This window comes from Lissotriton helveticus, chromosome 1_1 (genome assembly GCF_964261635.1).
Source record: "Lissotriton helveticus chromosome 1_1, aLisHel1.1, whole genome shotgun sequence".
NCBI lineage: Eukaryota > Metazoa > Chordata > Amphibia > Caudata > Salamandridae > Lissotriton > Lissotriton helveticus.
The window spans coordinates 2,091,050,116-2,091,194,294 of NC_136057.1; the positions used below are offsets into that span (position 1 = coordinate 2,091,050,116).

A 144,179-nucleotide genomic window follows, 5' to 3' on the forward strand; every position below is an offset into this window, starting at 1 on the left:
TCAAACCAATATATTCGCCCAGCTCAAAGACTAGGAAGGGAGGACTCGACGAAACAACATTTGGTGTAGTAGGCATGCCGGAGGGAATGGAAGGACCGTCAATGGACCTCTTCTCTTTAAAGATTTGATCCTGAATCACTTGAAGCCCAAACGCCTTTCCACATTTTTCTCCATAGAGCATTCCCCCAGGGCTCTGGGGGGCAGGCCTCTCCCCGGGGCGCCTCTGCGCACGATTATATCCCACATTCTGAACTTCAGAGACAGAGATGTTATCTTACAAGTGGCTCATTTGCATGGCAATCTCCAGCATGAGAATGCTACTATGCGTTTTTTCCCAGGTTTCATGTTTCACTTCCAACGCCAGAGGTGTACTTTTGATGCTGAAAAAAGGGCCCTCCGTGAGCACAGTGTGAAATATATGATGCTCTTCCCTGCTAAGCTCACAGTCATTGATGAGGCGAAGACATACTTCTTCGACTCACCAGTGGAGGCGAGCGACTGGCTGGAGGGATGGCGCACTGTGGGTCACAAAGGAGGTAAAAGTCAAACATTGTCTAAGAATGGGAATACCACAGCGGAGCAGGCATTCGGTAGTCAGGAATAATGGCACGGAACAGATAAGTGACTTGAGACACGTTCTCCCAGTCATTGGAACTGAGCGTTTCCTTCCCAGATACATCCGGGGAATTTCTGGTGGGGTCCAATGGTGGTGATATCAGTGGAGGAGCCCACATGAAGTGTGACTTTGAATGGGCACCCGCAGCGTGAGACCCTTTATTTTCCAATATAAAGGCCAAACATGTAATCCTACGAGTGAGGTTGCCTCTGAGTTAATCTACGTGGGCTTAAGTGTATTACACAGCATATATAGTTTACTTCATGCTGGAGGCTGGCTCACTGCCCCTGATTAATGTTTGTTAGTGCACAGTTAGGGTGACAGGAACTCTGTGCATTTAGGAGGTGGGAGGTTGGTTACTCAACTAGCAGGGTTGCAGGGTTGCAGGGAGGGGGGAGTTGGGTACAATGTGTAGTTCTTTTGGGGGGGGTTAATGGGTTCTATACACAAAATTAATATTTATTTTCACTCAACATCATGGGAGATCTAGCTAGTCTGCAGGTATGGACCTGGAACGTAAATGGACTGGGGAACATAATTAAATGTACACTTGTCCTTCAGCATCCTAAGGGGCATTCCCCAGATGTAATATTAATTGAGGAATCACACCTAAGAGGGATTAAATGCAAGGCATTAGGATCGCTTGGGATACAAGATGGTGGCCCACTCCGGATATTCGATTGGGGCTTGGGGGCTGGGAATCCTGTCCCGCAGCACACTGCCCCTAGTTATAACAGGTACTTGGACAAATGACACAGGCTGTTGCATTGTAGCAGCTGGCTAATGGGAGGGGCGCTTAATCGTACTGTGATTGATTTATATACCCATGGGATTCCATGCAGTGGTCTTCCCAAAGATAAGTTAGTTCCTGATGGCACTGCCCTTGGGTACTCTTTTGATCGATGGGGACACAAACGCAGTTAGGAATCTAGAACTAGATGGGTTTGGCTCCCATACGGGCTGGAAGGAGGAATGGGGTCTGGCAGGCTTTGTCACAGCCAAGGTCCTACCCTGGCTGGAGAAGCAGGATAGAGAAAGATCGTGGGTGACGGGGGTGCGAGACATAACTGGGTCAATGAAAACAATAAGTACAGAAATAGCAGAAGCCTTTGCTAACCTTTTTGAAGTGGTCTATGCACCGGAATGCACTAGGTATGAAAATGATTGCGAAGCACTTCTAGGAGACTTTGCTTTGCCCACAGTATCAGGGAAAGTGCGCGAAGCACTAGAAGCCAACCTCAATGAGGAGGAGCTGAGTGGTGTCCTGGGTTCCCTGAAATCAGGAAAAGCAGCAGGTCTCAATGGGCTCCCGGTTGGATTATTCAAAGGTCAAGCCTCCATAATAGTACTACCACTCCAAATATGCTGATAGAGGCACGAGGGAAGGGGCAACTCCCATTAGATCAATGAGTGGCCAACATCGCAGTAATACACAAAGCGGGGAAACCCCCGGATCAATGCAGCTCATATCATCCTATCTCCCTGATCAATGTGGAGGCGAAGATATGGGCCAAGGCCCTCGCTAGACAGCTGGTGTCAGTCATTTCAGAATTGGTCCACTTGGATCAATCAGGTTTTATGCCTAACAGAAGTATCCTATGAAAAATCCAAGTTCCAAGGTTCACTTGCCCCTACCCGCAATGCTAAGTGTGCTTACTGATTGCTAAATATGTATGCTAACTGCACTCAATTCAATATACAACATTCAAAATGCTTTACGCAGTTTTTTATAAACACACATATGTAAATGAGTTTATTGCGGATCAACTCTCCGCTAATATATCACATTGTTCTCGTGAAATACAATTTGCATATACAAATTCATGAACGATCGCAAAATATAATCATCTCCTGAACAATGATGTAATGACAAATATTCTCCAGAAGAGACTTTTCCCAATGCATTTCGGGATCTGCACTTATCCCTATTTCAGGGGAACTGTAATAGATTCTGAACATGAAAGTCTTTGTATGAAAGGCCAGGGAGGATTTACAGAAAAAAAATATTTAAATTGATGATTAGTACATCCAGAATGTTTTCCCACACCACCGATCTCTCGTAAATAGTGTTGTGTGTTAACCAGTGTGATAGGTTTTGATGTCCAGGACACAAAGAAGATGAGAAATGAATATAAAAATGACTCAAAGAAAGACAAAGTTCACTGCATGCTTCCAGGTGTCTTACAAAGTCACTACTCCAAACATAATATGTGAGGCACACCTAACCAAATGCAAAAATCAAAACCACTCACTTCATTAAAAACCTGTATATCTTGAAATCTTATCGGATTCATGAACTTTGATAAAAATTCCCTCTGAAATAAACTAACTTAACAACAATGCATATGTGCAACTCGTATGCTGTAGTTTCACAAAATACTATCGGACCAATCCGAATCAATACGGGTTACCTTTCAAAGCTTCATGGTTCTGTGGGAGAATGCAAAAAAACCTGTTGCCTCTTATTTATAATGGACACCGGAACAAGTGCCTCTGTGACCAACGAAATGTAACAATCAATATAAGCTTACTCTAAATAGTGCTAACTCATTTCCTGCCAAAAACCACAAGCCTTTCACCTGCGTCTTGTATACCGACACACTACATTGTGTTCTCTCCTCGATCTCGAAAAACGCGGTCTACTCAGTATCTTTTTCCCATATAGCCCTGCGCTCGGTACAAAAACAACAAAGGACTATCTCAGTCTTACTCATCTCTACTGATTCAAACAAAGGTTTTTTAGTAAACAATCCTTTGAAATCTGATTCACTTTGGAGTAATTCCCAACGATGGTTAATGATCTTTTTGATTTGACCTTGTTGAAAATTTAGAAACAAAATCCATCCTGTCTTGATCTTTTTGTCTTTGGTTTCTAATAAATATCTTCTTGGAACTCTCTCCACTCTTTCTTTGGCTGCAGTAATAACTGTCCTGGGGTATCCTTGTGCTTGAAACGTATCAATTTGTTTTCCCATTTCTTCTGATGATGCTTCTGATGTAGATGAGATTCTCCTGATTCGTAACATTTCAGAATATGGTAAAGTTTGTAAAAGAGTGGGTGGGTGAAATCTAGTGTACAACAAAAAATTTGTTGTGATCCGTTTTTTATGGAAAACAGTGCTAACTAGTCTTCCTTGTGTTTTGGTGATGAACACATCTAAAAACGCTATTTTGTTGTTGCTGATTTGTTGTGTGAATTGTAGTGGTAGGTGCACCTTCACACTTGAATTTTTCATATAGTTCTACGTGAGGCAGGCCACCTCATTTCCCTACCAGCATGCTAGTTTTTTGGAAAGCAGAGTACAGTAGACAATTGTGTTTATACAAACTAAAGGAGTGCACAACACATTATTCAAATTCATAACAGAAGCACCTGACATAATCTACAGAGACTCTACGGGGTTATCCATATAACTGGTGATCCTGCTGCCCAACAGACAGCATTGATGGCGCTAGATCCATCAATGGCAGTCGATGGTATAGAATAGCCCTATCTGTTTATGGTGCTCCACAGGATGTGTTTTGGCCCTAACTTCTGTAGTTGGGTATGGTTACTGTATGAGACACCTTTGTTCCGGGTGCGGGTCAATGGGGCGTTATCCAGACCCTTCCAGCTGCGAAGAGGCACCAGGCAGGGTTGCCCTTTGACCCCATTACTTTTTGCCCTTGACCTAGAGCCACTGGCACATTCGTTTAGGAGAGATCCAATGATCTGGGGTAGATTGATGCCAGGAGGGTGGGAAGAGCGAATTTTGCTGTATGCAGACGACAAAGTCTTGTATCTTGCGCATTTGTACTACTCACTGGGAAGATTGCTTCACATTTCTGAGCAGTTTGGTAGCTACCCGGGATACACCATCAATTGATCCAAGTTAGTGATCTTCCCACTACCGAGCCCCCCACCCTGGGTTCCAATGAGGTGTGCAGCCCCAGTCATAATGGAGAGTTTTAGGTACCTAGGCATCCATGTTACGCGAGACCAAAAGGCATTTCTAAAAGAAAACCTTGAGCCCCAGATGGACTGACTTGTTACAGACATACCTCCCTGGCGTACCCTCCCGCTATCTCTTATGGGCAGGGTTGCCCTGTTTAAAATGATGGCATTGCTGCACCTCCTATATGTTCTCCAGAACACCCCAATTCCCCATGCCCCAGACAATCTTTAAACGGATAGTGCAGGAAGTTAGAACGCTGTTGTGGCAGGGAGGTTCTCCTAGAATAGCGCTCCATAAACTGCAAAAGGGAGTTGATGATGGAGGTCTGGCAGTTCCACACATCAAGCAATAATACCAGGCCTCACAACTACTGGTGATAAATGACTGGGTATACACAGACACCAATGAGCCAGCCTACAGAGTAGACTGAACTGTTATGCCAGAAGGGAACTGTAAGCCACTACGATACTCCCGGAAAAAACATCTTGAGCGGCCAGCACACACTGGGGTGGTGGTAGAGTGCTGGAAGGAGATTACTCGGTTGGACTGGGAAACTAACCAGTCGAATTCCATTATGGGTGGGCGATCCACTAAAAGATGCATCTGGCCTAACGGGCTACAGAGGGTAGAAATTGATAGGCATTGAGTACCTGGGTGACCTATGAAAGGGGGACACTCCCCTTGCTTTTGAGGAGCTACAGCGGGAATATAATTTAAATCTGACACAGAGATACCATTACCTGCGACCAATGCATGCACTACGGAGCCACATTCAATGTGTTACCCATGTCCTGGATCACTCCCCATTAGAGGATAGGTTGTTACTCAATCCCACTCCTGAGAAAATGACATCCACGATATATCGCAAGCTGATACACAACATACCAGACGCCCTGATGACCCTGCGGGACATGTGGGTTAATGACCTGGGGAGCATAGATGATGAAAAATGGTAGGAGGAGTCAATACAGAGTCCAAGAGAGATTACAACTTGCCCCAGATTTAGACTAGTACAGCTTAAGACACAACATCGTACCTATTAGCCCCCATACACACCTATATACCTGGGGCAGGGCTCCAACAGCATGCGTCAGAGGTTGCCAGCAGGAGGGAACTTTCCTAGATATTATATGCGAATGTCCAGAAATTACCAGATACTGGCGGAAAGTCACAGACGTTATGTCTAGGATGGCAGAAATGAGGGTTCCAATGGACACAAAATGGCTTCTTTTGATGATTAAAGGTGACTCTGATTGTCCCAGATAGGTAGGAATATGGTTGGCATGCTTAGCTGGGATCACCAAAAAGGAACATTGCCAGGGTGGGGGCGTCTTCGCCTCTGTCATTAGAGCAGTGGGAACGGGATCTTGACTGTTGCCAGTGGGCTGAAGAAACAGTGTATCAGAGATGGGGTTGTGTTAAAAAATGGGAGAAAGTATGGGCACCATGGTGGCGACACAGAGAGACGCTGGTGGGAGAGTGATGCACAACAACTTCAATGGGGCGGAGTGGGGGCTAGATTGGAGGAACCAGGCTAAGACACTTCTTGGATATTATGTTGTGCTACGAAATTACTCCTGTAGAGCCATTAACGATGTACAATCTCCTATTTCTTGTAAAAACTACTCCTTGTCTATCTAAACCTCACCATATATAAACACAAGTGATTCATGTAAACCATGGTCTTTTGAGCATTGTTAATAAAAAGAGCGTTTTTAAGAAAAGAAAAATATACTGGAATTTACTGAAAGGCATTGTGTCAGTTCATTCAAAGTGATTTCTTCACTTTTTAAATTTCATTTTATAAGTCTAATTTTACAATTTGTATGTGCAATCTATTTCTCTGTTTTAAAATTGGTTTTATCGTACTACAAGAATAGATGGTATTGAAAAACAGATGGACTATTCCTAGATAATGATGAAATGATAAATGGTAAATTGCATTACATGTCGTAGTATAAATAGAAAAAAACGGTGTCAGGCATTCTTTGTGAAAAAAAACGCAGAGACGATCGAAGCGCGTTACCTTAAGCCACAATAAAGTCGATTGCAAGAGAGGCCGAGTATGTTGATATATAAACGGGTATGTTGAAAAATATATATATAGATACTCTGTGGTGGAATTGGCACTGAGGAAAGCCTCACGGCTGAAACGCGTCTGCCAAGCACTTCACAGAATTTTTATACTTAATGTCATGTGTAAGATCTGGTGGTAATAAATTCGACTTGGTACCCTACCCAAGCAGTGTCGGACCCTTCGCAGTGTGAATGGGTTGTTGGACTTTATATATGTATATATAAAATATATGACAAAATTATACATTATACGGGAAACATCCTTTACAACACAACTTTTACCACGCAGTGCCTTCACGACGCAACTTTTACAACGCAAACCATTACAACGCATTGCGCTGGGGGGGGGCTCTAGGATAGGGAACAAGTTTAATTTACTATCCCACACCTTCCCTAGTGTCCACGGGGACTGGAGTTGGAATAGTAAATTAAACTATTCACTATCCAGCACCCCAAAGCGCTATGCGTTTTAAAGGTTTTCGTTGTAAAAACCGCGTTGTAAAGGCATGCGTTGTACTGTCATACATCCACATTATACTGATAAAATTTAATTACTTAAATAAATTAAACTTTTACACTTAAAATAAAGTTTTCAATTATTATATACCTAACTTATAGCCAGGTTTATTAAATATTACAAATAAATAAAACTTTTAGTTAGGGTTCATGTTGTTTTAATTATTGTTTAAAACGTAATACTCTTAAATGAAATTAATATATTTAAATTGAGTTTTCATTTACTACTCATTTACTTTGAAGAGTTAAACTGTGTTTCATCATTTCTAGGTTAATAGTAAATATTTTAAATTAATGTATATTTTACTTAAAGATATTTTTGTTGTTTAGTTTAAAATAAACGTTATTAAATTTCCCAAAATGTTCCCCTATGGAGACCTCCACCCAAGTGGTGGAGAACTCCACCAATAGGTAACAAGTTACAAAGAGTACATAAACTCTCATGAATTATATTGTTAAATGCTACAGCTCCTCATTAAGTCTACATCTAGGTGTAAATCTCCGCTTAAAAATTGTGATCAGCAAAGTGGGGATAGAAAAGTGAAGAGTTAAACCTAGGTGTCGAAATAAAGGTTCAGGTGGGTAAAGACACTCAAGTATATTTACCTTTGTGACTCTGTCTCTTTGTTTTCATTCAGGCTCAAAAATGTAATGTCATATTGGTAAACCTAGTGAGAAACAGTTGAGGATACCAACACAAGTAACATCAGGTGTGCTGTGATGGATGATGCTTTATTGCTGCACAAGCCATTGTAAAGCTTCCTGTTTTCTAGGGTCAATCAATCAATCAATCAAGACATTTGTAAAGTGCGCTACTCACCCACGAGGGTCTCAAGGCGCTGGGGGGGTGCTGCTTCAGCTCAAACAGGCAGGTCTTGAGCAGACTCCTGAAGGTTAGTAGGTCTTTGGTCTGCCGTAGGAGGATGGGGAGGGTGTTCCAGGACTTGGCAGCGAGTGGGAGAATGATCTGCCACCAGTGGTCTTTCTCCTGATGCAGGGGACGGCGGTTCGGGCAAGGTCAGTGGAGCGGAACTGGCGGTTCGGGGTGTAGAAGGTGAGCCGTTTGTTGAGGTATGCTGGAACGGTGTTGTGGAGGGCTTTATGTGCGTGGGTGATGAGCTTGAAGGTGATCCTCTTGTTGACGGAGAGCTAGTGCAGGTCTCTTAGGTGGGGTGTGATGTGGCTTTGGCGTGGGATGTCGAGGATCAGGCAGGCAGAGGCGTTCTGTATGCATTGCAGTTGTTTCCGTAGTCCAGTCTGCTGCTGAGGAGGGCCTGGGTGACCGTTCTTCTAGTGTCAGTGGGGAGCCACTTGTAGATCTTTCAGAGCATGTGGAGGGTGTTGAAGCAGGAGGATGAGATGGCGTTGACTTGCTTGGTCATGGAGAGTGTGGAGTCGAGGATGAATCCCAGGTTGCGTGCGTAGTCGGTGGGTGTTGGAGCAGCTCCCAGGGCGGTCGGCCACCAGGAGTCGTCCCACACTGAAGGTGAAGAGCCGAGGAAGAGGACGTCCGTTTTGTCCGAGTTCAGCTTCAGACGGTTGTTCTTCATCCATTCCGCGACAGCTTTCATACCTTCGTGGAGGTTGGTTTTGGTGGTGACAGGGTTCTTGGTGAGTGAGAAGTTGTGTGTTGTCGGCATAGGAGATGATGTTGAGGTCGTGCAGTCATGCGATGTGGGTGAGTGGGGCCTTGTATATGTTGAACAGCGTTAGTCTGAGTGAGGATCATTGGAGTATGCTTTTGCTTGCGCTGCTCCCTTGAGAACAGCGTCTCCCCAGAGCACTCGCGTTTGATTTCAATAAAGTTTCAATGCTTGTAACCAAAGTTCATTGCGTTTTTATTCAGATTTTTGTTTTCTTTTTTACACATGATATTTCTCTTCTATGCCATTGTAACCCATTTGGCCCAATGCATTTCGGGCACTAGCCCTTCCTCAGGGGCCATGTAATTCCTGTAAGGTAAACAAGTACAGTTTCAATTCACTGTCACATCTATTTAAACACATATATATACATCAGGTTCAGCTTACGCATTTCATTGGCATGCAATTTGAGAGAGGTCACGTATTCCAAATTTCATATATAAACTGTATAGAACAATGAGTCTTGTCATATGGAGCGTACACATTGTACCAAACCGCAAAATTATACCAAACCAAATTATTTTACCAAACCATAAAATTGTATAACTGTATTGCCTCTGAACCGTGTTCCTAAGCGGTGTTCTTGTGAACGTTAAAAAATGTTTGTATATAAAGTAAAAAGCTCTGACCTTGTCTGACGAGTGGGCTTTTAGTTGACGGTTAACGTGCGTGAAAACGGGTCTGCGCGAAAGTAAAAAACGTTGTCAAACAATTGTAACGGGATGTTCAATGCTTAACGCTCACGCTGATTAACTAAAATTGTTTGGCCCGAAAACGGGACTTACCACGAAAAAGTTCAGTTGCGCGTTCTGTGCTCCTCGTTTACCGGCGTTGAACACAATCAGAAGTCCTGCGTGTTAAATGGACGTTCTGAAGTCACGTGGGTCGTAAAATTGTGTAACGGCGTGTGATAGGTCCAGGTTGTCTGCTATGTGTGTCGGGGATTTTGTTAGGTCGTGTCAGTGTCACGTGTGTAAACACTGTCATCCGAAGGTAGTGCGACTGAAAAAGAATGTTTAAAGTGTATTGCACTTAATAACAATGCGAAACCTTGTGAAATTTACAATGAGTAAACCATTATATTGGCAGTGACTTATCAAAACGTTTTTCAAAACGAAAATTGTGTAAAATACAGTAAATATATTACATTTAAATGTATAACGATTGCTGATGATAAGACTCTACAAAAAGTCTATAAATGGCAACTAAATTCCAAACGTTCATTAAGCCCTCTCGGGGCGGTGGATGATAGTCTATTAATCCAGTACAGTTCTCTTTTTAAGAGGTATTGTTCATTGTCTCTTCCTGGTAATATCGGTACAATTTCCAAAATGCAGTATTTCAGTTGACTGAGATTGTGTTGATGGTCATTAAAATGTGTCGCTACCGTGGATTTTGCAGATTTCAATCTGATGTTGGAACGATGTTCTGTTAGGCGGGTTTTTATCTTTCTGGATGTCTTACCCACATAGGGGAGCCCACATGGGCATTTGAGCATATAAACCAAGTTAGTACTGTCACATGTACCATTCACTTTTAATTTGATTTTTGCGCCACTTGATGGGTGATTTATTTCATTGCCTTTAATGATTGAATTGCAGTTGCCGCAATTGTGACAAGCCAATGTACCCCTGTATGTTGTTGGTAAAACCGTAGGTTTGGATTTTAGAAGTTCTTTGAGGTTTCTGGTCCTTTCATATGCGAATCTTGGATTCGAGGTGAAGATTCCTTTGAAATCATCTTCAAGGGCCAGTAGTTGCCAGTGCTTTAAAATGGTTTTCTTGATGTTCTGACTCCTTGTAGAGAATTTTGAAATGAATACGGATCTCTGCTCTTCCCTTTTAGTCGACGGAGTAAGTAGCTTCTGTCTGTTCATCGAAGATATTCTGTCTACAGCGAGTTCCAATGCAGCTTCTGGGTATCCTCGATCTTTAAATTTCTTCATCATGTGCACTTTTTGTTCTTCATATAAGCTCTGAGATGATGTTATACGTTTGACACGTAAAAGTTGTGAGAATGGCAAGTGCTTTTTTAAGGATTCCTGGTGGAAACTCTTGTAGTGTAAAAGATTGTTTTTATCGGTTGTCTTTTGGAATACAGTAGTATGTAGTGTGTTTTGTTCTTTGATGATCAATACGTCCAAGAAGGATAGTTGTTTGTCATTGACACTGTGCGTAAATTGAATTCTATCATTTACGTTGTTTAGTTCTTCAATTGATGTGATTAATTGTTCCATTGGTCCTTTCCATAGTAAGAAAATATTGTCAATGTACCTTCCATACAAGATAAGATTCTCCTTCCATTGTGGTTTGGTCAGAATGTACTCGGTTTCGAAATAGTGCATGAAGATGTTTGCATACGCCGGTGCGGCGCAATTTCCCATGCTGGTTCCGTTGCACTGGGCAAAAAAGTCATTTTTCCACTCAAAATAGCTATGAAATAGCGTGAAATGCATTAATTCCATGATGAATACTTTCAAATCTTCCTCTAGGTCACTCTCGAGTAAAATATTCTCTAATGCTGTTAACCCTATATCATGGGGGATTGAGGTGTACAATGACTTTACATCTATGCTTGTTAATATCATGTCGGTGGTGAATGATGTCTTCTTTTCTTCCAGGATGTTCAAGAAGTGGGTAGTGTCCTTTATATAACTGGGAATTTGTTGTACTAGTGGTTGCAAATGTCTATCGATAAATTTTCCTACGGGCTCATGGATGGAATTGATTGTGGACACAATTGGGCGGAATGGTGGTATTGTTGGGTGCTTGTGTATTTTGGGTATCATGTAGATATATGGTACTGACGGATTGTCCTTAATCAAAAACTGTTTTTCTTTGTTGCCAATGGTTCCAGTGTCAATTGCTTTTTGAATGATCGTTGTTAACACTTTTTTGTATTCGTTTGTTGGATCTCCATTGAGTTTCATGTATGTATTGATGTCGTTGACATGCTCATTCACATTTCTTTCATAAAAGTCTGTGTCCATGATAATGAGGGCGCCGCCCTTGTCTGCTTGTCGTATTGTTAATTCGGTATTTTCAGCCAAATTTTGAATGGCTTGTCTCTCTTTTTGAGTGCTGTTGGTTCTTTTGGATCTTGGAGCTTTAAAGATTTTTGTAATGTCATGGTTCACTAGTTTCTCAAAGGCGTCTAATACCTTGTGACTCACCGGTGGTATAAACTTGCTTGGATTCCTTAGTCCCTTGAGTTTGTCAGGTTCAATGTTTGTAATAGATCTTTCTACAACATTTGAAAAGAAGTGTCTTAGACGTAAATTTCTCAAAAATTTGTATACGGCGATCTGAGTTTCAAGTAAGTTGGAGTGGTATGTCGGAACAAAAGATGTTCCTTTTTGTAATGTTTGTAGCTGAAATTTGCTGATATTTTGGTTGGAAATGTTGATTAAACAAAGAGTGCGTATCCCAAACACCGCTTTGGCTTTGAATCGATCATTGGAGTATGCCACAGATGATGTTGGTGGCTTCGGATCCGAAGGGAGGGAGGCGGATGCTCTGTGTTCTACCAGAGAGGAATGAGGTCGTCCAGTCCAGACCTTTGCCTTGTATTCCTAGGCCGTGGAGGTGGGTGCGTATGATGCTGTGGCAGACAGTGTCGAAGGCGTCTGACAGGTCCAGGAGGATGAGGGCCGCGGTCTCGCCATTGTCCATAAGGCTCTTGATGTCATCGGTGGCGGCGATGAGGGCTGTCTCGGTGCTGTAGTTGCTGTGGAACCCGGACTGTGATGGGTCCAGGATGTTTTTCTCCTCGGGGTAGCGTGTCAGCTGTTTGTTGACCTTTTTCTTGATTACCTTCGCAGGGAATGGGAGCAGGGAGATGGGCCGGAAGTTCTTGAGGTCCTTGGGGTTTGCTTTGGGCTTCTTGAGCAGGGAGTTGATCTCGTTATGCTTCCATCTTTCCGGGAAGGTTTCGGTCTTAAAGGAGATGTTGATGGCTTTACAGAGATGGGGTGCGATGGTGGTGCTGGCTTTGTCGAAGATGTGGTGGGGGCACGGGTCTGATGGGGAGCTGGAGTGGATGGTGCTCATGATTTTGATGGTGTCGTCATCATTGATGTTGGTCTAGGTGAGGAAGAGGAATCTGTGGGCGGTGGCCGAGGGGCCTGAGGTGTCGCGGGCTGTGCAGGAGGCCTGGTTGTTGAAGCTGGCGTGGATGTCTGCGATTTTGCGGTGGAGGAAGGAGGCCAGGGAGTTGCACAGGTCTTGTGAAGGTGGGATGTCGTTGGTGCTGGCGTTGGGGTTGGAGAGTTCCTTCACAATGTTTTTTGAGCTCTTTGCTGTTGTGTGCGTTGTTGTTGAGGTGGTCCTTGAAGGAGGTCTTTTTGGCAGATCTGATGGGGTGATGATGCTGGTGTATGGCGTTCTTGTGGGCTGTTTGGTTCTTTGGTGTTTGTTCAAAGCGTAATTTCTTTTCCAGCTTTCAGCAGTTTTGCTTGGAGGTCTGGAGGTTCGCGGTGAACCAGCTGGAAGTCTTGTTCGTGTGGCTGTTGGAGGGATTCTTAATCGGGCGAGGGTGTTGGCGCAGTCTTTGATCCAGCATCTGAGGCTGCTGGCGGCAGAGTCAGGGTTGGTGGGGTCTGTGGGTGGGCTACAGGCAAGGGCGGTGTGTGGCTGGTCTTTGGTGATTTTGCTCCAGCAGTGGCAGGGGATCTGTTGGGTGCTGTGGTGTGTGGTAGGCTTCTTGAAGGAGAAGTGGACGCAGCGATGATCGGTCCAGTGCAGTACGGTGGTGTGGCTGAAGGAGACGTGGGGGCTTGCAGAGAAAATGGGATCAAGCGTGTGTCCAGCAGAGTGGGTGGGAGTCGAGATGAGCTGTTTGAGTCTTAGGTTGTCGAGGCTGTCGAGCAGGGTGATGGAGTTGGTGTTGTTGTTTTTCTAGAGGTGGAAGCTCAGGTCCCTGAGGAGGATGTAGTCAGTGGACGTAAGAACGTGTATGCTGACGAAGTTGGCGATGGAATGGCTGAGCTGTGTTCGGGGTCCGGGAGGCCTGTAAATCAGAGTTCCTCTGAGGGTGGTGTTGGGATCAGTGTGGATTTGGAAGTGCAGGTGTTCGGCGGTGTTGAGGGTGTCGTCGGAGTTGGTTGAGATCTTGAGGGTGGACTTGTGGACAACGGGGATTCCACCTCCTACTCCATTGGTGCGGTCTTTGGGGTGATCTTGTAGCAGTCTGGGATGGCTATGGGGATGTTGGGAGCCGAGGAGTCATTCATCCAGGTCTCAGTCAGGAAAGCAATGTCCGGGGAGGATATATCAAGCAGGTCCCAGAGTTCGATGGCGTGTTTATGTGCGGAGCGACTGTTCAGGAGTATGCATCTGAGGTGGTTGCGTCCTGTCATGGTGGGTGGATTGGCGGGTCTGTTGCTGGTGAAGCTGCAGTTCCGGCAGGAGAAGGGTCCTTGGGTGTGCTTCGGGTCGGCCTGGAAGCAGGAGTGTGTTCGACCGGTGCTGAGTGCGTGGAGGGTGCTGGCATCGGAGCGTAGTCGGGAGTTGTGGCGGTGTTCTTGGGGGTGTGGGGTTCTGACGCTGGGCACCGTCCAGGCGTAGAGGGACACAGACGGGTGCAGACGGGCTTGCCTTAGGCGCGCTTTCGGCGTGCCAGCGGCACACCCGCTGTGCGCTGTCGCCATAAGAAGGGGAGGGGGCGGAAGCAGAAAGGGGGCAGGTGCGGGCTGGATCAATGGGCGGGCCGCAGGGGCAGCAGCGGCAGGAAAAAGCGCGGGCAAACACTGAAGATGGCTGAAGGAAAGGGATGCGCAATACCAGAAATACAATTTAAAAATTAAAACAACGCACACACAATATGGGGCACAGGAAAGGAAGCAAGACAATTACAGTGAGCGCATGATGGCAGCAGCAGTTACCGCCGGGCGGACTGCTGGCTCAAACCTGGAGCTGGGAGGCAGTCAGGAGCAGTCTGACGTGTGGCGTGCAGGCGAGGCTGCTGGGGATAGTGCTGACCTTGAACCATTTTCAGGTTTCACATTCTTGCTTGCGCATAGCAGTACCTCAAGTATCAGACAGAGTTCTCAAAATCAATGAACCTTCATAGTTTTAAACTCCTTTGAATGGTTTAGGACAGTAGGGTTTCTAGTCTCCTTTGAAGTTTGCATTTGCATGACACAGTGCAATTTTGAAACACATTTTGCACTTTTATCATCTTTACTGTGATTTTTACTTAATGAATAAACCATATGCACAGTAGGGGTGGCTTTACTTTCTGACATTCATTTTTTCTGATTGAAAAGTCTTAATTACTTGTGACAGGATGAGTATTGATTTACTTGAAGTAAAAAAAACGTGCCCATTAGATGAATTCGGGACTATTTGATATTTATTTTAAAGGTCCTGCCATATTGACACCACAAAGCTGCCCACAACGCTGAAAGTCTTTTCACTTGCTAAATGCTTGCCTAATCAGACCACAACTAGCACGTGTTAAGTAGACCACAATATGTAGAATTAATTATTATTTTAAAGAGTAACCTGTGCCAGTTACCATTCAGGCAGTAATGTTTTTGCTGTACACTCCCATTGAAAAGACACATCAAGTACCTTGGAATACACTGCTCTAACTTCTGTTTGCAAGAAGCTTGTTACATCAATGAACAGGTCCTGTGGCCTCCTTTTTTTCATTCTTTCTACACCCCTTTTCATGAATGTATTCTACTCCCGAGATCCCTTCCATCTCTCAGAGAGGAGGCAATGTGATACCTATTGTGCTGAAAGATACCCTAGCAAGTAGCTGCATAGTCTTGCACTGGTAGCCTATGGCATGTGTAGTGCACAAATCAGAAGAGATTTTGATGATGTTAAAAGGTCCAACTACCACAAATTTTGTAACACTTATAGAAGTTTCAGGACTGCTTTTCACATCAGCAACAATCTTGTACATCTTAGCCCTTCGCTTAGTCAGCCTGAGGCTTTCTCTCAGAATTAGCAGCAGCACCGAAGTAGAGAAGACAATCCTGCATATTTGCAGGTTGCAGAGGTCAGGTGAGCCATGTCATTACTGCCAGTGCCTGTAACTCATTTACACAATGGTTTGCATCACACAGCTATGAGTGTGAGCCAACAGTGGTCTAACAGCATATGCGAGTTTGGCAGCTACATTGTTTACCTGGGGCTAATACAAAGATTGGACTGATCTGACTCAGGCTCCACTCCACTCTAGTGTATTGCATTGTCTTATAGTTGAATTCATATAAGACTTACTATCCCTGATGAGTGGTTAATTTATTAAAGAATAAGTGCTGATGTACAATATCTTTCTTAGAAGGACACAGCCCACTTCCATCACTGATGCATCCATAGCCGATGGAAGTAGGGCTGTGGGAGGGTGGTACAGACCCCCAAAATAGCCATGCTGGAGTTCAGAAAGTGAATGAGTGTGAAAATATGGATTACTGTATGGTGTGGTTGAACAACCTCACCATGTATTTCTGTCAAATTTCCGGTATATTACCCCATTAGCTTAGTTTGTAAAACCACAACTCAATCATGGCTAGTAAGTGTAAAGTAGCAAATTAGAAGAAAACACAACACAATAAAAATGTGACAAAGATTTGTACATATACTTAGCCAGGAATATCCAGGACATGCAAAATATCAAATTAACATGCTATTAGAATTCCAAATGTCCCCAAGTAATAGGATGCATAGATGGGACACAAGTGCCTCTTTTTCCTCATCCGTTCTTGAAAATCTTTTTAACGCCTTAACCACGGCCGTTCCGAAAGGGTGGGCGGGGCTGCGTCGGCCGTTGGACATGCGGGGCACCAGGGAGGTAGCTCGCGCGACGTCCAACGGCCGACGGCAGCAGCGAAGGGGTAAATAACATGAAAAATGCACATTCTGTCAATATTCAAGTGGTGTGGGATGCCCACAATTTAAGAACTGATATTGTGTTACAATATCCTCGAAGCACCCACGACTCCTTCATTTTTAAGCACAGTGGAATATACAGACAGAGGGAAATAGGGGAGTTTTGTTATGGATATTTATTACATAATGATTTGGAATCTAACTACAAATATGTTTGTGGTAATCCATTTCAAAATGTATGAAGGTTCAAACTTATTTACATGCGTCAGGTGATAGTGTGTATTCCTTAAATCCCTTGATTCTGAAACCATACCTTTCCCCCACATCCCAAAATGAACAGTGATATAACAGTGCACATCATCACACCAGAACTGTGACTAAGAAGAGATTTCAGCGACTGAAAGCTAAATTCTGCATAAGAGTGGGGGTGCCTTACAATATGTACCAGGATTGCATGTAAGATAGTAGCAGCGTGTGCCATCCGACACAATATTGCCACCAGGATAGGTCTACACATCACTGTTTCAGAGTCTGACTCAGAGGATGAAGATCCTGAGCCACCTGTCCATCAGTCTACAGATGAGAGTAGAGCAGTGGAGGGGAGAAGGTACAGGGACAGCATTGTCACACATTACTTCCCAAAGTAAGCCATATGTGAATGTAGAAGATAAAAACAATTCTACAACACTTGTTTGATTCTTCAAAGTAAAGATACCCTTATTGTCAGGTGTATTGAAACTGTATAAAACAATCTGGAGTGTGAAAAATAAAATCAGTTACAGCACTGACATACCCTAAATACTCGTCCCAGAAAATAATTCTCATACATGACAACAATCATTTTTTACTGGACTTAATGCTCACTCTAGCCTGCAAGCTCATTCTAAACAACTGGTAAAACTTTAAAGTGGTCTCTTTTTCTATGTGGCAAGAGTGGTAAACTTTTCGCAGAAGCGTCAATAACATTGTTCACCAATTTTCCCCATGGATATCTGCGCATTGTTCAATTTGATTTGATTTGATTGGATGGATAGGTTTTTATAAAGCACAATATCACCACCAGGTCTCAAAGCGCTTTGCATTGGGAACCCGTCCTGGTTTTTCCCTGTGAGATAGCCCCTACTGGGTATCCCCAAGGTGAAAGCCAGGCATCCCGCCGTGGGGGGCCGTAGTGGAGATTAAGCAAGCTATTGCCCAGAGTTGCAGAGTGTGAACCTGTGATTCGAGTAGGCACCGAAGCGAGAATTACGTGGACATTTTGGGCTCAAGACCCTGCCGCGTCGGGAATTGAACCCAGGTCCCGTGTCTGATCTCAGCGTCCGGGTCTGCCTCCTCTAACCAGTGAGCCACACTTCTCCTCAGGATTTCTAGAGCGCGTAGCTACCCTCGGGCATCCCAGCGCTAACGTAAAGCTTGACAGTACTCCTTGGGGTGGATTATTGGGGGAACAACCAGGGTTTCAACAATCTGCGAAATGAGAGGAGATTATTTTCTTTGCGGATATTAAGGGGGAGGCTGTTCCAAAGCTTGGGAGCGTTATAAGAGAAGCGGCGACCGCCAGTGCGAGCTTTCCTTATTCTGGGTACGCTCGCCAGAAACAGGTTGTCTGACCTGAGTTGTCGGGCTGATTTGTGAGGCTTGATTTGGAATGCGCTAGACACAAGTGCCTTCATTTACAAGCCCCCATGATCTCTCGTCCATGAAAATTACTTCCCCTTCAGTAATCTCCTTTTACAACGGATAAAAACTCGTTCCTGCAACTACTACACCAGGCTCCACGATCACCCTCGACTCCATCTTCCCTCATTCTTGTGAGACAAAATCATTTTATTCACACCTGTGCATATCGATGTGTTATAGAAATCAATGTATATTATTCAGTTTGCATCTATTTCTCAACAGCATCCAAAAATGTATTGTATGAACATGTATGAACTTCGCTGAAGTAACACTTATTCGAAAATGTAAAGCTCTTCGACGATTTCATTGTGTTATTTATGCCTCTCTGCTTATGTATTAACTCTTATGCAACATACTGATCTTTACCAACTGAATACTGTTTACTGTATCATCTTATGCACAGCCTCTCCCCCTCCCCCTAAATGTATCCTGCCTTTCCTACTGTATATTTGTTTCTTTGACCACTGTCTAGTACTGGTTGTAAACGTAATCAAATATATTGAACATTAAAAAAAAGTGTAGCAATGTAGGTATTTCCTGTCCTGTGCCCGTCCCTACTTCTTCTGGCTGTTTCCCCAATGAGATGTGCTACCATGTTGAGCTGCAGGAGTATGTCTGCATGTGTGCATCTGTGGCGAGATGCTGCTAAAGCTGGAAATATCCTTGCTAGCATGAGGTTCTGTGACTACCCACTTGCAATTTGGCAAGTGGGTAGCAATCTGACATGAGCCCCTGGATACATTCCCACTGCAGTTGTGGCCCATTTCCACCTGTAACTGCAAACACAACAATGATGGACAGAATGTGGATCAATGTCACACATTCACCCCAGTCCAAAGATCTGGGCCCAAATCCATCGTTTTTCCACTCCACACCACCCTGGGTTAGACAATGGCGATATGCAAATCAGCGCTGACCCTGTGCCCCATGGGAACAGTCCAGTCCGAACTACAAAAGCCATGTCCTTCCCAGAACGGAAACAAGCATCCGAGGACCGGCCCGGTTTCGAGGTAACACCTCTCTTCAGCCCGGCTAGCTTGATTCCAGTGGTGTGGAGTGCCTGGGACTCACGACACCTGTGGCATAACAGTCTGCCTGGATAAGGTTAAGGTGGTATTTGAGAAGTTGCTGTCATGGTCGAACAACTGTTTGCAGGATTGTAATAGGTGGCTGTATTACATCAACCTCATCCACTGATGGTGGATGTGGGGGAAACATGCACTGCTAGAGTGGCCATGAGGTGTAGTTGACTACTTGTCCCATAATGCATTATGATAGGTGTTTTTGATAAGTTACAAAACATTACTAAGTTGTCTGTATTAAGATAAATTATACATGCATAACAAACAATATCCACGTACTTAATGCTACAGGTGCTGATGTGTCAATATTGGTGAGGTAGTCTCCACCATTGCCTCCAGTGTAGTGGATGGTTGAACAGTAGAGAGGCCGCATCCTATTGCCGGGGACTCACTCAGGTGCGTTGCTTTGTTCTCTTTAGTGCAGGACCTGGGGGTCATACCACCTCTTTTGTATTTGTGTTCTATGGAGCTCTGTGCAAACCCTACAGCATTTATATTCTGATGCATCTCCTCCCAGATTTTACACTTCTGAGCCTACGGCACAGTCATGTGTGACTGCCCAAACAGAAGGGCATGATTTTTACAGCACTCCTCTGTCAGTATTTCTAATACTTTTTGAGATAAATTCAATTTTCTCTTTTGTCCCCCTTCCTCCTTCTCTGAGTCTTGGCTGACCATTCTTGATGTTGGAAGATGTTCTACGGAGGGCCCAGTCGCAATTCTCTCAGACAGCAGTTCTCCACATCCACTCTTGCTGCTTTCCAGGTATGAAATGAGCACCACTATCTGGCTGAGTCATCACACAGAACAGGAAGTACTTTTCTTTGTGTGACCGCATTTGCTATTTGCAACTGCGTTTGAAATGTGATTTCGAAACTAAAGAAGTGACTCATTTAACCGCATCGCTGTGGCGGCTATTCCGCCGCAGCTCTAAGGGAGCGGGGCGGCCGCGCGGCGACCGCATGCTGATGACGGAACCGCTCCGTCATCAGCCGCGGTTGTGCTGTGCTCATGACGGAGCGGTTCCGTCATGGCCCCGCCCGCTCAATAGAACGCGCCTTGCAGGCGCGGTGGCCGGGCCATGACTGAACCGCTCCGTCATCAGCACAGCCCAACCGCAGCTGATGACGGAGCGGTTCCGTCATCAGCATGGAAAGGGTTAAGAGTTGCTATTTTCTCTGTTATAACATATATACATTTTAATTTGCAATTTCTTAATTGAGATAAGCAAAACATCGCAATTAGGTCATCGTAAATCAGAACGTTCATACATACTAAGTTCTGATATGCAAGTAATGCCAGCTGGGAACCAAACATTACAGCTAACTGCTTCTGAATTGTCAGACAGTGCTCAATTCAATTCAAAACCCACAAGTACTGCAACAGTACCTCCTGTGTTTGAAGCTAAATTCCCACAATAATGTAAAGAGATGTGTTTAATGATTCAACATATATATATAAACAAAAGGAGGTCTCCTTAGAAATCCATCAGGGGACAAGGAGAAAACAGTGTAAGAAAAAAAACAAATGTCCCTGGGGCCCAGGGTGGGGGAAAGAGCTGGCAGCTGATTTCAAGATCCACTAGTCTTCAATAATATCAACTTTTCAAATTTTACAAAACAAGTAGAAAATTTCTGACAATAAAAGTTTGTGTAAAAAACATTTCATTTAATATCTCATCAATATGTAATGGCACTTAAATACATTGTATTTGTTTGTTGATGAGATATTAAATGAAATGTTTTTTACACAAACTTTTATTGTCAGAAATTTTCTACTTGTTTTGTAAAATTTGATCTAATAATGTAGTTGGACTTGGCCCTTTCTTTAGGGTCATCCCCAAACTTTTTGCTTTCATCCTCCTGCTTTCTGAACCTGTTTTGTTGGATTGTAGGACTCTGCACACTTTACTTCTACCAATCAGTGAAAACGGGCTTGCACTCTCTCCTTTAAACATGGCAGACTGGGCTTTCACTCAATTAACACATTTAATTTGCTTGCAAGTCCCTCGTAGAGTGGTATACCATATAGCTTAGGCCTGCAAAGTGAATGCCATTTTGCATTTAAGCAATGGGAGCAGGTGGACAGGGCGAGTTTGGTGTCTAAAGAATTGTTATTAAAATTCCTTGTTAATGGTAAAGATAGATATTTAGGCACAAATCTGAAAATACCACTTTTCAATTCAAAACCCACAACTACTGCAACAGTACCTCCTATGTTTGAAGCCAAATTCCCACAATAATGGAGAGAGATTTACTTAACGATTCAATAACAGTTTCTACAAAGGGTAAAAATATGTGAAAAGAGGATGAGGATAGCATTATATCTAATAATGTAGTTGGACTTGGCACTCTCTGCAGGGTCATCCCCAAACTTTTTGACTTCACCCTCCTGTTTTCTGTACCTGTTTTGTTGGACTCTGCACACTTTACTTCTGCTAATCAGTGAAAAAGTGCTTGCACTCTCTCCTTTAATTTGCTAGCAAGCCCCTCGTAGAGTGGTATACCATAAACCTTAGGCCTGTAAAGTGAATGCTACTAGTGGGCCTGCAGCACTTATTGTACCACTCACCTAAGCAGCCCTTTTAAAATATGCCTCAGTCCTGCCCTTGTAATCTGCCATTGTATGTAGTTTTAAACTGCCAATTAGATAAGGCAAAATATGTCCATTGGCAAGCCTTAAACTCTTCTTTTCTTATATTTACATTATTACATGTGTCACCCCTAAGGTAGGTTCCTCACAAGCCAGCGGCGGGATGCAGTCTACTTTAGAAATTGGTCATGCACTTTTAAGTTGACATGTCCTGATAGTGAAAAACTCCTACATTTGTTTTCACTACTGTAAGGCCTACCTCTGTCATAGGATAATATTGAGTTTCCATTTTGCATTTAAGTGATAACATTCAATTGGGAGCAGGTGGACAGGGCGAGTTTGGTGTCTAAAGAATTGTGATTAAAAGTCCTTGTTAATGATAAAGTCAGATATTTAGGCACAATTCTGAAAATGACACTTTTACAAAGTTGGCTTTTTCTTGTCCTAACCATTTGGGGCCTACAGCCGGTTTCTGGGTCGCATGACTAAATATAGCTGGCAGTTAGTCTTTGTGTATCGCTCCCGACAGTAAGACAAAGGGAAGCTAGGTGTTGGCAGGATGGGCTGCTCTGACTTAGGTGGAGATGCTGTCACCACCCACACTTGTACATCACAAAGGCTTTGCCTGAGGGCTCTCACAAAGGGTTTGCACTAGTCATTTGTGTCCCCAGAAAAGCGGGGGCCAGGGAATGGAGGAAGGGGATGCCTGACACCTCAGGGGTGGAAGCCTGTAGAAACGTCTCCTATTTCAAAGTGGGCACTGGGTATAAATATTAGACCTCAGCTTCCAGCTCTGCAGTACACATCTAGACCTGTGGAGCACTCAGACTAAGGACTGCTGTTTTGCTTTACTGCAAGAAGTACTGCCACTCTGCTGCCCTGCTGTGCTGCCCGGCTTCCCTCCTGCCTGAGTGAGAAGGACTGGGCCTGCAGATGGAACCCAGGACTACTCCCAGAGTGACTCCAAGGCTAGTTGGCTGGCCTACTGATCAGAAACCTCAGGGACAGAACAGGCTTCCTCCATCTTGAACCCAGCACTTGGTTATTGCCAGCTGTAAGTGCTGCCCTCCCATGTACTGGATCCTTGGAAGTGGGCCTGAAGGTGCTTTGCCAGTTCAGCTGTGGTCCCCATCAGAATCGGAGGAAAGCGACGCAAAGCCCTGCAAAGCCTCGCAGCACAGCTGCTAGCCTCATCGGAGTTGACGCCGAGAAACGCAAAAACCCGCAAAGCCTTGCTGCACAGCTGCCAGCTGCATAGGAACCAAAGCAAAGTGGCAGCAAGCCCGTCAAGCTTTGTCGTGCAGCTCCCCAGAACTGACACAAATAAATGCAAAGCGCTTAAAAACCACACCACACAGCTTCATCATAACAGATACCGGATGATGTGAAGTCTCATAAATCCATATCACACAGACTGTGAATTAGGATGTAAGGCATTTTGTTCAGTGGGCCTAACTTGTTCCATGTAGGCAGTCCACACTCTATCGCTGACGGCCTGAATTTGTGACTTTGTCCTGATCCAGTGTGAACAGATAACTAATGTTGGCACGTTGTGCTTTTTAGCTCTATTTGCTTTCAAATCTTTAAAATTGCATATGTCTGGCTCTACTGGTTAATTTAGCAACTTTTGTGCTTAACCCTTTCTAGGACTGTGGCTGTTGCTTGACCAGTGCTTACACCCCACACAATCAACAATCCAATTTCTCATATATATGCAAACCAAAGCAAATTAATCACTCATATGCAAAACTTGCTGCGTTGGACTCAGTCAGCAACCTAAGCAGAAAAACTGTTTGATCAATCAGTTGGCTCTTATTTGAATTGGACTAGCTCAATCAATGCACCCTTGCAAAAGGTACATTTTAGTGTAGAATCAGCAGAGATGCAAACTATCAGACAGATGCGGGCTGGTAACCCAAAAACCATATTAAATATATGAAACTTGCAGAAGAGATAACATCAGAGCAATTGAAGGAGAAAAAATGCATCGACTTAAAATGTTGACAGTTTTCTTCTAGAGGTGAAAAAGTAGTTTTCTTAAATTGAAATCTTACAAATTACATTTTAGAATCAATAGTAAAGACTAATGGAAATGACACTGAAAAAGCATAGAGATTCACTAGTCCTCAAATCTATGAATCATGTGCATACCAAAACATAAAGAGGACAGTATTGATTCTCTGACTCTGCAAGAAAAGTTGATGAGAACCTTTAATTTAACTCAGCCTTACCACATTTTAAGTATCTATTTACAATTCTGGTAAAAGTTGCAGACTATAGAACTATAAAGCAGATTCTGAGTAGAGTAATTTCTTTCTGATCTTTCAAAATCATAATGAATATGATGTACAAATGTCTACAAATATGGCTCATGACACTGCTACATGCTAATATGTTACTCTTGAAGAGTTTGTGAAGCTATATTTTGTGCTCTGAAATGGATATCTCACAAACATTTATTCACAGACCAATCAGTGCAGAAATGAGCAGCTGAATAGTGTGTGCATTCTCTAAACTGAAACATTTCTCAAGTAGAAAGTAAAAGTCTGTGTCAGGGTGAAGCCACAAGCAAACTCCAAATTAACCTGTGCTCCACTCCCTGATTGTTTGGCTTATAGCATTCAGGCTTAACATAGAGGCAATCTGTAAAGTATGTGTGCAACACTTCAAACAGTACCATAAGGACAAACACACCAAAAAAGGATCACACACCAGGTATATTGAAATAGATTATTATTCTTTATTAAATAAAACAAGACTAAAACAACAGAAACCCAATCTGTGGAACCAAAGATATGTAATTTTAAAGAGATTTGCAATTTTAAAGATGTTAGTGAAAATTGTCACATAAATGAAATCACAAAAATCGGCAAACGTTTGATATCTGCTCTTGCAGGATGGGTCAGCTACAGCAACCCAGGTATGCCTACAGAACAACAATACCTTAAATCCTGGTTGCAGGGCATTGGCAGGTACTGTGTCATGGATGAATTGCACAGACTTGGCTGTGCATTGGTTCAGAGGAGCTGCTGAGCTTCAATTAAAGTTTCAGCATCACTGTTGAGGATTCCATTGACAAGGGTTTGTGATGCAAAATCCGGCACTGAGGATGCGTCTCATAGTGGGGGCGATGTGTCAGTTCAGAGGGGCTGTGTTGCAAGAACCTGCATTGTCGGGTAGGCTGCCATTAACAAGAGATTTGAGATTCAGGTACTTGCATCAGGGAAGCTTTGCACAGCGGCGGTTCCGATGCGCGCTGCTAGGTCGATGCGGAGACCTTGCTTTGAGATAATCCTCATAGCAGAGGCATGAATCAGGTCTGTCCGGGATTCTGCAGTGCAGCAGAGGAGATGTGTCAGTTCTGATGGATCAACAGATGGGCTGGCAAAGCATCGTCAGGCTCACCTCCTGGAGTCCTGGACCGGGGTGGTACCACTTGGCAGGGTAGGACTCACAGATGGAAGAGTCCAATGCTGGGTTTAAGGTTGTTGGAGCCTTCCGTTCCACAGACTTTTAGCCCTTTGAATCATTCTGGGGTCCTGGATTCACCATATGGCTGTCCAGTCCTTCTTACACAAGAAAGAGGCCAGCAGGTCAGCACTCACCACAGTAAGACAGCAGTCCTTTTTCTTAACAGAGTATCCACAGGTCCATATGTGTGCTGGAAATTTGGTGTCTGAGGTCCAATATTTATACCTGGGCCTTCCTTTGAATTGGGGAGAAGCTACTAGAAGTTTCCCATTGAAGTCAACAGGCTTCATGCCTTCACTCCCTTGGCTCCAGACTAACTACAGGGGGTATGCAGCCCTTTGTATGGAGGCAGGACACAGCCTTATCAAGTGTAAGTAGCTCTGTGCCCAGGTCCGCTCTCCTATCCTGCCAGTAATGGTCGATCCCTCTGCGTGAAGTAGAAAGACTGCATTCTTCTTCTGAGGTCAGAGCATGACCCAATGCCAGAGTGGGACCCTACCCCTTTTGTTTAGAAACCCATGCATCAAGTGGGCTTTCCACCATCCACAGAAGGCAGAATTAGATCAAACCCCTCCTCAATCTGCCCCCCCAAGTGCAAGGGGCACAAAGACTGTTTTGCTCTTGGACGGGGGGACAACACTCCCCCTGACAAAACAATACCTTGTGCCCTCTCAAGTCAATCCCCAATCAAGGATTCACTATTGAGGGATATCCCCGAAAAGAGGAAACCTCCTCCTTTCCAAAAATACCTCTCCCATGAAAATCAGTGCTTGAAGGGCTAACATATGACCCCTTGCACTGTTGAAAGTGAAAGTAAAATGAACTAATCAGTTCATTTCACTTACACTTTTAGCAGGAATGTTATCACCTCAACATGCACACTTATTGCCATACAACAGCTGCCCAACCTAAAATGAAAAAAGAGAATTCCTCTGGTGCAATCACCAGAGAGAATTCCTGACCTTGGCATGCTGACGGGACATCCACATCAATAGTACCTGGCTTGGAGTTTGCTTGATGTGGAGGCCACATCAATATTCTCCAATAGGATAACTGGCAGACTGCTGCTGGTGTTCGAAGTACATGTTTCTCTCTGGAATGTGCCATGACATGGATGAAGAAAATATTTGAAAACTAACTGAAAATGTGCCCTTGTTTAGCTTTCTAGAGAACTTACCATAATTTCTATGGTAAAAAGATCCATCATTTTGTTACTTTACTGCAGTCCCTCTCTATAAGAAATAGCTTCAGTTTTACAGATTTTATTCCATAAAGGTGATTTTCAGGTGTGCCACACTTTTGTCATAAATACAGAATATTAATGCTTGACTGCGCTGCAAGTGTGCCAACGCAGGGAGAGAGCAGACCTACTCTAATTATTTGTAGATATGGCACTATTTGGATCTCTTCGGTTCATGCAACACAATGCAGCTACTTTGAGTGCTGCCGTGCATGGTGTCATTCTTTTGTAACTCTAGGCCTCTGTGTGGAACACAGAGCTTCTCTTGTGATGCACTGCTTAGGGCCCGAGGGCCATGAAGTATTTGAACATCTTCCTGATCTGTCAGCAGATGAGGCCTTGGGCCAAAGAGAATATGAAATTTGTCTGAAGAAACTTGACTTGCAATATCGTCCCAAGGTGAGCACCATATTATAACGGTAGCACTTAGGAAAGAGAGTGCTTCTCATGCAATTTTGGTAGTTCAGAGGAACGTAAAGAGATCAATTAATGTTGGATTGTAGAATGAAGATTGCAAGAGAATGTTTTAGGCAAAAGATGATCCTTCTTTGAAGGAAGTCTTAACCTTTACCAAAACATGTAAAGACAGTACGTCGTTTTGAAGGAGACGAAGAAAGATAATTGTGATGTGACAAAGGAAATGGTGAAAAGGTGCATGTGGTTAAACTGAAAACATTTGAGAAGGATTATGTGAGAGAGAAAGAACTATTTCAGGGAAAGTGTATAGGTGTGGAGTATATGGCCACGTGCAAATATGATATATTGCAGTGGGTGGAGGTTAATCTTTAAATTGTGTCTAAAGGAGGGATATAATGCCAAGAGTTGTACAACTGAATGAAACTAAAAAAAGAGTTGTGACGTGTTAAGGAAGACAAGTGTGAGGATGTGGTGTTGCAGGAACTTGGCAAGTTTGAGAATGACCCAATTGAGGAATTACAAACTTGGCCAAACACTTTGTCACTGGATTTCACTTTGGTTTATCACCAGGTGAGGCTACGTCACAAATCACAAGAATGAACTTGTAAGTTACAATACCCCATTCTGGATTGTTTATGTGCAGGAAGGGACAAGGGACAATTTCCTGCTCATAAACAATCATCCCGCCCACACATCACCCTTGCACTATGGTACAAGGGTACCTGCATTGGCACTAGGCAGCAAGATTTAGGTCCAGCACTAGGGGAAACACAGGGGAGCACTGCATTCTTGTGAATAGGGCACATCTCTGCATTTTCAGAATGGCAGAGTGTGGCATTAGCAATGTTTGCTTAATGTCACACTTTTCCATTCCCTTGTAAATATGCCCCTCTTTGTTTGACATTACTTTTGTGCACAGGGGTAAACAATTCCTGGTTGATTGCTTTCCGAGGCTAATTGAAGTGAACTTTAAAATGTGAAAGAAAGAGATAAGATAGAGACTAAAACTGAGGAAGTGTGTAGATAGATGAGGTATTATACAGGGAGGAGAACAAAGGAAAGTAATGGAAGTGTATCAGGTATTACTAGAAATTTTGGGCAAAGCAAAAGAAGGTTGGAAGGTAAGTGAAAGGTGTAGTGAAAGCACCCAGGATTTTTAAAATTTAAAGGATGCACTTGTGTGCAAGGATGGATAAATATCATGTGCCATTCAGTTGATTCCTTGTGTTGATTTAAGGAAACACCTGATTGATTGTGTTCATGAGAATTGATTTCTGTATTACATGCATTATGATGTTGCGTAGTGTGTTCGTGGTGGTCGGCACTCGCAGAGAATTCTGTGGAGTTACATAAAACTTCTGTGGGATTCCACAGAGTTCTGGGAGTGGTCTGAATTCAGCATGTTGCACTGATTTTTATCACCAGAAGATAGTTCTGCACTGTAAAATCAGCGCAAAAGGCACCACGCAGTATGCCAGAGGCTGCTGCTTCTTTCTGCTGCTTGAGTAGATTTTCTACTCGAATGGTAGCTTTCTCAATGCAAATGGCAATTAACTGCAGTGACCACCCTTATTGATAAATCTCGCCAGGAGGCGTTCTAGCACCCGGAAATCGTGCTAGGGGAAGCAAATTCTCACTCACACTCTCCAATTTAACATTGGTGAGCCGCACAAAAGAAAAACTTCCGCCACGTGGCCCTTGGCAGAGTTTTGCTGGAACTCCTTGCTCCAAATGGAACACAAAGTAGGCAAAACTCCACGAACTTCGCCAGTGCATAGTGTGGCAGCAAATGATCTTGCCAGAAAGCAAAAGCTGTCTATAGCAAGACCTAAATAGGGTTCTTATATGTTTAGGAATTGCTGTTGAGAGAGTTGTGTGCAGTCTGAACCAAGTATAAAATATTTGAGTGGTATGAAGTATGCACTCATCTTTTACACTCTTTAGTAGATGTGAAAGATAGTTAATTGGTGTCTGCAAGAGACCCCGAGTGCTAACTTTTCTCATGCCCAGAAGGTATATCACAGTCAGAAATAAAGCAATTACAGAAAAGACAGCAAAAATGCAAGCTAAGTACAGAAACAAAGCAAGCACTGCAAAACAGAGAACTCTCGCAAAGTCCTGAATCTGAAAAATGTTTATTATTTTAACTTGAAAGACACTTATTTATAACTTTTTATGGCACACATAGCAGTGCAAATCTTTTATGTTTTAGTATACTGCCGTATATATACTTTGTAATGGTTTTCATTAACTATACAATAAAGTTTCATTTCATTTCATTGCACAACAGAGGTAAGATTTTCACCAAAAACTAAAACATGTCAATCAGAGACACTAGGAAGGTAGACTTCTCTGATGCACACACACAAAGGGAAGGTATTGTATAGGCAGCAGCAATCCTACATTCAGACATTGATATTATGCAGTTTTTCTTTTATACATGTCTGGCTAAAGTGTGCTGCTAGCTTAATAGTGTATCACTGGGGTCCTGATTATGAGCAGCCCGGTAATTGGTGTGATATTTCTCACACCTGAACAAGCTGACTCTGCTGAGTTGGATTTTATCAAGCAGGATAAATACCACATAATTACAGAGTTTGGGGAATTTCCATGCATATTTTGGTGCTTTAACATCAAGATCAAGAACGATGGATTTCACCCAGATCTTTTCACTGGGGGTGAATGTATGATTTATTCAGCATTTCATTCATCATTTGTTTGTGTAGCACCTTTCACCCTAAGTGAGATGGGTATGCCCAGACGTAGGTCCCTTTCTCACCGTGCCACTGGATTCAAGCTAGCCTGACTGATAAACGGTAAACCCAGACACTGGTCCCAGGATGCTGGTTTCCGGTCCAGGGAGAACCTGCCTAGGCAGTTAGGTCGGGACTGTTCCCATGAGGCACAGGGTCAAGACTGATTTGCATACGCTGGGTCTAAACTGGGTGGCATGGTGAGGAAAAGAACGATGGATTTAACCCAGATCTCTTGACGGGGTGAATGTATGATTTATTTAGTATTCCATCCATCCTTTGTTTGCATAGCACATACCATCAAGATCAGCATGTTCTGTTAAAGACTGGATATTTTTCTATTGATAATTATTGGCAGGTTTTACCTGGAGATCTTTATCTCAAAACTAATAATTGGAATATGTGCATTAACAGGAGTTACGTTAGAAGTTAACTAGCCAGCCTATGAATGTGGAGCTTCTGGTGTACCATCACAATTTCAAATCCTCAATTTTGCCCTGTTAATAATTTTGAACTTTGGAAACCAAGCTTTTGGATTAACCAATTCAGTGTCTGAAAAAGGGAGAAAAATGTAATGGTGGAAACGTCTGGCGGTAAATTAAGGTTTATTTGAAGCTTAATAGAGAACACCAGTTGAGTGCATCCTTGAATCTTGAAGTACGATCTACCAACTGTTAGTGGTAATCGTGGTTTCAAAGAGGAGTTGGAGTGTACGAGAATACACAAGGTTAAATAATAATATGTTATGCCAACGTTCACATACAAAGGAACAGAGCGCATGCTAGAAGCATAATGTGTTCATGTAATGCAGTGGAGCAAGCCTGTGTGCATGTACACTTAGAGCTCACTATAGTACCCTAAAAGCCAATGACACTGTTTTTTTAGGGCAGTGCTGCCTGCTGGCTCAGACCTATAGTACGGTCCAGCAGGTCCTTAAAATGGGACAGAGATGTGACTGAATGAGGTCAGAGATCACATCATTACGCACGGCAACATCGCTTGTTCGCACCGGCGCACCCAGGCTGATGCACTCCACCCCTTCCGCAGCACTGCGGTCAATTGCAGCCCCTGTGCCCCCAGGCCCCACTGCTCACCTGCTGTCATTGTTGTGTGTCCAAACACGACAAGCAGCAGTGTTCACAATTCAGATGCAGTGTTGATTGCAGGATGGTGCATGGATCCCTTTCGAAATACGACATCCAGTAGGGTTCCCAATTCATGTCCAGTGTTAATTGCCAGTATGGTGTATGCCTTATTTATTGCACATTGTGATATGCGAGGTGGATGCGTCTATATCACCTGAGGCAGTATGGAAGAACTGGGACATATAGCGTTGTTGTTATCCTATTTATACGTATGCAAAGTGGGCTGGGCTTGCATACGCCGGGCCAGCGTAGGGGTGTGAATAATTGTTCGGGGGACCTGGGTGCTGTTCATTTCCTGCATGGCCAGGAAGTATTCTTATGTGAGTTTCTGTTGCAGTTTTGACATCGCAGAATGCGCAATTTACATTATTGTAGCATGTACCGGGTTGGCAGCAACTATCGCTAATGAGATGCTGTTCAAAAACATTGAATGGCCAAATTCACATGTCGTAGTCAAGGTTGTGGATATGCGCAGACACGCATGTAAATGGTGTGCGGTATTATTGAAAGTGTTGCTATCACGAAGCGCACACATGTGAATGTGCTTGGATGGAGGGAGGATAAGCAGTGAGGCTATGTCATACATAGTGATAACTTTCTTTACAGTCAAGCAATGCATGTCAAACGTGAATCTGAAAGTCTCACATATGACACACTACTATACTGGTAAAGCCTAACAACAGAGCATACAGCAATACAAATCTACACATTACTGTTTACTGTTTGTCACATGTGGTCTAGGATGTGCACTCTGCCCGTAGCTGGTTATACTCCTTAGAGCCACCAATACCCAGGTGAAAAGGCAGCACAATAATGTGCTCACACTCAGACCAGGGGCATCATGTAACACACATTTGTTTTTTGATGTAACGTTTGAGATGCATGGCCATCACACGTGGAAGGCTAATGTACAGACCATGAATATTGATCAAGATGATCGTTGCATATTGTGTGATTATAATAAGTTATGTGTACACAGCAAAAAACATCAAAAAAGCGCTCTAAGCAGAAGGGGTGTGTCTCATTAAACGCTGTAGAGAGAATGACTAAAATGGGTGGGGTCCTTCAACTGTTACAATGGGAAATGTTTTGAAATAATCAAATGCATTTTTCAAGGTCACATGGCAATCACGCATCGAGGGCGCAAGGAGGCCACACCTGACGTTATTTTGAAAAATATATTTATCATAATATAAGTTTATTACAGTTAGAAATATATAAATGTTTAAAATATTTTAGATTATCGCTTGCTCTCATATACAGTTTAAAGTTATGTAGATATAGTCTTCAGACATTAAAAAAAAACGAGGGAATGGCGTACCCGGCGGGACACCATACGTATATGAGTAGCACAGGGCCTGGCAGCGTGCACTCATCGCATATGCAACGCGCAGCGGGCACGACCCCATAAGCACATGACGTAACGCTTGGCTTGGTACTGCATATCCATCAGGTACCAAAGTAGCAGCTGGCGCCGACCTCATACGTATGTGATGTTATGCGGGACGCGGTGCCACGAACCTGGCATATACGAAATACACATCATTTACGAGTTTAGCAATATGGCGGATAGGATTTGTGTGGTGATGGAGCTTGGTACACTACCGGTATTGGAGTGCAGTTTTCTGAACAAAAAAAAAGATATACTTATTTTTTTGGTAAGATATAAAACATTACATAATTTTTAAAGTAAAAAAAAGCAGTATAATAGAGTTCCAAAATATTACAGAAAAAACTAGAAAAAATGTAGGTTTTATAAACATTAAAATATGAAATTAACATTTAAACAAACTTCGAAATTGACTGAAAAAAACATAGGTTTTATAGACATTATAGTTAGGAATTAGCATTTTAAAAACCTTTGAAATTCACTAAATAACCATAGGTTTCAGGGACGTTAAACATCATCCACGTGATAATCTGATGCACATACTGATGCTCTAATATAAACTTTGATACACTTTATTTTTTCATTTATTCAATTTATTTATTTTAAAGGTTTTATATAGCGCTGGCTAGACCCGAAGGTACCAGGGGGCTTTACATGAGTATCAGATCATAGTTACAGGTTACATCGTTAAAAAGGTTACACAGTTATTAGAGCATGGCAACATAGTTACTTGTTAGGTTGAGATAAACAATAAGCACAAATATGTAAGGGGAAAATTAAGCAAGGGGAGAGATTCAGGGGAGCTGGTAGGAGCAGGGGAAGTAGACAGATAATGAAGGCGGGAAAGAGGAGGGGAGGGTGAGAGGAACCGCTTGGAAAGAGGAGAGGAAGGGCGACGGGACACAAACCGGTAGATGAGTCAAAGCAACGTCCAAAGTCCAGTAATCTGTGATCCCAGGGGAAGTGGTATCACTTCCCTATCTCTGTTGCGAGAGGCGCCCTTTACGCAGTGGACTCTCTCAGAGGGGTCTCTGAGACTCCAACGCCTACATACTGGATCCTTCCCCAAAAAGGGGAGAGGGAGTGCTTTGGCAAGGGGTGCCATACCATACCTCAGCTGTGAATGGCTCCCTTGGCGCAGTGGCATCTCTCAGCGGGTTCGCTGAGACTCCAGAGTATAAATATTAGATCTTTCCCCAACAAGGGGGGAAAGAATGCTTAGTCAAAGGGCACAACGGACAGGGGGCTAGGCAGAGTAGCAGGCAAGGGGAAAGATTCAGGGGAGAGGGAATAGGAGCTAGGGAAGTAGACAAAGAGAGAAAGAGTACTAAATAGGAGCATATTTAATTAATGAGTTATTATATAGCGCTGGCTAGACCCAAAGGAATCAGAGTGCTTTACATGAGGAACAAGAATGTTGCAATTAACATCAGTTAAAAGTTGCATAAGTATCAAGACAAGCATTTAAAGAACATAGGGACACGGTGAATGGAGCGGGTGAGGGGATAGGGTAAAGGGGAAGGAGGAAGATAAGACGTAGAGACGAGAGGAAAATCTGCCCAAGGTCTGGCTGGGTAGGTGACGGCGGGGGGGGGCACAACCCATCTCCTCTTTAGCTATCTGGTAGCTCCACCGGGCATCAGCCAAATCGCTTGGTCTGCACAGTCTGTGGTAAGGCCCAGAGCTTACAAGTCCTGATGGGTAAGCGTGTTAGGGGATAGGTTCAAGGTCTGGTCAATGTCCAATTGTTGTCCCAGGGAAGTAAAACAACATGGAGGGGACCACTATGGCAGCCATCTTGGGGTCAGGCAGGGGACTGTACTGTACACTGGTGGCCATCCTAAGGTCAGGCATCTGGCAGGTGGAGTCAGTATCCAGGACAGCGACCGCTAGAGAATAATATTCCCAGCCCTAGAAGGGACACATGGGATGGGGATGCCCAGCCTACTGTAGCTCCTGTGATCCCAAAGATGCAGTGACAGGATCAAGAAGATGACAGCTCACAGCGTGGTTGCTTTTTTGAGGTCAGGCAGGGCTCCACGTGGAAATCTTTCCTCATGCCCCAAAGTCAAAAACTGTGAAAATTATGTTGAGAACCCATCAGCCCACGGTGGCCATTAGCCGTGGTATCTGTGCCCCTCGGTCCATTGAATCGCAGCCTGCTGTGCTCGGTACTCTGCTGTGACATTCAGGTCTCCTTCGTGGTTTCACATTGCCGCGACGGCCGCGCTCGTCCAGACATCCCCAGGTAAGCCATCGCATTGGGGAAGATCGTCTTTGTGGGAGGTAATGGAGCGTCAGGTCTGGGAGTGCAGGGTGGGGGTTAGCGGGTGCCCATACCGACCAGCACCGTTCCCCGCGCCATGATGGATGCCTCTCCGGCCCTCGCCCCCCAACCGATCCAGGGTATTTTCTTGTCAAGGAGCTTCACGAAGGGCAATCCGTCACCCTCCGCAGCGGCTCTGTATCACGCTCCGCTAAAACAGGCCATTCTCTGCTCTCCGTGCAGCTGAAAAAACACTCATGGCAGCTAAGGGGGTACGGAGCTGAAGCGGCTCACGTCCGCTCAGCCATCTTGTCCCCGCCACTGCCATTCAAAAAATGCAGAGTACTATTTTTGAAACCATACACACAAGAATGCCATATACTACATACCACTCACTATTTCCTAGGTCTACACACACATCCAGTCACTTATACATGTAGTTACTCATCAATCCAGGACTATAATATGCACTCATACATCTATACATGCAGTCACACTCTGCCACTCATCCATAGTTACTCACACACCTAGTCAGTAATGCAAAGAATCAATCACATACCCATTTACATGTATACAGTTATACACACCAACTTCGTTATTTATAGACATACCACATAACTTATTTATACAGATACTAACACATATTTACTGTCTTATACAATCACTGATAGAAGCAGACACTTATATATCCCCACTCTTCAAATAGCTTAGTCTCATGTATAGTCATTTATATACTCCAACACTCACATATAGAATTGAATTGAATTGAATTACGCATTTGTATAGCGCATGGCTACCCGGAGGCATCCCAGCGCTTTAAGCTCATTCCAACCTCTGAGGTTTAGGCGAACAAGAAGGTTTTTAGCAACTTTCTAAATCTTAAATGGTTTACTTCCATTCTGATTGATTCGGGGAGGTTGTTCCATAAATTTGTGGCTTGTAAGGAAAAACGTCTCTCCCCCATACGCACTCTCCTTGTTTTGAGAACCATAAGCAAATTTTTGTTATTGGATCTCAGAGTCCGCTTGGGGTTATATGGGCAGAACATTGATTGAATAGGTGCTGGTCCAATTTTATTGACTGCCTTGTGTACCATAGTCAAGGCTTTAAATTCTACTCTCTGTTGCACTGGTAGCCAGTGAAGCTGGCGCAATCCAGGCTTAGCGGATGACCTTCGTGGGACATTCAACAGCATTCGTGCTGCACAGTTCTGTACTGTCTGAAGAATTTTTACTGTCCCTAGAGGAGTCAGAGGTATAGTGCGTTAGCATAATCTAGGCGTGATAAGATCAGCGCTTGCACCATGATCTTCCTAGCTTCAAAAGGAAGGAGCTTAACAATTTTTCTCAGTAGTCTGATCAGAGCAAAGCAGGTACCTGCTACCTTCCGGGCCTGTACCGCAAAGTTCAGAGCTGGGTCTAGCCAGACCCCCAGGCTCTTGATTTGCCGCTTTGGTGGGGGCGGCTGGCCAAGCTGTCAGGCCACCAATTTTCAACAGTGGTGGGTGGGTTGTATCCCAGCATCATCACCTCCGTTTTCGCACCGTTTGGCTTTAAGAAGGATTTATCCATCCATTCATGGATCTTGTCAAGGCAGGTGGAAATATTAACATACGGGGCGGCTTGAGTAGTCAAGGAGATGATGAGGTGGGTGTCGTCTGCATACGTCACAAGTTGTACCCCCCAGGGCAACACCACCTCAGCCAACGGCCTCATATATATGTTAAAAAAGGTAGGGCTGAGGGATGAACCCTGGGGAACACCACACTGTTGACGCATTTGGGGGGAGAATACATTGTCCTCAACCACCGCAAATGACCTGTCAGACAGGAAGGAGCACAGCCAATTAAGCGCCTGGCCCGTGACACCTACTTCTCTTAGCCTCTGAATCAGAATGGAATGATTCACGGTGTCAAAGGCCGCGCTGAGATCTCAAAGTACTATGGCCACACAACTTCCACTGTCCATGGTCTTTCTTGTTTCTTCCACCACTGCGATCAAGGCTGTTTCAGTACCCTGCTTGCTTCTGAAACCTGTCTGTGTGGGGTGTAGGGTATAGTGCCTTAAAACATACTTAGTTAGTCACAGATATATCACTGAGACATTCATTCACTCACCAACACACCAATACATACACTAACTCACCCATACAGCGCTTCCCAGATGCACTTTTTAAGCCATACAACCAGTGAGTCACCCACTCAGATATCTATGCACATACTCATACATCCCCCCACTTACCCACACAGACACTCAGGGATCTATACAGATACTCAGACAATAAATCAATGACCTATATAGACACTCATGTAGCTATTCAGCAACCCATGCAGTTGCTTACACAACAAATGAGAGACTAATAAGGACTTTCACACAGTTTAGTCACTAACCCATGCATTCAGTAAGACACGTTCAATCACTCACGCACCTATGAAAAAATCTCTTTAGGCACTAGTAAATGCATTCATTCTTCAATACACCTTGGCATATATATATATAAAACATATTTAAACTTTACAGAAACACGCATTCACTAGATGATGTCATGAGTGATGTCATGAATGATGTCATGTGAGATGTCATCAGTGATGTCACTGACCAGGTCATGAGTGATGTAATATGTGACATCATCAGCAGTGCATTGCGGGTGTGCAAGTTATAGTTAGCTCAACTAACTACAACAGGTGAATTTCTCTGGTTTTGCAAAGGAGTCAAATGTCCAACTAACTATAACGTCCCTGAAACCTATGTTTTTTTAGTGAATATATATATATATATATATATATAGAGAGAGAGAGAGACAGAGAGACAGAGAGAGACAGAGAGAGGGTGTATACAAATAGATATAAATATAGACATGGATATAGATATTGATATATTATGAATAGATAGGCTCGCTTAGGGCAATGTATCCCGGGGCCCTCTTATTGCACGTCTTCTTTCTTGCTTTCTCCTATAGACCCAAAGCCCCTCAGAGGAATTCCCCATGCACACGACACCAAGCCACAACCACAACGTAAATTCTACACTCTACCTAGATAATCCCTCACTTATCAGTGACCTTTCGCCTCACCCTAACCCCACAGGGGTGACACACCCCACCTGGACATACCTCACTCATATCCTAGCTAGGTTCCCCCCAATCCGCATAGCCCCATATCATATCACTGTGGAGTGGCTGATTCCCTGTGTTTCCATCTCACATAAGACGGCAACCCTATACCCAAACCCTCACCATGGCACCCACAGCACAGAGAGATCCTAGATTAGGTACCTGAATGTCCAAGTTCCCCCACTCTCGCCAGCCAACCAGATTGTGATAGTCACCCACTCAACTCTGTCTATCTATACCCCACCAGCTATCCATATCGGATATTGGTTCACTGCTGCAATCCTAAAGCAAAGCCTCTCAGACATCCATATTGCCAACTTATGCCATACAGATCAATACTAACACTGACACACGGAGACCAAACCTGAAGAATACAACTCTATCCTCAGCTCCAGGGGCAGAACTTAAATGCAAGCTACACAACTGCAGATCAGTAGCCAAACATGCAACAAACACAGCAGAAGCAATCAGACAAAGCTAGACGTTAAAGGGCTTATTTACAAGCCCCTTGTGTCTCTGGTACATCACCTTTTCCCATAATAAAAGTGAGGCATCAGCAATGCAAGGGGCTTGTAAGTAATCCCCTATATTCCAGAATGAAATGTCGCTAAATCACTCCTTTACCCCCAAAGGATATCCTAGTGGTTTTGAACTTCCAGATCAGCCACATTAACAGGTTTACTGGATTACGGTCATTCAGTGAAACTTCCTAAATATCGCTTCTTTCACAATTGATAACTTTCCCACCTGTGAATGCATGGGAGTCGAAAGGTTCACAGCAATAAGATCATCAGCTAAATGAATCGCATATTCATTGGCACTAGACCAGGAGACAACCAGAGTAATTATCACAGTAATCAATCAATCAATCAGTACATTTGTAAAGTGCACTACTCACCCGTGAGGGTCTCAAGGCCCTGGGGGGGGGGGAGGGGTGCTGCTACTGATCGAATAGCCGAATCTTGAGAAGCCTCCTGAAGGTTAGTAGGTCCTGGGTCTGCCCTAGGAGGGTGGGGAGGGTGTTCCAGGTCTTGGTGGCGAGGTGGGAGAATGATCTGCCACCAGTGGCTGCTCTTAGGATGCGTGGAACGGTGGCAAGGGCGAGGTCGGCGGAGCGGAGCTGTCAGTTCGTGGTGTAGAAGGAGAGTCGTCTGTTGTGGTATGCCGGTCCAGTGTTGTGGAGTGCCTTGTGTGCGTGGGTGAGGAGCTTGAAGGTGATCCTCTCGTTGACCGGAAGCCAGTGCACGTATCATGTGTGGTGTGATGTGGCTGTGGCACAGTATGTCAAGGATCAGGCAAGCAGAGGTGTTCTGTATGCGTTGCAGGTGTTTCAGGAGTTTGGCTGAGGCTCCTGCATAGAGGGCGTTTCCGTAGTCCAGCCTACTGCTGATGAGGGCCTGGGGGACCCTTCTTCTTGTTTCGGTGGGGATTCACCTGTAGATCTCGCAGAGCATGATGGAACGGTGTTGTGGAGGGCTTTATGTGCGTGGGTGATGAGCTTGAAGGTGATTCTCTTGTTGACGGGGAGCTAGTGCAGGTCTCTTAGGTGGGGTGTGATGTGGCTTTGGCATGGGATGTCGAGGATCAGGCAGGCAGAGGCGTTCTGTATGCATTGCAGTCGTTTTCGTAGTCCAGTCTGCTGCTGAGGAGGGCCTGGGTGACCGTTCTTCTAGTGTTAGTGTGGAGCCACTTGTAGATCTTTCAGAGCATGTGGAGGGTGTTGAAGCAGGAGGATGAGATGGCTTTGACTTGCTTGGTCATGGAGAGTGTTTAGTCGAGGATAAACCCAGGTTGCATGCATGGTCAGTGGGTGTTGGTGCTGCTCCCAGTGCGGACGGTCACCAGGAGTGTCTCAAACTGAGGAGGTTGAGCCGAGGATGATGACCTGTGTCTTGTCTGAGTTCAGCTTCAGACGGCTGTTCTTCATCCACTCGGCGACAGCTTTCATTCATTGCTGGAGGTTGGTTTTGGCTTTGAGGGGGACCTTGGTGAGGGAGAGGGTCAGATGGGCGTACACTCCCTTCTACACTCCCTTCTACACATTAACACCATATTTCTAGCAGAATTCAACCTCCACTGGAATGATGAAGAGAAACACCAACTACTTCTCTAAAAGCCTTCTTTGCAGACCTTAACCTACGAGCATGTACAGGCCAAACACACATCAAAGAAAAAATGATTGAACTCATAGCCAAGGATAGAGTACTGCCTATCAAATCCACCATCCCAATTGACAGCTCAGACAACCATTCAACAATATTCCATTCCACTGGGCACATACAGAAGCCAAGGGATCAAACGCAAACATTGGATAAGGGACACTAAAATGTAAATAGGAAAGATCTCATCTCTCTTTTCAGAGGAACCTTATACCCACAAATGAATTGCAGAATACACAGGAGCTAATCGAACAGTTCAACCAGACAGTGACAGACACTATGGAGGTATTAGCTCCCCTAGCCTCAGAAGATACAAAAACATAATGTACAACCCTTGGTACAACTACAACTTAAATGTAGAAAGAAGGGGACTTCGACTAGCAGAGTTAAGATGGAGACAAGAACCATAATATGGAATGCCAAGTCCTAATTCTGCAGATTCTACCTCAAGAATGTGAAGACCAGCCTGGCAAATGTTTCAAAATTTACAAACAATAAGCAGGCACCAATACTACCACCACGACCAGGAACACCTCCACGGAGAACTATGATGAATTGCAACCTTTTGTGAGGAACATATTTGAAAAATTAAATGATCTGTTTCAAATGACAGAGGCAACACAGACTATGAGAAAGGGCATGCACTTTTCCTAATAGGAACACAAAGTTTCTGAGCATGTTTTTAGGCTCTTGACTTTCCCCCTAAGACCTACAACAATACAACATGCAGCAATTTCAAAACCTTCAACCGATACCAACTCACTCACTGAAACCAAAAGATCTCAGTCACCTTTTAACATTGGATGAATATTGTAAATGCATCACTTATCCAAGGCACAATTCAAGACTTCCTGTAAAAAAAGCAGGTGTTGATCCAATTTAAATTACATTTGTCCAGATATTAAAATCCCGTTCTGTTAAAAAAATACTGGAAAAATGTGTACACATCAACTCTATCAATACATTAAAAACGTTGACCTTCTCAATAACTTCCAATCATTCTTTAGAACAGCACAGAAAGAGCAATATGGACAACACACTCAAATTCCCGGACTAGAACAGCTCCAGCTTTTTCGTTCTCCTCGACCTCTTCTCAGCTTTCAACATGATCAATTCACAGCAGTCTTTTGGAGGTGTTAGAATTCAGATTGGGGATGAAATACTGAAATGGTTCCCCTCACAACAAATCAAACTCGGTTCCTCAGTATGAGGACCATCCTCAGCCATGTTTGGAGTCCCACAAGGATCCATTATATGCCCCACAAACCTCAAGATCTATTTGGAACGACTGACTGCGATCTTCCAGCATGCAAATCATGTGCAACACATGTACCTGGATGAGACTCGGTTGCACCTGCACATATTCTGCTGACACAAAACCACCTCAAACTGAACTCCTTGAAAAACTGAATTCCTCCTCATCTCCCCATGACAGTTTTCCTGCATACAAGAAAGGCTCAACCTCCTCAAATGCAAACCTGTCATTATTGAATCAATAAAATCCCTTGGGATAACCCTAGACCAAAAACATAACATGCCCACAGGACTTCTTTTATGTGAAATGCCCTTCTCAAATCAGCTTCCTCAAGAAGGTTGAACCATGCCTCCTGACTTCAAGGCTGCAGTGCAATCCATGGTTATATCAAAACTAGGATATGGAAGCAGTACCCTAATAAGAATATAGAGCACAATTTTTGCACAGCTCAAGGAGGCCCTCAATGTATCAGCACCACTGATAACAGGAACAATACGTTTTAATCACATGGCACCTCTTTCATGTCCCGCCAATGGTTCCCAATTGAAGACAGGCGCCTACTTAAGGTACAATGCCTGATACAGAAAGCACTACACAACTGCACCTCCAAATACCTATCCCTCAATCTCACCATCTCATTAGGCTGCTGCTCCCCTGAAGGCAAAAGATTCTTTTTACTGGAGCCACCCAGATCCAAAAAAAGAAAAGCCTATGCCTTCACTTTCTCTAGATTTGCCCTCAGAATCTGGAATTCTCTTCCACAAGAGATCTGTATGAACCCACCTACGATTGCTTTCAAGAAAGAGGTCATGACAGTGTAAACTGCTCATGCCAGCCCTGCAGTGGCAGGCCTGAGACATCTTTTAAAGGGCTAATGAAGTGGGAGGCACAATCAGTGCTGCATGCCCACTAGTAGCATTTCATTTATAGTCCCTGGGCACATATAGTGCACTTTTCTAGGGACTTATAAATAAATTAAAATATGCCAAATGTGTATAAGTCAATGTTGGAAAATGTCCCTCTCTGAAGGGTCACTGAAAACTGTTTTCCTTCTTCCTCCTCTGTTTCTGGCCATGTTTTTGTTGACTTTGGGTCTCTGAGCACTTTACCACTGCGAACCAGTGCATGCATGTGCCCCTCCTCTAAATATGGTTTAATTGATTTATCCTCAATTGACACATTTAATTTACCCATAAGTCCCTATGCAGTGCACTACATGTGCCCAGGGCCTGTAAATTAAATGCCACTAGTGAGACTGTAGTACTGCTTATGCCTCCCACTCAAGAAGCCCTTAAACATTTTTCAGGCCTGCCACTGCAGAGTGTGGGTGTGCAGTTTACACATTTAAAAGCCTTTGCCATGGTTTAAACTCCCCTTTTATTACATATAAGTCACCCCTAAGTTCGGCCATAGGTAGCCCATGGGGCAGGGTGCTGTGTAAGGAAAAGGTAGGACATGTACTTTTAAGTTCTGCATGTCCTGGTAGTGAAAACCGTCCACATTCATTTTTCACTACTATTAGGCCTACTCCTCTCATAGCTTAATGTTGGGAATTTCTTATTACACTTTTAGGCTGCAATTTCTGCATGAGAAGGAGAAGCCCTGTCATGTTTTATATCATTAGTATGGTAATGATAAATCTTCCTTACTGGTAGAGTTGGATTTAACGTTATTATTTTAGAAATGCCACTTTTAGGAAGTGCTGAGTGTTCGGGGGCTGGGCCCTTGACTGCAACCATTGTGGACCTCTATCAATATTCGAAACAAAAGAATAGGTAGCTGCATGATTTAAATATAGAGAAGAGGTGAGGTGATCGAGAAGGTGTGACAGTGAATATAGGGGATTGTCTGGTTCTACATAGGTTGATTGGTAACCCAATTAGCCTTTATGGACCCTGACAACCAAGCCACATTGGTGTTTACTGACCTCAATTTACCCCATAATCACTATCAGACTACCATATGACTTTCTATCACAAGTGCAACGGCTCCTAGTTTTGAATTTTACCTTACTAATCAAATATATGCAATTAATTGCATATTTTACTTTGGTACCCATCATTCTCCTTCTACATGTCTTATTGATTTAAAAAAGCCTGGAAATAGTCATGAAACACATGTTTAAAATAATGCAAGACGAATGGAAGCCCATATTGCCTAAACCAAAGTGGATTGTAGAATCAATACTCATTAAAAGACCTGTCAAAGCTGTTTTACGGGAGTGCAAGGTAGATGATGGAGGAAATTGGATTATTGCAAAATTAAAATACAGAATGTATGGTATGCTTTGGCAGGATGTTATGGGCCAAACATTGATGATGTCACACCCCTGAAATCCCTATTTTATCAGCTTTTGGAGGTTAAAGCCCCAATAATTCTGGGAAGGAATTTTAATGTGTTACTGAATCCTAATCTTGATAAATCTACCAAATGGGAGTGTACTACTTCTCCAAAAATGAGAAGGTTTATTAAGATAATTATTGAAGATCTAGGATTAAAAGATATTTGGATGGTTAAAACAAAGGGGTTTAGTGGAAATCAAAATGTTAATTTTCACAATAGAAGGCATGGTCATGCTTCCAGAATCAATATTTTGGGTTGATACTAGCTTGGTAATAGAGTTAAGAAGGTAGAACATATCCCAAGCATCTCTCAGACCCTTCAGCATTTCTCTTAGAGGTACAGTTGGATAATAGGTCTGCCTACAGTAGCTGGATTTTTGAGAGATCCCTATTAGATCCAACTGTATCTTAGTTAAAGAGAAACACAATGGATTTTTTAAGTTAATAACTCCTCAGCTCTACACACAAAAAATGGGACACTTAAAAGGCCTATATTAGGGATTGAGTAGTCAGCCACACAGCAAAAAAGCATAAGGAGAATAGATACAAGATAAAGGATCTGGAAGGTGACATCTTAAGGGCTTTGAGTGAGAGAGTCTTGCAATAAGAAGACCAGGAACCGGCTAATAAAGACAATGACATTAAAACTGCAGGACAGGCCTTAGTAGACTACTTAGACTGTATATTAAGAAAGAAATGGGAGGTCAGCAAATTAGTCCAATATGAATATGGGGAAGGATGTGGGAAGCTTCTTGCCTGGAAGTCACAACCTGAATACACTAGAAATATAATAAAAGAAATAGTATCTAAAGAATCTGTGAGGGGCTGGAAAGAGAACATAGAAATAAAACAAGCATCCAAAGATTTCTTTCAAGAATTATAGAAGGAGGACCGTTCAGCCTCTGAGATACAGTTAAAAGACTATATCAATGGTATAGCACTGCCTTTGCTCAGTGACAATTTAGCACAGTTGCTTTCTCAGAATATTACTCTAGAGGAGGTTTAAGCAGCAGCTGAAAAAGTAATGAGAGGCAGTGCTGCCAGGTTGGATGATATTCCCAATGAGTTTTACAAATCTCGTTCCAAAGAAATTGTGCCCATTTTGGCTAAGCTAATGGGGGAATATTTTTTGAGGATCTACAGAGCCTGAAGTCTTGAGACAAAACGGCTTAATCATGAAACCAAATAAAGATCCTAAAAATTGTGAGTCTTACAGACCAATTTCATTGCCAAATTGTGATTTTAAAATGTGTGCACAAATTCTAGCAAAGAGGTTGGATCGAGTAATCAGTTCGCTGGTTTAGAATGATCGGAAGGGTTTTATTAAAGACCTTCAGCTGCATAATTCAACACTTGATTTGATACGCTCAATTGACTTTTCTTTATTTGTTCTTACATTTGACACGGCAAAGGCCTTTGATAGAGTATGCTAGTCTTTCTGACTTCAAACTATCCATAAATTTGGTCTGGGTGAGAAGTTTTTTAAAGCTGTCAGTGCCATAAATAGGAAGCCTACTGCAAGGATTTTATATAATGGGACCCTCACTAAGTCAATTAAGATAGAACCAGGGACAAGACAGGGTTGAACGTTATCCCCTTTGCTTTTAGATTTATATATCAAACATGTAGAATGTAAAACTTGAACAAATCAAATTCTCTTGCCATGTGTGGGAGAGGATGTAACCATATGGTTAGAGCGGTCAACCTCAAATCTGGGGAACCGGGTGGGAGTCTCTGCAAAAACACTTAACATCCTGTGATTCTGGGCAAATCACTCAATCTCACTATGCCCAATAAAAATAAATGTGTCCTTCTGTAACGAAACCGGTGCTCTTGTAAAGCGCTCTGATACCCGATGTCTTTGGTCTAGTTCGCGCTGTATACAACTAAATAAAAAGTGTCATAATACGCTGACAATTTGATGGTTTTTACAAGGGACTTTGCACATACCTTTCCTGTTAGAGCAGATTTTAATTGATTTTGAGGAGATCTTGGGTTATCAAATTAATCCACACAAAAACTAGATCATGTCATGGAATACTCAATTAAAACCCCCCCTGATAAAACAAGAGATAAGATATCTCACGATACAGGTTACTCAAGACCTAACAAAGATGGCCCAATGATGGAAACTAGAACTTTGTTAAGGTCTTGGGCTGTTCACCACTCTCAATAATAGTCCTCTCAAATCCGGTGTACTTTTATTTTTGATACAATCCCATTATCATTTACACTAAAAGCTATAAAAAACTCTACAAGGAGAAATTACAAGTTTCATTTGGTCCTGCAAGTGTGAGAGGATCGCTTGAAAGAAACTTTAAAGAACTAAATTAGAAGGAAGCATTGCAGGGCCCGATTTTTGTTCATACTGCTGGGCCTTCCAGCTAACAGATATAAGACCTCTCTTGTGTAATTCAGCTTGTTTTTCTCCTTGTTTTTGAGCAATAACAAAAGACTAACCTTTTGGTGGTGATTTCTTTCTTTTTAGATTTGGTCACCCAAAGTTTTTCAGAGTGTTAAACTTAAGGTATTAAGAGCCGCAAGTGAGCTTTGGTACTAGATCAGAAGAATTTTGAAGATACCCTATTACAGTATTAGTGCACCTATTTGGAATTCCCCAGGAACTCCTTATTGCCTACAGGATAAAATGGCTCTCCCATTGATGGAACTAGGAATAAATAAATGAGGGCAATTACAGTAGGATAACAAAATAGTTTACTGGGAGACCTTAAATACTATCACGTACCAAATTTTAATTTTTATCAATTACCGACCTACGCACGCACCTTATGGTAAAGACAGGGAAGGAAATAAAGAATGGGAAAATAAACTGCAGGGGCCCCTTCATCAATGCAAAGACGTTTCCAAGTGGTACTGGGTGCTGGTAATGCCGAAATATTTGGTTTCAGGACCTCCTGAGGAATCCTTGAAGAGAGACCTACATACGATAGATGTAGCATACCTATAACATGTATTGATGCTCATTCTATGGTCGGTTGTTAAAGCTGTACATCACAGAAGAAATCATAATTTTACGATTCACAGAGCGTAATGGACCCCTAAAAGACTGGGAGGTGAAGGAACCAAATCTTGCTCAAAGGGTTTCCACATAATGCTGATGATGTACATATGTTCCGGCAGTGTCCTCAGATCCACGTCTTCTGGCGAGATGTTGGTAAGGCTATCTCAGAAATGTTGGAAAAAGAGATCGAGGTAAGCCTTGCTTTGGCTATTTTTGGGGTCTTGCCAGGAGAGGGGTTACAATTTAAACTTATAAAACAGCATGCACAACTGTTATGTGTCTTAATATTATTGTCAAGAAGGAAAATCTGCTTGAAATGGGTGTCTCCTTCTGCTCCAGTATATCTGGATTGGGTCAGGTCTCTAAATAGAGTAAACAGTCTAGTAGCAGTCTATTAAAAAAAACATCAGGAACTTGGGTGGTTTTGGAAGATTGGGTTAACAATGATCATTAGATAATATCTATTAAAGGTCCAATAATTATGAAATAAGTAAGACCATGGCAGGATGGAGGAGTCATTCTCAGGGCATTATTAATCCTCCCTTGGCTTGGTTCCCTTGAGATTGGCTCTTTGGGAATCTCAGAGATGGCTGGAATCCCCCGAGTAGCCGAGCCTCTCTCCAATTGGAATTGCTTTTGAACCCATAAGACAAATTTCTTATTTGTAAATGAGGAATAAAAAATTATATAAAAGAAAGAAACATGGTTGCTGTTTCCACACTCACTGCATCTGCGTATGACACTAATGTTATCATCAATTGACCATATTTGCAATACTGCCAGTCTAATTATTAAAAGGACCCTATTATATAAGTTTTGCACACCTCATGACAAGATCTACACATCTGTATACAGCAGCACATTAGAACTATCTTTATTCATATTACAAAGGAACAAACAGTATATCAAACTTGGCAATAAACTCGGACCTTGTAGTCCATATCACAACATGAGAATGCTTGCCTTTTATACATACATTATTGCTACTGTGCATGGAAACATATACGGTGTGCTCCAGACAGTCTGAGTATACTCACAAGAAACAAACCTAAGCCTAAAACTGGATTTACTCATTTTTCATGTAACACAGTGCAGCAACCTAATTTGCATCATACAAGTGAGAAAATCCAATGCAGTTTAGAAATGACCACCACTCCAGTGGTCATCACTGTACCTTGAGAATTTCCTTCTAAGTGCAAAATGTTTTGTCGGTGGTTGCCATCAGTTCCTCCAAACCATTACACTGAATAGGAATTTGTTTCTGAAAAACACCCTGAGATCTTTCTCACAGGGCCAAAGGGTTATTATTACTATTGCCTGTCATTCACTGCCAGGTTTTACCTGGTGGTGATGGGCAGAAAAAAGGAGATTACATTGTCTACCCTCAATCCATCAATCAATCAGGGGGATTATAAGCGCACTCCTCACCAGTGAGGGTCTCAAGGCGTTGGGGGGTGGTGGGGTCAGAAGGGCTGCTTAGCCGAAGAGCCAGGTCTTAAGGGTCTTCATGAAGGTGTTCAGGGAAGGGGGCGTCTGATGTCTGCCGGTAGCTCATTCCAGGTCTTGGCTGCGATGTGGGAGATGGCAGAGAGGGGGGCCATATAGATGTTGAAAGGGGTTGGGCTCAGAGGCGAACCTTGTGGACTCCACAGGTGATTTTCATGGGATCGGAGAGGAAGGGTGGCAGTCTGATCCTTTGGCTTCTTCTGGTGAAGAATGATCAGATCCATTCCAAGGCTGTTCCCTGTATGCCGGCATTGTGTAGTCTGGTGGCTAGTATGTGGTGGAGGACTGTGTTGAAGGCCGCTGATAGGTCGAGTAGGATGAGTGCTATGGAGTGGCTCTGGTCCAGGAGGGTGCGGATGTCATCTGTGGCAGGGAGTAGGGCAGTCTCGCTGCTGTGGTTGCTTGGGAATCCGGATTGGGAAGGGTTGAGGATGCGTTCTCTTCGATGAATCGTGTCAGTTCCCTGTTGACTGTCTTCTCTGCAACTTTGGCTGTGAAGGGGAGGAGCGAGATGGATCGGTAGTTATTTAGTCATTGGGGTCAGCCGTGGATTTCTTGAGCAGGGGTCTGACTTTTGCGTGCTTCCAATCATCTGGGAAGGTGCCTACTGTGAAGGTGGTGTTGATGGTGCGTTGTAGTTCGTGTGCGATGGCGGCCGTAGCTCTGTGGAAGCAGTGAGAAGGGCAGGGGTCGGTGGGGGCCTCGTGGAGATACCTTCTATGCTTGAGGCGGTGTCTTCAGTTGTGATTGGTGTCCAGTTGGAGATGGATCTCCATATAGGGGTCGCCAGTTGTAGCAGCTGTTACCACTGGCATGTGTCTTGTTAATTTTGTACAAAAATACCTCCCGCCTCCAATTGTTTGTACAGATGAAAAAAACATTGCTCTTTCAAATTGGGATCTTGCAGTTGATGCTGCAGTACAACACATTGCCCCGATAAAGACTTTTAAAACAAGCCTTGCCAGGAAACAAGAGGTCTGGTATTCAGAGGAACTACGCAGTCTCAAACGCCTGGCTAGAAAGTCTGAAAAGACATGGAGAAAATCCTCCAGGGAGGAAGATAAAATCTATTACAGAAATAATCTCAACATCTATCATAAAGCCATACGATCAGCACGGAAAAATCATGTTACTGCTCAGCTAGAAGCAGCTGGCAATGATTCAAAAGTTTTATATCAGATTGTCAACACATTTCTGAAACCAACAGCTTGTGAAAGTGCTGACATGGCGTCACAACATCTCTGTGATAGTATTTCCTGTTTCTTTTCAGAAAAAATTGATGCCATCTATAACAAAATAGAGGTACTTAGCCCTGATATAATTAGCCAAGATAACCACACTTTGACAGCACCCATCAATATCTACTCTTTTAATGATTTTCCCGAAATATCGCTGATAGAGGTTCAGAAACTGTTTTCTGATATCAAAAGTGGAAGCCCGGCAGACCTGCTCCCAGCCAGACTTATGGGTCCGCTAGGGAGTACACTAGGTCCTGATGTTCAGAGACTGGTCAACTTATCACTTACATCTGGAGTTGTTCCACTGTGCTGGAAAAAAGCCCTAGTTAGACCCATTAGGAAGAATACATCTATTCCTTGGACCAACATGTCTAACCTGAGGCCCATTTCCCTTTTGCCATTTCTAGGGAAAATCATCGAAAAGCACACCAACAAGCACCTATCCACCTACCTAGAACAATCTGGTAGTCTCGATCCCTCGCAGTCAGGTTTTAGGCCTAAATTCAGCACTGAAACGGCCTTGCTGTCGATAACAGACGACCTACGGCTGTACCAGGACAGGGGTTACTCTGTTGTCCTGGTGCTGCTAGACTTATCGGCAGCGTTCGATACGATTTCCCACACCATCTTGATCGAATGACTGTCTGTGAGTGGAATCGGCGGTAGGGCACTGGACTGGATCAAAAGCTTTCTCTCCAACCGCACCCAATCTGTCACCATGGGTGAGTTCAAGTCGGAGGAAGTTAACATTACCAAGGGGGTCCCGCAGGGTTCCTGTCTGAGCCCGACCTTATTTAATACCTATGTGGCTCCCTTGGCAGATGTTACTAGAGCTTTTGGATTCTGCCCAGTGTCCTACGCTGATGATACGCAGCTGCTCTTCCCTTTTAAACAACTTACCCCGGAAATTATACAATCTTTTTCCGATGGGATGAAGGTAGTTGCAAGGTGGATGTCTTCCAACTTTCTTCAATGTAATGTTGGAAAGACAGAGGTGATGCTCTTCGGGGAAGCCAGGGTCCAATGGTCCCCCGATTGGTGGCCTCCTGATTTGGGCCCAGTTCCTGAGCCTAAAACAATAATCAAGAACTTGGGAGTTAGATTGGAGCCGGAGCTGACCATGAAGCAAAATGTCAATACTACTGTGGGATCTTGCTTCCATGTGATTGGTCTACTCCGTAGAATCTTTCCCTTCCTCCCTGACTCCCATAGGAAAACCTTAGTTCAGGCTCTGGTTATCAGCCGGCTTGATTATTGTTATGGTCTTCTGGCAGGTGCAAGTGAAGAGGTTTTGGATCGTCTACAGGTGGTGCAAAATACAGCAGCTAGGTTGGTGCTAAATGCACCCCCCAGATCCTCCTCCAAACCGTTACCTCATAAACTTCACTGGTTACCAATACGCCAACGAGTGAAGTTTAAGACCTGCTGCATTATTCATAAAGGCCTCAATCAATTAGGACCAGAGTATTTGGCGAATAAATTTGTTCCTTATGTCCCCACTCGTGCCCTTAGATCCAGCGACCAGTTGTTATTGAGTGTCCTTAAGATAACTAAATCTAGGCTAGGTGGCAGGGCTCTGTCTGTAGTAGGTCCCAACCTCTGGAACTCACTCCCTCTCTCTTTGAGGCAATGCCATAACCACCTTCAATTCAGAAAATACTTGAAAACTTTTCTGTTTAGTTTATTTTAACTGGCACCTCTGTAGGCTTATAGGAGCTTCACAGCACTTTTTAACTTCATTGCTTCTTTTATCAGTTTCTGTACCGGTTGTCTGCAGCGCGGAGATACTCCTACGGGAGTTTATTCATAGCGCTATATAAACATGCAAATAAATAAATAAAATAAATAAACGCTGGTTGATCCATTGCAAACCCTGAGCACTGAGCCTGCAGGAAAGTTGTAGGAATATAATGGACTCTTTCAATCAATTGGGGGGTGGATCACTTGTCCTGTCAACCTGGATTCCTCAGGTATTTAGTACGTCCCTCGGTAAAAAACCCTCATGCACTCGAGTTGTTGTCGTAAATAGCGGTATATCTTGATTCTCCGCTATGGCACTCGGGTGTCTGCATAATCACAGGGTTAATTTGTATGCAGCCTCCACCAGGAGGTAGTCATCCAAGGTTATGTGCAGTAGTGTCCAGTGATTTGTGAAGGTGGTGAAGTTTAAAATAACTCGGACAGCCAGAAGGTGAATTTATTGTTCTGGATTCGAGTTAATTATGGTGAAAATATTCCTGGTATGCGTTCAGAGAGTTTTTAGGGTTCTCTACGCTACCTATTTTCGTGGTCTAAAAGGTCGACATGTTTCAGCCCTTATCGTCAAAATGATCAGTGGGCTTTCTTCAGGACCGGGGTGTGAAAGTGAGAAGGCGACGTATTAATCCCTTCTTCTTAGAGTCAATCTTTGTGCCTATAAAATAAAGATGTGTCACCTTGGAGGAGGGTAAAGGGACTTATTTTACATATTAAAATGAACTTCCAGCTTTGTATTTTTGCTGGATGTGAGTTATCAACATTGCCATACATCACTTAACACTTGTCCTGCCTTGAGTAACCACGTACTCTAGCCCTACTCATTATAAAACTGGTGGTTTCCAGTCTTTAATTTTAATCACAATTCAATCGCATGCCTCTAGTATTTAAATCCATATCTATGTTCCTTAGTCATGAATTCAATTAAAAACCATCAAACTCTCACTCTTTATGTGATGTTTTTCAGCATTTAGTAAATCAGATACTACATTCTAATGAATATTCAAAATTATGCAAAATTATGCCCATGCTCAACTGTTTGTTCGTAACCAAAGGGCATATTCTCATGTTGCCAAATGTGCTTCCAAAGAATGTGCATTCGTACTTGCCTTTGTTAGAAACTACTCATTTGTACTTTTACTTAAACGCGTTGTGTTATTATGCTAATGCTTGTCATTCGCGCTTTCGATGGAGTGTAAGTATCTGTACTTCAACATCAATTTTGAACAAACCGAGCAGACATATCTTCAAAGAGCCCGCACACCCTAGATTAAACGGCACGTATTCCTAGGCCTCGCCCACTGTTCAGCGCTCCCTTGATCTCTATATAGCGACACTTTTCTGTAAAATGCCCCCCCTTATTCCCGTATTTCAGGAGTGGCATAGTAATGCAGCATTGGCTGCTATTTGCTGACAGTCGCATGAACTATCTCAGGGAATACATCAACAGGAACATATTACTAAGATAAATTCTTTAAGCTCACTAGCATTTTTCGTCTGCTTGCTGATATATAGGGCAGCAATATTACTAGTGCTTTCTTGATATTGAGGTCTATGACCATGGTTCTAACTGAGGGTGAATTATGGGAGTGAGGTATATAAGGCGGAAAGCCTATTTCAAGCCACAGAGGAAATATGTGGCCCTACAGAGGAATGAGGCTAAATCAAGAATACCACTGTAGAGGCAGAGGACTATGTTATGCCTTGCACGGTAATGCAAGGGGATAATGTACCTGTTACAATATATATCATACTTGTGGATACCTCCTTACTCACCACTCACCCCTCACCCCACAATGCTGGGTAAGTAACTCTTACAAGGAAGTGAGTTTCTTGTTACACTTTTATAGAATACATTTGGAATATGTACAGTGAAAAAGATATGACCAAAAGCAGCCTCCGACTTGTTGAAGATAGTTTAAAGCAAGTGAATTTCGATGTGTAAAATGATTGCCAATGTGCAGATGAATTGCTGCCCTCTTACATTGAACTCAAGGCGGGCATTTTATTCATAATCTGACACTGATCGCTCCTTATCATATCAAGCCCGTGAATGCTAATTGTATAAGTGGCACTTGGTGATGTGCTTATGCAGCTGCTCTTCCCACTGTCCCTGGTCTGGCTCTGGCAGCAGGTGTTGTGCACCACACCTGCACAGCAATACATTAATATGATAGTGATGCTGTTTTCTATTACAGAGGAGTAGCATTGACATGACTACAGTCTGATAAGGACTTGGATGCAAATATATACACAGGCATAGGGGGCTTTTTATATATCATATCTGCCTTCCAGCAGTGACCTCACTGCCTGTGCCTTATGGTGTAAAAAGAGGCAGCTGCACTAAGCGACAGATCCAGGAGCATGCAGCATTAATCCACACATTAATGTTATATATAAACCAAGGAAGGTGTCACAGCACATCACTGCATTCACACAAATCCGTTAATGTGGAAAATAAGACATTCCTGGGGCAACTGTCTACTCTGATGTCATCATGAGGTTTGCACAGTGCTCAGACTCACTATCATTTAGATAAGATCTGTCGGTCGAGTCAGAATGACCAGAGCAAGGTCATCACAACCGTTCATAGGTGTACAGTAAGACCTGCCAAAAACCTCCAGTGAATCTCATCAGCATAACCACATATTCATTTATTTCATCGCTGTCTGACAACCAATCACTTTTTATAAATCTTTCCAAAAGTACATTTGAATTATTTTAGTGTATACAATATGTAGAATAATACTAGCTATGTCAAGCCTTTCTGCATCTTTATTTCCAGCTAGAGATCGATATCATTGTAGGTGAAAACAATGTTTGTCGTGAGTGATAAAAAACTGACGCATCAGCTAGAATCAGCTGGTAGATAGCCACACACTCCCCTTTCCCGGCTATAAAAGCAGCAGCACAACCACTCACCTCCATCCACCGCCACCATGAGGGGAGTCATTCTAGCCCTTCTGGTTGCTCTTGTGGGTAAGCTCGCACTTCTGCTCTTTTCAATGGAAACTTGTGGGGATGGATAGAAAATCTTTCTTTTAATTGTATTTTATATCGTTTTTAATAGAATTATTAAATCTAAATGTTTCTTCCAGAGCGCTTGTGGTAGAGTGAATAGTAGGACAGTGAAAGAAGCCTCATTTATTTAATGTAGTGACCTTCATTATACTGTTAACCTTTTATGAATCTGGTTCTTTCTAAGCTGCTTCTCACCTTTCCTGTTTGTATTCCTCCCACAGGCAGCGAGCAGTCCAACTATGGTATGTACCTTTGTTGGTATAAGTGGTGTGTTCACCTGTAATGACCTCACTGCATCTCATTACCTTGCGTCAATGTCAGGTGAAATGTTCTTCTCTGTGCTCAGCTCTATGTTTTCTTGCAGAACCCGTCTTCAGTGAAAGTAAGACCTACGTCTTCCAGTACGAGGCCATTATCCTGAATGGATTACCGGAGGCTGGCCTGGCCAGATCTGGAATAAAACTGAACTGCAAGGTGGAGATCAGTGGATTCGCTCAGAAGGCCTATCTCCTCAGGGTAAGAACTAACACAGTGTGTAGCGCACAGTGATGACGTGGCACAGGGGGGGGGGCAGTGGGAGGAGGCCCTCCTACAATCATAGCATTTTCTTTCAGAGTTAAACTAATATGGCAGACTTAGCCAACGTTGCCAGTGGAACGACTCTTCATTTAATAGCAATTGCATCATTTAAAATTAGTTTTAATCTTCTTTATTAAAAGACAGTATTGTCCCCACTGTACCTTTCATCATGATAAAAGACCTACTGGCTCCATGGTCAATACAAGTATAAATATCAACATAAAAACATATCTTGGGTCCAACCGGACAGTAATGATTCGCTGCTTTGATATCACAGTAATACGTTCACAGCGATGGTTCACAGGGCAGAGTTCCTTTCCAGTCCTGGTCATTTGGAGGAGATTCAGTCAGTATATTCCCTCCAGAGCGCTGCACTCTGCTCTGCTTCGCTTTTGGGTATGCGTCGCTGTAAGCCTATCTCAAGGGGTGGCAAAGCCTTCTCCTTCCTGGCTGCTAAGGCCTGTATTGAGCTTCCTCGAGGCTTGTGCTGGATCTCTTCTGAGCTCACTTTCCCCAAAAACTTCAAGCCTGGTAAGTTCTCCGCTGTGGGTTTGCGCACCTCGTCTCTGCCTGTTAGCACCTGGACACTCTTCAGAGTCCGCTAAACAAATCCCACTCATTCATTCATTAGGTTGTTGTTTCTCTGCTATGTCACCAGTGGCTGTGTTTGCTTTCCTGGTGTTTCTTCACCTTACCCAGGTCACCAGAGATTGAGCGAGGCAGCAGAATGGCACATAATGCTCTTCTTTGTCACTAGGCTTCTCCCACTTCTGTTGGGTCTCCATAAACCTGAGGGAGGTGGAGGAACTAAGGTCGTGCTCTGTCACTCCCCAGCCAACATCTTCGTGGTCAGCTGCAAGTCTGCAGAGACCCACAGCGGGCAGGGGATTCAGTATGTGCTGATGTGGCTTTCAGAGAGCCACTACTGGCGCTGCGCCTACCCTAAGGCACAGCTTCAAGTGGGGTGGGGAAGGCACAAAGAGTGGCAGAACACCAGATAGTGCATTTGATATATTTGGGTGTAGTTGGGAGGGGCAATAAAGAGAGGGTGATTTGGACATATGGCAGGACACCATATTTTATTCTTCAATATTTTGGAGTTGAAAGATTGGAAAATGCTGAGGGTGGTGTACAAACTTGACAGGATGATGTTTATTTTGTTTTCAGTTGGATTGGGGTGGCAATGGCAGCCAGAACTTGGTGGGAATGAACTAGGTATGCGCAAAGTGATCAGTATTACAGACAGTAGTGCACTGTGTAATACATAGGTACAACGTGTAGTACATAGGTGCACATATCATGGGTAAATCAAGAACCTCAATATTCTACAGGATGCACTTAGCATCTAAGTTTCTAATGGTATTGTCTTCATGAGACATAGCAGTACCTTTCAAAGATACTAACAATAACTATTTTTTTTTCCAGATCACCTCTACGGAAATCAAAGAATACAATGGCATCTGGCCCAAGGATCCATTCACTCGTTCCTCAAAGCTGACACAAAGCATTGCTGCTCAGCTGAGCAGACCTGTGAAGTTTGAGTACAGCAATGGACGTGTAGGACACATGTACGCCCCAGATGGTGTTTCTGAAACTATACTTAACATTTACAGAGGAATCGTGAACATGCTGCAGGTCACCATCAAGAAAACACAAAATGTCTATGACTTGCAAGAGGTTAGTGTCAATTATTTTAAAACGGTTGTTAGCAATATTGAGATCTATTAGTGACACCATGTGACAATACAATCTTAAATATATATTTAAGTGGCATGAACAAATCTATAAAGCCACCTACAAAGTGTGGTAAAGGCTCCCTCCAAGATATAAAAATGCTGATGTCTGAGTGTTGTGAGGTTAGTTTAAAAAAAATCTTATTTCTTTCCCAAACTTAACAAATGTGTCTGGTGAAAGTACACCTTCACTTACAATGTCCAGTATCTACACCTCCTATAGCTTCCATGACATCATTTGATGTTAAATGGGAACCTGGTCAACAACACATTGGATGTCTTTCTCATTGTTTCCAACTAGGTTCATGGATGGTGTTGTGTGATGATGATATCTCTAAAGTATAAAACTGTTGATCAACGTTCTAGGAGATATTTTGACCTTCTGAAACAGTGTTGAGAAGAAGTCCTCACATTTTTTCTCCAGAGTGATAAAGGCACGCCTGCAAAGACTGTCCTAATGTATTGTTTCCATCGTGTTTCACATTGGCAGAACATGCTCTGTGTTTTGCTAATCTAGTGAGTTCTAAGAGTTGTAGTCTTTGTTTGCTTTTATGGAGTCATTCAGACTAATGCACTCGATAATAATATTTAAAAGCAGAAAACTTGCAGAGAAAATTGATTCCTGCATACAAAGAGAAAGATGAGTGATAGGTATCAATCTAGGCAACAACCATAGTAGACATAGGAAGGGACTGAGCTACAACAATAGTTTTTAGAAAAATTGTACAATTTTATTCAATATATAAACAAGGTGGCACATTTTGAGATAAAATTTGCCACCTTGTTTATATATTTTTCTAATTGTTTATTCTTACGTGTATCCATCCATCTAATTGAATGGAAATTTTTATGATACCTTGATTGTTTATTTTTATTGTGATATATTTGCCTCTTTTAAAATTGAAATTGACTGTATTACATGAACTTAAAGCTGTGTTAATAATTCTGAATAAAATTGTACAATTTTTCTAAAAACTATTGTTGTAGCTCAGTCCCTTCCTATGTCTACTATGGTTGTTGCCTAGATTGATACCTATCACTCATTTGTTTTCCCTGGTCTAGGAACTACAATTCTTTGTATTCAGGGGGTCCTTGTTAAATATATGCATTACAAAGAGAAAGATAGCAAGGTACTCTTTGAGTTTTGTGCTTTCAAAAGAATGTGTTTCTAATTTCCAAAGTGCCTGACTCAGGTGGACCTAGATATACTTAGACTCCAAAGTTTAAGCAACATTCATGATGGAGATGCTAACCCTATTTTACTAGAAACAAGACGGTTGATTTTCTCAACACCTTGCGTCCAAGGGTAACTGATGCAGACTCCATAGAATGGAAGTGAAGTAAGGACACTTGTTTGTATTACTCACACATATGAAAGAGGTATGGTGTCCTCCCTTAAGAGTCAGTAAAATTAATTCTAGATGGTTTTCATAGAACATTCAGCTTGCAGCAAATCAAGATATCACCCATTGCTGTTATGGCCTGCAGATCAGTAGGTTGAATCGAGTGATGGGCTACTTACAGCAGAAACCTTTGATAATTGGCAAATCTTACCTTATCTGAATATGTTCATATAAGGACCCAGACCACCACCTAGCAATTTTGATTGTCTCTGCTGCTAATTTCCACAGTCTGGTGTCACCGGTGTCTGCCACACAAGGTATGTGATCCAAGAAGACAAGAGAACAGATAGAATCATCGTTGTGAAATCCAGAGACCTGAACAACTGTCAGGATAAAGTGGAAAAGAACATCGGCATGGCTTACATGGAGAAAAGCGATTCTTGGCAGAAGGTACATGCTTGTCACATATGTAGACTCAAATTTGACTTTTAATATCGTACCTCTCCATGATCATTTTATCTGCTTCTATACTTTTATAGATGGTAAAGAATCTAAGAAGGGCGGCAACATATACTTACAAGATGAAGCCCAGAGATGGTGGCGCTCTAATCACTGAAGTGACTGCACGACAGGTTTATCAGTTCTCCCCCTTCTATGAACTCTATGGTGCAGCTGTAATGGAAGCTAGGTGGGTGTCTTATATTCATCAATCTCTGTGGGTGCTGTTTTGTGCAGGATCATCACAAAATTACATGTCAAGTGTCCAAAGGATCATAGCAGTGTTAATCAGGAATTTAGCAATTCCAATTCAAAATGAATTTATGTTTAGTGAAACAGCTATTCAATATGTTTAATAGACCAGGAACAACATGGACCGAGAAACCATAAATGTTTAAGAGCTTGCACATTAAACTTGAACACAAAAAAATCAATATTTATCAATAGATAGATTCTTCCTTTTATAGAATCCGCTACCCTTAATTCCCTTCTCTTAGCACCGGTTTTATCCCCATAAAAACAATTGTCTGTCTGCCAGTGAAAGGAGAAATGACATCTCCACCTTCATGGCCTTATGATTTGATTATGGAAAGAGCATGTGTTTACACTTGCTTTTATATCCTATCTAATGCCTCAGATATATCAATACTGTGGCAATAGCTTTTAAGCCACAAGTCAACTTTGTTTGATTCTTTTTTTATTTTATTCTTGCCAATAGCCATACCAGATCAATGAAATTGGCTTGGCTCCTAAATGCTACTACTTAGCTCGACTGGTTATATCATAGAGTACTATCCAGATGATCACCCCCAAAAACATCTTATATGTTCCAAGGCATACTAAAATGAGAATGGGGTTTGCCCATTGTTCTTCCAACAGGCAAGCTATGAGACACCAAGCCACTTTGAACTTGAGCTCAGAAAGACAGTTTGATATTTTAGAAACAGCTAAACTGCCTGTCTGTTCTCTCAGTAATCATCTGGTACATCATAAGGACAAAATACGGAGCCTTAAAACTCCATGAAGCCACACATATTGTGCCAAACAGCTGTAAGCAAAGAATAACACTACAAAAGGTAATGAGTCCACTGGCGATGACTGTATTCCACACATTTATTGCTAACAGAAAGGCAGGAACTTTTCTACAGTGCATGGTTCTTTGTACTATTGGAGGTTGAGTCTTGGAAGGCAAAGGATGTTTGGTCTAAGTCTTGTTAGAATATGTCTGAGATTTAAATGTGTGTTTCGATGAAGCTAATGCTTTCTAGAGGACATTTGTAAAATTACACATGTCAAGAATTGAGTGACAGTTGAAAAGGGTTTGTCAACACCTGCCTCAGTGGTTTAGTGCCACAATGGCAAGTTTTTGATTTGCAGAATTAATGATCACTTTGGTATTGCATAATTTCAGAGAGCAAGCAATACAAATGAATTTAAAGGCATAGAGGAGAGCCTTTTGTTTTTTAGCTATGTGAGTTGATTTTACTACAAGAAATAAAAAATATTGCCCTTGAGTTTGCTTTATACATTGGATAACTGTTGAGAGTATAACAAGATTTCCCCAACATATGAATTCTGATTCATCTTTTTAATTCATGAAGCTGTTGTCCATTGACATCATTTTAAGCTAGCCAAGGTTTGCAGCATCTACCTATTGCATGCCACCCCTGGCTCTGTCCTTGCTATCTCAGGCTCTTATATTATACTAGGATTAAAACCAAAAGAAAGTAAACAAGGCTCCGTGAGCCCTATTTACCTTTCATAGCTTCCACTCACTGACTTTTCCTCAGGCACTTGGCAGCAAACATAAGTCTGTTGAGGGGTTCGATTTGAGACAAACAGTCAATGTATGTGATGACCGTTGTGGTCGAAAGTATTCAGGATGTCCCTTCCGCTACACCTGATGAAATAATGTCCATGGTACTTTCTTCAAAAAAGCATTAGCAGATTTATAACCATTATCTAGCAGAAAACTGGCTTGATTTTTGCTTGTAAAGTGTTGTCCTTCAACTTTCTGCTGGGGTGTGTCTCTGTAAATCATTGACACAGTTATGTTAATATACAACCATAACTGTTTATTGTAGTATCTCTAAAATGATTTTTAGCATCTCTCTATATCACCGGATCTTCTCCTTCAGATAGGTTACAATGAAGGAGGAAAGATTGAAAGGTTTCAAGCCGAAGATATCTTTCACAACATAGAGCTGTACATAGAAAGTGAAAGGTGGTTCGGAAAATAAAATCCAGATTCTTAGCTCATCAAATCATAGCTATGTAATGAAGTCAAACAGAGCAATGTTTGAATCTTAGGCTAAAGCGCTGGCCTCGCATCTATATATGTTCATAACTGTGAGAGAATCTGGGCTGATGCAACGTCTGAGTAGGGCCAGAGAAAATTAAACTTCTCAGTGATGAAGACAATGAGCATCTACTATCCCAAAAAGGTCCATTAGGAAGTAGGATGAGATGAACATCTGCCCTCATCAGATCAGCACAAAAACCTTTTATTTTCAGTCTGTATTCCGAGGTCCAAATATGTGCATGTATAATGTCTGGAATGGCAGACTCCAAGCACATGGCATTTTAGGACCCCTGCTTACCTGATCGTTTGCAAGCTAGGGTTCTTGACAAGACAAATAGGGAGCTAATACATTTTCTATTCATCTTTCTTTCAGGCAAGTGCTCACCTTTGTTGAAACGAAAAGCAATCGAGTGAATGCTCCTCAGACTGAGCTACAGAACCGCGGTGGTCTTCAGTACCAGTTCGCTTCTGAAATATTTCAAATGCCTATTCAGTTAGTGAAGACAAGGAGTCCTGAAACCCAAGTATGTAAATCTCAATATATCAGTGTGCATGTGACATTTAAATTCTCTCTGAATCGCAATTAGGAACTCCTAATTAATGAAACTCATAAAGTTTCATTTAGGGATTGCTTGTGAGTTGCAAATCGACATACCTTATACATATAAAGGAGGTAAGTTGCAGTTTGCGACCCATTAGGAGTCACTGCCATCACTGGGATGATGGCCGGCAGAGATCAGCAGACCCCCATGCTTGTCACTGCTTTTTAACTAAGCAATCTTTTTTCTTTTAAATGTAGTCTGTTTTCCTTTAAGGAAAATGATATGTGTTTCAAAAGAAAAAAAGGTTTCATTTTTTAAGTATTTATATTTACATTCTCAACAAGGAAGGGGTCCCTTAGGGACCCCTCCATATTTGCAAATGGGTTACCACCAGTTTTAAACTGGCGGGAAAAGTATTACTGAATTGCAACCAGAATGCTATTGCAAAACAGTAATACATACCATATTGATTTAGTATTTGGAAGGGAAGCCCCTTCCAAATATCGAATCACAAATGCAAAATGTGATTCAATAATAGGATACAGAATCGCATTTTGTGCACTTGAAAAAACATTTTTCATAGAATTATATTTGGGTAACATAGTACAACTGGAATGTTTCTCACTGAGGTGTTCTGAGTGGCATTGAGTAGACAGCAAAAGAAACTGTCAAATTGTGTATGATGTCACTCAGAACACTGAGGTGAAAAAGATCTCTGTTATTCATTTTATACCCATATATACTTTTATATTCAGTTTATATGGTATGTTATGTATGGTGTCCAAAATCATTTGACCCTGCTTTCATCAACTACAAAGGGGCAGAGGAGTAATTGGGGAAGCGTACATAACATGGCCTCTCCCCCTCTCCCAAATGTCCAAATGTAAAAAGGGAATATCTGGCCACCTGCTACCAACTTCCAACAAGCTCTGTGTACTTCCACTCCCCATCCTCTCAAAGGTGGGCCAGACCAAGTGCTGCACTAACTGGCTTGCAGAGAGGCCTGTCAGAGCAGTGTGGACTTACTTTAGGGGTCGAAACTGTGGGAATCAACCTTTATTTCTCACAATTGCTACATCATAGCTGTGAATAATCAGATTTAGAATCTGGTATTCACAATAGATGCCTCCAATGGAAACATACATAGCATATAGACACATAGATGAGTAACTGTGTTTTACAGGGATTTTGTTCACTCAGGGGTTCTGAGAATAACATCTCTGTAACTCACAATTATCCATCTATAAAGTAATGGATGGCACCTAAAAGCATCTGCCCCTGCTTATCACTGCTACCCACGGGGCAGAGGAGTAATAGGGGAGCATGCCCTCCAATCCCAGACCCAAATATGGAAAAATAGCTTACTGGCCATCCTTAACTAACTCCCACCCCAACCCCACCTATGTTTCTACTCCTGCAGCTGTGCTCTCTGCCTTCAGCCAAAGCAAGCAAGCAGAACTGTGCTGGCAGGCTTTAAGACAGCCCTGTCAGCCTGGTCTGAACATCCTTTATAATGTAGCAATGGTGGATAACGGGTTTTCTTATCAACTTTTGCTATGTCATAGCAGTGAGTTACCAGATTTGAAATCTGGTTTAAACAGTAGAGGTTTACTATGGAAGCCATGCCTGATAAAGGAACATGTACTTTCAACCAGTTGCACTTCATTACAAATCATCACCAATAAGTATTGTAGAAAGTTCTTTGTTTACTGATGTCTGCTTTGGCTTTAAGGTATATTGAGTCATTTACCCCCAGATGTCCCTTTCGAATGCTTGGAAAATCTGTAATAGCACACAAGTATGTAATTCCCTGTATCTCTTAAAGAATCATATCTAACCCTAAAGACCAGGTCTGCCCCCCCCCCACCCAGGCACCATATAAGACTAATAGGACTTCCTCAATGCCTACCTACATTGCATCTACTGATTATTGAATTCAGAGTTGGCAGTTTGTACTCACTCTGGACACATCAACATCCAACTTATGTTCCCATGCCTCTCTCATGTCAAATGTACACCCATTCTAACCCTAAAGCTAATCCTCCGTCTGTTCACTCCACGCACAAATACCTTCATTCTTGATTTATTGCTAGTGATTGATCAATGGGACCAAACTGAGCCTCCATTAGCATTCAGCCCAACAAAGTATTGTTCCCTTTGTGCGCAGACCTTCTATGGCACTGGCTGTGCCTACGTTTGAGTAACAATTCAGATATTTGCTCGAGAAAACACTCTCACTTATTTATTTTTTAGACATTTTTTTAATCACCAACCAGTCAGAGTGCTGTACTGTGGTAAACGCTGGCCAATATGATCATAGATTATAATTGGTATAGATAGAAAAATCTTTAAGCTCAGCCATTTAGCATCAATCAAAAGCATTTTACAGGTCGTACACTGATTGACTTTGTTCTGTAATCCATACGTTATTTGGAAATACAGTCGTGCACAAAACGTACTTCTAGACACTTTGCCTCTATAAATTAGACATTGTACTAATACCATCTAAGAGCCCACAAATAGAAAGTAATACCAGTGGGAGAGGCAGAGGAGTTATAGGCACTGCACATTTTAGACAGTAGGAATGTTTTGATCACCACGGTCTGATTAAGCATTGGATGATGATGTAATTCCAAATATTTAAAGACAAATCTGGAGGATAGTCCCACAAGAAATTTCCCACACCATGGTTATATTGTGTAGGAGAAAATAGAACAATACCTGCGATTAATTACTTTCAGAATTCAAACGATTTTCCTGGGACAGTTTGGAAAAAACAAACGATTATTCAATGATGCCACTGAAGATTTTCCATCTTCTGTTTTTATCTCTCTGTTTCATATCATAAATACCATTTGTTGTTTGTCCCTCTGATGCACGCTGCCCCTCTAGTGCTCCATCTCTAGATAATGCTAGGAAACCCAAAATGACACAGAAACTAATTAAACAGGGATGAATGTCCTTATAGATGTAGTGTGAGAGAAGAGGCATGAAGAACTATCTTTAGCAATTTAACAACTTAAAATTTGCGAATATACTCCTTTCCTCTAGCTTCTTGAAAGATATGGCACAATATGTTTCATGATACTTTCCATAAATTAAAAAAAAAAAAAATCCACCTATTTTATTTTTTGGTACAGGTTGCAGAAACCCTCCAGCATTTAGTGCAGAATAACCAACAACAGGTACATGCTGATGCTCCTGCCAAATTCCTACAGCTCACCCAGATTCTTCGAGCAGCAAACTATGAAAATATCCAAGCCATATGGAAGCAGTTTGCGCACAGACCTCAGTACAGGTGATTTGCTGTTATTATGTCAACCAATGGCTTGTAATACTAGAATTGTATCTGCCTAACACCTGGGATTTGTATCCTACATGCAGGCGCTGGTTGCTGAATGCCATCCCAGCGGTGGGAACCATTGATGCACTGAAGGTTATTAAGCAGAAGATCCACAACCAGGAGCTGAGCCCCAGGGAGGCAGCCCAGGCTGTCACTCTAGCTGTCCAGTTCACCAGAGCAGATCACCAGACCTTGCAAGTGGCTCAAGTAAGTCTAATAAAGTTTTATCATGTTGTTCTCTCATGTTAGTGGACATAGTGGACATTGTGCAGTTATGGCGGACAGTGTAGTATGACTTAGAAGGGAAGTCAAATGCATGATAAAACAACCAAATGTCCCCTCTTAAGGCCTCCTCAAACTGGGGCCTTGGCCCACCATTATTTCACATGTAGAATACCATCCAATAGTGTCACAGAAATGGTGCCTCTGCTGATGTACAAACAAACTGCAGCACTTTTTTGATTGGTACCCTGTCTTTGATCCTATTTACATCAAAATAACAGGAACAATAGTAGGGATGCATAGTTCTCCAAGGACACTCGACCACAGTTAATTTTAAAGTCACGTTTTGAGTCACCAACAGCTACAGATATCTTTTCCATTTCAATGACAATTTAGAGTCTGCTTACCCTTCCATCTGTGGTTGATATGACTTCCCTTCTCCTATGTTCTGTTGAACTTTGATCGTCTGTGAAGAGACCAGGTGGCGTTTGTTTTCCTGATCGAATATTTCAGTTTGTTACAGGGCATACTAGCAGTACATACTGCGGTAACATTGAGTGTTCAGTGTAAAAATGTCATCTAATTTTGTTATCACTTCATTGCAGCTAAAATTTAACTATTGTAGTGTCCAATTAAAAAAATATTAAAAAGGAAAAAAACAACAAGGCGATAGGTGGAGTGATTGCAAAAAGTCACAGCCACTGTGAATCTTTTGGGCTGCATTCCAGTCTATGATTTTCAGCCCAGTATGCAATTTAAGACGTCCAAATTAGCTCTGGGGCTGCTTGAATAGGAATAACAATGCACAAACTCTGAGGCATGGTCTGTATGAGAACACATACAATCCCAGACAAGTTTTGGCCTATTTAGGCCTTGTCAATGAGGTATACCTTCAATCCCATGGCACAATGGGCATGGGACCAAAACTGGATATTCCTTAAGTATTTAAGACAATGTATAGAGGAAAAAACAAAGGTGAGGAGGGATGGAACACTTGTAAAAAGCCACAGCAACTGATAAGCGATTGAGTTGCATTCCAGTCCATTATGTTTTCCCTACTACTCCACTTCAGATAGAGACCAGCCTTATGCATGTATATATTAGTCCTGTTCCAGTAAGAATAATCGCGCTTGAGCTTCTAGCCAGGTCCCCTCTGAATGAGAACACAAGCAACCCAAATCTTTTTTCTGCCACTATGGCACTTCAACTTGTCTGGGGTTGATTATGTCATCGGGGACTGTCTGGCAGTTTGGACTGAACTTTTCCCATTGAAACAGGATCAGGGCTCATTTTCATTTGATTGGCTTCTGCTAGATTGGCATAGTACATGGAAAACACTGGACTGGAATATGGCCCCCAAGAGATTTGCTCTGCCTGAGATTATTTATAGCATTCTATCCATCATATCGGTGTCTGATACAATTTGTGAAAAATGTCACACTTCGGATCAACATTCTAAATTCTTCACTCTACAAAGATTGTTTGTGTTTAATTGTGTACTTTGATGTTTTTATCTAGCATTTTATGTATTTGGTACTATTACAAACCCGTGAAATTCAAATTGTGATCATGTTGTACCTGCGTATGCCATACCTTCATGCCACCGTTGACTTTTAAAATCACCCTGTCGTTGCTATTACACACCCATAACATGTTGGCTCACTAATATATCCGTAGCTGTCTAGCCTCTGTGCCACTAGTGTATGAAGTTCAACAAATGGCCCTTAGGGACATGTAAAGTCCTCTCTTGTAAAATCACTTGATAAATTGTTGTTATGTAGAGTGCTGAGTGATCTGTATGATATACCTCAATGACGTGTTTTTTGTAATGTGTTAGCCATCTTTTACTTTTTAACCCTATTCTCCATAATTGGACAAATGTTGTGAAATGTCCAAACCATGTTTGGTGTATAAAATAAACACAGTCTACAAACTTCCAGTGATTAACCTCTGTCCATAACCTTGCAGGATTTAGTCAAAGAGGCAGAACATCAGAAATCCCCTGTCGTATACATGGCAGCGATCCTGGCATACGGGTCCATGGTGAACAAGTACTGTGGTGCTCATTCTTCCTGTCCCGAGGAAGCTCTATCCGTGAGTAACTTTTCAGTATTGACAAGGAGAATAGTTTTACATATTTCTTTCATAAACACAATCGGTGTGCTTTAGTCAATCTATGCACTGAAGTATGTGCATTAATATGGTAAAACAGCATCTCTGACCATTTTATGTCCTACCACAATTTAACAAACAACAAGAAAAATGCCAATACTGGTTCAATGTTTTCAATATTTCAACCAAGGGTGCAAGAGCCATAAAGCAATACACCGTAAGCTCATTAGTAGCTCTTATTTCAATAGCACAGAATCTTTTTCAATTTCTTTCCTCCAAAAGGGAACACATGACTAAATGTGATGACCAAAAAATAAATTGTGAATACATTTCAACACAAAAACCAATAATCAATCCACTTGCATTCCTATACTTCCAAACACATTCACTCTACACAACACCATACCCATTCAACCTCCTTGGTGCAAAAAGGGGTGGGACAAGTAATCCGCCTAGAAAGCACCTACAATGCCTAACAAAGCTGTGATTAACTTACAAAAAGATTTTTTCTATAAATGTACCCTGTACAATATTTACACTAATGTACAACCAATGGAACAGTTACATTAATTGGGCACAACACAAACAAGCCTAATCAACAAAACCACTGTTTGGCAAAAAAAACGTGGTCTACGCGTTTCAAATCCCTATGTTCATGGGATTCTCTTCAGGACCAAAAAAGCCACAAGATCAGTTTCAAAGAAAGTAGTTGATGAAGCTGTCAAAAGTTGTTTATTGATGCCCACTCCAGCTTCATATAATCCTTTCTTGAGCGTGTGCTGCAACAAAGTTCCGTGCATGAATGAAGCAAGGTTCCCTTTCCAAACAGTCGTGACCAGAAACCTCTATTCTGAAAACGCCACAAGATCAGTTTTAAAATAAGTAAAGCTGTTGAAAGAAGTTGATGAATGCCCACTCTAGCGGTTCATAAATGACTTGACCCAAAATTCCAATAATGGATGGTGACGGCATCCTTTGGCACCATCTGGCGCTTGAAAAAAACCAGCTTCGTATAATACTTTCTTGAGCGTGTGCTTCAACAAAGTTCCGTGCGTGAATGAAGCAAGGTTCCCTTTCCAAACGGTCGTGACACTCAATATTACTTGTCACAATTTAGCCAGTGCCAGTCATTTGCGCACACTAGTGCTCAAATTCAACCAATGGAAAGAATTCTCCTACGTGCATTGCCCATGTCCAATAGACCATTGCTCATGTAGAACCTGGGTGTCTCTGTATCAGAATATATTTTCCTCTTTCTTAGGGTTATAAATCAAACATTATTATGGATATTTGTACTTTATGTAGAGCAATGTTAACAATAGGTTCACTGCATGGAGATGTAGATGTTATTTATGGCTTTCGAGAAGAGCCCTTAGCTTGCAAACTGGATTTGAAGCCCAGTTATTCACTACTATGGCAATAGGGAAGTAAGAACTACAGAAACACAAACCAACTCTCATTTGGATTATGGTAAGAGGAAGAAAGTGAGACAGAGAGGTCATTAGACAGGGTGACAGAATTATGGGTAAATTAATTTAATCCAAAAAAAGAAGGTACAAATAAAGAATAGGAAAGAGAACCTAGGAGTGGAAAAGTGGCAAAATGATGAGCATTAGATGTGTTTCTTTTTCAGCCTCTACATGACTTGGCAGCTGAAGCGGCCAGCAATGCCCATGAAGAGGACATGTCACTGGCTCTGAAGGCTCTTGGAAATGCAGGACAGCCGGCCAGTATCAAGCGGATCCAGAAGTTCTTGCCAGGATTCTCCTCCAGCGCTTATCAGCTGCCTGTCAGGATCCAGACTGATGCAGTGATGGCTTTGAGGAACATTGTGAAGGAGGATCCAAGAAGGGTAAGAAAGAAGGAGCGAGATTCATCAAAACAACCATCATACTAAGATGCATAGCAGAATCAAAAGAATAATTGTATAGCTCACCCTGAGCACAATATGTGATTCAATATCCATTTCAGTTGGTTTGTTTGCCTACATACGATCACCATAAAAAACCCTAGAAGAACTCAGAAGTTTCATATTTATACAAAATACAATTAATAATGTAATTTATGTGTTGCTTTGTGCACTGATTTATTGTCTTAACAAATAGGTGGTGCTCTCCCATAGATGTCTTTCCAAATGTTGTTCAAATAGCGCATTCAAGTGGGTATGCCATCAAACGTGTATGTGTGTGACTTTAATCTGCACACGTTTTCGTAAAATTTCCAATATCACATTCTGATGTCAGTATATAGCCCAGATGGAGAGTGACTTTAAGATATCTCAGATTTACCATTAACTATCGTTAGTTAGCGAAGGAAGCATTCATTGATCTATTGTATGTCCCTAGCAATAAGATTAAATTTAGCCTTCCATGGAAGGTCTTTGTAGTACCAAAGTAGTGGAATTCTATAGGCACACCACAATATGAGTGTAAAGAGTCTACAGAAAAAGATGTTCATTCTTCAGGCACTTTGGAAGCAATTTTACATTAGGTCTGCCTTCTTATAAAGCAACACAAAAGAAAATAGACCACATATGTTAAACCTAATATGAGTTGAACAAAGAAAGTATACATTTATTCCACATTGATGTAATTTAATATACTCACATGCTTCACTGGATTGATGGTTACAAAGTCGTTCTCTATGTCTGGTATTCAGGAAGATTTTCTAAGAAGTGGACAATTTTTAGTTCAGTAATGTTTTCTGATATAAAATATCATAAACAAAACCTGAGGGCTGCAGAAGTCTCTTGTCAGAATCAGGTGCCTTCTAAGTGTAATTTAATGGAGATCCAGTGGGAAAATAGATTGTATCTTATTTCTGTCAACATTTGATAGGCAGCAGCTTATTTTGTAATAGGCTTTTCACCATTATGGAGACACACAATAGGTAACTGCATTCTAAATATAGTTTTTATATTTCTTTATTATACGTTTTACTCATACCACCAGAAGTGATTGACCCACTTTGGTTCATCTACTAAAGTAACACCAGATTTCCCAATGTTTCACTTACATAAATATTTCATCATTAATTTAAATTATAATATAAGAAAAGGCCTCTGGTGCACAAATGTGGTTATATCTCAGATAAAAATAGCCATTCCCTATGAAGCATTCCAATTTTCATACTTTTTCCCACAAAATCTTCCTAACCCTATGTATATGAAGTCTCTAAGTTTTAGAAAATCCCCATCCTGATATTATGATGCCTCACATTACTGACCTGACAGTTTTACATGCAGGGTTTCCGATGTTGTTCCACAAAGGTCTGCTTTACTTAAGATAAGGTTTGTAACAAAGACCAGAAATATGAATTTAGAGGGAATACACTGTGTTCTATGGTAATTGTTTCAAGTTAACATATTGATTCTCATGGCCAGAGCTTTACAGGCTCAGGCACATTAACATATCTGCAGGTTCACTCCTTGAGAATGGTAAAGGTGCTGTTGGAGTACACATCTCGAATAGAGTGTGTCTACTTCACTGATACTCTGCCACTTCTTATCACTTGCACATTTTGAAAATAAAACTTCTGATTACAATTTGTTGCTTCATATGAGGTACATTGAGTATTTCACCTAAATCTTTTTAATAGTAGTTGAATATTCATAGCACCTTGTGATTCTGTTGTAGTTGTTGCACTGAAGATAGATGGTTTGAAAGTTAGACAAGTATTGATGGTTGTATGTCCGCCATCCTGATATCATCTTACACAGATGAAGAAATAACTGATCAGGAAGGCGCCTCTTTAGTGACTACACACCCCACAGCATCTTCTGAGTATCAAGCTATTTATCAGTACAAATACATTTATTTTATAGAAAGGTAAATTTGAATCCCAGGATACTGGTTATGTGTTTTCACACTAGATATTTCAATTGATATATTATGTTTCTGACTGTAGGTTCAGGAAATTCTTCTGCAGATCTTCATGGACCGCCGAGTTCGTACTGAAGTTCGGATGATGGCCTCTGTGGTTCTGTTTGAAACCAAGCCTGGTCTCGCCTTAGTGACAACCATCGCCAACATTGCATCAAAGGAGAGCAAAGTGAACCTACAACTCGCAAGTTTTGTATATTCACAGATGAAGGCCTTGTCCAGAAACCGTGTCCCATCGCTCCATCAAGTGTAAGCATCAAAGTGGAAGGTTATGTTATGGATAAAAACTTAGAATAAAATGTGATCATATATGCCAAATCATCTGTAACAAAAACTCAATGATAAGAGTTAACATCATTTCCTTTAGAGCTGCTGCTTCCAGTGTTGCTGTAAAGATGTTGAACCCCATGCTCGACAGAATGAGCTATCGTTACAGCAAAGCTTTACATGTCGGTTCATTCCAACGTAAGTACAAAAAATGTTTAGCAGACAATTTTCCAATTGTTTTGCCTGTCTGTCTACAAGTTTCCCAAACTCTACCAGCTATGATGTAGGCCAGACAAACACATAATACACAAATATATATAGTTCACCCTTGAAGTTCTATAGAACTATGACTACAATTAAGTAATAGTGTTCATATAAGATAAATGCAAGTAAATCGCAATTATCATAATATCTTTACTACAAACTATCAAAAGTCAACCACTTTTTTACAGACAGAAGATATTTTGAAATCATGGAAAGCTTTTAACCCTCACTCACTATCATGATTGCCTTCAGTACCAAATATTAGTGCTCGAACACAAACACATCCTCCACATGGACAGGAGGAAGACAGTGTGCTGTTGATACCAGGAGTACACCAAGAATCTCGGATGTGGAGATCTGGAGGAACCCAAATTGAAAGAAAAAGAACTCTTAGCTTCAGATTAGAAAGTTAAATTAGTGTTTGAGGACACCTTGATCTAGTGAGTACACACCACATCTTTGATGGTGACACAGATAAGAACAATTAAAATTAAAATTTGGGGGGATACAAAATACACATGCAGTGATAATCGATCATTTGTCGTTTTACCTATTTCCACACAGTGCTAAGGTGGTAAACATTGACTGCCATTGGATCAAAATGAGATACCACTCAGAATGTGCCTATGAAATAGAGCTTGTTGTGAAAGTGTATTTCCAGAAGTTGTTCCTCATCGAAGGGACCTCTATTGAAATGTATATGAATTGCGAAGGTGATGTGTACCTCACTTGGCCAATTACACATTCCTCATAAACCAACATGGATGATCAGCATCTTTAGGTGGTATGTAGAAGTGAAACATGGGCTTTCTGTGCATATATATATCTGAGAACATTTTCTCACAATCTTTTATATATTTCAAGCTCAACGCTTTTCACGCTGATGGCGTAAAATCGTATTATTAAGTGCACATTTCCTGGAAACTTAGAATCTTGTACAGTGTCTTAACTTGTCATGCACTTATGCGAGGGCCACAATAAAGCAGCAGGATGATGAACCATCTATTCCATTTTTTAAAGAACATGCATTTATTGTTTTACTATAGATGCACTTATGGCTGGAGCAACTGCAGATGTCTTTATCATGAACAGCGCAAACACAATGTTCCCAGTGTTCCTCCTTGCCAAAACCCGAGGGTACATCATCGGTGCAGAGGCTGATATTCTTGAGGTAAAGACTACTAGTTTGCCATGGTAAAGGAGCACACTTCTAGACCAGTAAATAAAGTATGGATGAATTGTCATATTAACCAAAGCACTGAAACCGTCAAACCACTACTTTGACCCTTTACCTACAAATTTCTTGATTGCGATGAACAATTCTATGCTTCCACTTTCGACCAACATATTCAATGCCTCCCTACTTCAAGGCAAGATCCCTGATTACCCAACGACGGGGCAGCTAACTACTATTTTCAAAACTCCCATGGTTGACCACGAAGACCTCAACAACTTCCTCCCAATCACCAACATTCCGACTCTGGTGAAGCACCTCAATAGATGTGTCTAAGTACACTTTGCAACCACATAGACCAATTTCATCTCCTTGACTGGTTCCAATCTGGCTTCCCTAGGGGTCACAGGGCTGAAACAGCTATTACACACATAGTTGATGACATTAAAAATACGGGATCAAAACTAATCTTGCCTTCTAATCCTCCTCGACCTCTCATCAACTTTTGAGGATACAAAGAATTAAGGTCAATCAGTCTCAGTCCAAGTCTACACCGGTCACACTAGGGGTTCCACAGGGCTCCAAGCTCTCATCCACTCTCTTCAACCTGTTCATTGAGCCTTTAATTAAAATCTTGACCCACTATCACATGTATGCCGATTACACCCAAATTGTAAGACACCCACGCGCCGCACGGCCACCAGCTGCTGCGTGTGCCCCTCTGCTGTGCCCTCTGCCTCGCTGCCTGCCTCGCTGCCGGCTGACCCTGCTGTCGGTCGCTCTGCTCTGTTTTGCCTCCCATTTGTGCTTGTTTTATTTTTCTCAGTTTCTGCCCGTGTCAAGCGGTTTGTACTGTAATTTGTGCTTGTTTCTATCTTTATTTGTTTTAGCCCGTGTTAAGCGTTTCTGACTGTATTCTGTGCTTGTTTCTTAGTCTCTGGCCGTCCTCCGTCCTGTTTCCCGCCTCCCTCGCCGGCCCCCGCTTCCCGCCACCACCGCCGACCACGCCCCTTTTTTCCTTCTGTTCCCTCCCCGCTCCCGCCTCCCAGCTGCTCCGCCCACCCGCGCACTTCGCCTTAAATGGCGACCGTGCGAACGCGCAGCGTTGACGCGCAGCAGGCGCGCCGATTGTGCGCCGAAGGCGCGCCAAAGGTAAGCCCGTCTGCGCCCGTCCGCGACCGGATCGCGACCAGCGCCAGGACCCCTGGCCCCCACCGACGAAAGCCGACCCGACGAACCTACACCGCCACCGATCTCATCGCACTCAACACCGGCCGCATCCCAGGATGTCACCGAGCCGCCCCGAAGCACACCCACGGACCCTTCAGCTGCCACGCCTGCAAGTTCACCTGCATCCGGACCTTTCCTGCACCCACCAAGCCGAACACCAGCAGCAACCACCTCAAGTGCATCCTGCTCAACACCCTCTCCGTCCACAGACACGCCGTAGAACTCTGGAACCTCCTCGACACCACCGCCCCTGACGTTGCCTTCCTCACCGAGACCTGGATGAACGCCTCCTCAGCCCCAGACATCGCCATCGCCATCCCAGAGGGCTACAAGATCACCCGGAGGGACCGCACCGCCAACCAGACGGGAGGAGGCATCGCCATCATCCACAGAGACACCATCCGCATCACGACCAACACCGACGACACCCTAACCACCGCTGAACACCTGCACTTCCAGATCCACACCAACCCGAACACCACCCTCAGAGGCACCCTGATCTACCGACCCCCGGGACCACGCACACGATTCAGCGAGGACATCGCCGACTTCGTCAGCCCGCATGCCCTCCCCTCCGCCGACTACATCCTCCTGGGGGACCTCAACTTCCACCTGGAGAACAACAGCGACCGCAACACCATCAGCCTGCTCGACAACCTCGCCAACCTCGGACTCAAGCAGCTGGTGTCCACCCCCACCCACCTCGCCAGACACACACTCGACGCCGTCTTCTCATCCAGCAAAGACGTCACCTTCAGCCACGCAACAGGACTCCACTGGACGGACCACAGCTGCGTCCACTTCACCTTCAGAAGAACGACGATCCACCATCACCAGCAACAGGTTGCCCGAAGAAGCTGGAACAAGATCACAGCCGACCAGCTCACCGCTTCCCTGAGCCAGCACCCTCCCGCCAGCTCAGCGAACCCCAGCCAGGCCGCCGACAACCTCACGAAGTGGATCAACAACTGCGCGGACGAACTCGCCCCTCTGAGAACCCCACCCAGCAGACCCTGCAGCAGAAAAACACCATGGTTCACCGACGAACTCAAGAGCTCCAAGAAGAACTGTCGAGCCCTCGAGAAAGTCTGGAGAAGGGAACCAACTACGGACAACATGACCACCCTCAAGCTCGCCACCCGGAAACACCACCAACTGATCCGCGCCACCAAGAAAAATACATACAAGGATCGACTGGACAACAACGCACACAACTGCAAGGAACTCTTCAACATCGTGAAAGAGCTCTCCAACCCCAACGCCGGAAACAACGACATCACCCCGTCGCAAGACCTTTGCAACTCCCTCGCGTCCTACTTCCACAACAAGATCACGGACATACACAACAGCTTCAACAACCAACCAACGCAAGCCACAACCGCAACAACGCCACCCACCACCACCCTCCGCACCTGGACCCCGATCAGCACCGAAGACACCATCCGCACCATGAACTCCATCCATTCCGGATCTCCGACTGACCCCTGCCCTCACCACGTCTTCAACAAGGCCGACGCTGTCATCGCACCCCACCTGCGGGACATCATCAACACCTCCTTCGACACCGCCACCTTCCCTGAGAGCTGGAAGCACGCCGAACTCAGCGCTCTTCTCAAGAAACCCACAGCAGACCCCACCGACCTCAAGAACTACCGTCCCATCTCGCTCCTCCCGTTCCCGGCCAAAGTCATCGAGAAGACCGTCAACAAACAGCTGGCCGCCTTCCTCGAGACGAATGGATCCCTCGACCCCTCACAGTCGGGCTTCCGAGCGAACCACAGCACCGAGACCGCCCTCATCGCTGCCACCGATGACCTTCGAACTCTGATGGACAACGGAGAAACAGCGGCCCTCATCCTCCTGGACCTCTCCGCGGCTTTCGACACTGTCTGCCACCGCACCCTAGTACAGCGCCTCGGCAACATCGGAATCCAGGACAACGCACTGGAATGGATCACCTCCTTCCTCGAAGGAAGAACACAGAGAGTCTGCCTACCACCGTACAAGTCAGAGGCCACCAAAGTCATCTGCGGCGTCCCTCAAGGATCCTCACTGAGCCCCACCCTCTTCAACGTCTACATGAGCCCCCTCGCGGCCATCGCACGCCAACACAACCTCAACATAATCTCCTACGCCGACGACACCCAGCTGATCCTCTCCCTGACCAACGACCCCGCCACCGCCAGAGCCAACCTGCACGAAGGGATGAGAGATGTAGCCGAATGGATGACGACCAGCCGCCTGAAACTGAACTCGGACAAGACGGAGGTCCTCATCCTGGGCTCCTCGCCCTCCGCCTGGGACGACTCCTGGTGGCCCCCCGCCCTGGGCACCGCACCCAAACCGACGGACCACGCACGCAACCTGGGCTTCATCCTGGACTCCTCCCTCTCCATGACCAGACAAGTAAACGCCGTCTCCTCGTCTTGCTTCAACATCCTGCGCATGCTACGTAAGATCTTCCGGTGGATCCCCACCGAGACGAGGCAGACGGTCACCCAGGCCCTCGTCACCAGCCGACTGGACTACGGCAACGCCCTCTACGCCGGAACCACCGCCAAGCTCCAGAAGAGACTCCAGCGGATACAGAACGCCTCGGCCAGACTCATCCTCGACATCCCCCGACGCAGCCACATCTCCGGACACCTGAGAGATCTGCACTGGCTCCCGGTCAACAAGAGAATCACCTTCCGTCTCCTCACCCATGCGCACAAAGCCCTACACAACCAAGGCCCGAGCTACCTCAACAACCGGATCAACTTCTACACTCCCAAGCGCCTCCTCAGATCAACCAACCACGCCCTCGCCGCCGTCCCCCGCATCCGAAGAGCGACAACAGGAGGAAGGTCCTTCTCCTACCTGGCCGCCAAGACCTGGAACTCACTCCCGACCGACCTGCGCCTGACCCAAGACCACCTCTCCTTCAGGAAGAAGCTCAAGACCTGGCTGTTCGAGCAGTAACGGCACCCCCCCCCCCCTACCCAGCGCCTTGAGACCCTACGGGTGAGTAGTGCGCTCTATAAATGACCTGATTGATTGATTGATTGAAATTGACCTGACAATCACTTCCCTGAGGATATCAGGCCCCTCAATGTATCTCATCTATTAACTCTCAAATGGAATTTCTCCTAATTGCCCCACCCTAGCAATTTCCCATTATTGAAGAATATTTGAAACAACTAACTGCTTTTAACTGCATGCTACACATCATAGATTCTGCAAGCTCACTGGGAATAACACTAGATAAGAACCTGAACATAGCAATTAAACACTTTCTATCCCCTGATGATTTTAAGTCTGCAGTTCAAGCCCTAGTAATGTCCAGGCTGTACTATGGAAGTGCAACCCTTTGAGGTGTATTGAGATACAAGATGACCTTAACTCCGCAGCAAGGCTCATCACAGGATCCAAAAGAAACAACCTCATCTCAACAGATTTGAAATCTTTAAACTAGCACCCATATAAGGCTAGGATTCCACTACAAATTGCCTGCATAACCCACAGCGCCCTACACTTCAACACCTCACTGTACATTGCACAAAAAACTGGATTGACCTGGTGGCTGTAGGTCCTCTAGAAGCACCAGCACTTTATTTCATAAAGAGAAAACCTACAACTGTGCCTTCTCGGGCATTGTCCATAGAATTTGGAACTCTCTGCCCTCCGAATCCATACTGAATCCCTTACCTGTGACTTTCAAAAAAGAAGTTAAAGCCTTGCTGATGAAGACTAAAATTCACAAACTCTACCTCTGGACCACGTTATGGAGCATTCTCTTCACGCATGTTTGCAACTTCCTACCAATGCTTCTGTTTGTTTTCATATTTGCATTGTCCTTCAGGGGGAATTAATACCCCGCCCCTTGACTTTGCAACAGCTATTTTCATTCTTGAATTTGTTATTTAATTTTGATCCTCTTGTTTCCTTTCCCTGACTATATGTAAAATGCTTGTATACCCTCGTGGATCTTATTTGCGCTTTATAAAACTCTATTATTAAAAATAAATAGAATAAATAAAGGTAGATATAATAAAATGTGTATCAGGAGATGGGAGAAACCTTGCAAACCAAAACCACTGTCATGCTGCTGTAAGGGAATAACTATTGCAGTTCTTAATATACCAAATCAGTGATCAACATGCTGCTAACTGATACATCACCGCTCTCTACAGAAACTTACATTTGAATATTTGTTACTAGATTGCTGTCCGAGCTGAAGGTCTGGAACAAGCTCTCAGGAAACAGAATACTCCATTTGCTGAATACCCAATGCGCAAGAAAATCCAGCAGATTGTAAAAACGGTAAGGTATTCATTTACATTTGTTGAACTTATTATTTACACATTAGATTTAATCGCAGGATTTCCATAAATACCAAGGCACATCCATTTCCTCTTCAGTCAGTCAATGCCTGTCAAACATCAGACACTCCCACCGAAGTCTCCCACAAGTTCTCACTATGTGCACTGTTGCTAACATTACCCATTTCAGGTAGTCATTGAATCACACAAGAGTATTGTTTGAAAATAAATTTTGCCTAAAATTGCTCAAATAATTTTGGTTATGATTTAGCGGCAGGCAGCTATGTGAAACCCACTGGTTCCTATCAGATATAAATCTACCACTGGGTGTGTTACTGATGGCTGCAGTGGTGTGACTGCTGTCTGGATTTGCTGGATCTGCCACGAACCAAAAGATGTTTACAAAAATGCAAACCTTTGTAGCATTATGTTTGGTAACACTAAATTTTCATTTAAAAATTTCCAACAAAACTAAATTGAGCCTAGCAATGTATATTAAATTAGTCATTCATAGACATGCATCTCTTATTTTAAGTAATAGTTATTCATTTTCTGATAAAGTACAAAGATGTATAAGCACAGAACAAGGATAGTAAACTTTGCTGCTAGATTAATGAAGAAGAGCTATAGGAATAGATCTGTCTAATGATAACAAGTCTTTTGGAAAATGCAGGTCTTTCTTTGTGCCTGAAATGTCATTTGGTTTGGCTAGCATGTGTTAAGATATTAAATAGACTAGGTCACTCCATTTTTTGTTGCAATATGAACAAATCATTTAGGTGCAATTACAGTGACCCATCGGAGTTAAAGACACTTACACAAAATGAAGCAAATTTAAATCTCACTTGACACATGAGGTCCTTGTTTCTACTTTTATAGCAGAGCACCACACATCATTCAGATTTCTGCCTTGTTGGTGAGTTGTGTATTGATGAAAGCTCTACAGCTAACACATCAAGAGCCCCTTTGGAAAACTTGACTTCCAACCACCCACCATGCATTAGTGGCCTGTAATCATTACTTGTGAAACAAGTCCCTAAAGTCAGGCCGTAGCAAATCAATGTCCTTGAAATGCAATCAGTTTGCACTCTGAGTATGGTAGATATTGAGTTCCCTGCATGTGTCAGTCCCTGGCAGGAAAAATAGGCCCATCCTATTTATGAGTCCAACAGAGGTATAGACCAAGTGCATAGGCCAGGTGACCTATACATTTGGTCTATACTGCTGTTAGCCTCATAGATAGGGTGTGGAAGGTGGGTGATCGGGTCAGGAGTTTCCCACGCCAGGGCCTGCTTGAGGCTCTGCTGTCTGACACATAAAGGTTGTCCTAACCCTAACTAAAGTGGAGGAACTTAAATTTTTGTGGCACCTGATCATTGCTGAATTACAGCAGGATGCTCATTCTGCCGAACTCTTAATGGTGTCCATAGTTTCCCATTACATAAGCTGGCCAAAGGGTTCGCTGGCACTAGTGGTTAGATAGTTCAACTATAGGTGCTCTTGCAACCCATTTATTTAATGTGTGACTACTGTGGTGACAGACACATGGAACAATTGCTTTTGGACGGATCACTGAAAGAATATCGACTACCAAAATATCGACTACCCAAAATATCGAGGAAAAAATATCTACAACCAAAATATCGAGTTTGTATGTACAAACAGGTAAGTACAAAAATATCGAGTACAAAATATCGTTTACAAAAATATCGTTGTAAAAAATATCGACTTTACTAAAAACAATATTTAATTACAATAATATAAAAAATTAATTACTAAAATATAATTAACAATACTTAAAATAACTTTTAATAATTAAATAATTAATTAAAGTAAAAAAATAATATTTTTTTAATCATATTTCTTAAAACATATATATATATAGTAACAAAATTTAATTAAATAATAGGCAACATTGTATATGTACCCCAAAAACCCAAAACTGACCCTGAACCCTAAAAATACCCCTTTACCCAAAAACTAAAAACTGACCCTGAACCCTAAAAATACCCCTTTACCCAAAAACTAAAAACTGACCCTCAACCCTAAAAATACCCCTTTACCCAAAAACTAAAAACTGACCCTGAACCCAAAAAATACCCCTTTACCCAAAAACTAAAAACTGACCCTGAACCCTAAAAATACCCCTTTAATTTAACATAATTAGCAATTAATCAATTACATTAAATTAATTACCAATTACATTTTAATTAATTAACAAATATTTTTTAATTAACAATTAATTAAATATTACTACCAATTATTAAATTTACATATTTAATTAATTATAATTAAATTACTTCCCACCCTATTCCCTATAAACCCACAACCCGCTACAGAAAATACATTATTTTAATTTACATAATTAGCAATTAATCAATTAAATTACATTAATTACCAATTAAATTTTAAATAATTAACATATATTATTTAATTACCAATTAATTAATTATTACTACCAATTAATAAATTTACATATTTAATTAATTATAATAAAATTACTTCCCACCCTATTCCCCTATAAACCCACAACCCGCTACAGAATACAATTACACAATAATTTTAAAAAACTCATTAATTAAAAATAATTATAAAATAAAATGACACTTTTCACAAATATTATAACATAAAAACACTATAAATAATTAAATATTATTTATAAAACTATATTTTTTACTATCTAGATTATATACTTGGATATTTTCACTGTCTATATTATTTACAGTCGATATTACTTCACTTACCTTAAAAACGATATTTTGGCTGTCGATATTCTGTCTAGTCGATATTTTCTCCAAACAATATTTAAAACTCGATATTCTGTCCAAACAATATTTTGGAGTCGATATTATGTCTGTGCACCCTTTTGGACATGTGAGGGACTTCAATAAGTATCCTAAGAACCCTCTCTGATGTAGGGCATCCAGAGACCCAACTTCTCAATGGGAAGATGATCTCAATCAACATATGTTAGATGGGTGGTCTGAGAGTCTGTAGCACTCTCTCTGAGGGAGATGATATGTTTCTCTTGTCACTGCCAAGACAGAGAATCCTCAAGCAAACATCCTCAGAGAAGCAGCTGAGAGTGTTACTTCTTCTCAGTTTTCAACAGGTTGCCGGAAGCCCTGGTGAACACTGATGCGGCCCATGCCTTGGGCAAAGGTTGACTGGCTAAGATTTAGTTTGAATGGTATCTGCTTTCAAGAGCATTGCATCAGACACTAATTACTTAGTGAAGTTAGTTTTACAAAGCATTTTGATTTTATAAAGCTGTTTTGTATTTCTTACTACTTGTGTTCTCTGTTTCCACAGCTGTTGGGCTTTAAGGCTCTGCCTGCAGATGCCCCATTAATCTCAGCTTACATCAAGCTGTTTGGTCAGGAGATGGCCTTCCTTGACATTGACAAGGAATTTATTCAGACTGCCATTAAGGTAACAACGCCTGAATTCTGCATTCTCATAGCTCTCTACAGCAGCAGTACCTCTCATTCAACTATCCTCTGTTTTTTTCACTCACTACAGGCTCTCAATGAACCAGCAGCAAGACACAGTATGGTAAAGACTGTTATCAACAAACTTCTTAATGGTGTTGCAGGGCAATATTCCCAACCGGTGTTGGCAGCTGAGGTTCGACAGATCGTTCCCACTTGTGTTGGTCTGCCCATGGAATTGAGCATATATTCTGCTGCTGTAGTGAATGCTGCACTTAACAGTAAGTTTCTAATATTCATGTATTTAATATTTATATCAAGAAATTATGATGGGAACAACAGTTTAATATTGAGCTAGTGCTGCACAGAGATGTGTGCCTATTTTGAATGTTTCTATCTGTCTGCTTCAATACTAATCTTTCTTTTTGCAGCTGATGTGAAGGTGACTCCCTCTCCTTCCTCGGATTTCAGCCTTGCTCAGCTTCTTGAGTCTAATATCCAAGTTCACGCTGATGTATCTCCAAGGTAAAATAAATATACATTAATTTATCCAATGAAGACTGGCCGAAATATAAGTGACAAAAATGATCATTGTTAATATCCAGCGTGACTGAACATTCTACACCTACATTTGAAAGAATTGCCATTGTATCAAAGCTCCCACAAAAATAGGTTAAGTGGAGCAAGCAAAAAAGCTTCTTAAATGTATCCTACCATTGGGTTCTATGAGTCAGGTTGAAAGCGAACTCTAGGGAAATAAGGAATGTACAAAAACAATGATTGAAAAAGCAGGAAAATTAAAAGAATAATGGATATCTAGTTGTAATCTCTGCTTTGAAAAAGTTAACTATAGTATACAGTCCTTACTAATTACGCTTTAGAAAAAGAATACAAGTGAAATATAGGAACATGTTTTAGAAGCAATTCAATGTGAGCAACAAAATGATGGACTTTAGCAGAAGTCAAAAATGACTATTAATCTGTGTGGTCCTTGAGCAGAACAGGTGCCAATGTCTAAGCCGATTCATGTATAACTACAGTTCAATAATACTTTGATTATTGGATCAATGAGTGCAGTCACCACTGAGGTTGAAGCGTAATCAGCTTACTGGCGACAAAACAGAGATAATCCTCTTTAGGTTGAAGAGAGGTCTATCTATTTCACTGATGAAAGTTTCCTTCATTGAGTTACTATAATAGATCAAACTTAAGTATGAACTTTAAGTAAGACGACAAACTGGCAATGTAGAGCACAACATTTACTTCCAAGCAGCACTGTTAACATACTAAGTTTAGACTTACTCTGGCTCTTCGTAAATATGATGATAACTTGCAAAGATAGAGGTTGATTCAATGACTCAAATTAGTCCATCAAATTAGTTTGAAGGTCTATGGGCATTTAATCAAGAAAGGGGGTTACATTATCGCCGCTTTTATCGGCAGGAAAATGCCGATAAAGCGGCGATAATGGGCTTGATAATATGCTCTATGAATTCCATTCGTAGCCCGTGTTAGATGTGAAGACATCTAACATGGGCTACGATTGGAATTCATAGAGCATATTATCTAGCCCATTATCGCCGCTTTATCGGCAGTTTCCTGCCGATAAAAGCGGCGATAATGTAACGCCCTTACTTGATAATATGCCCCTATGTGTTTACATGAAACTCTACATGATACAGCGCTTAAATGCCAGACTGCCTCCTAGAACAGACAGGAACCTTATGATCATCTGAAATTAACCTGTTGAATATCTTTAAATGCCATTGACAGAAGATGGGGAAAGAAGCCTCTCATTGCTACAACCCGGAATGTGAATTGCCATTCCTGCCATTAGAAGAACCAGTACCCTAGAATTTGCTCCTTGGAAAAAGTGTATCAAGAATCCAAAGAAATTAAATGTGGATAGACATGTAGTTGTTTTGGACAAAGCTTCATCAATTAGGTTCTAGCATACAAACTTGAACAACCTTGCAAAACTTAGAGTACAATTTTTGTAGAGTAAGTGCATCAGAGATGTTGTTTAATAGTGCCCAACTAGTATTTGTAGTGCAACTGAGCCCTCTCATTTACAAGAATTGTACACAAGCTGCACATAACGAATATAATTATTTTGAATCAAAAATGTTCTTTTTTAGTCGGTGAGGAAATAGTGTTTTAAACAGCAATTTAGCCTTATCTATAGCAGTTTATTAAGGTTGTAGCCAGCACATGAGCTTAATGTGAATGTTGTCTGTAACTAGGATCTTTTTCTTACCTCTATTTGCTAATTGGGTTTTAGAATTATTCTTCCACATACATATAGATGGAGGAAGATGAATGGGACGCTTTCAGTTTGTCCTGGTGGAGCATTAGCAGTGCACACAGTCATCATTTTCCTATTTTGCAAAAGTAGAAACAAAACTACCATTCCCAGAATGAAATTGCACCTTTATAAGGCCACAAACCCTCACGGTGACTCACAATATGTCTGTAATGTATAGTTAAGTACGCATTATCCCATACACATTATAGTAGAAACTTGTGATAATGTTGAAAGGTGGGGGGTCTGGCTGAGAGGGCCTAGATGGCACTTGCACTTTGAGAGTGCTCCATGACCTCCCCCCAAATCTGCTGGTATCCTCCATTGTCAGCCACACTGGTGACTCCCAATAACCGGAGGCCCAGGGAAAGGCCGACCATTCCAATGTAACAACAGAACAACTGAGACGCTGGTCAAGGCAGGCGAGAGGTATGGCCACCACATTCCGCAAAGCAGGATTGACAATGGAACTACGGCAGCTCCAAGGGGAGACAGTGCTGCAGCTGAGAGAGAACACATCCAGGTATTTGGGGAGGCTACGGACCCTGCAGAGTTTGCCTGCACCAAAGCTGCATGACTGTGGTCACAAGGTGGGTGATTGGCCTAGGCCTTGTCTGCACTATTCCACAGCTTTTCGCTCCCCAACAGAAGTGGGCTTGGAACCCTGCAGGAGGCACCCAATAGCTCACGGCCCACTCCAGCCTGGGAAATATTTAACAACATGAGCCGTGCCTCATAAGAGGATGGTCCCTTCCCCTCAAGTGGAAGACAGATGCAGTCGGCGATTGCCTGCTTGTACTGCCCACCCTCCTCAAATAACCACTGGGGGCAAGTGGGCTGACGGTAGATCACCAACAAGCTGATCTACTGCCACCCTTTGCCCCCTAGCCACACCAGATATTCCCGAGCCAGATCACACCAGACCCACATGACCATGCCTGGGATGCATTCTCAATGGCCACTTATTTCCCCCTGTACCTAGTGAGGCGAGGGACTTCTGTGAGGGGCGGGGAGCAGAAAATGCCTATCATGGGCATTGAAAAGAGGCTGCCATAGGGCCACAAATCCCGAGAGGTTGGGTCTTCCCTCCCCCAATAGAGACATGCAACAGTAGTCTGCTGGCTTCTTCTGCTGTCCTTCCCCTCCGCAAGGACCTCCTAGGGAGGGTTAGCGGGCCAGTGACATGACATCTTACATCAGGCCCTCTGCAGGGAAACTTGGGCAACAAAGGTGCTGCAGCACTACAGATCTCCGTGGGAGACTCATGAGATAACCCCTGAGCTGGTCACCCTTGTCTGGGCCTTGGGGGACACAGGGTAAGTCCTGGAGAGACCAGAGGTCATAAGGTGCCATCAGCCTGTCTCTGGAGACCTGTGGAATCGTTGTGTTACCCAACCCCTGCCCTTGCCTCCAAGAACAGTGTGGGGTGGGCACTGCATCATGGGGGAAAGACAATGGCATGGGTGCTCAATCTAAAATGGACGAATACATTGTTCGCTCCTCTGGTGTGACCGAACCCCACAAGAATGTCTCACTCATGCAGCTCCCTATGGAATCTGGAGATCCAGCAACCATCCTGCAAGCCATCCGGTCCTTCCAGAAAGCAGTGGAATCCAAAATAGGAGTGATAAAAGTTGATGTCTCGATCTAACGCCAAGATCTCCAGAATGTGGCATCCAAAGTTACCGAAGCGGAGAGCAGGGTCTTGAGCCTTGAGGATGGCATGGCATCCTTGAAAACGACAGCTCCAGGCTGCTGTCCACTCTCATTGCCCTTGAAGCTCAAGCAGAGGACAGCATAAAATAGGTCCCACACAAAAAAGGTTGCGCCGGAATAACCTTCTTTGCCGATTTCCCGGAAGCTATGAAGATTAAGAACACTGATTCCTTCCTAGAATCCTGGCTTGTGTCCTTTATGCTCCCACGTCACCTGTCCAACTTGTTCATAATTGGAAGGGTTCACTGCTCCCTAGCACAATGACCCCCACGGGGGGCCCCAAAGACCTCTGATTGTATGAATAGAGAACTGTAAAGGGAGCCACATGATCCGTCGAGGAAGCCAAACAAAAAATGTGTGCCATGAGCCACCACTCTATACGGATATTCCCAGCACAACTCTTAGTACTCCTTCAAAAGAGATCCTATTTCTTTGAGACACCCTAGGCGGCGTAGTAGAGGGTGATGGAGAGGTCTGAACTACTGGATCCTGAGACTCATTGGGGTCATTCCCTGAGCAACACCTCTTGTGCAGCAGTGACTGCACCACAATGATCCTCCTGGTGCTGGGCCAGTACCAATAAAGGGTAGATGCTGTACATCCTCTCACAGCCCACCCACACCCAATGATACCAGAAACTGAGAGACCAACCAAACCTAGATACTCTTCACCAATACGGTCACCTCTGTCCTGGACACTCAATTCAAGAAGAGAGTCTGGATACAGACCACATGAGCAGAGACCTTATGACTACTATGGTTTGTCCTGGTACTATATGGTGTGGATGGAAAAATTACTGTGTGGTCCTGGGACGGAGGGGGCTTAACTCTAAAGACCGTTATCTTTGGCTTGTGTTTGTTTATGAGTTTTTTAAGTGGATGTATGAGGCGACAAATGGTTCTGGGGAGGAAGTGCAGGTGGGTGTTGTTGGGGTGGGGTGACATTATGGTGATCTGCTGTTAGTTTGATGTTTGAGCGAGCCCTTTTCCCTAGGCCCTGATACACAACACAAACAACTTGTAAACATCGGTATTTTTTTAGCAAATTGCTCACCAGGATGGAGACACCTCAAGCAGGAACTCCAACCCATCTAAAACCGCATCCCAGATAAAATGACGTTCTTCTTAATGGCTTGAAATTTGAACGGTCTCCTGGACCGCATACAATGATTTGCAGTGCTAAAACATGCCACCAAATCCAACCCTCAATCCTAATGTTACAAGAGATACATGATTCTCATTTGCTCCAAGTGCCTTTACCTTGAAAGATCTTGGAAGAACAATTTTGCTCGTCTCTTGCTACCAAGATATTGATCCAAGAATTTGAACCAGCATATTATTTCTAAATATGGGCTTACCTTTTTCTTTCTCTATCTACTATGGCAGATCATTTTATCTTATATTAGGACTAACCTGAATGTGAATGTGTACCCTAAATTTAAATTATTTCATATTACCTCACTCTGGTGGCTTTCCTCTACAAATCAAGTGTCGCACATATTGTGTTAACAAATACTCATACTCATCAGATACATGGTAGATGAGAATTTCCTATTGTATGCATGCAGTCCTACTTTGACCACTGGCTGCTGGTCCACAATATATTTGTCTCTCGATACTGAGTTCATGACCACAAATAGTACAATTTTTCTTTCAGTGTGTCCAAGCACACAGTGGCGACAATGGGTATCAACACCCACCTCATCCAGGCTGGAATTGAGTTTCATGCCAAGGTTCGTGCAAATACCCCAATGAAATTCACAGCCAAGATTGACATAAAAGAGAAAAATATCAAGGTTGAGACAACGCCATGCCAGCAGGAGAATGAACTATTAATAACCAGGTATTCAATCTATTTGTATATATTTGTTAACATGGATTTGTTGCAAATGCTGACGTGTTGTTTCCTTGATCATAAAAAATTCTTTACATTTTAAAAATAGTTTTCCTGAGAAATTGACGTGACTACATTTTTTAACTAGAGGATCTTAATGTTTCTTTGATTTGGTAAATTTTCAAGGTTCTGAGCATTCCTTTTTAACAAGGCAAAAGCACTGACATGTAGCAAAAAAATCGTTGGTACTGCATTGCCTAACCGGTTGCTATGCTTCATAAAATATTCCCTTTGTTTTAACGATAAATGAGAAGATATGCACCACTCACCTACAATTTCATTCTATGAGGGCATAGGCATGAGGTTTGTTTTTTACAAGGTAAATGCATGGAAACAGCTGTACTAAGTGTGTGTGCTCTTAATTGAAAATGTGGAATCACTCCTAAAAAGCATACAGCTATTCTCTCTATTTTTGAAAGGTACAGGGAGAGATGGTGTAAATTTCATAGACAGACTCACACTCTATTTCCATTTAACATGTTCGCTTAGCCCAAATATATATGGGTGTCAATTCCTGACCTAAAGAAGTGTTGGGTTTTTCATATCTCTAACACTAGTTCTGGTTAGTACTTTTCGCCCCTACATGGTATTATATATCTATCACTCAGAACTTTATAGTAGGGATAGTAACCCATTACCCTTATCTTCCAAAAACAAATGCTCCAACAAACATTCCATAGTCTCTGTTGTGTTTTTATCCACCAACCTTCACTTTTTACCATTATGTCTATGAGTGAAAATGTCAAGACTAAAATGTTCTTTGCCTCAGAAAATGATGGATCTGCATGTATTGAAATGGAGAATAAAAGTATACAGTGTCACAAAAAGCAAAGTACACTGATGCTTCAGTTTTTGTAGAAAGGGTCATCCATCTTGCTTTTTCCAGACCCACACCTCCCAAAATATTGGCCTGTTTGGCATTAGCTGAGCAGCTCTAAAGCAGTAACTAAAATTACACAGTTAGGTTAGACATTAATAACTTCATATTTCTTGAGTCATTAATTATATATATTGTCATCTAAATTTCAGAGCACTGCCCTAGAACAGACCATGGATAATTTGCCCTATCTTTACCCTCCTTCTTATAGTCCTATCTGGACTTGACTCCTTCCTAACTAGTACTGTGTTTATTTGATGAGGTGTTCATAAAATATATGCTACTTGTGCCTATGACAATAAATTAAAAGCTATTTCATATATAAATAAAAGGTAGATTCAACTATACACAAACCGTCCAGTAGATATAAGATGGTGTGTGGCAATTCTCTTCACTGAGAGTGTGTTGAAAAGCCATAAGACTTTTATTAGCAATCCATGAAACAGATGGAAGAGCTGTAAGTGGAGATATAAAATGTGTGTACCCATCACAAATTAACTTACAGCTTAATTAGCTACCAGACAAGACTTGTGTAACCTTCTCTGTTAAACATGTATTTGTTTCATAAAAGCAGCTTGGAGTATACCTTTGAGGCTGAACTTGAACCTACATGGTCTGACATAATTATTGGGCAGTGCATATTGTTTACAAGGATGTTGTCCTTTTACTGCAGGCTTTTTATTATCACCTCCAACGAGGCAATTTTTTTGTAGGAATATATAGGACAGAATGTTTATATCTGAGAATAATCTGATAATGATGTACTGGTGCCGCTCTTCCTGGGATTACCTCATGGTTGCGCTTTATGTTTTAAGCCACAATCAGATGTGCAGCCTTTAGTTAGAAGGAACATAAACAGCGAAGTCTTCAAATATAACCCTTCATGGATGATCAACTAGGTAAAGTGTAAATATGTACTGTTTTTCATTGGCTACCAGTGGAGTTGTTATTACAATTATTACAATCAGTTTTGTGACCTGAAGCAAGAGCTACAACAGACCACTGTGATGATGCCATATATGAGCTGCAGAGAAATAATTTTTATCCTCGACAAGGGTCAATTCTGTGGCTCCAATACTGGATCAATCTTCCAGGGAATGCCAAATGCACATGTAAATATTTGCATTGTATTTCCCAACTGTACATGGGCATTGTGGCATCTGTGGAAAAGTTAACAAAACAAAAGATATGCTAGTCTGAACATCTACCATATGAACTTTGTTTTAAGAATTCCTTGCCCCATGCCTGAAACTTACAAATGCAGCACATTGTCTAAGGACTAAGGGGCATATTTATGAGCCCCTTGCACTGCCAGAGCATCACTTTTTGTGGCACTCTGTCAGTGAAATCTTATCTAAGAGGCCACACAAAGCCACTTTGAGTGACTTTGAAAGCCCAGCTATGAATTCTCACGCAACACCCATGGATTTTGATTCTTCCTCAGATTTTCAAAACCATGTAAACCCAGTATACACCAAAATATTATGCCTTTTGAGGTGAGGCATAACAAGGGGAAATAACTTTATTTCTCCTCGTTTTTTCTTCATTCCATGTGTGCTGCATTCTGCAGCACACATTGAGTAAGGAACACGACTCCCAGGGTTGTTTTTGTGCAGGAAGGTGGCACTTCCTGCAAAAAAACAATCCTGCAGACAACACAGGCTGTCTTGCACCATGGTGCAAGGGTGCCTGCATTGGCCCTATTCTGCATAAATGCCACCAGCACAGGGGGACAGGACAAAAATACACCGTATTAGACATTTTACTTTGACGTAGGGCAGTGTAGAAAGGTTGCCCTACGCCAAAACGACATAAATATGCCTCTAAATGCAGAATGTAAAGCTCACCTCTGAACCTTCTGGTGCACCCCAGTCCATCCATCAGATTCATAGTATTTATTCTTTGTGTCACCAGAGCTCAGGTGTTTGCTGTTACAAGGAATGTAGAAGACCAGGATGCAGCCAAGAAGACCCCATTATTGACACAAGGAGCTGTGCCAAACATTCTTAAGAAACATTTTGAGACAACAGGAAAGTCATCAGCAGAAGCTGCCAGCATGATGGTAATATGGGTTTTACTACTTCACTGATTCTAATTGAAAAGGGAATAAACAGGCATATTGAAATAAAGTTAATTTAATTCTGTTCAAAGTTCAAATGTTTAATGCAACAAAATTACAAATGAGCAAGGTTTCAAACTTAATGCTCACTTATAATCAAATACTTAGGTTTCAGATCAGGACAAAGCTGAATAATTTGTGACCAGATGTGGAAATGATTTAGAAACGTATATGCCTAAAATTCTAAACAGCACCTAATTCAATGAATGGATTGGAATTCAAAAGAAAAGAAAAGCAAAGAATAATATCAAAATTAGTTGCACAAAAGGTATTGCATTCCTTTTGACTTCATGTTCACAAAATATGGTCTACATCTAAAGGAATTCTTATTAACTACCTGTGCAAGACAGAGAGCAATAGATAACCAGACAATCACAAAGACAGACCGACACAATGACCACTAACTAGCTAGATGTACAGGAAGACAGACAAACAGAGAGATAAACTAATTTATAATTATTTCCTACACAGTCACACAATGAAGAGACCTAGCAAGACAATCACAATATGCACTACATGTACAAACACGAAAAACACATTTATGAATAATCGTTTTTCTATGTTTAAAACAGGAAGTATCATCTGAACTTTTGTCCAAGAGGTATGCCTACTCTGCAGAAGACAGAGATCACCACAATGCTGCCAGAAGTACTAATGCATATCAGTCCTGTGTGAAGGCTAAAACCTTTGGCTTCCAAGTCTGCCTCGAGTACAAATCACAAAATGCTGCTTTTCTCAGAAATTCACCTTTGTACAAATTAATTGGAGAGAATGAAGCCAAACTTGTCATGAAACCAGGTACGTTTGAGCAATTCTTGTTTGTGTTCAGGGACAAAATGTTGAACATAATTGATAATTGAAGATTTATTACAGCAGATTGTATGCAATAATCTAATTCCTCTGATTGGTTGCAGCTCATACAGATGCAGCTATTGAGAAACTGATGCTAGAGGTCCAGGCAGGACCAAAAGCGGCCTCAAAAATAATCACCATGGTAACTGTGGAAGAGAACGAAGGTGAAGAGCTTGAAGACTCCGTGGTTCAAATGAAGCTGAAGAAGATTCTGGGGATTGATGAAGAATATAAGGTAATTGGTAACATAATATACTAGCCCGCTTAAGAAATTGTCCTTAATAATGTAATTTATATTAAATGGTTTTCTAATAGAGTTCACCATTATTCTTTTGAAGAAAGTTTTGCAAATATTGGACCAATATGCTTATGTAATTTTTTGTTTTAAGTTTGACTTTACTTACTGTGTGCATATCTGTTATACGTCTTGTTTAATAATCATAAGAACATCATTTGAAATGGTGGTCCATTGTCCATTGTGCAAAATTACTTTGGTCACACCAAACACCTTCTGGCATTATGTAACTGTGCAAGAGAGTATTGTTAGAGAAACACTAATGCTATTTTGAAGAGCAGATTCAAGACGTTGCATTCATATTCTTATTCTGATTGCAGGTTAAAAATGGAAGCTTGCTTAGAAAGAAGAAGAAACATCAAAGGAAAGTCAAAAATTCTAAGGAGCATGCTCCAAATGTTGCTGAGGTTGCTACATCTGGAAAGAAGAAGAGTTTATCTAGTTCTTCATCTTCCTCTTCCTCGTCATCATCCTCATCATCTAGCAGCCTCTCAAGCAGCAGCCAGCAACAAGACAGCAGAAATGCTAGAAAGAACAAAGGTCGAAGCAGTAGTAGTAGCAGCAGCAGCAGCAGCAGAAGCAGCAGTAGCAGTAGCAGCAGCAGCAGTAAGAACAGAAACAAAAAGAGGCCAAACAGCAGCAGCAGCAGTAGCAGCAGCAGTAGTAGTAGCAGCAGCAGCAGTAGCAGCAGCAGTAGCAGCAACAGCAACAGCAAGAGAAAAAGTCTCAGGCGCCATCAAACTTCTCACCCTGGAAGCCAACAACAGCATCAACATAATCACAGGAATCAATGGAGCATTAGCAGTGCAAGCAGCAGCAGCAGCAGCAGTAGCAACGAGTCCCACAGGAAACAGGTAATGTACTGATTTTATTGTGATATGAATGATATAATTTTGACAATGTATTTAATGAAGTTAATGTAGTAATCTTTAAAGATGGGTCTACTTGTCTGCAGCTGAGCTGACTGCATGCGCAGTCCCTGACGGAAACCAGAAAGAAACACCCAACGAGGGCCAGCCTTTGATAAGATAGCTCCCTGGGTGTGAGTGGATGAGAAATTTGGAGCCCTTGCTGATGATTGTGAATTGAATATTCCTTTATTTGATCAAATAGAGATCATTCACCACATTTATATACAACAATCTTCCTTAATAAAAAACATTATACAGTAATACATAAATGGTCATAGCATAAAAGTTATACAAATTTTAAAAGAATAAAAGGTAATTAGGAGCATATGACCTTTGACATTAAAAACAAGTGTTATCAAAAAAGTCATAATGTTATTTGCAAATTATGCCTAGCCTGTGTTGTCCTCAGCTTTACCTTGTGGTTAACAACTTAGACCTAATGCACCAGTTATAAAGCAAGTACGTAGATATGGTGAATACAAACCATTTTGTAGAATCTGATAAAAATATACTGGTCACCTACACGATAAAAGCCGACATGGAGGTATAAGCCACTTTTTCCTAATCTGTGCATAGCAGGGACAAAAAAACATATAATGGCCTAATGATTAATGACTAAGGATACATGCCGGGCACATCGGAGTTACAGTAGCCTTAGTCCATCACCTCTAGTGTAATTCAGGCGTAAAGTTCCATACCTTAATTGTAAGTAAGGTGCACGTGTCTGTGGGGGTTAAATTTCCTCCATGATTGCCTCAACTAACAATGTGCATTTGAACTCTAAACACTTCCCTGTTAGGGTGGCCTGTGCTGTGGCTACATGACAGGAGTCCTGACTGCAAACCCAGAACTTCGTTTTTAAAAGAGGTAGTGTGTCTTTCGTCAGGGATTTGGGGTCTTTCCACGTAGCCTACAGCCCCAATCTCATTAACCAGTACCTTACCGCTCTAAACCACTAGCCCCATACTACTGCTCTATCAAGGTTTTTTACTTCCTCTACAGTTTCTTTTACTGAGATTTGGATTGTGCTGGTCCATATTCTGACCCAAAACACTAGGCATTTCAATTCTGCTATGCATTAAAAACTTCGTAGGCCAAGGTCTAACTGAACCAGTAGGAGTGGGGTACTATTTGGCAGTTTTAGTAATGACCTTATAAATGTATTTTCTGCCAGCTCTAAGCTCTTCGTCTGGTCCAAGCCCCACTGTTCAGCACCATAGAGTGCTGCCCCCAGACATCTAGCTCAATGTATTTCTAGGGCTGGAGAAATAGGGCAATAAACATATTGATTACGTTTTTTGGCCACTGCTGAGTCAACACACTGTAGAGTAATGGTGCTCTTTTGGATTTGGTCAGTCCAGCTTGAGTTGCTATTCAGTCTGACACCTAGGTAGCCGAAAACCTTGACTTGTTCAAGCATGTTTGAGCCCACCTGATTTTCACTTTGGGTGGGGGTTCGAAGCCATGAATTTAGTCTTTGAGCAATTGGTCTCTCGACCAAAGTCAGTGCAGGCTGTTGCAAACCTGATTGTATATTGTGCACGCCCATAGGTGTTTTTGCAATCAGTAGCCTTTTATCTGTGAACAGGAGGGATGGAATTTGTATGCCCACAAAATTAGGAGAATATCCCCCCAGAATTGTACAGCGCTTTAACGAGCCCATTCATGTATAAGGTAAATAGGGTTGGGGTTAAGATGCATCCTTGTCGAACTCCCTTGTGCACTCCTATCTTCCCAGTGAGTTTGCCCCGTTCGCTCCAGCAAATCTGGGCATAGTTATCCTGGTGCATACGTAAGTTGTAGCAGCCCATTTGGCAGACCAAGATCCTGCAGGGCGACCAATAATTTGGTGTGGTTTATGGAGGAACATGCTTGCTTAAGACAAACTCAGCATAGAGATGACCCTGTTTGATAATGACTTCCTTCAAGGTAAGCAGTAAAAAACGGAATAGCTGCTGTAAGGTGCTAGTGGTTTCCTGAAGCCAGCTTGTAGGTGAGACAGTATATTGTTTGCCTCAATACAAGTATTTAGGTGCATCAGGATCAACTTACTAAAAGCTTTCTGAGCAGTATCTATGAAGCTGATTGGTCTGTAATTGGAGGGGTCCCCCTAATCCCCTTTTTTTAAAATCTGGCTGATTTCAGGACCATTCCGAGTACTTGGGATATCCCCTCCTTGCGCTATTTTGTTAAATGTTATGTGAAGTGCAGGACCCCGTATGGTGGATTCTGAACAGTAAAGATCGCCCGGTATCTTGTCTAATCCTTGAGCTTTACCCTTACCCAGGTTGCTGAATGCAGTTACAGTTTTTTCTAGAGTAAAGGAGAATGCTTCTTTTACTACTTTCTCTAGGATAAGGCTTGGATCATGCTTTGCGATCTCAGAGTCCTTGTCGTTGCCCTCCATCACTTTCAGCTGTGTACAGTGCTCCTCCCAAACATATGAACGAATAAAAAAATCCTCTTTTATTACCGGGTGCACTGCTCCTTTGGTTAATAAATGCCAAAATGATTTACTATTTTTCTTTCTTGATGCTTCAGCCAAAGTGCACCATTTCTCGTCCTCCCAACTTCTCTTAGCCTCTATCTGTGCCTTGTTGCAGTCCCTTCAATTAAGGCGGCCTTAGCCTGTTTTCAGTTACCGTTGAACCAGGGCATATCCCTACATCTGTGGGTCATGCTTACTGTCTGTCTAGAGAAACGGCTGTTGATTACCTTAAGGAGATGGGTGAAAGTAGGCATGATAGTTAAGTCATCCCATCCCAAGTTGCTCATGTTAACGAGGGCAGATGCTACCTCAGCATATATGTTAGCTCAGGACTTTTCATCTGAGACTCTGTGGCTCCATTTGATCGATCTATTATCATTTGAAGTGAGTATAGGAGTGACCATTCCGACAGAACTCTTCAGCAAAAAAGGAATGCTGACTAATCCCAGAACCACTGCATTATGATCACTGTCATGACCATATCATGTACTGTGTCTAGATTGATCAATGTGCAATCAAGCCTGCTTGGAGTGTTCACCCTCTTAAATGTAAAGGTAGCTTCTAAATCAGATTGTGTTGGTCTGTTGCAGGCACATACTCCCTGGGTTAAGGTAAAAGCTAGAACTTGCTGTGCCCAACTTTGTACATCTTTTAAGCGGGGTGCCTGCAGTTTTTGCATGAGGTCCTGGACATAGGCCACACACTCATATGTAAAGTTAAACTCTCCAGCTGCAAGAAAAAATTTCTCTCTATCTGAGTTGTAAAAAATTGGTCAAAAGAGCTAATCTGTTAGATTCCTGGTTTTTGTTTTTGAAACAATTATATATATTGATTAGTCTTCTTGAAAACTCCCCTTTTAGAGATATGGGGTCAAAGCCTATTAAATCGATATTTAGTCTAATGACTTTGCAGGCTAGGCTTGTTCTAACCCAAATGAGTAGACATCCGGACGGTCGGCCTGCTGGTGACGGTCTGGCTTGAATGCTAATGTTGGTGTACCGTACTGTACAAATTGGTTCGGTACGCCATGTTCACTGGAACATGCACATACGGCATTCGTCTATTAGGTTAGCCCAGTTGGAATCTGACAGTTTGGACCTTAGCCCTGCAATGTTCCAGGAAGTTATTTTTATTTGGTCTTTGAGATTTGGAAACACCTGTAATGTAGGGCACTCAACTTGTTCGTCTGTACGTGGGTTTGAATCGTGTTCTGGATATACATAGCCTTGTGATGGGGTAATTTCCATGTTAAGTGGGGTATTGGCTCCAGGGGATCTGGCCCTCTGGGGATGAACAAGGCTGGATCAACATGAGAAAGGTGCTGCTGTTGATATAACCTTAAGGCACATAGCTCCATGCGCCCCTAGGAAAATTGGTTCCCTTGGGCTGGGCCAAGGTCGACCATGCTAAAGGCTGGAACGGCACTCAACTCATGTAGTCATACAGTAGTATATCCAGAGTAAATCTACTTCGCTTATTGGATTAGACCACAGCATAAAGACTACACTGAATCATCATTCTTCATACAGTTGATTCATTTTGATTCCTGCGCATGCAACACTTGGTAATTAGAGATGAGTATTGTGATAATTCCCTACCTCTCACTCAAGCCCAATTTATTCAAAACAAACCCTACAAATCTTAGCAAATTTCCTTGCTCAGCCTCTTTTGTTATACACTGCATTGTCAGCCAAAATTCACCAGTACATGTTCCTGCTCCAGTCATGGGTGTGCGGCAACTACACCATTTTTGTACAGTTGCTTTATGTACCACAATAACCCTTTTCTGGTGCAATCGCTTTTGTACCTAGTAACATCATTCATTTTTCATATGCCCAAAAGTAGAGAAGGTGCTTTCAGGTCCAGAGGTATTCCGAAGTTTGCTTTCAGTTCCATACACACTCTTCTCCACTATATCTATATAATGATTGGGCAGCTCAATAGCATGTGTATGAAGGTGCCTCTTGACCAACATCCTCTTAAGTGATGCGCAATAGTAGACCTGTATTTATATTTTTCCTGAAGCATCATGTAGTATACTCAGTGGAGAATCTTTAATTGCATTATTCAAAATCCTGAGTGATAGTTTGCTCGGGTACATCAATGGCTTCTTCCACAAACTCTCCTTAGGGCTGCCTATTCCTTGTTCCCTGCTCTTCCTCATGTTCATTAGATCCATCTGTGTGCTCATCTTTATGGTGACATATGCGAGTGATTTTACCTCCTTTCCATCCTGCTTTTAAACAGTCTGTGTGTACTTCAGCTGTGATTCTAGCTGATTCGATTATTGATACTCTATAAATGGCTTGCGAAGGGTATTTAATCCTGCAATAGTAATGTCAGTTACAAACCACATTTTGTACAAATATACCTTAGCAGTACTATGCAAAAAAAACCTCTATTTTGTGAACATGTTTACAATATATCATTACTTTTGTAGACAGTTACCCATGTTAGAGTATATGTAAAATAGCTCAATACCAAATATTAACATTCATTGCAACAGGTGTGTAAATACAGTGCAAAATCACATTACGTGGCCAATTTCAAATATGCAGCAGAACAGGTATAGCCAAAACGTGTTATTTAACACACATTTCAGCTTTCCTTTTCAACCATCCCTCCAAAATTCCCCCACAAGGATCCTTCATCAGCCAACCCTGTTCAACATCTACATGGCCCCGCTCGCAGCCATCGTCAGAGCACATGGCCACAACATCACTTCATATGCAGACGACACCGAACTCATCCACTACCTATCCATCAAACCCAACATCACCCAATGCAACTTTCAAGACGGAATGGAACCTGTCACCATTTGGATGAAGAGCAGCTGCCTTCAACTTAACATGGACAAAACAGAGATACTCATCATGGGCCTACACCCCAACGCCTGGAATGACACCTAGTGACCCCCACCGTCGGGGACCCCACCAGCCCCACAGACCACGCACACAACCTCGGGTTCAACCTGAACTCCGAACTTAAAATGGACCACCAAGTCAACGCCATCACCTCCTCCTGATACCACACCCTCATCCTACTCTGCAAGACCTTCAAGAGGACCCCCCCGAACACAGGAAAACGGTCACTCACACCCTCATCAGTAGCAGACTGGACTACGGCAACCCACTCTACGCCGGTATCAACAAGAACCTTACCTGCAAACTGCAGAACGTCCAGAACACCTCCGCCAGACTTGTCCTCAACCTACCACACCATTGCCACATCAGTCAATACCTACTGACCCTACATTGGCTCCCCGTCGAGAAGAGAATCACTTTCAAGCTTCTTACCCACACACACAAGGCCCTCCACAACGCCGGGCCTGCCAACATGAACCATGCCTTGTGTTCTATGCTCCCCTGCGCTCTCTCCCCTCGGCCCAGCTCTCCCTCACAACTTTAACTCGGATCAAGAAAAGCAGAACAGGAGGGCGCTCCTTCTCCCTCCTCGCTGTCAAGGCGTGGAACTCACTCCCGCTCCTCCTCCGACAGACTGATTCGCTCCCCAAGTTCCTAAAAACCGCAAGACCTGGCTCTTTGATGGAACTCAGCGAACCTACAGGAGCTGCCGAACCCCCCCACCCACTGCCCTCTCCCTCAGTGCCTTGAGACCCGTTCCAGGTGAGTAGTTTGCGCTAAACAAACACCCTGATTGAACGATTGATTGAACTCATCCACACTTTGAAACAAACTATAAATGCAAAAAAAATATTGAAAGCTAGTTACTCATGATACATTTGGGAAGACAAATGGTATTCTCGAAAAGTGGATGTAACAATATATATGAAATCAGGATAAAGAACACCTCTTTAAGCCTTTTAAAAGAACTAAAAACATCTTCAACAGAAGTTGTTAAGTTGAAATGAATGAATACGACTTATTACTCATGATGCTTGATTCCTCAATCACCTCTAATACAGAAGATCATGGCATTCTACTTGAAGAATAAAAAGATGTATGTGCACTATTTGGGATGCAGCTAGCAGTAAAGTTGAATTTCTAAAATTAGTGAAATGCATTTCATTTTATGTGAATTACATTTGGGAAATGTGGAATATTAATGGTATTTAAATTTTAAAATATTGAACTTTTAACTTGTTTTCTAAAGTTTGAATCTAGTTACAATGCAATGAAGCGCTGTACAGGAGACAATGTATGTAGGTGAGAAGAAATACAACTTTTTAGGATGGGGAGGGTGGTGATGGGGACAAAGTGAAAAGGTTTAGAAAGCTGATAGCAGAATGAACGTAAAGCACGAGAGATGGGGGACTGATGAAGTGGGGGCACCTTACATTAAATGGCAGTGGGGGAAACTCCTTCCAGAACTGGAGCAGTGATCTGACCTGCTTGATTTGATTTGTGGAGTTAATCCAATGTTTTGACGCAGAGTAGGTCTCGGTGTGTAATCACTTCTTTTTCTTCTTGCTGTTCCACATTTGCAGCCTGGAGACTGTTCTCCTGGATGTTGTTTGTGGTTTGTTAGAGGTTCTCTTCTTGGTTTCAAATGTATGGAAGGATGTTGGTATTAACAGTCTTGTAAATGATGCAGCTAATGTTGAATATTTTGAGTCAGGCGTGATAATCACTTGTTTGTGCAGTATCAATTGCATGTTTAGAGAAAGGACCACTAAACAAATCTGTTCTCCTTGTTTCTTCTGCAGACGAACCCTGACATTTATGACCTACGTTTCACCCCAGCATACAAAAGCTCTGTAAGTGGTGTTCAAAATAATCTGAAGTTAATATTTCTGATACTTTATGTTAATTTACTTGAATTATGTGTAAGGAGCGATTTCTGCAATGTTAGCACCACGCTGCATATGTCATAAAAAACAGAATGTGTGGTTTTCATGTGGGGACCTAAGCCATCTCTCTCCGTTGAGCACTAAGTGGCACCAGTCAGAAAATTAAGACACACTCGTTAAAATATTAACTACCTTTTACAGGTCACAGTGTTTTGATATAGTGTGGGAGTTTAATGATAGCTTTGTAGATAGAAATTAAAGAATGTTTAAATCTTGAAGGCACTTGTAGTTCCTTTACTTTGCTTAGCTCAGGTCATACAATAGCAATATTCATGCTTTAGCTGCTGCTTGTATGTGGAAGGAAGACCTTCGAACACATCCATGGCTGCCATACCTCAATCCAAGATATCTTTAGGAGGAGGACAGAAAGATCAGTAAAATAATGTTTGATAGAAACAGAGAAATACATGACCATCGAGCTCACTCGTGAGGGTTTAGTTAGACCTGCGATCTCTAAGGATCAGTCAGGCCTGCAAATATATTTTAAAGTTGACTTTTAAAAGTTATTGCCATGATTATCATTTATGTAAACTGCATTTAAATTGTGAATTTCTATAAACTATTTTCCATTGATCCAGAATCCTAGGAAGAGAGCCTCAGGACACAGAGCTTCTTCCCAGTCCAGCTCCAGCTCTTCAAGCAGCAGCAGTAGCAGCGCCTCCAATGCCAGAAGATCTCAGAGGGTAGGTGCCCCATGAAAATAGATCACTATTACATTATCCCCTCATGTTGGACATCTTGGGAGGGCTCCTTTTCAGATTCTGCAAATTAACAAATTACGTTAAGCCAACTCTGAGGAAGTGGAGATGGAACGCTGGGCACCTTGGGGGATGGATGGATCACGAAAACAGGACTTTGGGTGCCATCCAAACTATTTAAAAAATGCTGTATTTCAAGGAAATGCCCACATTTCTAGAAGCAAACAAGTTTTATGATTACAAATATTCACAACATACTGCTTTGAAACTCGATTTATCTGCTGTGACCATCAAACTAGGAAATTCTGTACCACTCTACCACTGAAAAGTGCATACTCTCAATTTATTTTAAAGTATAAGTTCAAAAAGGTTCCATAAAAATGTGTTTTCACGAATTTGGATTGCTTTCTGCCTTGGTGAAACTGAATTGTGTTACATGAAAACCGATCTGTTGATTGGTTAACTTTGTCTAATGTCAACCATGTACATATGATCTTATGTTATTTCCTTTTGCTTTGAAGCGGTTCCGTCATCGCTGATTTCGCGTTCGTGTGAGCGGGCGGGGCCATGACGGAACCGCTCCGTCATGAGCACAGCTCAACCGAGGCTGGTGACTGAGCGGTTCCGTCACCAGCATGGGCGTGCCGCGCCTCCCCCCCCTCTTAGCGCTGCGGCGGAATAGCCGCCGCAGCGAAGGTTTTAATGTTCTGTACATATTCCAAAGCATGCATATGTGGTTCATAAGTGACAAACAAAATATCATCATGAGTGGAATGCTTGAATTAATTTCAGCCATTGCTTATTTCTCTAGCTGCTATCCAAGTCTAGACAGAGACCAGTCATATGCACATCACACTGGGGTCCTGCTCCAGTAGATATAGGCCACTCTGAGCTACAATGCCAGGTCCCATACAGTTGAGGATACCGGCATCCTTAAACATGTTACAAGCTATGTGTGACGTCAGTCCAATAACACAGTTGTTTGGGAACTTATGCCTGGGTTTCCCCATTGCACTTAGGGTGTCTCTTAGTTTCTGCCTTGTCTGGTGTAGCACGTTGAGAAGAAAACTATTGTTTATTACGAGGCCGAGTTCATTACAAGTGATACATTCAAGTAAGGCACTTATCACTCTTTATTTTTCCTGTAAACCATCTTGACAATGCATAGTGCTGTCTACAACAAACTCATGTAGAAGATATCTTCATGTTCTATATGAAAAATTTGAGGAATCCAAGCAATAATTCCCTCTGCAACTCAGGAGAAGAAGTCTTTATGTTGCCTAAAATAAACTTGAGATGAGATGTTTGTTTCTATGATAAACAGCCACTGGTGTCAAATGGTAAATCTGCTGATTATCGCTGATGCAAAGTGTGTCGTATGAAACGTTAATGAAGATCATTTGGAAAAAAGCAATTTTTTCAATGATAAACAGGCTACCATGTGTTTTCTTCAGCAAATCAGAGAAAGTGCAACTGTTGTCTTAAATAAATTAGAATAATCTAGATGAAACGTCAGTGTCCCCTACTAGAGACTGTGGGGCACATTAGCAAGAACCTCGTTCAAATTATCGCCGTTTTGCTGCAGGAAACTGCTGCTAAAATGGCGATAATGGGTTTGCTAATATGCGTTATAGAATTCCAATAGAAGTCCAGGTTATTGGAATTCTTAAACGCATATTAGCAAGCCCATTATCACAGTTTTAGCGGCAGGAAACTGCAGCTAAAACAGCGATAATTTTAACGAGGTCCTTGCTAATATGCCCCATAGTTTATGAATTATTTACTAACAACAAGTGCATCAGGCTTCATGCTTCTTGATTGTCTCTGGGTCGAAAAAGCTTGCAATCACTAAAGGCAGAGGCTTAGAAGAGAGATCTTTTCAGAGTCCCACAGATGGTGGTGAAGATTCTAAAGACTGTGCAATTGCAATTTGGAAAGCACAGAATATGTTTCCTATGATGGACTGTGAAAGTCGAGGCATTATGGATTCTCGGGGCTCTGCTGTACAGCATAAGTACAACCAGTTGCGTTATACACAACCTGGCCGAGCAATTTTTTGCAATTCAAATCTATGGAAACCAAAAATATTTGCACACGGCCCTTTTTTCTTATTATATAGCAAGGTTATCCTCTGAGCAGAGTGCCCCATGTTTAATTGTGCAAGGGTGTTATCTGAACAAACATCCACTTTAGAAAGTGCCTGTGCATCCCTCCTGACAATAGAACTGGTGTAGAGTTTTCAGGTCTCCATTGTAATAGCTGTTTTCCACTTTTTTCACATACCTCTAGCCTGCATTTATGGGAGACAACAAGCCCCCAGTGTTGGCAGTTACTGCTCAAGCGGTGAGAAATGACAACAAGAAACAAGGATACCAGGTGATCGTATACGCCGACTACCACGCCTCCAAGCCCCAGATCCAGGCCTATGCTGTGGAAATCGCCGGCTCCAGTAGATGGCGGGCTTGTGCAAATGCGGTTGTTGTCAATTCTCATGAAGCACAGGTGAGGCCAGGCGAGCAGACGGCACAGGGAAAGTAACATCTTCTCTGTATATAATACATCAAATTAATATATGTAATTTTTTACATTATGATTAGGCCTACCTGAAATGGGGTCAGAATTGCAAGGACTACAAAATTGCCGCAACGGCTCAAACTGGTCACTTTGGCAGTCAACCGGGCTTGAGGCTGAAGGTGGAGTGGCCCAAAATTCCATCAAAACTGAAATCGGCTGGAAAATGGTAATATTTCTACATTACGTAAGAATTAACTGATTGTACATGTTCAGGCAAAGAAAGAAATTCTATATTCTGAGGTAGGCACCAACAGGTGATTTCCCCTTGTGACTTACACATTAGCACTATAGAAGGTCTCAATTCAAGCTGTAGTTAAAAATAGTGTTAAGCAGGTTGGTAGGTCTTCGGAGTCCTGAAAATAAAAATGGGTATTCAAAATGTTTTATGTTGAAGTACTTCAGAATAGACATCTTACATCATATTCATCCTCAAAGTTCAAAATGTACCCAACATACGACACAAATAACCAGATGCCTAGACATTTGCTCCTTGATGTTAGTCTCCACTAACCTGTACTAGCACTGCAGCTTTACCTGAAGGTCATCTTCGAATTTATTTAGACTTTTTTCTCTTGAGTAGTTTTTCAATGATGGTCATTTAACAGTCTTTGTAAAAAAAAAATCCTGTTTCCACTTTTAACTTAACCTGGTGCATGTACCTCATTCCGCTGACAAGTCATTCCATTTCTATCCCAATATTCAAAAGAAGGCATGCTTTGTAACATAAAAAAATCATTCAATTCTCTCAGCATGCATTTATAGGCCTATACTATAATCCTTAACTTCTAATCAATCCAACATTTTAGCGTATTTTAATTTAGTTGCATAACATACTTAAAATATTTTCACAAGTTCAATAAATATGTGTTTGTCTCATGCGGTGCTAGGAAAGAACAAATGCTACAATTTTTTTGAATTTTTCAATAACAGGCTTGCAGTCAGGATTGGGTACTTCTTCTAATGGGAGAGAGGCACAAATAACTGAAACAGTTACAAACATTTAGGCGGCATTTAGAGTCTGCCGGCATGCTGCAGCCTCCATCAACCAATAGATGCATCTCTACCCACTACTTGAAGTTCCTGTGCCCTGCAGAAATGGGAGGCTGCAAGGTTTCCACTGGTAGAACCTTAGCTGGCTCTTCTGAGGGAAACCCTTGAATGGGGGTCCATTAGTCATGGGACCACAGGCCCATAGTGGGCAATTGCTCCATGCTATTTAGGGTGGTGTGACTGTCACTCTTATTGAAAATCGCATAGTGACTCACACACTACATGTCTGAGGCATTATTTTGTTGTTGTGGAACAAACTTCCACTTCGGGAGTTTGTTCTTGTAGCAGCCATATCAAACATGGTGCTCACACATCAGATATTCAGTGCCTTTGACGAAGCCTCCTCAGCAGCGCCTTCACGCAGAGCACAGAAATCCGTGTCTGGCAGGTTGTGATGGCTGCATCTGCTCTGGGGTGTCCTCTTCTAGGACTGTGGAGGACAGAGCCTCTGCTGACCTGGTGGGATGGCAGGCCACACTCTAAACTCTAAAGCAATGCCCAGGAATGATCTAACTCTACACTCTAAAGGAATCCCATGGGATGATCTAACTCACCAGTGATGGCACTGACGTAATCAATGCCGAAGGGCTGATGAAGTGATTGCCAATGCCTACAATAGGACAGAACATGCACTTGAATGATGGAAGGAAAGACTCCAATTTGAAATATACAGTATGCAAAATCTCAACTGATCGTAAATGACTCCCTACAAATAGATCAACTATTTTTACATTCCTAAACCAAGCCAAACTCACCCATTAAGGAGCATGATTAGCTACTTAAACAAATGCTACAATGCAGATCACTGTATTTATGGAAACATTACCACCTAATTTTATACTTCATCTAAATGAGTAAATCAGCATCATATATTACTGTTGTTTCAATTATGCAGGGCTGCACAGTTTGTCCCAGGAGCTGCACTCATGGCTGGGTTCTCTGAAAAGATGCAGAAAAATCCCTCTAAGAAAGCAACAGTGGTCCTCTCACTAAGCTCTCCAAGATCCATTGATGCAGTTATGCAGGTTCCAAAGGTAAATATTACAGCTACTGACAGTAACACATTTCTAACCATGTAAAGGGTGGATCCATCGATATGTAATGCCTTTTTCTGATTACTTTGCAGCTCACACTTTATTACAGATCCATTCAGCTTCCATTTGCGATCCCTGCTGCTCACCCTACACAGATCTCATCCCTTCAGTCCCCCAGCTGGAATATTTTTACTGAAGCCCCTGAGTACCTGCTGGACAACCTAAGAGGTAAACACCTGGGAGCACTTATATCTAACTATTCCTTTGCTCTCGAATGTCAATTACATTTTCTTTTAAGGCCACACATGCTGTTTGTGTGGAATTTAATTAATATCAGAACATGGCACACATTTGTGTAAAAAAAAACTAAAAATATAAAAGTGCAAACATTTGAATATATACTTGTCCTCCTAATTACAATATATAGTTTGCGGAATATTATAAAATCACCGAGCACACGTCCCAATAAAAACTGGTACTACATCATACTTTCAATGTAATATACGTGTCTAAACTTTTAAACGCTCAAATAACAGGCACTCTAATAATATGTATTCATACCATGGGCAAGGCATGAGCATTGAAATTGGGAATACATATAGGATTTTAACGAGGCATGTTGCAATCCATGCAACCATGACTTTGCCATTGCAAAATAAAGGAGTATTCATGACGAAGAAAATGCGCACTCATTTACCTGATGTGAACATAAATAAAATCAGGTTTTTACAATTAGGCACTTGGTGTTGATGATAGGGCAAAATATTTAAACACGGATGCCAGTTAGTAGTAGCAGCAGCTATCCTTGGCTTTCCCTTTGGTAACTTTGATCTCAGGCATCATGAGGTCAGAGGCAGTAATATTACAAAGGTTAATTTCTTTCATTTCCACTCCTAGCATTTCCTCATCACTAACAAAGATGCATCTGATGAGCTACATTTGAGAAAGGGGCCAATGCAGCAACATCCACCTTTAAAAAAGTGTCCTGTCACTTCCAGTGACCAGTACGTTGTTGATAACCAATATCCTGTTTGTAGCGTTTCTATTTTTCTCACTGTAGGGTGTACAAACATAAATATTTGAGTTCTTGTTTATAATTTCTTAGGTCGCTGCACGGTTTCCAAGGACACAATCACCACCTTTAATGATGTTGCTTTTAACTACTCGATGCCCCGAAGCTGCTACCATGTCCTGGTCCAAGACTGTAGTCCTGATCTGAACTTCCTGGTGATGGTGAAGAAAGTGGAAGAGTCTTCCGAGCAAAAGGCCATCAATGTCAAACTTGGCAGCTAGTGAGTATTTTCAGTCTAACAAGCCGAATGTTCAAAAGTGTGTATCCGTGGTGTTACCCTTAGATGTTAATCTCTCAAAACCAGTAGAAATGTGTTCCTTGTGTGTTTTATTCTATGACATGGTTGTCTAATGATTTTTATGCTTTATCGGATTCTAGAGGTGGTCAGGGCAATATCTTGCATCTCGGTGAGCTACAAACATATGACAATAGCTATAAAAAGGACTAAAAAATGATGCAGAATATCTTACAGTGGATCATCTGGCTAGTAAGAATCCAGTTGATCCCTGTGGTACCCTGTGCCAATCATACTGTTTGATATTTCTGACTAAGAAAAAACTGTAACCAATTAAGCTCACTCCCCTCCAAGCCATCTCTGATGATATGATTGAGTAGGATAACATGATAAACCATATCAAATGCTACAGATCTAAGTTAATTTGTAGGTCAATTAAAATAGATAACAGAACAGATTCAGTATTATGTGGTGTGTGAATGACAGTTTGCGAATCATCTAGAAATTTTGTCTCTTGTAAATGAGTACATAGAATACTTCCCACACATTTTCAGTGGTTTGGGGAATAATTGGTAAAAGTGAAATAGGATGATACTCTTTATGTCTTATGAGTCACTGTCTTTTTTTAACATTGTAACAACAGTTTCTTCTTTAAGGGTGCTAGGAACTAATCCTTGTTCAAGTGGAGAATTAAACCAAACAAGCAAAGGGTCAGATTTCGTGCTGGGTAATTGAAGGACAAGGTTCCAATGGGGTGCCTGAGTTTACTTTGGCAATCATAGAGAGTAGGTCTTCCCTAGTCAACTGGACTGAAGAAGATACGTTTCACAACTGAATTTTATAAATATCTAGGCCAAAGTTGACAAATTTTCCAAAAATATGAGGTGAGTTGCTCGCAGAACACTTGTGCTGGTATCATGCAAGATGTTATTGTGGAAGTGTCAGAGAGCTCCTGAGAATCAAAAAGATGAATTTCTGCTTGGTTGCAGAGACACTGATTACAAAGAAAAAAGCAATTTTGTCTGACCCAAACAAATGTGCTATTTGTATGCAGATAGCCCTTTTCTAAACTCTCTGTAACCTTTAACATGATCACTGAATGATGCCCCCATTTGCATTGTAGCCAGCTGAGTTTGAATTTGACCTGTGCTAAATCATGGGAGTACTATAGAGCAGAAACTCATTTAGAAGTCAAAGGGGCATGGTTATCAAATGCCATCATTAACCACTTTGAGAAAGCAGACATTGATACTAAGCTGAATTCTGTTTTTTTTAAACTAGTCTCACCAAAGGACTTGGCAATATCAGTTAATATTGCTCTGTTCACTGCAAGAGATCCTAATAGTATAAGAAGTCTGTGTTTCCTCGGGTAACGACAATCAGATTTAATAAAAATGATGGTCATATAGGGAGAGGGAAGGACAGAAGGTTTACCTAATGACAATTAATGATTGGACATGTTCTAACGCATTTCCTTCCACACGTGTGGGTACAGGTATTGATTGTATTAGTTGCCCTTTGCCTCTCACCTTATCTTTCTGTAACCTGAGTGCTCTGTATTGGGTTATTACGGCAGTGATGATGCAACACCAGACAAAATGTGATCAGCTTGTCTCTACTGGGAACATTTTCAGATTTTGTATTGTTATGTCCAATTGCCATTTAAAACACAACTTTTATATATATAAAAAGCTACTTTGAACAACGTTCATATCCAGTAATATTTGTTTTGTGGAACATAGAGTGAAGGGGCTTGGTTCAATGGGCAGCAAAGGTCTATAATACTTTTTACTCGCAGGATGTTTTTTGTCGGTCTATTTCCAACAACTTGGTTTCAGGCATAGACTCCAAGAGGAGTTGTCCAGTTTGCTAATTGGTTTTCCCAGTTAGTGAAAAATGGCTATTGGCCAGTAATTTTGCCAGTGAGCAATTTAGTAGAATAGAAGCATCCCTATTCTGAATTTGGCCATTTAAAAACAAATCATACGACACCATATTAATTAACTGAGGGATCTAGCATATGTAACACGCAGCATGGATTTCTGCAGTAATTAAAATCATGGTAAAACACGGACTCTTGCTAATTGACCAGTCCTATCCCAAAATGCAACTGATGTCAAATTAAGGGAAATGAGATAACAATAGAAATACAAGCTATAAGATGGGAGGTGGCCCATCATGCTGACCCAATCTGCTGACTACCCCGAGCCAGAGAACAGGCATGTGGTATGGGCAGTGGGTAAAGCCCATTTTCTGGGTGGAAAATTAGAATTACGACTCTCGCTTGTCGAATCAGATGGTGCAATGTTTTTTCTTAGGAACGTGCACCATGCAGAAGGGATTTCTTGATTTGCGTTAAGTATGTGTCAGGGAAATTCTTGAATTACACCACCTGACCATGTAAGTGTTTATGCAGTGACACATTTTTGGTTTTACAGGAAGGGCCTTCTTTTATTCCAAAGTGCAAGCCTATCAAACAAACAGAGCAAAGTGTTATAAGCGCTAGGCCACACACTTACCATAACAAAGCATGTGATTTTGCATTGGAAGTAAAAGATATTACAAACATACATATAATCTGTTCTTCTTTTTCAGCGATATTGACATGTATCCATCTGCTGACTCCCTGAAGCTGACGGTAAATGGCATTGAAGTCAACAGGCTGCCATATGAATCACATTCTGGTAGGTGACAGAGTTGTATTGGATGCATCAATAATCAAACAATCAATTTCATCACAACTGAAATGAGGACCCATTTTAGGGTCAGTGGCAGGGGTCTACCAGGTTACAGCTGATAAGTTAGTATAACTCATTTGCTTCTATTATGAGATGAAGCCAGCAGTTGATGCTGCGGTATCTTCAATATCAGCATCAGGGGATAATGCTCAGTTAAGAGTCCTGTAGTTTTTCATTGTCCTTCTATGTGTAAATGAATTCAGACTCTTCTCTGGCCCGTTCTCCTGCACTCCCCTGCTCTCCCTGTCCTTTCGTTTGACTATATTGTCTTCCCTTGCTGGTCACCAATTCTCTCTATGGTTTCAAATTGTATAAAGTGGTCAAAAATGTCACTCTAGTTCTGTAACACACGTAAAAAGATTTGTGGTGCAGATTGGATTGGTTGTTGGTCCTACAATGAGTAAATCATGTACATGCTTGTCTTTCTCTTGAATCGATTCACAAAGACCACCTTTAAAAATACAGGAATCTACTCCTATGTTTTAGCAGATTTTTGACTTTTTGTGTTGCTTAACCATTATAAGCCAAAATCCTGGGAATCCATGGCAGTCATACTATTCCAAGAGCACCACTACTCCCAAAACTGTACTTATTTGAGTTTTCAACGCTCATAAAATGTGCATGAGTAAACATGAGCATTTTTGAAATTTTTCTCTGGAAGGAAGGTTTTCCCCTTTGTGTAAGCCCCGTGTTCTACCCTTTATGCTTACATTAAATATGGGAGTGTTACTTTTGTTCTCTTATACCGAAAAGGTATTTGCTCATACCAGTGACATGAGTAGTGTTATGTATATTTCCAGGATGGGAATCCAATTTCAAAATGTTCATCGCACTTTGTGCTTTCATAATTCACAAAAATTACACACAACTCCCAGGTTTCCCAAAGTAACTATGTTTATCTGACAAGTAGCTAAATCAATAGTTACATGTCTGAGATGTATTAATTTCAGCCTTTTCTACAAGCTTCGAAAAATCTTAACTTGAATTGATCACGTGAAGTTAATTATCGCATTTTAAAGATTTTGAATGCTGACTTTTTGTGGCAACACTGGTTGATCTTAAGCAGATCATTTGATCCTAAAACTGTATTTGAATTTACTCAAGGATACATAGATGCCACCTTCTGACTTGATGACATGTGAATCATGTTTCCTTGCAATTTTGTAGGTTTGCTGAAATGGGATTTAAAGTATCACCAGGAGGGAAATCAAATATACACGTGGTAATGGTACCACAATATTACGTTTTGAAAGCTGACATGCACACATATGGAGACCAGCATATTAACTATTAGAATATATTGAAGATAAGTAGGCATAGGCCTGCATTGATTTACTATACTTAACTCTAAAGGTAATACCACAAAAATACACACTCACACACGCACACACTCACACAGACACACACACACACACACACACACCGTTATATACCTGCTTACACAATATTCTGGTTGTCAATTTCTTAACACAATATTTGTACATTTCAATATTTCTGTAATCAATATTCTGACACACAAGCACAAATATATTTTCCCTTTATTATTGAGTCAGACCTAAAGTGGAATTGATAAGCCTTTATTGTTAGTCGATAAAGTGTGATGATTTGGCATAGAACAGGCCTGTAATTATTTGAAAAATGTTCTCTAGAGATTGCACTTTCCTAGGAAATAAATTAAAGGGCCCCCTCCTGCATAGTATGCATGTTTATATGCATACTTGTTGCATTCTAAATAGATGTTTCAAATTAAAACTATATGTACAGCTCCAATTTATTAACAGATAAATCTCTTTCTCTTCTTGGATCTATCTCTAGCACTTTTTTTTTATCTCTGCTGCATGTGTTCTACAATATATTCTGAAGTTCTTTGTTCATTTAAAATTCAACCACAGTACACTTCTTTTGATTCCAGAACTGCATTTGAAGATTGAAAAGGAGACTGATGGGCTGATCCTCCTCGCACCGGACTTTGGCATTGAGAAGCTTCACTACAATGGAGTCACATGCCAGGTATTCTGATGTATTTCACTCACTGCATGGTTGGCCGTTATGACAAGATTACATAGATTTACATCAGAGGTCTCTTTATTTCTTTATCATAAAGGTTACACCAGCTTTGTGGATGAAGGGCAAGACATGTGGAGTTTGTGGCCATCATGACGATGAGCGGGAACAGGAATATCAGATGCCAGATGGATATGTTGCTAAAGATGAGGGGAGTTTTGTCCGGTCATGGATTACAGAGGAATCATGTTCTGTTTAACAGTGAACAAAGGTTCTGAACTGGTGAGTTGACACAACGGATTCATTTGAGGAATGCAATAACTCTAGCAGAGTGGCCATCATTTTATTGGAACCAAGTCTACCATATAGATTGGCAGAGAGGCCCATGCATCCAATAAAACATTTCCTCTCTCAATTAGTTTTCCCACATTTAGCTTCCTGGTATTCCTAGTCATTACTGAATATTATAACTTGATATGTAAGCCCATTTCATTTTGTCTCCATTTCCAAATAGTATCTAGAATGTCAAATTATGAACATGATTTGTTTAATGGTAGGATGAATATCACAATTTAACTTGTAGCACAAATGTTTGCATGTTTCTTAATCATTTTGCTTAAGACTGTCAAGGAGTAGCAGGGTTGTGCTGCAATGGAAAGTAGGTTGTTTCTACCCAATACACACTCCATGCACAAACGTTACTACACATACACACACATAAACACACCCACACATAAATACCTGCATCTTCTATTTGCTAAAGAGATGAAATATGACACTAAAAGTGGTTCCAAAAAATTTCACATTTCAAAACTATTAGATGATATTGTCTGTGAAGTACAAAGCGTTTAACAGTCATATCTCCTCAGATTCAACATTTGCGACATGGTATTCCGAATGGATACCAGTTCCATTTTTGGAACAAATGTGTTTAGGGCTCCCCTTCAATGCCAATTTGATATCATATGAATCAACATTTTGCCAACCCCCCACATTGGCATGGTAGCCCTTCACAAAAACAAAGTGGTCCAATTTGGAACTCTACTAAAAATCAAACAGATAAATCAAACTCATCTTTTTAAATGCATCCCCATTTTCTTTAGGGAAAACAGCTGTATTATAAAATAGATATTTTATTGAAAAGCAATAACAGATATGGTGATTTGTTGACCCCAGCAGGCCACCATCCTTGTGATGGCCTCCAATTGGAATGAGTTGCAATTTGCAACTTACCTGATGAATATTAATGAAGTAGGTTGAATTGCGACCCACTCTGACTCTGAATTTTCCAACTAGACCCAATGATACATAGATCAGTTCAGAAAAGTAATTACTGGACACAAAATTAGTGATTTCAAACTGAGACCTGTATTTTGCAACAAGCAAATACAATATTGGTCCTATGATTCCTCCTCACCTTGGGTTTTCCCTCTTAACTTTTTTCCATCACTTAGCCTGCCCTTCACTATGCCTGTTTACGAGATATTCATCCATATAGTAATTGATCACACCCATGAGACAGAGAACCAATTATGCCACAGCACAGAGAAGCAAGTGACTCTAGAAGGTTGTTGACGTGTTTCAGCTTTGTCTCAGAGATGTACCTTGAGTCCCCTGTTGGTGACGTTATATGAGTTAGGCCCAGGTGATCCTAAGGAGCTGATATGTTCCCCAATGCAGAGAGTGTTAAGGTAATTTGACTGAAATAAGTACCCAAATATGGGTCAGATGAAGGGGTATGGCTGATATCCTGTATGACGGATTGATAAAATGATGCCCTTTGGAAAAAGCCAATGGACCTAGACACTTACGTATTGTTCTGCTTGTGATTAACCTACCCTGCAATTGAGTGGACAGGAGGGTGGGGGTGCAAATCAAATTCCAGTCTTATTTGGTCTATACTCCTACAAATGTTGTGCTATTGGAAAATATAATCTTGCAAATGCAGCCTTTACTGACTATAAAGTGGGGTTTACTTATGTAAATGTAAATGTACAGGAATTTATATAGCGCAAATCACCGAGCGGTTTCTAAGCGCTAGCTTAGGGAACCCGTCCTGGTATTCCCCTGTGAGATAACCCGGCAGGGTATCCGCAAGGTGAAAGCCAGGCATCCCGCCGCGAGGGGCCGTTGTGGAGATTAAGCAAGCTATTGCCCAGAGTCGCAGAGTGAGAACCAGTGAATCGAGTAGGCACCGGAGCGAGAATTGTCGAGTCCATGGACATTTTAGGACTCAAGCCCCGCTGAGCCGGGAATTGAACCCTGGTCCCGGGCTGACCTCTGCTTCCAGGTCTGCCTCCTCTACCCAGTGAGCCACACTTCTCCAATCTCTACCCAGTGAGCCACACTTCTCCACATGATTTAGATTAAAACAGTTTTTAATAGAATTTATAGAAATAGAAGTCTGCAACCAAAGAAGTATAAGAGCCTCTCTTATAATACTATATTTACAAGACAACTTGTCTTGTAATACCACATATTTCCCCATACAAATTTTGCAAGGCAAACCCTACTGTAAATTGTGTGAGGAAAACACAATTTGGTCTTAGTTTCGCAGCTTGTAGAATGAGAACAGGGCACTGGAAGATAATATGGCATCCAGTAAAAATTGCATCCTGTGGTAATGCCTGAACGTATTCTGCCAATTATCTGGGAGCTTACTGCTAAAAAAAACTACTTATACTCATATATGTTCCGCCACTAACAACATATGTATCTGCATTTGTTTGTGTGCATTTATTGATGCCTAGTACAGTCAACACTGTCAGGGCCTCAGCATAAACCTGGCTGTTGCATGTTGATAACTTTCACTCTTTTTGTACAGATTCTACTCTGAACTCTGCTGAAAGTCTAAAGTGGGCAAGAAGTGAAGATTTTAATGACACAACATGATGCTGATTTGAAGAACTACAAAGCACTCCGCAGAACAACCACTCAGAGGATGAGATTTCCACATCAACCTTTCACCAGTGTGTCATTTTAAATGATTCTAAATCTAAATTGACCCATGATTTGCTATTCCAACTATAAAATGATAAATTCCATATAAATATATTATTTCCAAATAAACATTTCTTTCATTCAAAAAGAAGCACAGGCGTCATTGTTTCATTTCAGTTAGCAAGTCATTAAGGTGTAAACATAAATGTACCTTTTTGTCCAAAGAATTAAGATTGGATCAATTATTTTGCAGTTGCACTGGAGTTAGGGGTGCAGCACCTGATGCAGTCCCAAAAGAAAGGTCAGTAAAATAATGGAATATAAAGAGGACGCTTTAAAATGGTTTATTTTTCCTTTCAGAATTTCATCTATTTTTAAATACATATGGTTAAATGCCAAGCACACTTTCCTTTCACTAATAATTCATCGATAAAACAATACCTGTTTGGTTTCTTTTTGGCTGTGTAGGACCTTCATTTGGTAACCTGAAACCAAGTAATGCTTAACTAAAAATCAGGAGACTGGAAATGAACGTTCTAAAATTGTTCTAAAACACACAAAAGTTTGGCTCTTACTAGACATTAAGCATATTGAAAAATATATCACCTTAATGAGACCTACAAATGAGATATTTCCTGTAGTTGTTTGTGTTAGATACCCTACATTTTAGAAGCTTGAACACAAACCGCGTACAATAGTTGTGCAAAATGATATGTATACAAGCCTACATTTTAAAAAGCTCCCTCTGAGTTAAGATGATCGCCTCGAGTACACACAGTATACCGCCGAGCTGAACTCGATCTGCAACAGTACGGCAAGGCAGTGAAAGACCATCCAGAGAGAAGCAGTCATTCACGGGAGCCTACCTTTCCTTGCTACCGAAGCCTTCAGGGTGGTTTGACGCAGACGGCGGGGGTCAGAAGCCCTGTCGGTGGGCGCTCCCTTTCGGGTGGGTTCGGTGTTCTCTTGAGGGGGTATACCGTCGGCCCAGACAACACTTTCGGCGCGGCGGGTGCCTCCTCTTGGTGCGGCTGAGTCTACAAGCACCGCTTGACGCGGCCGGAGCCGTATTTTGCCTGAACGCGGCCCCGGGAGCCGCCCTCGAATGCGGCTGGAGCCGCAAATCCCGTTTCCCGCTGCGTTTTAGCAAAATTGCGGCTCCAGCCGCGCTGAAACAAGGTCTGCGGCTCCGGCCGCGTTGGAGGACAGTTCACGGTGGGAAACGGGATTTGCGGCTCCCGGGGCCGCGTTCAGGCAAAAATGCGGCTCCAGCCGTGTCAAGCGGTGCTTGTAGACTCAGCCGCAAGTCGCCCTCCAAAGCGGCTGGAGCCGCAAATCTTGTTTCACAATAGTTCTAGCCCAGCAGCAACTGGCACTTTAGCCTGGGCCGGCAGTGCAGCATCCTGCTCACAAGTGAAAATACACTCCTTTAACACAGGTCACCAACATGGGGCCGCAACTTACTCCATCAGCGTGGCTGTAGCCACAAACATTGTTTGAAATAGCAGGAGCCACGAGGCATTTTCTTCAACGCTGCTGAAGCCGTAAAACCATTTGAATGCGGTAGGAGCCGGCAGCACTCGAACGTGGCCGAAGCGGCAACTAATTTTTGTTTCACGCAGCATGGTCAGTCAAAAACTCCCTAAATGCGTCATGCTCTCCACTTATATTTTCACCTACTCCATGGCCCTGTGGGGGACTTATATTAGCAAAGAGAGAGTCTTAAATTAGTAAAAAAATTCTATCTTACTAAGGACGCAGGCGCGGAGCCTGAATCCACACAGAAACAACAACTAAGCCACCAAATACTAGGGGCTCCCAGCGTAATAACTTGGGAACCAACCATGTGGCATCAAACTCTGTAGTCTTCTCATCTCAAGGGCCACTTCTCATTTTTTTTTAAAAAGCACTCAGATAGCCCGACAGCCCGGCAGTCCCTTAACTCAACCGTTCAACTAGTACTCTAACTGCTCAACAGCTTAATAGGCCAGTAGTTTTAACACACCAATAATTTTAAAAGGAGGCCTTAACCTATTTTCCCTCATCGACATTAACTTTCCTTCACGCGAACTCAGGGCAATCTCAAATATGAGGACAAGAAATTCAAACCTGGTCCAACCTCAAGCGAAGCCTCGCCCCCACAAATCAGCAAAATCGGCAAAATTTAAAATTGCTCTACCCTCTAGCAGAGGTGGTTCCAAACTAGGGCCAAGTCCCAAGGAGGGCCCCCCGGAGGACCAGCAAACAGGAGACCTATTATCAGCACCAGCACCAGCACCTGTAACTCCACAGGGAAGGGCTTCCACTACACACGAGCCCACGGCTAACAAGAACAGTCCGAGCACCGCAAAGAGAACGATCAGCATAGATGGTAACAGAGACATAAGAGAGTTCCTGTACCGTACAACTCCCTACGACAAACTTGGGGCATCGGGAGGAGCAGCGTGTTCATCTGGCTCAGGAAAAACCACCAGAATTGCCAGAACATCAACAGACGTTAGCAACAGAACTTTAGAACCCCACTCACCTAGGCACCTAGCCATTCCACTTTCACCAGATATAATCATCGTTCGGGGGGAAAGAACACCAGAAACAAATGCAGCACCGGGTATGCTGAGCCACAATAGCCCACGCAATTCAGCTATTCAAAAATGAGGGAACTCGCAAACGGGACCCGAGGCTAGTGGAGCCAATGGAGCCATTGGAGTCAATGCTCACATAACAAGTGAAACAGCAGAAACATTAGAAACCAATCCCCCAAATCCCAGGGGTCCGGTACAAAACAAAGATCCTTGGATCCCCAGCCCTCCCAGAGGGGGAGCGGATAAAGAGCAGAAGCGCCCTAAAATCGAAAATCACTTAGCACTAATCAAAGAAGCCTTGATCTCAATGGCAAACGCCGCAATAATGCACGCCGACAAACTGGACGCTCAAATAAACATACTACAAACAGTCGCCGGTTTGATTTCAGGGATAGACTCCGATGGGTGCAGCAAAAAATTGTCGTCTTTATGGGATAAAGCAGTACTGGCAAAGAGATCCCATGCATGGACAGTTATTGCTTCGTACGGTATGCTAAAACCCCAAAGATATTTAGGAGACTCAAATAGCCAAAGGGCAAAGCTGAAGCTGATGAATCTACGATTTGGAAATAGCCAATTTCTTGGAGACGCCCCTACATGGAAATTGATGAGTAGTGAGAGGGCGTGTCGCCTCTGTTATTACAAGAGGGAAGACATTTGTCATATCATCTGTAGCTGCCCTGCACTAATAGAAGAACCTAGGAGGCTGTTAAGGTCGGACTTTAATAGTCAAATTATACGAACATGCCGACAAGCAGTCTTAGCCAGTTTACAAGGAGAAAGCTTGCAATTCATGGGTAGACTTTTGAAGTTTATATAAATAGTGGAGAAGAAATTGCTTAACTGTGGACAATGAGGATGGTTTTATTTATATTTGGTTTTATACATTGATGAAAAGTTTCTTTTAATTATGTGGTCTTAATAATGTATGAAATGTAAGAAGAATTACATAATGTTGTTTTAACTGTAAGTTTTTAGTAACTGAACAATACATTTTTTCATTCATTGAAACTTTTAGAAAGTTGCAATTTTCATGTCCCAACCACTTGCCTGTATCCTGTGTCACATGACAGTGAGAAGCTTGGCAGTTGGCCTTCGTGTATTCCTCCTGGAGAGTGAGACAAAGAGGGAATAGTGGTTGGTAAGATGGGCCAGCATGCCAGGATCGATGGGGCAGGTCAGTTCCCTGCCCTGCTTCCATTTCAAAGGACTGCCTCCAGCATACACACAAGAAACTTGACACCAGCCTTTTATCACCCTAGGCTACTTGGAGCCTTGACAGGAAAAGGGAAGAACTTTACAGACCAGATTTGGCTGTAGATAGGATGGTAAATTCACTTCAAAGGCTGGGACGAGGTATACATGTTGGGCCTCCTGAACCACCTCTTCAGTACACTCCTGCACCTGTGGACTACAGAAGAAGGACTACCTTGTTCCCTAGAGGACTGCCCAGCTTCTTGAGGTCTCCTTAGCTCTTCAGAGGATTGCCCCACTACTACCAGAGGAGTGCTCTGCTGCTTGAGGTCTGCCTTGTTCTCCATGAGATTTCCCTGCTGCTTGAGGCCTGTCCTGCTCTCCTTGAAAGAAGAATGGACTTCCGACCTTCATCTCAGGGTACCTGATTGACTCCAAGGGTCAGTTGGCTGACTTCCTGTTCTGAGATACAGGGACACAGCAAGCTCCAGAGACCTCCTTATATCTGCCCCCTGACACGCTGCAACTGGGCCAGCCTGGACCTGTAACTAGACCTGCCTGAGACCTGCTGGCCTCTGCTAGATTGAGTCCTTCATCTGCAAGAGGGGCCTCTCCAGGACGGACCTGAACCATTGTTTGGCATCTGAGTGCACTTCTCTGCAAGGAAAGGTGATATCCTGAAGTTTCAGTTTCTTCGCATCCGCAAATGGGCCCATTCCCTCCTATACTTTAATGCCTGCTACTACTGCCAACGCAATGCTCTGGTGAACCAGACCATTTGCTCTACAGCAATCTTTAATTACATTAGACAGGCAACATGAGTAAAGAGTATACAAAAAGAAGATCAGACAAATAACAGAGCAAAACAGATAATTCCTTTGTCTTTTAAATCTTCTTATTCTTGTTGTCTGTCAGTGTACACAAAAGTGGAGCCAACGCATTTTGGACTATAAGGGGCTTCATTAGTGCAGACATAGGTTCTGGCGATCATGGCCTGTGGGTTTTTTCCTGGTCCCGCCCCTGCTGTCCAAGGCTCCCGTCACTGTCCGAGGCTTTAACAAGGCTCTTACTGCTGTCCGAGGCTCCCACCACTGTCTGGCTGTCCGAGGCCCATGTTTGTGTCTGAGGCACTCCTGCTGTTGCCCGGGGATCTCACTGCTCTCTGGAGTGCTCCTCCACTTCCTTCCAGCGCCGACCAAGGCCTCTGGTCCGAGGACTTCGCTGCTGCCCGAGGCACCCAGTCTGAGTCTTCCTCCGCTGCCCAAGACTCTCAATGTACAAGGCTCCGACCTCTCTCTTCTGAATTGAACCCTGCAAGGCTGTTACTGCACTCTGCTGGCTTGGATTGCCTAACAGACTGCTACTGAAAAGCAGTGTGGGATTGGATTGGCAGACCACCAGCGATAACCCCCGAAACAAGATCTGCACTTCGTGCTACAGCAACAACAGCCCACAGAGACCACCAAAGTGAAGCTCCAGTTATAATCGTCTGCAAATCCCCATCAGATCTACGAGCTACTACACTGACTGTCCCTGATGCCAGTTCTGCTCTTCTCACTGCAACCACAGCCATCTAGTATGTTCTCCTTGTGGCCTCGTCCACTACGAATTGGGCATATTGCACCAGACTTTGAGAAAGTTACTTTTTCAGTTGGACTAACCTGGGTCCTGAATCTGGCCCATCCTCCATCTCAGTTGGCAATAACTTTTGACTTTCCTGTGGTTAGCATGACCAGATGATCTCTAAAGATAATCTGTACTTTGAGGCACTATAGTTACCTAAAACCTTTGACATTGCATATCTCAGGTTCTGCTGAAGGGGATTTTTATCATTCTAGTGTCATTTTATTTATTATAATTTACTCTATTTTTCTAAATTGTTGTGTGATTCTTTTGTGTTTAGTTATCCCTTTATTACTGTTGGTGTGCTACATAAATACTTTGCACATTGCCTCTAATTTAAACCTGACTGCTTTTATGCCAAGCTACCAGAGCGAAACTCCTGCAGGTATCAAAGTCGGCCAAAGTGGGACAACTGGGGCTGATCAGAACAGCAGACAAGGGACAACGGAAGGAGAATCAGATCTCCAGCCTGCGTTACTGAAATGAGAGGAAGTGAAGACAGTGGAGCTCTGTCTCAACCCTCACTGCAGAGTGGCGCTCGCCTTAGTAAACCACGAACAGCTTGACGCCTGGACGAGCGATTGAGTAAGGGTGAGGACCATGGATGTGCCTCACGACACTAAGGCATGGTACGGAAGCCTGAAGTAAACACAGAGGGACAAACTTGGCATCCGGGTGATCAGGCAGCCACGATCGATGCCCAGAAGGATTCGGGGCACTGAGCGGCAGGGACTCAGGCTGAGAGGAATTAAGGTGGTCACATTGCTCGAACGATGGAGGTGAGTGAGCCCTGTTGCTGGGTAAGTCTGAAGGCTGTACTTGGGGCGAGAGGCCTAGGGAATAGTGGAAACCACCTGCGGGCAGGGGCCCCTGGAGAACAGGACCCCTGGGAAACAGAAGGGACACAGGCACAAGCAGAGGGAGAAGGAGGCTGAGTGAAGAGCAAGAGGCTGGCGCAACAAGCAGAGACATGCCACAGGTGAGCGCAATACCTCAACCCGGGCGCTGTGTCAGAGGGCCCATTAGACAATAGTGAGACCAGGCTGAAAAAATTCACGGCCCCGGCTGGAAGAAGCGGCCACCGGACAGCTAGGCACATGGGCTGGATTAAAGAAAAGAGTGTGCAGACCCCATCTGGGACTCTGCCAGCAGTGAGAGTGAAGAGACTGGACCGGGAAGGATAATCAAGGCCTGCAAGATCAAGGGAGAAATTGAAGGCCTAGACCTGAACATGGATAGTGGGTCACACGTAAACTAATGCAGGACAACGCTCCTGGTTTCCTCAACATTTGTTGAACGATGGGAGTCTGACAATTCTAGCAATACAAGCTCCTGGACACTCAGGGACTGGAGAGGGGGTGGAAAGAAGAGGCTGAAGAGATGTTGAAAGAGCTTCCCATACTTCACCTTTAAAACCGTAAAACAAGGGGGGGCGGAGCTAGCCGGCGTCCATGTAAGACGTGCGAGCGCGGAGCTCCTTACCGATAACCCGCCAAACTCTTACAAACACATCCTACAACAGCCCTGCCGACGTTCACAACTGTGGCGGACCACCGCACGACACCCCGGTAGGACAGTGGCCCCTCTACCCGGTGGAGAATAGGCGCGGTGCGACTTGGCGCCGAAGCGATCGGGGCAACGACATCCCAGGCCGCGATCCCCGACCTGAACTGAAGAACTGCCCGGGTTACGTCGCAGTGCGTGCGGCGTGGGAGATCGGGCGGTCCCGGCTGCCAGCAGAGACACCTGGTCGGTCGGCACACTCGCGGCCGGAGCTGGCGGCGGCAGTGAGGACCGGCCCCCGTCCGGTGTCGACAACTTGAGGGGGTTCCCACAGTGAGTACGGAGCACACATAGACTGGGAGGAGAGCCCCAAAAAAGACTTGCAGCCCTAAAGGCGAGGCGTACTGTTCGCCGCCACCGCGCAGTGAAGAGACATCGGAGGGGCGGTGTGAGGCTTACCCCCAAGCACAGGTCCAAGTCGGCCGCCCTCTGGACGGACAAACTGCAAGGGGTACTGCCCAAGGGTGTGACCTGCGAACCGGCCAAAATCTGCAATCCGGTGCGGGCGGCCGCCATCTTGGGCAACGGTCCGGCTGAATACCACCCTAGACGGGGGGGACCTCCGCCGCTTCGCTCACTACTAAGCCTGACCACTGCTCACAAGTTGTGGACCCCACACCCCTGAGCCGGCCGGCTGTGTGTCCACCAGGACTACCATGGGGAAAGGGGACAGAACGCAGCCCAAGCTATCTTTTGACCAGAGGAAGGCAAAGGGGGCCGAGGGGGCAGCACCAATTACCCCTCCACGCCCTACAACGTCCGAGAACTCTCTGTGCTCGGAGATACGGGGCATGCTGGGGAACATGGAAAAGGGCCTGCAGGACAGCATGACGGAGATCAGCACCAAAATTGACGCGCTGACGTACAGGATGGACCGCATGTCCGAGAGGGTGGACAAACATGCGGAGAGGCTGGACATGGCGGAGAGACGGCTCACAGAGGCGGAAGAGGCTCAAACAGAGTGGGACAAGGACCGCAGACAGTTTGGCCGGCTGCTCCAGGTAATACAAGATAAGACGGAGGATTTGGAGGCGCGCTCAAGGCGCTCCAATCTACGCATTACGGGAGTAGCAGAATCCACAAGCACCGGTAAAATGGAGCTGTTTGTGGAGAAACTCCTTCGGACCCTGTTGGGGGAAGATGTCTTCTCCCCTATGTTTATTATCGAGAGGGCCCACCGCACTCTGGGGCCGAAACCACAACCGGGCCTCCCGCCACGTCCGATTATTGCGAAGCTATTAAATTACCGGGACAGGGACTTGGCATTGCGTCTGGCCAGAGAAAAGGGAAAGCTACAGTTCGAGGGCATGGACATCTCCCTATTCCCGGACTTCACGGCGAGAGTACAGGAGGAAAGGAAGCGATTTGCCCCCTACAAGAAGCAGCTGAAAGACCTGGGGCTCGACTACGCCATGCTGTACCCTGCGAGGCCTCGCATCAACAGGCAGGGTCACTCTCACTTCTTCACCGACCCTGCAGAGCTTAAGAAATCCTTAAAGGAATGGGAGAAGGACAACCGCAATGGTCAGAGGAGCCGGCAGGAGGACCTGGAGGCCTCATCCCACTTGGATGATCAGGAGTAACCGGACACTAGAGCGACGCTGCTGAACTGATGGCGCTGTGCGGCGCTCGGACTGACACACAGTCGGTGTGGTCCGTCGAGATATGACTTTGGGGTGAGATCTAACTGATTCTATCGGAATGGTTTGTCTGCGCTGTGGTTTGGGTGGGGGGTCGCTTAACTGGCTGAGGGCAATAACGGGCTAGACCCCTCCACATAAGGGTCTGTCCTTAACAAACTGCGAAGACTGGAGCTGGCAGGGCTCAATGCTACGGGGCGGGGGGCGGGTCGGGAGCGCGCGAGTGGTTACTAGCTCTGGTCTCCCTGCTGAGCCGTTAGCTGGCTAGACTTCTCTGCCCCTGCGCTTTTGGCTTTTGGCTCCTTCGGGGGCTACTTGGGGTTCTGTAGAGTTTCTTGTTGCATAAAGGGGGGGATGGTGGGTGGCGATGAGTCCTGTCTGACCGGGTTGGGGTTGGTCGGCTGTGGGTGGGTGGGAGGCTGTTCTCTGATTCACATGTTGGGACTGTTATGCGGGATGATTATGGGTGGTGCTAGGGGGGGGTATTTGTGTGTTCAGGGTAGTGGAGACGCTCATGCAAGAAGGTATATATGGCTCGAGGGGACTCCATGTGTAATGCTGTGTTTCGCTGCTTAGCGGGTGCTCTTGGTGTTTGGCCCTGTGATGGGGAAGACTACTCATGCTACCTGTAGACTAATGATGGAACAGTTGAAATTGAAATGTCGAATGCCGCCATGACTGATCGCACGCACACCCCACACACTCTCAAACTGATGACGTGGAATGTACGGGGGCTAAATGATCACCGCAAACTGAGGAAGGTCCTTAGTTACCTGCACCGTCATAAGGTGGACATAGCCCTTCTACAGGAAACGCATTTGCCCACCCATAGCAAGATGCTACAGACACGAGGGTTGGCGGGACACATAGTGATGTCTGGCTTTACGACACACTCTAGAGGGGTACTGACCTGGGTTAGCCCGTCCTCGCAACTGACATTGATCCCGGTGGAGATAGATACTGAGGGGCGGTATGTCCTGGCCAGATGTGTAGGCAAGGGGCTAGACCTCCTGATTGTTAATGTTTACGGCCCTAATTATGACAATTCAGACTTCTATGCAGCTCTGTCCGCACTATGTAGAAAGCACACTCAACCAGGGGTGTTATGGGGGGGTGATTTTAACTTTGTCTTCGACCCCGAGAAGGACCGTTCCTCAGGACCAGCCCGGAGGCCGGTGGCTTCTGCTGCTTATATGAGAGCCGAATTACTCAAACTTGCCTTGGTCGATGTCTGGAGGGAGAGGCACCCCACGCTCGGTGGCTTCACCCACTACTCGGCCTTCCATAATGTCCACACTCGTATAGATTATTGGTTGGCGTCGTCTTCGGTCCAACGAAGTATTGGCAGGTGCGAGGTGCTGCCGCGCACCCTATCTGACCACTCTCCCGTGGTGTTACATCTCACCACGGCCAGGAGAGGTATCCCAGCTTTTACCTGGAGGTTCCCCCCCTTTGCCCTACTAGACGAGGTGTTTCGGGGCGAACTGGCGGAGGATATTGAGGGATTCTTTGCTACAAAGCTGGGCTCAGTAGATCACATTTCTACGATCTGGGAGTCGTTTAAGGTCTTCACTAGAGGCATGGCTATGTCCAAACACTCCAGTACACTGCGTACTATTAGAAGAGAGTTGACCGCGCTGGAGGCCTCACTAGCGGACCTGGAGAATAAACAGCTCAGAGACCCGGGTCCCGACATCGACTCGAGGTTTGCCCCTCTGTTATCAGAATACCAGGAGCTGGCGGATAGGGAGGTCCTCTTTATGGGGAAATATGCTACGGCCCGCGCTTATGGAGAAGGGGACAGGCCAGGCGCCCTTCTGGCCCGCATGGTGCGGAGTTCACGCAAACCCCTAGTCGTAGAAGAACTGACCACCCCGGAAGGTGACGTGGTCACAGATGAGGAGCAAATCCTAACAACTTTCCGTCGATATTACGCGGACCTCTATCAATCCAGATCCCTGGGCGTGGAGGAAGCCATGGACGACTATCTGGGACATATAAATATGCCATTTTTGCGGAACTCCGACAGGGAATTCCTTATGGCCCCCTTTCATGGGGACGAAATACTGGAAGCCTTGGCGGGCATGAGAGCGGGTAGTGCTCCGGGTTCTGATGGGCTCACGGTGGGCTTCTATAAAGCCTATGCTGGGATCCTCCTTCCTCATTTGGTCACTTTGATGAGATTTGTGAGGATGGGGAAATGCCCCCCACCATGCGGGAGGCACTGCTAGTCACAATCCCGAAGCCGGGGAAGCCGCTGAACATGTGCAATTCCTACAGGCCCCTTAGTCTGCTAAATGTGGATGCTAAAATTTACGCGAAAGTACTGGCCAATCGGCTAGCCCTCCTAGTCCCGGAACTGGTTGCACCTGAACAGTCTGGGTTCGTCCCTTGTAGAAACCTGACGTACAATATACGCACGGTCCTGGGTACGATGCAACATGTGCGGCAGGAGAATGGCGCTCTGGCGATTTTCCTGGATATGGAAAAGGCATTCGACTCAGTCGAATGGCCGTTTCTGGTCCGGGTGCTTCGGAAGCTGGGTCTGGGTGAACCATTTCTGCAAAGGGTTGGCGCACTGTATCACCGACCGTCGGCTAGATTGAAATTGGGGGATAGAGTGTCAGCACCGATACATATCAGCAGGGGGACGCGGCAAGGCTGCCCACTATCGCCGCTGCTTTATGCACTGGTGGCGGAACCACTTGCTTGTGCCATCAGGGAGTACCACAGTTTGGAGGGGATCAGCTTCCCCTGTTATAAGATAGGCATATCCACGTACGCTGTTGACACCTTGCTGTACGTCCGCGACCCAGAGACTAACCTGGCATCCGTCCTCAGAGAGGTGGTCCGCTTCGGCTCCCTCTCAGGCCTGCGTGTGAATTGGGACAAGTCTATCGCGTTCCCCCTCACTCCTGTGACGCAGCCCTTCACTATGGAGTACCCGCTAAGGTGGACAACGGACTCGGTACGATACCTGGGCATCCACTTACACACTGACCCGGACATTCTTGTCTGTGATAACTACGGCGTGGCCTTCGCCAAACTGGTGGAGGATGTGGACGCTTGGTGCAGGCTCCCACTGTCCCTACTGGGCAGAATAGCCATTATGAAGATGATTGTTTTACCCCGGTTTCTGTTCTTATTCACGAATCTACCAGTGGTACTCTCGAAGGCCTTCTTTAACCAACTCACGCAGGTACTCATTCGGCTGGCATGGGCTGGCAAACAGCCCAGGATACGGTGGGCGACACTGATTCTCCCTTGCGAACTGGGGGGCCTGGGAGCCCCTGACATGGAACGTTACTATCGTGTGGCGCAGGCTACCCACTTGCACTCATGGGTTCACGGAGACGCGCGTACACCGCACTTGCTCCTGGAGCGACTGTTCGCAGACCCGCTCCCTCTTCCAGCTACGATAAGCCTTCCATTGGATCGATCGGTCGGGCGCCTTGACTCCCTTAAGGCGACTAACCACGCATGGCATGCACTGGTGCGCGCCCGTGCTTGCGATCGATTATATTCACCCCTGATGCCGATAGAATGGGCGCTATGGTTGGGCCCCCTGAGAGAGAAAGGCGTTGTAGAATCCCTTCGCTCTTTGGGTCTGGAGAGAATGGAGGATCTATTCGAAGAGGGCACACTTAAAACTTGGGGTCAGCTTACTATGAAAATTGCGAGCCCCACGCTGCTCCAACGATTTCAGTTTCACAGACTGCGATCGGCTTACCGAGACGAGATGGGCCCGGCTATGGAAGAACCTGAGGAGATCCCGGAGCTGACCTATATTATTAAAACTAAGTCCCCGGCCAAGCTCCTCTCGTCGGTCAACAAGTTAGGCGTTGCACACCAGACATCTAAAGCCAGCGAGGCATGGCAGGAGGATCTGCAGTCGCCCATAGACGATGCCATGTGGAGATACTGCTGCTCCAGCACCCGTAAGATCTCACTCAATGGTAGGCACAGGCTGGTGCACTTTAAGTTTCTCCAAAGGGTGTACTATACTCCAGAGCGACTACACCGCTATGGCCTACGACCTTCGGCGGAATGTGAGCGCTGTCGCACCCAAGTTGCCGACTTTTTCCACATGGCGTGGCTCTGCCCTGGTGTGCAAGCGTTCTGGAATGAGGTGTTTGCGGAGCTTGACCAGATGCTAGAAGAAACGCTACCCAAGACACCAGCGCTGGCATTGCTGGGCTTTTCTAAGCCACTCACGCCATCACTTCGCCGACTGGCTGATATGGCGTTGTTGATAGCCAGGAGAGTAGTGGCATCCTGCTGGATGCGCGGACCGCTGCCCACTGTGGCCAGATGGAAGAGGGACCTGCGGTTTTGCTGTACCCAAACTGAGCTGTACAGTGAACTGTTGCCTCCTAGGAGTAGGCCGAAAAACTTCTGGGACCTCTATAAGGAATACTTACGGAAGGGGGAGGAAGGTAATTCAGACACGTCTGAGGAGGTGGATCTTCAGGACCAAGTTTCAGAATAATGGGCGGGACAGGCGGGGGTTCCTCTACGAGTAGGAGAGTGAAGAGGTTGCTGGGGGGGGGTGCTGGGACGTACATGGGGCTCCCTGCGTGGGAGGGCTTAGAGGGAGGGTCCCTACAGGGTTAGACAATTGGGATACGGGATGAGGTGTAGCACGGGACATGGTGTTCACACGACACGATACATCCACATCAGTCTGACTGGGCATTCCACGGAACACACAAGGGTGGGTGGGTAGAGTTGGGGGTTGAAGTTAGGGTAGGGTTTCTGGGCGTTCTTGGTCTACTATTGACCTCATACGCACGAGACCTTCCCTTCGAGTTGTTATTAATGTGTGATCAGTTGTCGCGCTGCGATGTGTGCTGCCTTTGTGGGGCAGCTAATATCAATACAGCTGGGTTGAGTCCTCTACATATCGCCGCCGGGCCCCCGGGATGCCGGCAAACAAGGCTGTGTAACATCTTTGACTGAGGACTTGTTGTGCCCCGGTGGCCATGAAATGTATGCTTACTAGTGCATTTGTAATGACGCTGATGTTGATGCTAATAAAGGTCTTTAAAAAAAAAAAAAAAAAACGTAAAACAAAATGCCGAAACAGGCAGGCAAAATAGGGGCCATTCAGCCAATTACAAGGGAGTCCTCTCCAAACCCACTTGAAAACGATGGCGTAGAATCTACAAACTCTGACAACGCACTACATCTTCATCAAGATAAAGTGCTTGCTGCAATAGATGATACCAAGGCGGCACTCCAGCAGGATATCGGGACAGTGTCAGTGGGACTGAGACTACTACAAGTTGAACACAGAAAATTGGCTGATAGGGTCAAGGAAATGGAAACTACTCTGGAAGAGCTCCTCCCAGAACACAAAAAGGGGCAGCCCGCCTGAATGATTTTGTCACCAGAGTAACCGAACTGGAATGAGGGGCCGAAGTGAAAAATAGGAGAAATAACATAAGAATAGTGGGTATCCCAGAGGGAACAGACATAATAACATTTCTTTAGAAATGGCTGAATGAAGAAATGCCCAATTCCCTCTCCGAATTCTTTGCTCTGGAGAGAGCTCACTGAGTCCCTGGACAGGTACCTACTCCGGGGAGACCTCCTAGACCAGTAGTAGCTAAACTCCTACATTATATGGACAGAGACTCGATCTTACAGGCATGGGCTCATGGGCCCTTTATCCTGGGTAACAGTAAAGTACTGATGCTCCCTGACTTCACTGCTCAGTTGCAGGCACAGCGAGCCTCCTTCATCGCGCCTAAGAGTGCTCCCTGAGAAGCTGGACTGCAGTAGTCCTTGTTCTATCCGGCAATGCTCAGAATTATATTAGATGGCTCTACGCAGTCAATCAATACTCCTGAGGAAACATGGGCTTGGTTGGAGGCATGCGAAAAGAGCTCACCCCTTCCCAAAACACAACAGGGCCCTCGAGGGACGAAGCTTGCTACTAGACCCAACAAAGACGTCCGAAGAAAGCCAGTGTACTTCAGAAGCCCACATCATCCCAGACACAGCAGGAAAGTAAGGCTGCTCTGCAAGCAGTGGGATCACTGATGTCTTCCCAGAATTCGGACAAATTAATGAGCTCATCCTCTGAGCAGCTTGCCGGATCATCAGAGTTGGAAGTGAATAAAAAGACCGAAACAGACCCTCCGGAAGTCACTCCCTGCATGGAGGATGAAATCATGTAAGAAGTAGGTCAACGGGTAGACCTAACTTGCATGGGGGGTAGGGACCCAGAGACCTGGTAAGACCTGATCTCATGGAGGGTCAGTGGTCGGTCTTCCCTATGAACTGGAGTACTGGGACAGACTCAACGCCCTATCTCCCTTTCTTTTTGGGACCTTTCCACCCCCCCCACTAGAGTCCCCCTTCTGAAGGAGCTGAAAGTGGCGTTCTATCTGAACTAATGTTTTTTTGCAGGTTTGGGCAGCTGGCCCTTGCCGGTCTGCTCTTGGGTTGGGGGTTGTTAGTTTTGGGGTTTGTTGTTTGTCATACTGGGGTCCTTCACACAGGATCTGAGGTTGGGGGATCGGGGGTCAGTGTCTGTAGAAAATGGTTCAATGCATGGATTAAGCTGAGGAATTTAAGTTGATCTCCTCGAACATCAGGGGAATTGGTTCTCCTGCCAAGCGATATAGCATCCTTAGCTATATCAGACGCAGAGGCACACAGGAAGCAATGCTCCAGGAGACACACCTGACGGCAGAGAAAGTACATCGGCTTAAGCATAGGTGGAGAGGCCAGCTGCTTGCGATGACGTATTCTGCTTATGCTTGAGGGACCCTTGTATGGATTAAGCCTGGCACCACGCTACACACACAATTATAGACAAAGAGGGGTGTTTTGTACTGGTGAATGGAAGCTGAAGAGAGGGAAGTAACACTAGGGAGCATACATGCCCCGAATCAGGACCAGACCGAATTCCTGCACTGATTATCTAATCCTCTATCTGAAACAGCATCAAACTATCTGATCCTAGGGGCAATTATAACTGTGTGCAGACCCCGACTTAGATAGATCCAGGCCACCATTGAGAGGTACAGCGGCAGCAGTGACAACCAAGGGCCCTCAGGAAAGGATGTCTAAACGGGAACTGTTAGATATCTGGAGGCTGCAAAAGGAGCTCAGGAGCAAATACTCCTATTGCTCCTCACTCTATAGCCTACATATTAGGTTAGACATGTTCCTTTGCTCCAGGCAATGGGCACCAAACATGGCATGGTCAGAATATTTAGGACGTGCTATCTCGGACCATAGCCCCCTATTATTGAATTTTGCCACGACCTTTGAAAGGTCCCCCCCGCTGCAGCTCCGCCTGCACCCCCGCTGTCGCTGCTGCCACCGGAGTAGTAGAGGTCCTCCACCGCCCGCAGGCTCCACCTGCGCCTCATTCCTGGTGGCCAGTGGTGGCCTTAGGTACGTTCTCACTGCCGCCTGTTGTCTTGCCTGTTTCTGTCTGTGCCCCCTGCCCCCCGCTCGCCGCTTTGCTCTGTGCCCCTTTTATTCGGAACCCCTCGCCATCGTCTTTACCCTTACGCTGATTCTGTGCCCCCGTGAACTTTGTGCCTGTATCTGTTCTGTGCTTTGTGCCCCTTTATATTCTGTACCCCTCGCCATCCTTCGCGCTGACTTTTGTGCCTCTGTGACCCGAATTGTACACTTTCTCTTCTGTGCCCCGGTCCCTGATCCCATGCGGACCCGCCCCCTCCGCACCCATTCGTCAACCCGTCCCTCGCCTCCCAGCTGCTCCTCCCCCCACCTTCCCATATATGGCGGCCGCTGCGCCCCCGCACCAGTCAAGATGTCCGCCTCTGCTACGACGCCAACACCCTCATCGCTCTCAACCCAGGAAGGACCTACACCTGCTGCAAGGCCGCCCCAAGGCACACCCACGGCCCCTTCACCTGCCGGAACTGCAGCTTCTCCTGCCACGAAAGCGCAAAGACACCCACCACAATGGAAGCCAACCAGCTTTGATGCATCCTGATCAACACCCGCTCCGCACACAAACACGCCGTCTAACTCTGGGACCTGCTTGACACCACACCACCGGACGTCGCCTTCCTGACCGAGACCTGGATGAACGAAGCCTCCTTGCCTGACATCGGCATAGCCATCCCAGACGGGTACAAGATCACCTGCAGAGACCACACCAACAAGGCCGGAGGAGGCATCACCATTGTCCACAAAAACACCATCAAGATCTCAACAAACACCAACGACACCCTGATCACCGTCGAACACCTGCACTTCCAGATCCACACGAACCCAAAGAACACCTTAAGAGGCACCATCGTCTACAGACCTCCAGGACCCCGGCCTCAATTCTGCGACTCCATCGCCGACCTCATCAGCACACACGCACTAACCTCCACCGACTACATCCTCCTCGGAGACCTGAACTTTCACCTGGAGAACAACAACGACTACAACTCCTCCACCCTGATCGGCAATCTCGCCAACCTCGGACTGAAACAGCTTGCCACGACACCGACCCACAACGCCGGCCACACGCCAGATGTCATCTTCTCCTCAAGCCCCCACGTCACCTTCAGCCACGCCTCCGAACTCACCTGGACAGACCACCACAGCATCCACTTCTCCTTCCGAAAACCACCCACACACCACCGCACCCTACAGACCCCCAGCTGCTGCTGGGGCAAAATCACTGAAGAACAACTACAGACAAACCTCGCACTCAATCCCCTGACGACCCCAACCAACCCGGATGAAGGGACACTCGACCTCCAACACTGGATGAAAGACTGCGCCAACACCGTCGCTCCACTGAAAAACCCCACCAACACAGACACCAGCAGAAAAGTCAGCTGGTTCACCCCGGAACTCCTCAACTCCAAACGCGCCTACCTAAAACTGGAAAACATATGGCATAATGAAAAGACGCCAGACAGCCGCACTGCCCATAAAGACGCCATCCGCAACCACCACCACCTCATCAGGACCGTCAAAAGAACGTCCTTCACGGACCGGCTTGACAACAACGTACGCAACAGCAAGGAGCTCTTCACCATCGTGAAGGAACTCTCCACCCCAAGCACCAACGCCAACGACATCCCACCATCGCAAGCCCTGTGAGACTCCCTCGCCTCCATCTTTCACCGGAAAATCACCGAAATCCACGACAGCTTCAGACCCCGGATGACCCCTACTGGCCACACCGCACCGAACCCACTGCACCCCACTGCCCACGACACCCTGACATCCTGGGCTAACGTGAGCATCGAGGACACAATCAAGACCATGGGAACAGTCCACTCCAGATCCACATCGGACCCACTCCCGCACCACATCTTCAACAAAGCCAGTGAGTCAATCGCTCCCCACCTGCACAAAATCATCAACCTCTCCTTCGAGACCACCACCTTCCCTGAGATCTGGAAGCACGCAGAGATCAACATCCTACTGAAGAAACCCAAGGCGGACCCGAACGGTCTCAAGAACTTCTGGACCCTTGCTCCCATTTCCAGCTAAGGTCATCGAGAAGATAGTAAACACCCAGCTCACCCAACACCTCGAAGACAACAACATCCGAGACCCGTCCCAATCAGGATTCCGCAGTAACCACAGCACCGAGACCACCCTAATCGCCGCCACAGACGACATCAGGATCCTACTGGATAATGGCGAGACAGTGGCCCTCATCCTCCTGGACCTCTCCGCCGCCATCGACACCGTCTGCCACCACACACTACGCACACACCTCCACGACGCAGGGATCCGTAACAAGGCCCTGCACTGGACCACCTCCTTCCTCTACGGCAGAACGCAGAGAGTCTGCCTCCCCCGTTCCACTCCGAGGCCTACCAAAGTCATCTGTGGCGTCCCTCAAGGATCCTCCCTCAGCCCGACGCTGTTCAACGTCTGCATGGTGCCACTAGCACGCATTGCCCGACAGCACGACCTCAAAATAATCTCCTACGCCGACGACACTCAGCTGATCCTCTCCCTCACAAAGGACCCCCTCACTGCCAAATCAAACCTCCACCAGGGAATGAAGGCCGTCGCCGACTGGATAGAGAACAGCCGCCTCAAACTGAACACAGACAAGACGGAAATCCTCATCCTCGGGTCCAACCCCTCCGCATGGGATGACTCCTGGTGGCCCACGTTACTGGGGTCCCCACCAGCCCCCACCGACCACACACGCAACCTGGGAATCATCCTCGACTCAAAACTCTCCATGACCAAACAGGTCAACGCAGTCTCCTCCACCTGTTTCAACACCCTCCGCATGCTCCGCAAAATCTACAGGTAGATTCCGACCAACACAAGGAAAACAGTCACCCAGGCCCTAGTGAGCGGCAGACTCGACTACGGAAACGCCCTCTATGCCGGAGCCCCGTCCAAGCTCATCAGCAGACTACAGAGAATCCAGAATGCCTCCGCACGCCTGATCCTCGACATCCAGCGCCGCAACCACATCACCCCCCACCTGAGGAACCTGCATTGGCTCCCCGTGGACAAAAGAATCTCCTTCAAGCTCCTGATCCATGCACACAAAGCGCTCCACAAAACCGGCCCAGCCTATCTCAACAGTCGACTCTCCTTCTACGTACCCAACTGGAATCTCCCCTCCGCTGACCACGCCCTGGCCGCAGTCCCACGCATCCGGAGAACCACTTCCGGAGGCAGGTCCTTCTCCCATCGCGGCGCCAAGACCTGGAACACTCTCCCCCTTGACCTGTGACAAACCGAAGTCCTGCTGACCTTCAGAAGACAACTCAATACCCGGCTCTTCGACCAGTAACAGCACCCCCCCCCCCTGAAGGGGGGGGGGTCGGACTTTCAGGGGGGACCACTCCCGGCATCCACAGGGGAGGCACTGGTGCTTCCATTGCCAAAAACCAAATCAGACTCGCTGGGTACAGCAGGCTCTAGACCGCCATCAATGTGGAACCTTGATTTTAAGCTCCTAAGCAAAGTGCTGGCTACAAGACTAATGCCATATCTGCAGAGACTGGTCCACTCGGATAATAACAGGTTTATCCCGACCAGGTCAACCTCTAATAACCTGAGGAGATTGTATCACATTCTATTCCATAAGAATCTACTGAGATACCCAGAGGCTATGGTGGTGGCGGTTGACCTGGAAAAGGCCTTAGATTCTCTGCGGTGGAACTTTCTGTTCCAAGTGATGAGGATCATGGGCCTGGGAGAAGAATGGTTGCAATGGGTATGATTGCTATACTCGAAGCCCATAGCACCGGTACGCAAGGGTGGAATGGTGTCCTCATCTTACTTTATATATAGGGGAACATGGCAGGGCTGACTACTGTCACCTCTGCTCTTGGCCGATGGAGCCACTGGTGGAAAGCTTTCGACGAGAGGGAGGAAGACATGGGATTGAGCTTGATAAATCAGTACATATGATCTTGTTATATGCAGACAATATCATACTCTACGGATGGAAGGCAGGGGATACAGAGAGCATTCCACATCCTGGGAAAATTTGCACACTGTCAGGACTCCAGGTGAACACACGCAAGACCCAGATTTCTCAAATGAGACCCACACTTAGCAGACCAGTGGGCTTGCCACACAGGCCTACATGGGCACCTTCATCCTTTAAATACCTGGTAATCCATGTTTTCCATAGCCAGGTAGACTTATTAGAGGGGAACTTAGGGAAGGCTGGTCATGCCTTAAAGATGAATGTGCCTTCTGGCAAACACTCAAACTCCCAGTTATGACTAGAATAGCACTCTCCAAAATGGTGATATTACCGAGATTGTTTTACTTCTTCGTAAACTTCCCGGAGGTGATCACCAAGAAATGGTTTAATTACATGGGAGCCCTGTTAAGAGATCTGATATGAGACAGAGGCTGGGATAGAGTGTCTCTCAAGACCCTGAGATAGTCAGAGACTATGGGAGGTTTGGGAGCTTCGGATTTTGAGGCATATTACCTGGCAGCACAACTCCAGTGTTTGGCACAGTGGTTAGATGGACTAGGACTTGAGACACTGGCACTGCTGGGAAACCCCCACATGGAACACTACTGCCCAGTATGTTGCAACCCAAACATAAGATTGAAAATATGACAGTGCTGTTTAAGGTGGCCCTGAAATGCTGGATCAGGTGTGTGAAGTGCAGAGTGGGGTTTCCCCCATATGCACCTTACTTGCCTGTGGTGGGGCTGCGTCAGGAGGGTGGTGGGTCCCCCCACACATGGCCAGTTGAAAGAATGGGTGGAGGCGGAAGTGACCACTGTCCGGGACTGTTATCAAGACATGAATTATTACCCCTTAAGGAATTCCTGGAATACCACGAACTAGGACATGGCCAGTTCCTAAATTTTCAAAGTCAGGGGAGCGAAGGCTGCACTTTGGGGCAGGGACTCACACCAGCCTAGATTACACCGGGTCCTCCAGATAGTGGTAATGTGGCATCCAGCAGACACCTGATAAAATGGTTAAGTGGGGCAATTATGGAACTGTTGGTACCGACTCTGACCCACCTGCACCAGAAATGGGGGGACCTAATCAGCAGACCTTTGACTGCTGTGGAAGGGAAGAAATCTTCTGGGAGCATTAAGAAAATATCTAGAAAGGCTAATTTCAAACTTATACAGTTCAATATTCTTCATATGACCTACCTAACCCCACACAAGCTCAACATCATGTATGGGACTTAAGACAAGGCATGCCCTAGATGCGGAGAACACAACACCAACTTTACACACATGATATGGAGATGCATGGAAATACAGAGGTACTGGTTGCCGATAATAAGAACTCTTAACGAAGTGCTTGCATGCGCTTTGAGATGCAGTCCCGAGATTTGCCTGCTGGGGCTTTATCTGAGACCCAAAACCAATAAAATGGGGCACAGATTTATTAACCTAGCCCCGGTGCTAACCAGTAGGTAAATAGCGCATAGATGGAAAGCAGATAAGGGCTCCAGATTGTCTGTCTGGGAGATGGAAGTCTCGAATTGGACTACAGCAGAAGAACGTGCACTGACCCAAGTGGACAAAGTAACTAAAAGGCGAAAACCCCTAGATGAACCTTGGACTGAAATAATGAGAGGGTGGGAGTCCAGAGGAACAGGAGACATGGAGAACAAAAGTGAAGGCCATGCACCAACGCAAGAGGAAGGGCTCTCCACACACCATATGTTAAAGTAGTAAAGACAGAAGAGGCTCATCGGGCATGAGGGAGAAAAGCTAGACCCGTGGCGTTGAATGAGTGGGCCCCCTTCTCCACCCATGCAACACTTGCCCCCCACCCTGAAATGGAAAAGAGGCCAGACAAGCAAGATAATTTAACACATGAGGAAGTAAAGGAGGAGGGACCACAGGAAGAGTAGCAGTTAGTTGTTATATATGTTTGATTACAATCAGAAAACAAAGAATTGAGATTGAATGAAAAGATTACCGAGCACCACTTTCTTCATACCAAGAGCCGAATTTAGCCAGGAGTATGACAAAGGTTTATAGGAAATGAATATATTCAAGAGGGAAAGTACATGACCAGTACTCGAAAGCAGATTGTGGTATGATGTAGAAGTCTTTTGTTCTCCCACTATCCACTTTTCCTGAGGAACAGTGCTACTGTGAAAATTATTTTGCGCATGTTCTGGAAAAGTTATTCTAAGATGATTATTATTGAAAAATGCTAATAAAACAAGCTAAAAAAAGCAACAAAAAAAGAAAACTTCCAGAAGTATAACTATAGTTTAATTTAATAACTTGCATGGTTCACTGTGGCACTATTGTGGTTGTTGCTTAAGAAGTGTTTCTGCCCCCCTCAATCAAGAATCCAATTTCCTACAAGGATATTGTTTTTTAAACAAAAAAACAGGTTACAAATGTGCAGATGGGTTTATCAACATGATATTGACACGGCAGTGGTTTCTGCCACTGTAAGCCTTGCCTGCTGTGCCAGCAGACATCTCTAGATTCGGAGGACAGGTACTCTGCCTGGTAATGGAGTCATTTACTCAGTCGGCCTGATGGAGTAAAGTCCATGGTTCGCAGTCTACATTGGCCTCTAAGTGTGCAAGGAGAAGAGAAAAAAGATTTTTCAGATGACACAACAGGCCTCCTTTTCCCCTTATCTATGGTTCAGGCTTCCATCTCCTTCATCTATATATTTAAGTATTTTTTATAATTTCCATTCTTGTTCCTGCTGTTTTCCAGTATTAAATTCTGTTGTCTCCTCTGCTTCTCCCACTTTCTGCATTTTTGCTTTCCCATTGTTTCCTAGTTGTCCAGAGTGGTTATATTTATGTTTTCAGCAAACATGGGGTTTTTCATTTATTATATTTGTAAGTCACAATGGGAGCTTTAGTGCAATATGGAGAGCATTTCAACGACATACCATAGCAATAAGCCACATATGTAGCTCAAAGCCCTCCAGGAAATCTCCATCAAAGGTATTATTTATTATTTATTATTTTGGGAATTTGTAGAGCGCGACTGATACCTTGCAGGCTTCCTGGCGCTGTAGAATACTCTGTTAGCGGATAACCGGGGGAGATAGTCAAACGGACAGTTATTGAGGGAAAAGCCAGGTCTTGATACGTCTCCTGAACGGAAGAAGCTGGGACATCTGACGTATGTCAGTGGGCAGGCTGTTCCACAGCTTGGCCGCTGCAACCCTGAAGGATCTACCCCCTGTTCTGGCTTTATTAAATCTGGGTACCTTTACCAGACAAGCCGAGGACGAGCGTAGATCTCTGGCAGGAGTGTACCACATAAACAGGGCTCGCAGAGGTTTAGGTCCAAGTCCATGCAGAGCCTTAAAGACAATGCAGAGGGACTTGAAGGCCACTCGTTGTTTTAGAGGTAGCCAGTGCAGCTCAGATAGAGCTGCTGTGGCCGAAGCCCTCCTCGACCAGCCAAGAGCCAGCTTAGCGGCGGCAGATTGCATTCGCTGAAGACGCTCCATCAGCGTGACTGGAGACTCCAGGAGCAGGGCGTTACAATAGTCAAGGCGACTGAGTATCGTACACCTGACTATTGACGCCCTGGCTTGTGCCGGGAGGAGAGGCATGATTTTCCGCAGTGAGCGAAGCAGGGCTGTGCATATCCCCACGGTTTTCGTCACCTGGGTTTCCATACTTAATTTGTTGTCAAGCATGGCTCCCAGGTTGCGAACCGAGGGAACCGGCAGAGGTTTGTCACTAAACTCTGGGGGCCAGAAATCAGTCGGAAACTGACGGGGTATCTTGGTGCCTGAACAGAACAGGACCTCCGTTTTTGCGGAGTTAAACTGGAGGGAGTTTATGTGAAGCCAACCAGCCGTCTCTCTTAGGCAGTCGTGGAAGGTCGAGAAAGGAGTGGCATCTTCACCTTCCCAAGAGAGGATGAGTTGTGTATCATCCGCGTAGTTTATTGTTTTGATCCCAAAGGATTGGATTAGTTTGATTAGCGGGAAGAGATACACATTAAAAAGGATGGGGCTGATGGAGGAGCCCTGAGGGACTCCCTGGGGTACTGGTGCAAAGGTGGATTGAAAAGGGGGGAGGGAGACAGCCTGTCTTCTGTCCCGAAGGTAGGAGTGGAACCAGAGCAATGCAGTGCCCTCCACTCCCACCTCACCAAGTCTCTGCAGCAGCATATCATGATTGACCGTATCGAATGCGGCAGACAGGTCCAGTAGTATCAGCGCCACTGGCTGACCCCTGTCTGCACGCATGCGAAGGTCCTCCATGGCTGTCAGGACTGCTGTTTCGGTGCCGTGGGCAGGACGGAACCCGAACTGGTGATCATCAAGAAGGTTGTTTTGTTCTAAATGGGCGGACAAGCACGAGCTGACCCATCGTTCGGCGATCTTCGCTGGGAAAGGCAGCAGGGAGATGGGTCGGTAATTTGACAGACAGTCCGAGTTCAGGGAAGGTTTCTTCAGAAGAGGGGTAATCAGTGCCTGTTTCCAGGGAGTTGGGACAAAGCCACTGCGCAGAGACTGATTACAAATAAGGCGCATGGTGTCAAAGAGCTCGTTTCCAAAATTTTTCCAGATTTTTGGTGGTAGGGGGTCGAGTGGAGAACCCGAGGAAATACCAAGCGCCAGTCTTTCAAACTCGAAGACCGGAATCGGGGGGAATTCCCGAAGTCTAGCCAAAAGGACAAGGCCAGGAGGCGACGAGTTTCGAGAACTGGTGTCTAGTCTCTGTGTATTGGAAGTGCCTGAGGCTGGGGGTAATTTCAGGTTGTGAATAATAGTGTTGATTTTATTGATAAAAAACACTGCAAGATTGTCACAGAGGGCTTGGGTGGGAGGCTGTGTAGAAGTGACACAGTCCGGATTAGTTAGATTTTTAAGTATCTGAAAGATACTTTTTGAGCTGTTAGTGGCGTTGGAAATGATGGAGCAGTAATGTTTAGCCTTATTTTGAGCGATAACCATTTTGTACTCCCGGAGGTTTTCTTTCCAAAGAATTTTGTGGGTATCAGAGTAACCCTGCCTCCATTTTCTCTCTGCTTGTCTGCATGCTAGTTTGAGAGCTCTTAAAGAGTCATCAAACCATGGGGCCGGTGCCCGTCTCTGGGGTTTACCCTTTTTCCGAGGGACGAGGCGGTCCGAAGTGTTGGAAATCCTGGTGCAAAGGGATAGATAGTTTGCCTCCACTGGATGAGTAATGGAAAAGCTGTCTGCCACTTCAAATACTGGGCCATTCAGTCTGAGTTTGTCCAGAGCCTTCCAATCTCTGTACGGGGGTGCAGGGCCGTGGAGTGCCGGTCTACGAGACCTGCTGCCTGCTATATAAAACTTAATGAGTGCGTGGTCGGTCCAGCACAACGGCAGAATATCGCTCAGACGTGCTAGCTGGGGGGAGGAGAAGATTAAGTCGAGCTGGTGCCCTGCTAAGTGTGTGGGTTTGTTCACTAGCTGGCACAGTCCTATTCCTTCACAGGAAAGTAGGAGATTGTTAAGTGCAGAATCTAGACTGCCGTTGGGCCAGAGATTGAAGTCGCCCAAGACAATCAGATTGTTGTGTGAGGTGGCCATATTAGTAAGAGTGGTGAGGAGCGACTGCTGCTGAGTGGGGTTGAAGGCTCCCGGCGGGCGGTAGCAGATCACAGCCGTAAAGGTAATTCCGAGATGACAGTCGATGGCAAGGCCAAGAATTTCGGTCCCGACCACTGGGTCCATAGCAATAGTTTTTACTGACCAGGATGCTCTATGGATTAAGCCGACTCCGCCGCCCCGCCCCTTAGGACGTGGGAGGTGCAGGATTTTGAAGTCTTGTGGGCAGGCCCAATCCAGTGCTATATTGCAGTCAGAGTGGGTCCATGTTTCCGTTAGGAATAAGGCATCAAGATGGTGATTGTCTATGAGCTGCGCGATTTCGTGGGCGTGTTTGGGCAGGGACCTGACATTCAGCAGGCCGCCAGTAAATAGGCCTTTGCGCGCAAAGTCGTGCAGAGGATAAGCGGTGTCTTGGAAGGACAGTTGGCCTTCGTGGGCGTAGTCTCTAAGAAGGAGTAAAGCCTCACGCGTTAAGTGCGGAGAGCTGCTGGTGAGCGAGGAGGGTGAGGCCGCGGGTGGGGCACCGGGCGCTGCCGAGGCGCGGACGAGCGCAGACGAGCATGCCTTAAGCGCGCCTTCGGCGCGCAATCGTCGCGCCCGCTGCGCTCGTCCGCTGCGCTTCCGGCTAGTACTCATATTTTGTAGAGTGGACTTGGTAGTGGGAGGGGGGGCGTGGCCACCGGAGGTGGGCGTGTCCCTCACGCAAGGAATGGCGGCAAGACTCGGGTCCGGGCAGAAGACAGCAAGCGATCTGCTTCCCTGCGCCGACCAGGTAGAGACCAGGGAAATAGTGCAAATAAGCTATTTTAAAAACTATAGCGTAACACCTAAAAACACAGTATCAATCACAAAATGTTTTTTAAAAATTGTAGAGCTCCCGGCTAGTTCGCCTCAGGAGTATTCACAAAGAGTGGGAAGGCGCTGCAGTCAGCGCACTGTTATAGCGTCCTGGGAGGGGGCGGCGTGGCCACCGGAGGTGGGCGTGTCCCTCACGCAAGGAATGGCGGCAAGACTCGGGTCCGGGCAGAAGACAGCAAGCGATCTGCTTCCCTGCGCCGACCAGGTAGAGACCAGGGAAATAGTGCAAATAAGCTATTTTAAAAACTATAGCGTAACACCTAAAAACACAGTATCAATCACAAAATGTTTTTTAAAAATTGTAGAGCTCCCGGCTAGTTCGCCTCAGGAGTATTCACAAAGAGTGGGAAGGCGCTGCAGTCAGCGCACTGTTATAGCGTCCTGGGAGGGGGGGGCGTGTCCCTCACGCAAGGAATGGCGGCAAGACTCGGGTCCGGGCAGAAGACAGCAAGCGATCTGCTTCCCTGCGCCGACCAGGTAGAGACCAGGGAAATAGTGCAAATAAGCTATTTTAAAAACTATAGCGTAACACCTAAAAACACAGTATCAATCACAAAATGTTTTTTAAAAATTGTAGAGCTCCCGGCTAGTTCGCCTCAGGAGTATTCACAAAGAGTGGGAAGGCGCTGCAGTCAGCGCACTGTTATAGCGTCCTGGGAGGGGGGGGCGTGGCCACCGGAGGTGGGCGTGTCCCTCACGCAAGGAATGGCGGCAAGACTCGGGTCCGGGCAGAAGACAGCAAGCGATCTGCTTCCCTGCGCCGACCAGGTAGAGACCAGGGAAATAGTGCAAATAAGCTATTTTAAAAACTATAGCGTAACACCTAAAAACACAGTATCAATCACAAAATGTTTTTTAAAAATTGTAGAGCTCCCGGCTAGTTCGCCTCAGGAGTATTCACAAAGATATATTTATATAGATATAGGTATATTTATTGTTGGAGCAAATGATAACTCAAACAAGGTTGACCAACCACTCAGTTATGTTCCTACTTCTCTCTTACATGGTGTTAACACCCAAATGAGTAAAATCAAGACCTACAAGCATGCAAAAAGAGAATACATTTAGATCAAGTGTTATTCAGTGGACCTTAGTGCAATGAAGAGGGGCAAATAAATATGCACTACACTTTCTGATTTTTTAATAGGGAATGAAACAAACTGCATTAGTTCCAAACTGAAGTTTTGCTCAATACTGTAGTTGCTGTGTTTCCATAATATGGAAATCTGATAATGTATTGTATCCACTTTTCAAATTAGAGGCCAAGTCAGTGTGTTTCTATTTTATCAATTAAAAATCAAATAGGGTATAAAATCAGCTAGATTTATTTGTTGTTGAACCAGGTGACAGGAGCTGATTTCCTGCTCCTGTGGTATGGTCTAATTTTAAATTTTATAGTAGCATCACTCATTTTCAAAATCTGCATCATTTGGCAAGGCACACACAGTAAAGCTTTTCACGGCTTAGTCACACTGGTTGTATTCTCTGTGTTCTAGTGAAAATCCAGAATGTCTTATTCACGTTGGCTTGCACATTTCTGCATATGGTTCATTACAGTATTCTATCTGAGAACCGTTTATTACCCATGCAATTGTTTCTAAGTAGGCTTCTGATAAATAGGGCACATTCCTTTTTGTCATATTCAACAGCAATTGAAATAGCAAAATATGGTGTTAATCTATCTTCTGTTACAGGCACACACATGCATCCAAGAAGACAAACAATCTTTTTATTTTACTCTTACCAGACATATGTATTCCTTGGATTTTAGTACTCAGGACAAGTCTTCTAAGTTACAGAAATATTTTAGATGAGTTGTAAAACAACACTGGGTTTTAGAGCCATTCAATTTCATGCAATTAACCTGTGTTCATCTGTGAGCTGATGCAAGATCAGTCAACCATACTCAGGCTCTAGAACAAGACCCCATCAACATTAGAACTGGATTAAACACCCACGAACATCCTGCTTCATTGTAAAAGATCATAAATCATACCTCAGAGTTCCTGCCCTAGGTCACCGCTCTAGTTAGGATTGTGCTTTACAAATGCCTCTAGATTGAAACATCAATTGTAGAGCATAACAACATGTAGACAATCCAAGATCATCAGCATAAAATGCGTGCTCAATATATTAACTCATATGTTGATACATAAATATGTTAAATCAAAACAGAGAGAGATGAGAGCTCTAAGGAATGCATCGATCATGGCTGTCACACCACAAACCAGTCCCAACACTCTCTGATACCAAAACCAACTATGAAGACATGGTCCAGGGTGACAAAGGAAATACATAAACCTGACAGAATGAACAACTGAGTTATCCTGGTGCAGGGACTGTCAGGGTCTAGTGTGGGTGGCAGGCAATGCAGTCTCAGTCCATCCACCCAAGCAGCAAAATTAAAATTGCCGTGCATTATATCTGTGCTGTTAACTGAACACGAACCAGGAAGTAGGTGACCTTATAAAGTAAGCACTGTGATCCATTCTTGCTTATTAAATGTGAGATAATTCCTGCAGTAAAGAGGTATTCACCAAGTCAACAATCAATGGAGGTAAAGCCAAGACCAGATCTGTTAGAAATCTGTCAGCCTTCGGGTGAGCTTCCCCCAAACATTTTGTCTGCTTTCCTCCAATTTTAATGAATTCATTTTTTCGTGGTTTAAGGACTCTGTACCCTTTACCACTGCTAACCAGAGCTAAAGTGCGTAAGCTCACTTCCATGGTTTGATAGATATATGCCTAATTGGCACATTTGATTTAACTGTAAGTCCCTTGTAGAGTGGTATACCATATACCCAGGGCCTGTAAATTAAATGGTTCATGTGGGCCTACAGCACTGATTGTGACAACCACCTAGTAGCACTTTAAAATTTGTCCCATGCCTGCCATTTCAGTCTGAATGCAGTGTTTCACTGGCATGTTGACTTGGAATTTAAACCCCCTTGCCAATCCTTAAACTCCCCTTTTTGCATATACATCACCTCTAAGGTAGGCCCTGGGTAGCCCAAAGGGCAGTGTGCTATGTGCTTAAAATGTAGGACATGTGCATTTAAGTTGTTCATGTCTTAGTACTGCAAAACTCTTAAACTCACTTTTCACTACTTTGAGGTCAACTCCTCCAATGGGATAACAGTCGGGATTCAATATTATATTTAATACGTTGTAATTCACAAGTGAGGGGAGGTAGATCTGTCATGTTTGGTACCTATGGAATCGTAATGTTATATGATCTTTAATGGCAAAGTTTGATTTATTGATACTATTTTGAAAATGCCACTTTAAGAAAGCTAGCCATTTTAGTGTTCTTAGCTATTTAGTGCCTTCTACCTGTCTCTCATCACTGTCTGCATTCGGTGACAGCTAGACTTTGTATGTTCCCTCTAGACAGCCACACAATGGAAGCTTAGGTGTGACTTGATGGGCCATCCTGGGAGCATAGGAGGAAGGAGCTGGACACAGCCTCACACCTACACTTGAATAGGGTGAGTCCAGTCCCCGCACAAAGGGCTGCACACCCCCCTGTAGTGAGTCTGGAGCCATGGCACGAAGGGAGGACCTCTGTAAACTTTAAAAAAACTTTTTTGAAGTCTCCCCCACTTCAAAGGCACAACTAGGTATAAGTACTAGACATCTGACATCTCCACTTCAGTACACTTCTGGACCTGTAACCGTTCAGCCAAGAATAAGAGCTGCTGTGCTGATGGACTACCACTCTGCTGTGTGTTGTTCTGGAAGAACTGCTGCCTTGCTATGTTGCCATGGGGCTTGCTGCTTTCTCTTGCTTGGGTGATAAAGAGTGGACCTACATCACTAGAACCCAGA

General features: G+C 43.8%; 1 protein-coding gene across 1 annotated transcript; it reads left to right on the forward strand.

Annotated features, from left to right (window-relative positions):
- Nucleotides 1–53,925: 53,925 nt before the first annotated feature.
- On the forward strand, nt 53,926–114,053 carry LOC144756177 (vitellogenin-A2-like). Its single transcript, XM_078645766.1, has 34 exons — nt 53,926–54,030; nt 54,294–54,314; nt 54,437–54,588; nt 56,077–56,328; nt 58,016–58,177; nt 58,267–58,415; nt 60,901–61,051; nt 64,210–64,367; nt 64,454–64,619; nt 66,603–66,728; nt 68,380–68,598; nt 70,653–70,876; nt 70,995–71,092; nt 72,205–72,329; nt 77,763–77,864; nt 81,176–81,295; nt 81,386–81,575; nt 81,726–81,819; nt 86,969–87,154; nt 89,997–90,144; nt 90,774–90,999; nt 91,116–91,288; nt 91,669–92,202; nt 99,414–99,464; nt 100,136–100,240; nt 102,545–102,757; nt 102,853–102,995; nt 104,775–104,913; nt 105,006–105,141; nt 106,019–106,205; nt 108,816–108,904; nt 110,871–110,968; nt 111,063–111,244; nt 113,787–114,053. The coding sequence occupies exons 1-33, from the start codon at nt 53,991–53,993 to the stop codon at nt 111,219–111,221; spliced, it is 5,136 nt and encodes a 1,711-aa protein (XP_078501892.1). The 5' UTR covers nt 53,926–53,990; the 3' UTR covers nt 111,222–111,244; nt 113,787–114,053.
- The last annotated feature ends 30,126 nt before the right edge of the window (nt 114,054–144,179 follow it).

Coding starts and splice junctions, on each gene's coding strand:
- LOC144756177 (XM_078645766.1), top strand. CDS start 53,991: ATGAGGGGAGTCATTCTAGCCCTTCTGGTTGCTCTTGTGG. Junction 64,620..66,602: donor AGACCTTGCAAGTGGCTCAA/GTAAGTCTAATA, acceptor ATAACCTTGCAG/GATTTAGTCAAAGAGGCAGA. Junction 71,093..72,204: donor ACATGTCGGTTCATTCCAAC/GTAAGTACAAAA, acceptor GTTTTACTATAG/ATGCACTTATGGCTGGAGCA.